Below are 144179 nucleotides of genomic sequence, written 5' to 3' on the forward strand. Positions count from 1 at the left end.
CCATGTGGCCCATAACTTTAGTAATTTTTGCCTGAGCCCAATAGCTAACATGCAGGTTTAGAATAGGACTATAAAGCTGGATTAGAGCAGAAAGTAGCTCCCAAATATGAAGAAAGTATATAAATACTATTAACTCTGAACCTCATCAGTCTGACCTAGGACATATATATATTCATATTCAGCACAGGAGTTTGTGTAACCTCTGAGTCCCTGTCAGTTTGAGCTCACAGTCCATGGTCACAGTTGGGAACATTTTAGGCTGCACTCATTTCATGACCAATCTTTCTTGAGTGGCAGAGTAGGTTGACCCAGGTTTAAATAGTTCCCGATACCCCTTTAATTTTACCAGAGATAGATAGCAATAACAAGCAGTTGTCTATGTAGCGCTTATTTCAGTAAGTTTTGATAAGGGATTCCCCAGATAATTTATTTAATCCCTGAAACTAGTCCCTGATATTGTGCCCTTTTCTAATGTGAGAAATTTAGTACTCAAAGAAGTAAAGTCATTTTCCAGTGTTTATCAAGACAGGAAATAGTGGAACTGGGATTCCACTTTTGTTTCAATATTTCATTTCTCTTGCTTATAAAGGAAGTACAGGGAGTCAGGCAGTAGCACAGCGGGTTAAGCACACGTGGCACAAAGCACAAGGACTGGCATAAGGATCCCAGTTTGAGCCCCTGGTTCCCCACCTGCAGGGGAGTCGCTTCACAGGCGGTGATGCAGGTTTGCAGGTATCTGTCTTTCTCTCCCCCTTTGTCTTCCCCATTTCTCAATGTCCTATCTAACAACTACAACATCAATAACAACAATAACTACAACGATGATAAAAAAACAAGGGCAACAAAAGCGAAAATAAATAAATATAAAAAATAAAGGAAGTGCAATAAAATCACATTAGTATATTACATATTCACATGTAATCTGTAATTGATATGGCTAAGCGCAGGAAAAAGAACCCAGCAGTTCTCTAAGATGGTTTTTATTTGTATACATGTAAGTTTTTTTGAATTATAGATACTGATCTTCGTTATTATAACTATACATTTCCAGTATTCACTCAGACATAAATTTCCTACATTTATAGGTGGGTAACTTTAAAATATATACATGAAAAAGCATACAGTGCATACAAACCAAACGCAAATAAAATCTTTTTAAAAATCTTATAAATTCATTGAGCAGGTTATGTAGTCTAATAAAAATGGCTCATCTATGTACAATACACAGTCTTTAAAAATACAGAAAACAAAAAGTCTTTGGTTCAGCAAAAGGATTCTAAATGTGGAAATTCAATTTGTTAAGGATGTACCTTCTTGGGCTGGGTCTCACCTACCTGATTTAATGCTTCAAGAAGCAAATAGTTGACTCTCTCTCTCTGGATTTTTTTCCCCCAAAGAACATTAGCATATGATAATATAACCAGAAGCTTGAATAATTCAGAAACATATTGTTACTATCTATTCTTCCAAAACTAAGAGATACACAGGAAGTCTGCTTCCCATTTATTTTGGAAAGAAGTGCTGGACATGACACTGGGACACCAGAGTAGTACCATAATAATATACTGATAAAGTCCTTAGGTGCTGGTACCTAGTGTTATTGATACGGCTATACTCACTACCTGGAAGACCTCAAGAAACACACAATAGGCAGTAGAGACTCTTCCTTTTACTCCCCCAAATCCCAACATTCTCCAGTGACTTGCCTGCCTTAAAAATCTAAAGGTATAAGCATATCTATGACCTAAGTGCTTTCTAAAAACAGTTATTAATGCAGTGGTGATTATTACGCATCTAAATTTGCACATTAAAATCAATTGTGGTTATTGTATGCTTTTGGTTTACTAGTAGCAACAACTATGAAAGTGGCAAAAAAAAAAAAAAAAAGCCCAGCTTTTTGAAGAGTCACCAACCGTTCCTATTAAGATATACTTTCCTCCATATTTAACAGGAAGAAAATTCTCCACAATTTACTCCTGAATACTTTCCACTTTGACTATAAAAATATTCAGAATTTAAGATAACACCTTCCTAAAGGCCCCAGACATTATACTTATCTTTACCAAGGCTTTTGAAAATTCTCTGAGGTATCACAATTAGTCACAGTAGAATGAAAAACAGTTTTTGCTTTATTACTTTTTTCTATGTTACTGAATAGGATATCATTACTGGGATTGGATCAATTGACTCATTTATTCTAGGAAGTAGTACCAGAGACTAATAATTCTCAAACTTACCTTTCCCCAGGAAAATATCAGAAACATATGAATATAATTCTAGGATGAATGCAGGTGAAAGTCAATAGCTTCTATTATCTATCAAGATTTCTGGAAACCACCACTTCAATATGCTATCATGTTTACACAGAGGTATTGAGAGCAGAGGAAATCTTCCAAACTGCATCTTGTTTTTCCTTCTATTTGTATAACTTAGTTGTTCTAGAACAGGACTCTTTAAACCTTATTCAGACTCAAAGGAAATGCTATGACTAGGATGGAACAACAGAATGGGGAAAATAATGTCATTTCAACAACAAAATTAGCTTAATTATGGTGAGAAAAATGTGATGGCTTTCAATATTTGAGAAAAGTAAATGATGGATGAAATACATGGATAATTCACAGTATCTACATGAAATGGTATGATTCACTCCAGATCTACTCTGACCCACTTGCCACTCACGGACAGGGATTTTTTTCCTTTTCTCTGAAGATGTTCTTAAGGTACTCCAAAGAGAAAAATAATTGATGTTGGGTTACTGGTCCTCATAGTCCACTTCAGTGGTGTAGTGGCAATAGCCAACTTTTTTTCAGTCAGAAGTCTTTATCCCAGCCTGACAGCTCATCAGGAGGCACTCCTTTTTCAGGGGGATATTTGTCAAAGTAGCTGTGATCTGTTGGCCCATTGAGCTAATAGAGAAAGGATTAAACCCAAGGTAAGGAGGATATTTACTAAGTATGCATTTACATGTGGGTAGTACTTTCTGTATTTGGATTCTGAAAGTCACTCACAAGGAAAGTGTCCCTATCATTTTAGAGTTATACTCAGCAGATACTCCTAGACTGGGGACTTAACTTCCAAAAGGAACAGTGAAATAAAAGATGCTTTGATTTGCCCTCCGAAATTTTCCAAACATATATATTTTAAATCAAATTTTGCCAGAATCATTCCACATTCCACTTTGTAAAAGCTGTACATCAACTTTGGATTTTTATTTAGTTAATTGACCATTATAAATGTTCTAGAATGCCAAAAAAATGGGGAGGCAACTCAAAATATTAGTTATCCTGTTGAGTGAAGTGATTCTATGTAGAATTAAACTGTTTTACCAGTTAGGTGGTACAATTCTTTGATTTCAAGAACATTTAAGAAGTATAGAATTGAATGATCAGTTGTCAGATAATAAAAAATACTATATATGAAAGATCACAATGCATTTTGGGAGGGGCAGGGAAGCCACTCAGGAGGTATTCAAAGTAACATCACTATTTTATAAAGCCCTCTATTCCCATGCCCTTATTTATGTGAACAACACTCTTAGTACTTATATGTATATGATTTTCAAAAGAGATAGAACTGATCTGGGATCATCATTTTTGTTAAATAAATGAGATCCACAGACACATTAAATAATATCTTTAAAAACTTTGTTTATAATTACTTTAAAATTGTAGTATATTACATTGCTTGATACTGTGTGATTAAAAATATAATTCTAGTTTAATCAAAGAGAAAATTTTCACAAATGTCACAAACATTTAAAAATTGCTAAAAATATAATTGAAAGGCAATTATAGAAAGATCTGTTAAAGATTGCTAGGCTTAAAACTATCATATTAGGATGATGTTTTATAAGAAAAAAATGGAATGGCAATATGAATTCAAAGATAAAAATAAATAATGCAATATTTCTGTCTATATATTGCAAATGACTTGTAGGTATATCTTGGTGATATTTATAAATATGATATTGGATATGCTGACAAGAGGGAAGTAACAGTAATGCCTTACTTAGAAATGCCATTGTTTGCAATACATCCTCCCAAAGCATTCTCCAGTGATTTAAATTTAAGGTAAAAAATTCAGGCTGCCTATCTGAAAATTTACAGGAGAGATGTAGATCTTCACACCAGCTTAGAGAACAGAGCACAAACTGTGCCACATGCTGATCTGGAGAGTCCCTGAGTCATTCTTCCTCCCGAGACAGCCAATGTTCTGCTGGCTCTAGAGTTGTCCCGCAAGCAACATGTGGTGACAGCACTTAAAGTGCAGCTTGTCTAAAGCGAGATGCACTGTATGTATGAAATTCACCTAAGATTTTGAAAACTGTCAGCCTGACTACTTGGGGATTTATATTTGTACACAATTAGTTCCTGAAAGCTGAGCTAGTGCCCATCACATAAAGTCATGCTATTCAGATCTTAGGATCATAACTACTAAAGCATTTGTAATTTAATATTTCACTCATTAAATCTAATATTTTAAACTACTTAGAATTTGAAATCCGTTACATGTTCACACCTAAAATATATTTCTAAAAGCAAATACCTACTAAAGAAATCAAGAGAGTAATATAGTAGATATCATACCTCTCTTTGTAAAGGTGATGGAAGATTCCGTGCTTTCAGTCCTTCCCAGTTAAAACCATTTAGCCACCTGAGACGTGAGAAAAGTACAAAATTGATATTACTAGCCTGATTAACTATTAGTATCCCAAATGACCTATCCTTCCCCTTTGCAACCTGTTCCCTGCCTGCAGCAGTGCAAGTGGTGGGAAGCAACCCAAGTCTTTTCTTGCTGTCCAGTTTACAGTAATCCCAGCCCCACCTACCTTTGAGGGAACATTTGTGGCCACCCAGAAATCATTCCAGATTTCTGATGGCTCATTTCACTGCCTTAGACTCTTAAAGTTTGTCCTCCCTTTCCACAAACTTCCAGAATCTCTCTTCCATGTTCTCACTCCCAGAGGATGACCTGGCTTCCTCTTTATTTCACTGAGAAAACTAAAGAAAATAGAACTTGCCTCAATTCCCAGTCCCTACCAGCAAGTCTGTATATTATTTTGCCTCCTATATTATGAATTTACACCCTTAACTACTAGCAATAGTCAACTCTTCTACTTTGCATTTGATTCCATAAACTCTCCGATATTCAATGACATGCTCTAGTAATTTTCCTCTTTTCTTAATGTCCTTTAACCTGCTGGATCATTACCATTGATGATGTGGACACATTACATTTCTTTCAACAACAAAACAGCTTCTCTTGACCTGCTTTTTCTCTCAATTCTTGCCCCAGTTTCTCTTCTTTCAATGGAGGAAAATTCTTTGGAAGTTCTACCTATGCACTGGGTCCCTGTATTTTCTCCTGACCACACGATAATCTCACCCTGTTGATTGCATCAAATTAGTCATTTTAGTCATTAGTCATTTTCACATTTTCACATCAAGCAATTAGTCATTTTCACATTACTGAACCAGTTAGCAGTAACTGCTCATCACCCAACCATCTTCACTTGACTTCCTGGTCTTACTATGTCCTGGCTTTCTTCCCAATTCTAGATGTTTCCCTCATTTTCCATTGCTGTTTCCGTGGAACATTGGTTTGTTCCAAGGCTCAGTCCTTTATCTTCTTCAATTTGAAACTACACACACTCCATAGTTAATCTTGCCTTGTGGTTTTAAATGACATTTACAAAAAGATCATTCTCAGATTTCTAGTTCCAGCCACTTCCCATTCTTTTAAAAGTTAGTATCTCTAACTACTAGTTGTCTTCTCCCAAATGGAACATCTCGCAAAGATCTACCATGTATTAGATCCACAGCTTCTATGAGGCAAGTCAGGAGAGTAAGAGTCAGACAGCCAGTCCAGCTATGCTTCTCTGACCTTTACACAAAATCATCAAAGTCCTCCCCTGATCCACTCATCAGATCCTTTGCAGATACCAAGACTGGTGTTTTAGGGATTTCTACACACATGGTTCTAAGGACTCACGCTTTTTTCTTGCTGCTAAATTATTGCTAGAATTCCTTCTAACATAGTTTACAATGTTTGAGACCCAGAAGATTTCCTACAAATATCAATAATAATTACTATTATGACATTCTTAAATGAAGAAGTCTCAGCACTGTTAACAATGTGACTTATGAAAGTATTTACTTAATGTGAGGGGCTCTTCACTTAGCACTTGGCCTACTGACACTAACCACACTTTAAGTAATGCAGGTGTCAGAATGCACTCGAGCGTGAAAAATATCACCAAAGAAATATAAACAGCTGGAGTAGGGCACCAAAGTAAAAACCCTGGGTTGATGGTAAGGGTGGATGTTCAGCTTCACGGGGCAGGGTGGGGGGCGGCAGGGGGGAAAGGGAAAGGGGGAGGGGATGGGACACAGTCTTTTGGTGGTGGGAATGGTCTTACATACACTCCTATCAAATTGTAGTCATATAAATCACTATTTAATTAATATGAGAGGGGAAAATTGATTGAATGTCTCAAACTTTATAAAAGCACAGACTGAGTCTTTTTAATACATAGGCTGAGTCTTTGATATGTTGACTCTCTTAAAATCTTAGACCAGGGAGAACAGAAGCAACCGGTGGCACACCTATATACAAATAATGTCAAAGGACAAAAATTATGGTAATGTTGTGTATGATACAGCAAATTCTAACAAAGGGATATTGCAAAGTTAATCCAATTGCCAAATAATGTGATTATTGCAATAACTATCTACTGTCTTCTTAAAACTAAGACAACGGGAGTCGGGCTGTAGCGCAGCGGGTTAAGCGCAGGTGGCGCAAAGCACAAGGACCGGCATAAGGATCCCGGTTCGAACCCTGGCTCCCCACCTGCAGGGGAGTCGCTTCACAGGCGGTGAAGCAGGTCTGCAGGTGTCTATCTTTCTCTCCTCCTCTCTGTCTTCCCCTCCTCTCTCCATTTCTCTCTGTCCTATCCAACAACAACAACAACAATAATAACTACAACAATAAAACAACAAGGGCAACAAAAGGGAATAAATAAATTAAATAAATATAAAAAAATTAAAAAAAAACTAAGACAGCAGGAACCTCCCACTTCCTCTATAGAACCTATATTTCCCCCAGTCCTGGAACCTCGAAGGGGGGCTCACTTTCCTTCATGCTTCTTTCAATTCATACTAAATGATATTGTATCTGCCGATCCCAACCTAATCAACTCAACGAGTACCACCTCAGCATGCTTCACTTCAGACTATGTCCAGAGACATCAGGCATGGAATGTCAACCCTTCAACCTCATTACTCAGGTGAGACCTTTCCTTTCATAGTATTCTCTAATTCCATTCCAGGAGGTTCACTTCCTAACAAAGTCCCAAAATATAGACCAGGTCCCCTGAGGTAGGGCATATGTTCACATGTATCCATAAATTAGGGCAAAATATATTCCTGAAAACAGAAATACACAATAGTCTGAAGTCAGTATAAAGTTCATAAATAGTGTCTACTTAGACTTAGCTACCCTCCTCACCTACTTTCTATTACAGTTCTCTCACTTATTCCAAAGCTAACTGTTGGTATGTTTCTAAATTCTGCTTATAAGACCTTCTGTTTTGATCATCACATTAGGTTAGCTTGTATTACTTACGATGTGGATGTGGTCTATTTACATAATCACTGTTTTACCTGGGTCCTTCCCTGCCTGCAGGGTACTGGTTTAATCCCCACTGGTTAGATGGAAGGTTTCTAAGTTCTGTTCACACTCTTTTTTTGCTCTGCCCCCTCTCCAGTAATTTCCTGTTTGTTTTTTGTTTTTTTTTATTTTTTAAATATTTATTTTATTTATTTATTTATTTATTCCCTTTTGTTGCCCTTGTTGTTTTATTTTTGTAGTTATTATTGTTGTTGTCATTGTTGGATAGGACAGAGAGAAATGGAGAGAGGAGGGGAAGACAGAGAGGAGGAGAGAAAGATAGACACCTGCAGACCTGCTTCACCGCCTGTGAAGCGACTCCCCTGCAGGTGGGGAGCCGGGGTTTGAACCGGGATCCTTATGCCGGTCCTTGTGCTTTGCGCCACTGCGCTTAACCCGCTGCGCTACAGCCTGACTCCCCTCCTAGTAATTTCCTTTCCCTTGCCACTTCCGGTGAAGAGATGCATAAAAGGCAACGTATCTGATTAATAAACGAGATACTGCTTCCCAGCTCAGCCATGAGTCCCTGGTAGTCTCTCTCGCGCTCGCGAAGCTAGATCAGCATATGGCACCTGAAACAGGGACCGGCACCAATGTGGGATCTAACCCACCCATTCCCCAGATAAGTAAAGCCTTTTGGCTAACTATCCACTATGGGCTGCCTTTCTACTTATGAAGAGGTTTCCCAAAGCCTCTACTCTTTCTTCATGAGACAGTTTCTCTGTCTCTGGAACATTTTGCTCTGGGCCACACTTTGATTCTCTGACCGGGAACTTTGGTTCCTTATGACCATGATCATAGAGCTTGGGAGATGTGTGGAGATTTCTCCATGGAATTTACTGGACTCCCTCTTGCATGTTTCCAGTGGAGAAGGACTACTCTAAGAGCATTCTCCAGTACCCTGGCAGTCCCCAAGAATGGAGACACGTGGTTAGTTCTACCCTCCTGATTGGATCCTTTCTTCAATGGGAAGATGTTTTAAAAAATCGGTGCCTATAGCAATCCTGCAGGAACCATTCAAAGCACCCTAAATGGAATTTCGAAGAGCTTTTTGGACTAGGACGCCCTCTGGGGACTCATGATGCTACTTGGTGAGATCTGGATAATCTGGTTTAAGGTGAAAGAAGCAAAAACTACCTACCGCTTTTCTCTCAATTCCCCCCTCATTGTTCTCTCTGAATATCTTACGTTTGCTGTCTGCTTTCAGTTGCGTTTCATAAGAGAGTGATTTGAATGACTGAATTTTTGTATGACATTGACTTAAAAAAAAAATGCTGGGCGCAGCCATGATTTCTAGCGACATCCAGAAACAGTCCAAAAATGTTTTTTTTTTCCTCTTTTTATTTTTTTCATGTCTTGGCATAAATGTGAAATGTTTAATTCTGAAAACTGTATGGGTATGGGTGGGGTAGATAACACAATGGTTATGCTAATGATTCTCATGCCTGAGGCTTTTAACCATGATTCTTCTATTGAGCTTATGCTGTTTAAACAACCTTAAAAAGTTTTGCTTCACAAATAAGTGAATTGCAGCTGTTGTCTTCACATGAAAAAGCATCTTCTCAAATGGAACCCCCAGAAATCCATTTGGACCCCTGTTCTCTGACAATGCCCACAAAATGGCATGACTACAATGCACCTCCCAAAACCAATGATGTGACCTCGCACAACCTGAAGAAACTGATTCACAGACTCCAAAGCTCACTCTCTACAGAAAAGTGGAATTATAGTGGTTGACCTTCCCCATCAAGACAGATGTGCAGCGTTTCATCCCCTGGCATTTCTTCTGTGGTCATCTGCTTTGGACTGACACTTCTATCGGACTTACTGGTACACCTCTTGGACACTTTACACAACTTTACAGCAGCTTCCCTTTATGCTGCTGGGTTTCTCAAAGACTGACTGCAGCAGTCCATGGACTTTGCAGCCAGCTGCCTTGGGAATCTATAGGCCATGCCCCCTCACCTGCAGGCCCTGTCCCAGAGGCAGGAACTCCCCCCCTTACTAGGCCTTGCCTCCAGAGGCAGGAAACGCCCTTTGAGGCATGAAAAGCCCCCAGAGGCAAGAGGTGCCCACAGAGGCAGGAAACGCCCCCCTCAGGCCTCCTCTTGGCATCACACTGGTTCTTGCTATTCTCTTACTTGTTCCTCCATGTCTTCTGCCAGTTCTTTTGAAAATGCCTGTATTATATAGGTTTCTGTTCACCCCACACTCCTGATACTATGGCCATTAGTTAAAAATAAAGGGGGAAATGTAGACCAGCATCTAACCTCATCAAAGCAATGACTGCAAGAGCTGAATAATGGCAAGAAACTGGCATACTTTAACCATGACTCTCTAGTCACTATCAAGCCACCCCATCAGCTGGGGCCCTAGTCAGGGAGTCCTGAGATTCCCAGACAGAAGAATAAATCTTAGACCTTGAATAAATTCTTCCCTCCATTGTTACCACTCATTTCTATCAGTAACAACAAAATAGATCCCTTTGTGGGCCCCTATAGGACCTTAACCTCAACTTGGATCAACAAAGGCAGAGAATGTTCCATCCTCCAAAGGGAGGATGGACAACATACTCTATGCTACACCTGAGGAAGATGGATCCTGATACTGGGGCAGCTTGGAACACTCCTACTGATGACCACAGAATGTGAGCTCAGATCTACAGGGATGCAGAGGTCACATAGGCTGCTAAGCTATGGGTGCCAGATCATATCAAACCAATGTTGTTTACAATCAACAGTATTTATACACCTTTCCCATATTTGGGAGCTACTTTCTTCCCTGATCCAGCTTTCTGGTCCTTCTTCCAGCCATGACATAATCTCCCCGGACAATAAGTAGGATCCACCTGCATATCAGATTTCAGGCTCAGGCTCAGGCTCAGGCTCAGGCTCAGGCAAAAAAAAAAAAAAAAAAACCACTAGTATAGCCACAGGCCCTTTGGAATATAACTAAAATATGCCTACAAGCTATCTACAAAATGGAGACTCTCCCCTGACTCTTTAGCTGCACTATCCCAGCCTTTAGGTCCATGATTGGTCAACAATTTGTTTGGCTTTGTATGTTAACTCTCTTGTAAACCACCAGGTTTCAGATGCTAGCATGATGCCAACCAGACCTCCCTGGACAGACAACCCCACCAAGAAGCCCTGCTTCCCCAGAGCCCTTCTCCACTAGGGAAAGAGAGAGACATGCTGGGAGTATGGATTGGCCTATCAAGCCCATGTTCAGCGGGGAAGCAATTACAGAAGCCAGACCTTCAACCTTCTGTATCCCATAATGACCTTGGGTCCATACTGCCAGAGGGATAAAAAATAGGAAAGCTATCAGGGGAGGGGATGGGATACAGAGTTCTGGTGGTGGGAATTGTGTGGAGTTCTACCCCTCTTATCCTATGGTTTAGTCAATGTTTCCTTTTTATAAATAAAAATTAAAACACACACACAAATAAAACGAAATACACATAAAACTATTGTAGTGTATGGTAGGAGAAATAGAATTGTAACTACTTAATCAAATGTTTATCTAACACAGTTGCTATGATGGAGGTATGTAAAGAATTCTATAGAAATATAGAAAAGGGAAGTTTTTTGATACTTTTAGAGAAGCTAGAAAAAAATCACATTATGTTTCATATTGGTGCTTTCCAGATATGAGGGGAAAAATTATCATAGTAGAAGTAGTGAGCAAGAATATAGAGCTATGAACAGAGGTGTTTCAGAACAGATACTAGTAAAGAGGCTTGAATCCACATTACACAGTGTCTTCTAGATACTAGGCTCTAGATACTAGGCCTTCTAGGTACTAGGCTGGAAGTATGGATCGACCTGTAACACCCATATACAGCAGGGAAGCAATTACAGAATACAGACCTTCCATTTCCTGCACGCCATAATGACTCTGGGTCCATACTCTCAGAGGAATAAAGAATAGGAAAGCTATCAGGGGAGGGGATGGGATACAGGGTTCTGGTGGTGGAAATTGTGTGGAATTGTACCCCTCTTAGCCTATGATCTTGTCAATGTTTCCATTTTATAAATAAATTGTTTTAATAATCTAAAAAAAGAAATATAAACATCAATGGCACATAAGTCGCTTCTTAATTTTTTTAGAAGACTTATAGTAGCTTTTTCTGAAAGCAATTTTAGAAACTAGCAATATAAAAGGTAGTGAAGACACTTGAGAAACAAGTTCTTCCTCTACCTAAGAAGGAAAGATTTAATTGTATCCTATTCAAAAAAGTGTTGGGAGACATGATTGGTACCTAGCTGATAAGTCTGTTCACAAATAAAGATTGGAGAAACTCTAATTTTAGGGAAGATGAATTTTCTATAGGCCAGATATATAACAAAATTCTACATTTAACTGTGCTTTGTTTAAATACAATGCTGACATGAATAATTTCCAAGGGGAAAAAAATGTCTCACTTCAGAGTAAATCTGACAGTAAAGTTTTAGATTTTTTGGTTTAATTCCAAGAGTATGCTGGGTAGAGAAGTTATATATGTTAGAGGCTTGCAGGAGGTTTTAAAATATCGTTTGAAGGCTGGGACAGATGTTTTTCAGCCCCTCTGGTTACCCTAGCTCTCTCTCTCTCTCTTTTTTTCTTCTCCAAGCAAATGTAGAAATGTAATGCCCTTTCATGCTCTGAGAACCCACTGTCAATACTTACATAAAGTATTTTTTTTAATATGGAGACAGAATGAAAGAAAACACAGCACTGAAGTTTCATTCAGTATAACTGAGGCCAGACTTGAACCTGGGTTGTGCAGCTGGCAAAGTAACACACTACCCAAGTGAATTATTTAACCAGGTATATTTTACATTATGAAAATCATATACTGTATCTTCACTTCTTTTGCCATTTCCTATCTTAGCTGCCTATTCCTGGCCCAGTAGCAGAGGTTTAATAAAGATATGGATAGAACTGGCTGATCTGACTAAGCACTGTCAAAATTGGACTTGACACATACATCATTCTTCTTCATTGAGAATTCTTATTATGGAAACAGGTTGTTAAAACAATACATGTTGTTTTTGTACCTGTAAAGGTATATAATTCTCAACATTTAAAAATATTTATTCATTTATTGGATAGAGACAAAGAGAAATTGAGAAGGGGAAGGGGAGACAGAGAGACACCTGCAGCACTGTTCCACCTGTTGCAAAGCTTTCCTCCTTGAACCCAGGTCCTTGAATCTCTATGGAAGTAGAATGAAAAGATGTTTCTGGGATTACCTGAAAGAACTGAGTAAAGCCAGTACATCTCATTAAAGAATCTGACCCTAGATGCTGCACTTGACTCTATAGTTGCATGACAATGAATAGGCAACCTGTTAAGAAGAGTGGGCAGGGGGCCTGGCGGTGGTGGACCAGTCAAGTGCACATACTACCCTACACAAGCACCTGGCTTCAAGCCCCCACTCCCCACCTGCAGGAAGTTTCACAAGTGGTGAAGTGGTCTGCAGGCATCTATCTTTCTCTCTGTCCCATCAAATAAAAAGAAAAAGAAAAAAAGGAAAAAATGGCTGCTGGGAGCAGTGGATTCATAGTGACAGCAACAAGCCCCAGCCATAACATTGGAGACAAAAAGAAGTAGTAGTAGGAGGTGGAGGATGAGGAGAAGAAGAGAAGAGGATGAGGAAGAAGAGGAGGAAGAAGAAGAAGGAAGAGGAGGAGGAGGAGGAGGAGGAGGAGGAGGAGGAGGAGGAGGAGGAGGCGGCAAATTAATCCCTATAGGGTAAGACACTCAATATTCCTCATTACCATGCTGAGATAACAGAATCCTTTAGCACCAATCTGTACATGCATTCAGTCATAATTCGACAGCTACATTTAAGTGAACTGCAGGTAAATAAGTAAAAGATAAAGCCAGAGCCTGTTAAAGATTATATCATTTCTGTTTCCAAACTACCGGTGAGCAAAACACAAAGCAGCTTCTTTAATGAGACAAAGGAGGAAACTACATGGGAAGAATCCCATTCAATGATGTGACACATTTTTTCCCCCACTATGAATGGTGTGTTTATACGCCATTTCTCAAAAAGAAAATAAAATGATAACAGCATATTGGAAGAAAGATACATTGATAAGGCATACAATGAGCATAACACCATAGGCAATCCAGTGGAAGGCAAAGAACAACAACATTTTGATGTTTATAAAATTTCACACTATATCTGCCTATCTTCATTTCTCTCTGACTCTATTCCATCATCTCTCCTCCTAATATAATATACTCTTAAGGAATAACCTCATACCAACTTACAATGCTGAATATATGACTATTTCAAGAAAGTTCACCAATAGAGCAGGGCTGATAGTTTGTAGGCTTGTTTGGAACTATCCCACTACCGTGAAGAAAAATGAATAGCTTTCATATTCAGCAGCAACTCTTCCTCTATTTTCATATTGTGATGCAATGCTTCTAATTCTTCACTAAAATATCCAAAAAGAAAATCACTGAGAAGTGTTTCCCTTTCTCAAGTGAAGACAACTCCATGTGTTCAAATGGGTCTCAGTACTAAAATTTCAAATGTAGTTTTGACTATAAAGGTACTAACTATCAACATGTGTTATTAAATATTTATAAATCACAAGTAAAATGAAAACATCCTGAGGATTGTGCTAAGCAGAGTTTTCAAAAAATATTTTAAAAGCTTGAATACATGTATTCTAAGCAGAAAGGATAATTTATGGGAGTCACTGATGATTCTGAAGATCAGTTTTAGAAATTCACAGGTTTCAAAAAGTATGTGTTGGATTATTGCACAAAAGTAAAATGCTGTTTGACATTCGAACCAATATACTTTATCCAAAAGGGGAGACAGAGCATGAGGCTACAAAATCTAGAGACCCTGCCAAAGGAACACTACAATTAAAGTAAGTATATAGGGCTAGGAAGGTCGCTCAGAAAGTGCCTTGCAAGTGTGAGGCAGTGAGCTCATTGTGAAGCATCACATAAAATGGCAAAGATCCCTTGTGACCTTCCACACTTGCATGTGATTTAAAAAATAAAATAAAAAATACCCAAATATATAGTACTAATTAAAACTGACACAGAGCACAGCTAAACAGTGGTATTAGCTGATCACCTGAATTCTAGCTGCAATAACTGTATTCCACTTTACATATTAAATGTCTAAGATAGATAATTACTTTATGAAACTCAAATTGATAAAAAAATAACAATAAAAAATATAGCAAAAATCTACATTTCCATCCCTTAAAGATGTAGTTTTGTAATTTATTTTATAATTTTATCCATTCTTGATTTGAACTTCCAGAATTAGATAGCTCACTTTGAGATTTTTTTTTTGTAGCTGTACAGAGTAAAACACAAGTAAAAATGTAAAGCACCAAAATAGGTGAATTAATTAAAACTTAAGTAAAAATGAAAAGAAAAAAATTACTAAAAAAAGAAAAATTGAGAATATGAAAGGATCCATCCAATGCAGCCAACAAGAGATACTTCAAAATTACCTTATAAAATTAAATTTCTACCCTGCCCTCAATATAGATCAATAACAGTAGAGAATGTTCCATCCTCTGAAGGGAGGCTGGAAAACATACACTATGTTACACCTGAGGAAGATGAGTCCTGAAATTGGGACAGCTTGGAATGTTCCTACTCCTGACCACAGAATGTGAGCTCAGATCTACAGGGATGCAGAGGTCACATAGGCTCCTAAGCTGAATATGGGCCCCAGATCACATCAAATCAATGGGGTTTACAGTCAGCAATATTTATACATCTTCCCCATATTTGGAAGCTACTCTTTTCCCTGATCCAGCTTTCTGGTCCTTTTTCCAGCCATGACATAATCTCTCCAGACAATAAGTAGGATCCACCTGCATATCAGATGTCAGGCTCAGGGGAAAAAAAAAAAACCTAGTATAGTCATGGGCCCTTTGGAATATAAATAAAATAGGCCTACTAACTATCTACAAAACAAAGACCTCCAATTTTTCATCTGCACTACTCCAGCCTCTAGGTTCATGATTAGTAAACAATTCATTTGGCTTTGTATGTTAACTCCTTTTTCAGCCACCAGGTTCCAGATGCTAACATGATGCCAACTGGACTTCCCTGGGCAGACAACCCCACCAATGTGTCCTAGAGCCCTGCTTCCCCAGAGCCCTTCCCCACTAGGGAAAGAGAGAGACAGGCTGGGAGTTTGGATTGACCTGCTAACACCCATGTTCATCAGGGAAGCAATTACAGAAACCAGACCATCCACCTTCTGCATCCCACAATGACCTTGGGTCCATACTCCCAGAGGGTTAAAGAATAGGGAAGCTATCAAGGGAAGGGGTAGGATATGGAGTTCTGGTGGTGGGAATTGTGTGGAGTTGTACCCCTCTTATCCTATGGTTTTTGTCAGTGTTTCCTTTTTATAAATAAAAATTAAAAAAATTAAATTTCCATATATTTTTCTGAGCAAAATGTACCTGTGTTTCTTAATGTCATTGATTCCATTCTTCAGGTTTCCAAGCCTTTCTGTTGGATTTTGCCTAAAATCATAATTTTATAGACATTTCATTTTATGTGCCAGGGAGTTTTAAAAGATAAGTTAACATTCATTCATTCATTCATTCATTTGTTAATTCAACAGGATCCATAGATCAGGCACCTGAATATAAGGAGAGAAAAGAATATTCTCTTTCTTGGTAGAGCTGCATAAAAATCAGAGTTAGGAACAGAAATATTTATGTCTATATGTTCCATAACTTTAACGAGCTGTGAATAAACACTTAGAAGAACAGGAGGGTGCTATTTCTTCAGCTTTGCTGAGGAAACTAGGAAAAGCCTTATAGAGTCACTTATTTCTGAACTGGAATCTTAGAAACATGAAAAAAAAATTGTTGGCAACCACAGTACATTTCACATTCTCAGTGCACTATATTTATATTTTTGAATATAAAAAAGTTCAAACATGCAAAAAACAAGAAAACAGAAAACAGCAACAAAAGGAAGTGAAAAAAATTCTAGAAGCCTCCAATGCTCCAATAAGTTTCCTTTAATGATAATGAGAAATTTGGAGTAATGTAAAGTACAGCCAGAGGGGTATGTTTAAGAGATAAAGTTTGAAAGAAGCTATATACTAACTCTATCACTACTACTGACTTTCTCTCAAAATAAAAATGTTATAAACTAATCACTCATATATCAAACTGATGTTTGTGGTTTTATTTTATTTGGTTATAGGTAAAGATGATTCTGGAATATAGCATAAAAAATCTAATCTCTTTCAAACACTGAATAGGCATTGTAAGTTCAGATAAAACCAAAACTCTAGCATAGACTGCAAACCAGAAAGTGATTTTTCTTTAAATATAATTTATCTACATAGATCACTCTAAAAAAGCAGAAATTTACACAATTTGAAAATGTGTAGAAACAGAAATAAGGCACCTTCACACTTTCCTGAGAACAACGAGTTTCTAACTATCACTTACCTGCAAAGCCTCCGAATCAAGTCCTCAGGCCTTCTTGTTATCTTTCTAGGAAAATCCATCTTTTCAATTCCTTTGAGAATCAAATTGTAGGTCATCATCTGGTCAACTCCAGAAAAGGGTGGACTAGAGAAAAGCCAAAACAGGATAACAGGATCCACATCAGACACATGTATAACTGAATTCTTTTTCTCAGCCTTCCTTTCTCTCTCATTAGTTGTTTCATGGAAAACCTGAATATAAGCTAGAAAAGTCTTTTATTACCTTCTTATCATGTAACAATTATCATATACATATACATACAGAGCATTTTTTCAGTAGTAATTCATAATACTAAAAGGAAAAAGAAAAGAATGACAGAGAGCTATGGTTTTCTTTTTTCTCTTCTTTGTCTCTCTCTCTCTCTCTCTTTGAGATAGAATAGTTAGGAAAACCCCTTGTAATTTCACAATCAATGGGCAGAGGATTCTAAGACAGTAAGTACAACAGCAAGGAGTGAGGCATGGGCATGGGTTCTTGTAACATTGAGGAATTCCTGATGGGTGAGTTAGCAGGAGAGGGGTCTAAGGAAAGAGGACAATACCATATAGTTCTAGTAAGTTCTGGTAAGAAACTGAGAATGTAAGATGATCTAACTTACAACACTTGGAGCTAGTTTCATGTTCATAGGTGAAGAATTATTTTTCAAAGCAATGGTGAAGGAAGGATGGACTGGTAGCCTGGACAAGCTCTGCTATGGTAAAGGCGGTGAGATGTAGATTGTGGAATTAGTGAAATGATAAAGCAAACAGAATTTCCAAATGAGGTGAATGTGAAATGAATGATGGTAAAGAGTTTTGAATGGGGTTAATGGGGCATAAATTACGTTGCTAAAGGCTGCAACATAAGTTATGGGGAAGAGAGTCAAGAGTTATATCCTGAACAATCCAAAAGAGATGCTAAGCAGACAACTGAATTTATGAATTCAGTGTTTAAAAAGGTACCTGTGCAGTCAAGTTTCTGAAAAGACATCAGACAGTATGTGCTGCCATGATACCTAATGATGATGTCATCCAGGAGTGAGCATGTGGAAAGGAGGTTAAGACCTGAACATTGTGGGTTGGAAGGAAGACCCAGCAAGGGAGAATGAAAGTCAAGTTTTAGAAGTCATGTGAACAGTGTGTTTCAATGACTCTTAGTAACAGGTTAACATACTTTTCTTTTAAAATAATGTCATATGTTCTATAGTGTCATTTTTAATTAAAGATGACTTTCATGAATTACTGTGCTGAGTTTTGGTGACGATTTTAATACTGACTATTCCTACTTTTGGTAAATGAAACAAGGTCAGTGCACCAACTATTCAAAATCTATGTTTCATGTGTAAAGAAAATATTTCTATAACATTTTAATTTTTATATTTATAAAAATACTGTTTTGTTTTAATCTTGCTTTTTCAGCTCATTTTCATTTACCTCCTAACTCTAGAATTTTGGGGGATTTAAAATTAATTTTTCTCATGCCTTTCCCTAAAAACTTTTACAGACACAATTTACCAGCTCCTTCATGACACTTAGCAATTTCAACCTATTGCTATTTTCCCCTTCTTTACACTCATTTTATCTTCCTGTTCCTCTAACAATTTATCTGAGTAGGTGAAGACTGAGGTATAAATTCTCAAATACCTACAGAAACCAATGTGTATCTCCTAGAAAAGCAGCTGGAAAACTTTCAAGGGATGAGAAACAAATTCATAAGACAGATTTCCTCTTTCTCTTTAGCAACTTTATCTCTGAATGACTGGAATTTCTTCTCTTTCCTTCAAAATCTTAAGCAGCAAATATATGAATACATGAAATTGATTACAGAAAACTATCTCTTCTGTCTGCTTAGTGCATGTGGCAAGGAAGTAGGGTCCAGCCAAAGGTAATCTGTTTATGGTGTAAAATATTCAGGAAGATTCCATGAAATCCTCCCTTTGAAAAATGTGTGCTGAAATATATATCCCATGCAATGGACTCAGTTAGTAAATCTTGCAACACTATATGCTTATCCTCCCTAAAAAGTGAGGATATTTGCTTATAAGAGTTTAAAACATATTGAATCAGGTAAGGAGCAATGGGAGTATGAAACTAAAAAAAAAAATTAAAATTAAAATTAAAAAAATGACGTGAATCCCATGTGTGTCCAATATATGATACACATGTATGCTCACATCCTTGCTGTCACATTTAGAATCAGAGGCATAGAACCACATCTCTGATTTATTTATTTACTTATTTATTTTTATTTTATTTTTGGGGAGAGATTCATAGAGAAAGATCTGAGCGCATCTCAGTTTTGGTTTATGGTGATCAGCTGGGGACCTTGGAGGCTCAGGCATGAGATTTCTTTGCACCACCATTATGCAGTCTCTCCAGCACCGAATCCCTAATCTTAAGCAGGTAGCTCTCTGTCCTAGTTTTCTACTCTATCAATCTACATCACAAAATAATCAGTCTTTGCTTTGATTTCCACACAAGATTGTGAAAACTAGTCTAGGTAGTGTGTAAGTGCTTTGTAGTCTGTAAACTGCTCTACAGATATGAAATTAACATCATGTGTTGCCTATATAAATGTGTTACTGTGCGCACATGTGCATGTAAGTACATGGCTGGAAATTTAAGATCTTGGATTCATTAATACAGTCCTTTTATCTCCTCAGGAATGACAATTCAATTTTAACTGTCAATCCCCCTGCTGCGTCTTGTCTGTATTCTATTAGCACCTTTAGAAAGCAGATGGCAGGGGGATTAAAATTTAAATCTAGCAATGTTGCTTTCTCTTATCATTTTCATTAATGATTTATTGGGAAGATGAAAGAACATGTTCAGATGTAGTTTAGTTGATCAGTGATTTTAATTGAACTGTGACTTCTATTTTCTCAACTTCAAAAATGCATGAGGAAGTAATAATATAACATGTTCAGTTCCCTTCTTTATTTCCTTCCTTTCTTCTTTCTTTTCTTCTGCCACTAGGGTTATCATGGGGGAGGGCTTGGTATCTGCACAACTCCACTGCTCCTGGAAGCTAATCTTTTTTTATCTAGAGAGTGAGAAACAAGGGAGAGAGGGGAAGACAGAGACAAAGAAAAAAGGAGAGACACCATAGCGCTACTCCACTGCTCATTAAGATCACCCCTGTAGACAATCCCAGAATAAGGCCTTAGACTTGAACCTGGATTCATTTGTTCTCTCTACCTGGTGAGTCACCGGCTGCCTCCTTTGTTTCTCATTCTCATGCTGAATTATCAAATCTGTCAAACACTTTGTATATTCTCTACCAAAACTGGCCTTATCAATTTAGGTAAATCATAACAATTTATTCAATGTTCCTTTCCTTCACCTTCCTAGACTTTTTCCTCCATATTATACAACTAGCAAGCATGTTTGTTATATGCGAATCAACAGAAAGAGAAAAAGGTATCATAGTTAGTAAAAAACACTTCCAAAATATAAAACTCTTAAATTATCTATTTATGGGAGTCAGGCGGTAGTGCAGCAGGTTAAGCCCACATGGCGCATAGCGCAAGGACTGGCGTAAGGATCCCGGTTCGAGCCCCTGGCTCCCCACCTGCAGGGGATTCCCTCACAGGTGGTGAAGCAGGTCTGCAGGTGTCTATCTTTCTCTCCCCCCTCTGTCTTCCTCTCCTCTCTCCATTTCTCTCTGTCCTATAAACAATGATGACATCAACAACAACAGCAATAACTACAACAAAAACAAACAAGGGAAACAAAAGGGAAAATAAATAAATAAATAATATATATAATTATCTATTTATATTTATTAAGTTATTTTTTGTGATCCCTGAAGAAGAGGCTGAACACAACTTGAAGGAACTTACTTGCCTGTGAGGAGCTCATACACCAGAATTCCCAGAGACCAAAAGTCCACACTGAAGTCATGTCCTTTATTGAGAATGACTTCAGGAGCTACATACTCTGGAGTCCCACAGAATGTCCATGTTTTCTGTCCAGAGCCTATTTTTTTAGCAAATCCAAAGTCAACCTGAAAAAGAATGTCAAAGCCATAGCTGAGACCATGAAACTCATACTGCTCTTTCAATCCTCCTCTTATTTCTCCAATCTTCTATCTATAACTCCTCCCCCACAGACTCACTCATTTATGACTTTACAGGGCCAGGTATAAATCTAGCAACATCTGAGAAAGGTCTTTGAATACATATCTACACTATCAGCCTCAGAGGACCAGAGGGAGGTTTCACCTGGACAGGCTTTAACAACATAGACAAAGCTCAGGGCAAGAAAGCCTGAATTGATTTCCAAATCAAAGAAATCCATTCATTGGGAGTAAGACAGGAAGAGGTGGGGATGGAGGACCCTTGCACACTTAAAAGCTCCATCCTAAGAAGAAAACAATTACAGAACTGAGAGTCTGGGGAAAGGGATCACTGGTAAGAATAGTGAGGACTTAGAATCCTGAAAAATCTTGAACGATATCATCACTAAGTCTGTGCCCTTTCCAGTCTGACAGTGCAAATAAAGAATTGGACAACTCCATCTCATTTTGAACATGGTGCATCCAATTTCAGCCCCGCACAGGGAGGAGAAGGTGGTAGCATCTGTATCAACTTATTCCTTCTCACAAGATATAATCAGCACCCACTACTGACCAGATACTGTTCTAGTCTCACAGATTGATTAGACTAAGAGAAGCTGAACATGCTGGAAAAACTTAATACAAACATTACTAATATTCTACTACATGACACCTGATAAAGCAGAAGACTGCAAAGCATAGACTCTGAGGGCCAAAGAACATCTACTGCTAGAATGGAGCATTAGAAAGAAACTAGCTGGAGAAGGTGTCATTCAGAGGAAACATCAGAGCTTGACTGAGGATTAGGAATTCTCAATTCTTCCAGGGTAATGAATCAGTGCTACTCTCCTCTGCCTATTCAAAATAGGCTCTTCTGTTCTCAGAGATTGTATTCAGTGAGCAATGTGCACAGAATAGTGATGGCAAAAGCTAGAGAACAGAAGAGCTTCTCACTGAATCAAGGCAGTGCATATGATTAAAACTCTGCCCTATACAGCAAACAGTGGGTTGCCTTCCACATGAAGGTATTTAGCACATACCTTTCATCTCCAATGCATACACATAGTATTTGACTAAAATCTTCTCCATCTCCCTCAAGTAAGCATACAAAAATATAGTTGGACTTCATATACTCATTTAAATAGCTTCATCACACAGACTATTTTAATATAGCAATGATCTTAGCTAAAATTCCAGGTAAGGTTAACATCTCAACATTGTCCTCACCTAAAAAAGCATGAGTCACTTAAATATAAAGTCTAACCCTTATTCATTTATTCAAATATTAATTTTTAAATGTAAAATAGATTAATATCTTAGAAATACACCTTTTTTAACCAATACATTTTAGTATTTACCATATAACACCAAATATTGCTTTACTAGAAAGAAAGACTTTAAGCAAACTAATTTGATGTGGGCTTATGGTTTTCTTTATATTCATACAGAATGACTAACAAATGTTATGCCTAAGAGATGGCTTGGGGTATTATGAAATTAAAGTTTGTAACTAGCTGAGATGAGCCTATCTACTTATTCCTCAGAGGAAAAAAATCAATATAAAATTCCTAGCTAATTTTACAAAGATTGAAATTTAAGAGATAAAACAGCAATGCTTACAATTACTTTTGTATGCAGACATACATGAAAATGCATATTCTGTTTTCTTATAATAACCTTTAAACTAATTTGTTTTTCACTAATTATTTTTCCTTTTGAGTACAAGTTCATTAGTTACTTAATACAGGCTTTCTAGCTTCGAAAGTAGAAAATACTCAAGTGAATAGCTATATTTGCTTTTGTAGTATTGATATATTAGTCTAAAGAGATGGAAACAAACATAGAAGTATTTTAAGATTTATGAAAATTTATCACAAACTTTATCTTCTTTTGATCTTTGCCAGCTGAAACAGACCCATGCAAAACCATGTGGGTAACACAAAAAGTCCTAAGTTCTAGATACTCTCTATAACAATCCATACTATCTCTGCTGTGTACTACCATGGATACTTCCTTAAAGGCCATCTTCTTCTTTTTAACCCTATCACATCTAAATGAAGGAAATGTAAGTTCTTTTATATAGTCATTCAATGGCTGTTTACTGAACACCACTTTGTACTGAGCACCATGATATAAATAAAGTCCCAATTCTCTTACAACTTAAAGTCAAGAAAACTAGACAATAAACACAAAGATAAAGTATCATACATAGTAATGCCACCAGTGGGATGTTCTGTGGAGAAATATGCAACAGAATCAGTACAGAACAGTATGAATTTTACTGTAGGGTGATCAGAAAAGTCTTTTCAGAGAGATAGATTTGAGAAGAAATCTAAATGAAATAAGAGATCTCTGCAAAATTCTACTTAAGCATGACTCTGCCAAAAGTAAATGCTAGCGAAAAGGCCCTACCTAGGTACTAGAAGATTAAGTTCAATGACTGATAAAAAGGAAGAGTAATTGAATCTTAGTGAGGAGAGAGAGAGGCAGGATGTGAAGTACATCATGTCGAAATCTGAGAAACCACAAGAAAAATTTATTTTTTTCTAAGAGGACTCTTATAAGAGGAACATAAGAAAGAATATGTATGTCTTAATTATTTTAAAGAGCACATTGTAAAGAACAAGAAAACAGACTCCCTCCATTTTTCCTCTTCTAATTCTATTAGCAGAACTGAACTTTGAGGAAAAATCTCTGGGGGAGCAGCTCACAAGTTTCTCTTCATCTCTATTAAATGTGCATTATTATAGAAATTTTGTATTATGCTGAAAGAATAAACAAGCTGTGTCCAAAAAGTTTAATAATACGAAAAGGCTTATGATACCTTTAAATTTGGACTGATGACTGCATCATTAAGAATAAATATATATATATATATATATATTAGTATTGTGACTTCCTAGAGCTGGTGTCCAGAATGTATTAGCTTTTTGCCTAGAACTTTCTCTCTGGGTAAGTAAATTTGTCAAATATTGGTTCTGTTGGCCACATAAAATTGAAAACAAAATGACCAGTTAAGCCAGATGATTCATGGGGACATGATAGTCAAACAAATATTTATCTTGCATTTTAGGAGACTTTTCTTTACCTAAGTCTAGACAAGAATCTGTTTATTCTGTCCACTGAAAGCCAAGGAGATTTAATACTTTTCTGATAACTCCTGTTTATCCACTAAAATAGGGCACAGTGGACGGCTTATGCTGGATGGGAGATGAATAATGGGCTAAAGTCTGGGGTTGATGAGTCTTTTATAGTAAAAACCCACTTTTTATAGTTGGAGTACTTAGAGATTTTTAACAGGAAATGAGCAAGATGAAGAGAGTATTGTGAACACAAGAACAAATAACAAGGTTGTTGATGGCTCATCTCACATACCACCACCTCCTGGATTTATAGAAACAGATTTTCTCCTATGGAGTTCTTTGATAGTGTTTATATGCCATGGCTACATTCCTTAGTACAGAATTAAATAAATCCATTTCCTGAGAATAGGCACTATATCCTGCTCAATTTGTATCCTCTACAGCATTCATAATGCAGCAGCTGTTCAACATGTGCTTGGTGAAAAAAATCCAAAGGCAGAAAGAACTGCTACATCAGCTCAAATCAGATATATGTGCACATGTATGTGTATAATATTCATAATAATTTTATAAATTAGGACTGTTCACCCACTGCTGAAGATGAGAAAAAATGAATAACAGGGAATGAGTGCAGGACTTTCATGCCAAAGGCACCAGGTTCAGTACTCACTGCAACATACACTGTAGCAGTTCTCTGACTTCTCTTTTCTCTCTTTCATGTGAAACACTCTCATATAAAATAAAATGAATCATAATAAAAGAAACTATAAAAATATATAAAGATGAGAAAATCAAAGTCTAAAAGGGTCATGGACTTGAGGTTCTAAAAGAAAACATCCCCATCATACACACGTCAATGATACTAGAGAAAAGAATCAGCAGAGTCATTAAGCACGTTGGTAGGAATACCTATTGCTTAATCAACAGAAGGAATAATGATATGTAGTATGACTGTAGTTAGGAATATGACTAAAGTAAATGATGACTTTTAATTTTCAAGTATAGAAATACTTGATGTGTAAAATAATGTGATGGACGTCTGTGAGGTGTGGACATGGAATAATGGGGACCAAGTCACCTCTCCTCACAAAACAGCAAATAAATACAACAAGAGACCCAACTGAAGTCATAATCCATAGCTGAAAATTCTGCAGACTCAAGTGGATGCTTGCATGCAATTGGAGCAAAAAGGGGTGTGGGCGTGAGTTGAAGAACAGCAAGGTCAAATCAGAGCTCTGGGCAGTGTGGGCACTGAGCTGCACCATTTTACATTAAGCACAGCAAGCAAGTAACACTGTTCCTAGTGCTGGAAGAAAAGAGACAGGGGCATAAGACCTCTCAACATTTGACTCGGGGAGGGGGATTAGCCTTCTGAATTTAAGGCAAGAACACCACATAAAACAGGACATTTGTGACCACAAGATAGCCCAAAGAAACTGCCCCATCCCACCCACCAGGGATCATACAAACAAGAGAAACCTAGAGAACACAATATCACCACCTGCTGGCCATCAATAACTAGCACAATAACTGTGCAAGCAGAGAAACAGAACCAAACAGTGAACCATGCTGTATCAGTCACACAGAAATGAAACAGAGGAAATGCAAGGAATTACAGATTTAGAGAGAGTCTCAGAGACAGACTACACAAAGCTCATTATGAGGACTCTCAAATAATTTAAGCAAGAATTAAAAGAGCATGTTACTATGGAATTTAAACACACAAGACAGGAACTTATAACAGAGTTCACTAAGAATCTTCAAATCTTGAAAGAAGAACTTCAGTCAGAACTCCAGGAAGTAAAAGACACTCTAATGGCAATCCATGCCCAGGTAAAAGGCTTAGGAAATAGACTCACACATTCAGAAGAAATAATCTCCAATCTAGAAGATACAGCCAGCCCACTCTTTCAATTCAAAGATGAGGGAGAGGAGTGGTTCAGAAAGACTGAAGCAACTTTGTGAAATTTCAGACTTTATCAAAAGATCAAATATAAGAATGATAAGTATATCTGAAGAAGAGGACAAGGCCAAAGGCCCAGAGTCCATTATCAGAGCATTTTTTAGCTGAGACCTTCCCTCACTTAGGAAACCATCAGAACATTCTCATTCAGACACAAAGAAGTGGAAAGGTATTCCATGTTCATGGGTTAGAAGAATTAACATCATCAAGATGAATATTCTACTCAGAACCATATGCAAATTTAATGTTATCCCCATCAAGATCCCAAAAACATGTTTTAGAAGAATAGAACAAATGCTACACATGTTTCTCTGGAACCAGAAAAGACTTATAATTGCCAAAACAATCTTGAGAAGAACAGAACTGGTGGCATCACGCTCCCAGATCTCAAATTGTATTATAGGCCCATTGTCATCAAAACTGCTTGGTACTGGAACATCAATAGACACAATAACGAGTGCAATAGAATTGTGAGCCCAGAAGTAAGCCGCCACACCTATGGACATCTAATCTTTGACAAAGGTGCCCAGACTATTAAATGGGGAAAGATGAGTCTTTTCAATAAATGGTGTTGGAAAAAAATGGGTTGAAACATGCAGAAGAATGAAACTGAACCACTATATTTCACCAAACACAAAAGTAAATTCCAAGTGGATCAAGGACTTGGATGTAAGACCAGAAACTATCAGATACTTAGAGGAAAATATTGGCAGAACTCTTTTCTGCATAAATTTTAAAAACTTCTTCAATGAAACAAACCCAATTACAAAGAATACTAAGCCAAGAATAACCATGGGGCTATATCAAATTAAAAAGTTTCTGCATAGCAAAAGAAACCAATACCCAAACCAAGAAACCCCTCACAGAATGGGAGAAGAACTTTATATGCCATACATCAGACAAGAGTTTAATAACCAAAATATAAAAAGAGCTTGCCAAACTCAGCAACAAGAAAACAAATAACCCCATCCAAAAATGGGGAGAAGACATGCACAGAAGAGATCCAAAAAGTCGAGAAACACATGAGAAAATGCTCCATGTCTTTGATTTTCAGAGAAATACAAATAAAGACAACAATGAGACACCACTTCACTCCTATGAGAATGTCATACATCAGAAAAGGTAGCAGCAACAAATTCTGGAGAAGGTTGTGGGGACAAAAGAAACCTCCTGCACTGCTGGTGGGAATGTAAATTGGTCCAACCACTGTGGAGAGCAGTCTGCAGAACTCTCAGAAGACTATAAGTAGACCTACCCTATGATCCTGCAATTCCTCTCCTAGGGATGTATCCTAAGGAACCCAACATACCCATGCAAAAATATTTGTGTATATCTATGTTCATAGCAGTACAATCTGTAAAAGCCAAAACCTGGAAGCAACACAGGTGTCCAACCACACATGAATGGCTGAGCAAGTTGTGGTGTATATATACACAATGGAATACTACTTAGCTATTAAAAATAGTGATTTCACCATTTTCAACCCATCTTGGATGGAACTTGAAGAAATCATGTTAAGTGAAATAAGTCAGAAACTGTCAGAAACAGAAGGATGAATATGGGATGATCTCACTCTTAGACAGAAGTTGAAAAACAAGATCAGAAGAGAAAACACAGGTAGAACCTGAACTGGAGTTGGTGTATTGCACCAAAGTAAAAGACTCTGGGGTGTGTGTGGGGAAAGAACAGGTCCAGGAAAAGGATGACAGAGGACCTAATGGGGATTGTATTATTATGCGGAAAACTGAGAAATGTTATGCATGTACAAACTATTATATTTACTGTCAACTGTAAAATAATCCCCCAATAAATAAATATTAAAAAAAGAACATTCTCATTCAAGAGGCAGAACAAACACCCATATTTATGAATTCAAAAAGACCAATACAAGGCACATTACTGTAAAATTATCATAAATCAACAACAAGGAAAAAATTTTGCTGACTGATAGGGAAATAAGTTACATACAAAGGCAGACCTATAAAACTTTCATCAGATTTCTCTTCACAAACTCTAGAGGCAAAGAGCAAGTGGAATAGCATACTCAAAGTTTTAAAGGAGAGGGAACTCCATGCAGGAATATTGTATCCTGCAAAATCATCCTTCAGATATGAGGGAGAAATAAAGGTTTTCTCTAATGTTCAAGAACTAAAGGAATTTGCCACAATCAACCTCACCTTACCGGAACTACTGAACCAAGTCCAACAGAAAGGAGGAAGCAAAGGAATACATATTCCAAACACCAGTTGCAGATGCTACCATGAGGTCAACCTGACTTGTCCAGACAGGCGGCTACACCAATGTACCCTGGAACCCACATCTCCAGAGCCCTATCCAGTAGGGAAGATAGGGACAGGCTGGGAGTATAGATCAACCTGTCAATGCCTATGTCCACTGGAGAAGCAATTACAGAAACCAGACCTCCCACCTTCTGCACTCCATGACCCTGGGTCCATACTACCACAGAATAAAGAATAGGAAAGCTTTGCGGGGCCAGGTGGTGGTGCATCTGTCTGTCTGTCTGTCTCTCTGTCTCCACTTTCCTCTCAAATTCTGGTTGTCTCTATCCAATAAAGATAATAATAATAAAATAATAAGAAGTCTTTCAATGGAGAGGTTGGGATATGGAACTCTGGTGTTGGGAAATGTGTGAAAGTTCACCTCTCTTATTATATGGTTTTGTTGATATTTTCTATTTTTTATTTTATAAATGAATTACATTTAAAAAAGAAGGGAATAGAGGCAGGACTATAGAAAAAATTGCCAAATATATATAAAGATAGATGGCTACAGAAATAATAGTCAACCTATATCTGTAGCTTTGAGAGAATTACTGTAGATTCCAATGGAGGAAATGGAGACACAAAAATTTTATGGTGGGAATGGTGTGGAATTATACCCATGATATCTCATAATTTTGTAAATCAATAATAAATCACTAATAAAATTAAAATTAAAAAATAATAATATGACATGTTTATTTCAGCTGTAGCAGCCATCTTCCAGGAAATCACCAAAATGATTAACACAAAGGAAAGAGGAGAGGAACCTTCTATTTGTTCTGTAGGCCTTTTAGAAAACATGGAGTTGGGAGGTGTAGCTACAGCTACACCTCTCTCTCCTCTCCCCAGTCAACTAAGAATAACAAAGAAGATCACCTGAGAACACAACAAGACAAGACTTAGAATACTTTGGGAACAAACCAAGTCATATGTGAGTGCAAACATGTATGACTCATGGACAGAGAGGGGACTGAGAAGAGATTCCTGGGACTGAAAGCCTGTATCTACCAGGAGCAACTGGCAGTTTGACAGTTGGGGAACCAACTCCAGTATGAGTTTTATCAACAAATAAACTGCTGATGGGAGGAGAGGATATCCTAAGACCTAGTAAATGCAACTGTGAATCTCCATTGCTACTGTCCTTTGGAGCTGGAAGAGCAGCAGGGAGGCTCTGTGTTGACATCAGGGGCAGAGACCTGATCTGGCAACTTAAGAAAAGACATATAGTCCCAGTGGTCTGGAGGTGGGACTGTATAGTGGCAGCCTTTCCACTTTGTTCTCCTAAGGAATTTGGAGACACATTGAATAATTGCCTCAGAACCCATGGAGTACAAACAGGATTTCTTTATAAACTCACAAGGCCAAGAATTGCTTGGCTCTGGCTGCTGTCAGAGAAGCCAAATTGGGCCTGGGGCTTTGGAGCCTTGGTGTGTGGGAATCTCTTTGCATAACCACTGTGCTACCTTTCTACCACCCTATTTTATCTTTTGGTCAGGAGTGATGGATTAAGCTAAAAAAAAAATCTACTTATAGTTAAAAAACCCAGTTTCCCATAGACTACAGGGAAGATAAAGAACAAAAGAACATTTAACAGCCACCACACTTCACCTCAAGTTCTCAGACAACATTGTAACAAGTGCTAATCTCCATAACTATGAACTCTTTAAGTACTTTACTTAGATACAAGACAATCCAGGCAAGTGTGATTAGTGGATTGAATTTTACTGAGAGGGACCTCATAACACATCATATACAATGGTTAAACCAAGAAGAAACATTGGAGAAATGAGCCAGGACTAAAGCCCAGATAAACACCCCCTCAAAGGTTTTGAGGACAATATCTAAACACTAACTGAGTTATTAGTCACAGGAGTAAAGAAAGTGTTTGAAAGTAAGTTCATCAGAAATGGGGTAACAAAAAAATGAGACTCTGAAAGAAAACACTGTCTCCAGGTAATTAGAAAACTGAAAGCTGAAATAGCTGAGCTAAGAGCACAACTAGCTCAACCAGCTAATACAGTATTAGAACAGGGTAACAAAATAGCTGAGCTACAGAAAACAACAGAGGGGAGAGAGAATAGGATAAATGACAAACAGAAAATGAGGCAGAAAACAGAATTAGCAAGATTGAGGATGAATTAGAGAAAACTAAGAAAGAAGTAAGATATCTCAAAAAGAGATTAAGAGATACTGAAAACAACAACAGAGACCTATGGGATGACTTCAAAAGAAGTAATATATGAATTATTGGCTTACCAGAGGAAGAGAAGGAGGGGAAGAAAGCATTCTACAAGACATGATAGCTGAGAACTTCTCCAGTCTAGACAATATAAAAGACATAAAGATTTAATAGGCTCAGAGTGTCCCAAACAGAATTAACCTAAACTTAAAGACACCAAGACACATCATATTTAATATGAAAAGGAATAAGGATAGGGAAAGTATCTTGCATGCTGTAAAAGAAAAACAAAGAGTCACCTATAGAGAAAAACCCCTAAGATTAGCAGCAGATTTCTCCACACAATCACTAAAGGCCAGAAGGGAATGGCAAGATATCTATCAAGTGCTCAATGAGAAAGGCTTTCAACCAAGACTACTGTATCCTGCTAGACTGTCATTCAGACTAGATGGAGGCATAAAAACCTTCTCAGACAAGCAACAATTGAAGGAATCAACTTTCACCAAGCCTTCCCTTAAAGAAATTCTGAAAGGTCTCTTAAACAATCACATCATCACAAACATGCTATATATTAGAACACTCTAAAATTTTAGAATAATGGCATTAAAATTGCTTCAATCTATAATGTCAATAAATGTCAATGTTCTGAATTCACCTATTAAAATGCACAGATGGGTCAGACAAACAAAACTAGTACAGTCATAGGCCCTTTGGAATATACTAAAAGAGGCCTACTATCTATCTACAAAACAGAGACCTCCCAACTCTTCATATGAACTATTCCAGTCTTTAGGTTCATGATTAGTCAACAATTTGTTTGGCTCTATATGTTAACAATCTTTTCATCCACCAGGTTCCAGATGCTAGCATGATGCTGACCAGACTTCCCTGGACAGACAACCCCACCAATGTGTCCTGGAGCCCTGATTCCCCAGAGCCCTACCCAACTAGGGAAGAGAGAGAGAGACAGGCTGTAAGTATTTATCAACCTGCCAATGCCCATGTTCAGTGGGGAAGCAATTACAGAAGCCAGACCTTTCACCTTTTGCAGCTCATAATGACCTTAGGTCCATACTCCCAGAGAAATAAAGAATAGGAAAGCTATCAGGGGAGGGGATAGGATACGGAGTTCTGGTGGTGGAAATTGTGTGGAGTTGTACCCCTCTTATGGTTTTTCCAGTGTTTCCTTTTTATAAATTAAAAAAATGAAAAAAGAGGAAAGAGAAAGAGAAAAAAACTGGGAAATGTTATACATGTACAAATTATTGTATTTTACTATTGACTATAAACCTTTAATCACCCAATAAAGAAATTAAAAAAAAAGAAAATATGAAGTTGTTCCTTTGGCCACATATAAGCAGATCTATAGGAAAGGTGATATTGTAGACACAAAGGGAATGGCACTGTTCCAAAAGGAATGCCCCACTAATGTTACCATGGCAAAACTGGACGAGTCTACAATGTTACCCAGCATGCTGTTGGTATTGTTGTAAATAAACAAGTAACTGGCAAGATTGTTGCTAAGAGAATTAATGCTCATATTGAGCATATCAAGCACTCTAAGAGCAGAGACTGCTGCTGTGAAGGAAAATAATCAGAATAAACAAGGAAGCCAAAGAAAAGGGTACTTGGGTTCAACTGAAGTGCCAGCCTTCTCTACGCAGAGAAGTACACTTTGTGAGACCAATGGAAAGGAACCAGAGCTGCTGGAACCCATTCTCTATGAATTCATGGCATGATCAATATAAAAACTTAATAAAATTTCTGAGCTATAAAAAAATAATGTGATATGCATGTGACAATAAAACATGAGGATAAAAAGATCTTCACACGCGCCCAATAATTCAAACAGTTTGAGTGAAGAACCCTGTGGGCACCTCAAGCAGTGTCCTCAGTGTTCAAAAATGATTCTCACTTTTTGTTAAATGTTTGCATTAGTTTATGATCTTACCACACCCACACTTCTATTCCTAGCTGGGTAAGAAATTTTCCTCTTTTTTTTTCCTTATAAAGCTGGAGTCTTGAACAGGTTGAATTTCACCACTCCAGGTTATGTTATTTACTTTTTTTTCATTCAGAATGAGACAGAGAAAGACAGTGAGGAAGATATGCCACAGCACCAAACCTTCCTCCAGTGTCATAATCACTCCCATGCTGGGATTCATACCTGGGTCACACATAGGGCAATGCAGGCATCTTCCCTGGTGAGATACCTCTCCAGCATATTGAGACTATATAATTGCTTTTCTTTTCAGTCTACTGAAGTGGTGACTTATTTAAAGAGTTACTAATGTTAAGCTATGCATGTATGTCTGGAGATAAATGCAAAATCATTATATTGCTCTAATTCATACTCATTATAGTATCTGGCTTGCTAATATTTTGCCTATGATTCTTCCGCTAATTTCATGAGTGATATCAGGTATTAACTGGTTTTAGAATTTTTTTTCTGAAGAGTCAAGTCTATGCTAGCCTTATAGAACAGGACAGAAATTGTGCTTTACTGTTTCTTGAAAATAGTTTGTACTTAGTAATAGCTATAGGTTCAAGTAAATTCTGTGACCTAGTATGCTTTTGAATGAGTACTGTTCCACCAGACTTGAAGCTCTGATCCCCAGTGTTAGAGGTATGAGGTAATTGAGTTATGAGGGTGAACTTTTCATGAATATGACTTGTACCCTTACAAATAAAGACATAAGAAAAACAATCATTCTCTTTGAAGTGAGAAGAGAGTCATTTGCAAACCAAGAAAAGAACTCTTACAATAAAATGTGATCTAAGATTTTCCAGCCTCTAATATTGTTAAGAAATAAATGTTTATTGGTCTGTATTCTATTAGAGCAGCCCAAACTAATGAATTTGTCCAGATACTATGTGCATCTATATATAGCCACCCCTATTTCAGTAAATCACAGCTTTTATTGAAATTATATTTATTCAAATGCATTTATCTATTCTTTTTCTTTTGATCAATATTCCCACAAATATTGGTTTTGTTTTCAAAACAGACTTTTGACTCTGTATCCATTTCATTTTATATTTTATATTCTCAGCTTTATTACTTTTCTTGGATTTTTGTCTTCCCCTTATCTAAAATTTTAAATTGAATGCTTAGCTTCTGAATTTTCAATCTTTCTGATTTCCTAGTTGAAGCACAGACTATAACAGTACTCTACTATCACTTTAGTTGCAACCTACATGTGCTGACATGCTTGCTATATATTCCTTGTTGTGTGACTGTTTTTAATATTCCTTGAAATTGCTTCTTCACTGACCCTTGACTAATTTTGAAATACACTAAAATTTTCTATGAGTTATGATATTTTGGTTAATGGTTTTGTTATGCTTTTAAAAATTTATTATTGTTCTTGCCTTAAATACATTAACATCAATAAGAAAAAAAAGTCCCCATTTTGGAAATGAGGAGGAAGCTGCCTCATTGGCCTCAAGCTATTCATGTTAAGCAACATGCCAACTCCAGTGATAAACACCCTAGCACATAGTCATACAGAGTTTTTATTTATTTATGACAGCTGGGATTTGCTAAATTACAGTCAAAATGTTAAAGTGAATAGCCTCAGGAAAGCTAACCACTATAAAATTTCTATTTGGGTTGAAGCCAAGGTGGCTTTTTCTATAAACTCTCTAAGTATTAACTTATACCTTGATATTGTCCTTGATTCCTTCATAGTAATTAGGGAAGGGCCCCGTTAACCTCTATCACCTTCACCAGTTCTTGGCTTTGAAAGCCAAGGTAGTGGGAAACTGTTGGATTGGGTGGGTGAAAGAGAATAATGTGAGATTCTTCAAGTTTTTCTAGTAAAACCTGATAATCCTTAGTTGCTATTCAATGCCTGTGCACATTTTATTCATGTACTATCATTAACCTAGCAAGAGGATTTGTTTGCTGCAAGGTAGTCCATAAATAAAAAGTTTCAATTGACTATTCAATATGAACTCTCATGTTCTTAATAGAAGTTTATTTGTTCATTTTTACTAAACTTGTTAGCTTCATGAATTTCTTTTACTTATTTACTATTCCCATGCTTATTTAAAAAAAGGCATTAGATGCATTTATCAATTTTTAAAATATTTTTAGATCTGGTTGCTACAACATATTAGAAAAGTATGTGCATTTTTCTGCTCTTGTTTCTGGCAATTAATGCTCATGCTGCTTTTCTTTCATACTTCTGTGTCCTTAGTTGAGAGCAAATACTTCCAAAGAGAATATATATTGATTCTTGGAAACTTGGACATGATTTCAACAAGGATCCATTTTCAATTAAATTCTTGCTTGTTTTTTTTCCATCTTGAAGATTAAGAATCCAATCTCCATGAAGACCAACCTGTGATCAAGAATTCTTAGAGAAGACATGATCATTCTTCTACCATGAGCCCAAGGAGGAAAGTATGTTCTCATGTAAGTGCTTTATATTTCAAAATTGGAATTTCTTTGGTCTTGCTTGCCATTTATCTAAGGATGTATATATAACACATGATTTCTGGATTTGTGCAAAATTTTTTTATTTATCTTCCCAGGAGCAAAAATGTGGTTTACCAGAATGTGCCTCTAGATAATATAGTATTACCGTATGTCCACAGTCATCAGCTTTAGTTTTTGAGTTCCACCTTACACTACCACTCAAGCTTACTTTATAGACTCCTGAGAATTCCAGGGATGCCTTATAAACTTATCAATTTATCTGTAACACTGCCTTTAAGGTTTCATCCAATATTTCTAGATATTTCAAGTGAGAAGATTAGGATATTTAGTCATATGAATGTTTCTTTTTTAACTAATTTTTATATTTATTTATTTATTCATTCATTCCCTTTTGTTGTTCTTGTTGTTTTACTGTTGTAGTTATTATTGTTGTTGTTGTTATTGATGTCGTTGTTGTTGGATAGGACAGAGAGAAATCAAGAGAGATGGGGAAGACAGAGAGGGAGAGAAAGATAACACACCTACAGACCTGCTTCACTGCTTGTCAAGCGACTCCCCTGCAGGTGGGGAGTCGGGGGCTCAAACCAGGGTCCTTAAGCTGATCCTTGCGCTTTGTGCCACGTTGTGCCACGTGCGCTTTACCCACTGCGCTACCAGACTGAGTGCTACTGCCCGACTCCCTGAATGTTTCTATTTGTAGATAGAAACCTTCACTTTTTACCCTAAAGGCTTTCATTATTTTTCATTTAGCTGGTTGGCTAATGAGTTAGATGGAAGAATAACAATAGCTAAAGAAAAGATATGTATTAATCTCTTGCCTATGAATAATAAATATGCCTTTTTTTAAGCTCCTCTAGGAAATAGGGGTGAGACTAACAGATAAGCTTGCATCCTTCACAGTGGGTCTAATTATAATATATTGAAGGTTTCTCTATAGAATTGTGGGAGGCATAGTCAGTGGAGGGATTGTGAAGAAGAGAGAGGAGGAGAAGGAGGAGGAAGAGGAAGAAATGGAGAAGAGTGGTTAAGGACCTGTGTTCATAGCTCACTATTTCTCACAGCTGTTTTTCATGAGTAAAATCAGCTTGATTAGATCTAAATGTTTCCTGGAGGATGTGAGGGTGCTCTGGCTGTGACATCTGTCACCCCATTGATTAGAAGGGTTGATTCAGCTGATCTGGTTGGTTAGGAGGTGTCCCCTTCCTCCCTCACCACTGAATGTGCTTCCCTCCCAAAGCTGCAGTGCTTGGTGAAGAAGACAGCCTTCCCCAACAGAGATGGACAGGTCTCGGTGGAGGGTATCAGACTAGCTGTACTCCCCTGCTAGAAATTCCAAACAAGCTCTCAAAATGTCTCTTGGAAATTTGCCAGATTTCATATGAAAAGAGTCATTCTATATTTTTCCTATAGAAAGAAGATCATTTAGCAATTACACATAATACACGCAATTCCTTAGGCTAAATTATAACACTGGAACATGTGTATGATAAACCCCAGTTCAATGATTATTAAATGTTTTAACTCAACTGCAAGTTTGCTTGCAGCTACTATGCTTGGCATAGTAGCTTTTCACAGTTACCACTCATTAAATGGTAGCTATTCTTGCTCTTATAAAAGTACTTATGTGTCAACAACTGTACTGTAATCCATTAACCCTCCAATAGAATAAGAAAAAAAGTAAAAAAAACTAATTGAAGTGTGCGGAACCAGAAAGGAACTTTTTAAATTTTTGTCCTAGGTTTTAAGTTCAGATATGATTTAATGTCCTTGAGGAACTGACACAGTGGACTCAGGGAAGTCAGGCCTGGTCTCCCCATTCTGATGGGATTCCCTCCTGATGTCTAAATTGCCTTGGTTTCTCCTCAGTTGTAACTACTGAGTTCTACTAGAGTTTCTCACTGAAAGCAGATCATGACCTGTGACAGCATATTTTTCTTTAGTGTAACAGGCAAATGGATCCATGTGAGGCATGACAGAATTGTAATGATGGATAGCAAAGCAAGTGTTTGCACTCAAGAAACCTAAAATCTAATGCTCTGACTCTCAGGTCTGTTTGCATTTGAGAATCACAGAGAAACTTTGTATCACTTTTACATCTTTTCTCACTAAATACAGTCACTACATAGTAAAGAGATACATTACCTTCTTCTCTCAGTCCTTATATTCAGCTGGAATCCTATAAAACCTAGTTTAAAATTGTCGAACAAAAGCATGAATGAAATACAAATTTAAAGGTGTTCTTATTATGTGATTCTTTAGCAGACATGATTGAAGTATCCATTTTTCAGGCCAAAAAGAAAGTGCTTCTAGTGGCCAGGGAAGTAGATTGGTGGTAATGTGCAGGACTTCCATGTTTGGGATCCTGGGTTTGATTTTCAACACTGAATGTGACACAATGATCTGGTTTGTTCTCATTCTCATAAATAAATAATAATTTAAAGAATAATGTGTTTATAAAATTTCCAACTGTGCTAAGTCTTCCAGTTTACAAAGGGCATACTTCCCAAAGTGAAAGTAACAGTTGTACTTCCTTTCCTGTGCCCTTTAAAGGTTGATGCAGTGCTTCAAGATGCTACACGGAAAAGTAAAGAAAAGCTCTAGAGAAGAGGTTGCAAACACTTCTTTGGATCCTGCCTGGAAATCACAATTTTAAAAAGGAGTAAAGAAAGTATCAGGTATTCCAAAATTAAAAGAAAATAGTGTTACGTTTGGAAATATCTTGTAGGATAGTATAATGTAGAGAATTTATCTTACCAATTTTAGATAGCCCTCAGCATCAAGAATTAAGTTTTCTGGCTTTAGGTCTCTGTAGATAATACCCAGTCGATGCAGGTAATCAAATGCTTCTGTCACGCAAGCCACACAGAACTTAGAGGTGGATTCATCAAAGCTGCCTCTGTAATGAAATTGATTTCCCTCTTAATACTCTAGACATACATTGTCACTGTCTGCTTGAGGTATCAACTGTTGTATCAGTAAATCTCTGCAATATGACTGCTTGGTAAGGCATCAGCACTATATTTTATGTTGATAATGAATTAAGACTGCTTACCAGAATTTAAGGAGCTACTTGATGAAAACAGGAACCAAGATTAAAATATTATCATTCAAATAACTGTTTCTAATATTCACATATGAAGGTGTAAACCAGAATGACAAGAAAACAAAGACTTTTGGGGCCAGCTGGTGGTGCATTTGGTAAAGCACACAGGTTATGATGTGCAAGGATCTGGGTTTCAGTTTCTAGCCCTTACTTGCAAGAGGAAAACTTCAGGTATCTCTCTCTCCTTCTCAATTTCTCTCTGTCTCTATCCAAAATGAATAAAAATAATTTATTTTCCCTTTTTTTGCCCTTGTTTTTTATTGTTGTTGTAATTATTCTTGTTATTGATGTTGTCATTGTTGGATAGGACAGAGAAATGGAGAGAGGAGGGGGATACAGAGATGGGGAGAGAAAGATAAACACCTGCTGACCTGCTTCACCGCCTGTGAAGTGACTCCCCTGCAGGTGGGGCAACAGAGAGGTGGGTGGGGGTAGAGCAACGGGGGGGGGGGGGGGTTTGAACCCGGATCCTTGCGCTTTGCGCCACATGCACTTAACCCACTGCGCTACCGCCTGACTCCCATAAAAATAATTTTTAAACAGAAAGAAAAAAAACACTTTTTAAAAACAACTATTGAAAACTCTAGAGAAAATACAACTATGCAATGGAAAACTTGAGGCAGACTTCTACATTTGATGGCTTAACTTATAAAAAAAAATGACTCAACTGTTTATTTTTACTTCCTGTTTGTATAGCTTGTGTCAGTAGTCCCTATAGAAATGTCATAAGATCCATCCAAGATTAGGGAGGCAAAGGAGATGATTTCATCATTTTTCACAGATGAATAATATTTTATTCTGTATATATACCACAACTTTTTAAGTCACTCATCTATTAGTAGAAAATGACCTCATTTGGGGATGAGAGTATTTTGTAGACCCATATATCATGGGAGATGAGAAATTGTACCCGTTATGTCACCAATAGTACTGTAAACTACTAACACACAATAAAGTGATTCAGAAAAAAAAATAGGAGGGAAATAAATAGGCCATAAGTTTCCTGTGCAATATACTCTGATGCTGCTAGAACTGCCATATGTCAGCATTGCGTGTTTTCCTACATACTAAATTATTAAAATGCTGATTTGCTGCATGGAATATAAGAAGAGTGTGGGTTAAAGGTGATAGGCTAGCTTGCACAGGCTCCTGCTTCTTCCACTCACTGTGCCCATAGCAAACTGTTTAGCTATTCTGAGCCTCAGATCCATATCTGTCACAAAGGTGTAGTACTTTCCGAACATGGCTATTTTAAGGACAAGGCCACCTTCTTCACTCCCTCTTCTAGACAGATTTGGATTTTATAAATAGATTCAGATTTTCTAAGTAGATTTGCCTGCTGATGGAAAGAAAAAAAAAGATACAAATGCTTTTCCAGGAATCATGCAGGTCTACTCACATTTTCAGGTTCTTTCTGTCTGGATTCATCCAAGAAGACATTTTTAAAATGAGAAACTCATTTCCTACTGAGATGCTCAAAGGTATCCTGTTAGCTAAGTTCCCGATTCTCAACCATAAAAGCACATTAACATTGCATGGATGCATCTTTAAAAAAATCAGTTCCTGGACCCTGTCCCAAATAAACATGATCATAATCTCTAGCATTAGAGTTCAGCACTTTTCTTTTTTAGTAGCTTCCCACATGACTGCAATGAAGCAATGTAGCCATGGATGGAACCCCTCAACCAGCTAATAGTCTCTCCATGATTGGCCTGGTATTAACTTCCATAGCCTAGTGCAAACCAACCTTATTACTCTGTTTATTGCTCTTTACTCACATTTTACTGCTATCACCCATAAAGAGGCCTAACCCTACCCTAAATTTCCTTCTTTGCCTTACATCAGTCTCTTCCTTACTATTTCCAAACTTTGGTCCTTCTCCTGGTCTAGTTCAAGTCCTTCCTCCTCCAGGTTTATTTCTCTCCTCTCTAGGCTTGTCATCTACAACACTTGTTTGATATTTAATAACAAACTGCCAATTTATTTTCAAAGTTAGTTTTTGCATTAAATAGTGAAACATTTTAATTACACACATTATCTCCCTCAAAGATACTCTAACTGGTGGAAAAGTATATACATTTTTGTTCTTTTGATTAGAAAAATCTATGTTATTTAGAAATCCCCCCACACTCTCAGACATGGAGCCTTATATACAGTTGGTGCTCAGTAAACATCTGTGGCTCTGATTGTGTGGAGACCATCCATTTTGTAAAAACTGAGTAGCTGCAGGTTCTTCTTTTCAGTAAGGGCTTCACTACTCACCAACCCTTTTTTAATCTACACTTCAAAAATATCAGAATCTGGACCCACAAAATATCTCACTTATATAGTGTGTTGCTTTATGATATATGTGTCCTAGGTTCAAACTCAGGCTCCATCTCATTAAAAGAAGCTTTAGCCCTATGATCTCCACTTTCTTCTATCTATCTATCTATCTATCTATCTATCTATCTATCTATCTATCTATCTTTATTGAAAAGAAAGGAAGAAAGAAAGAAAGATAGAAAGAAAGAGAAATGCAGGATGTGAAATATCTAGGTTTACACCTATGTTGCATTATCTGAACCATGTAGCCACAGGCAGTTCACTAAACCCTGGGTTCTTTAACCCCTAACATGGGAATAAAGATGGTTGCCACAAAGTTGCAGGCATCCATAAGCACACAGTGCCTGTGACACATTATTATAACATTAGCAGAGAAAATATCACTGTAGCTAGTTTAACAAGTACTACTACTTTCTGGGGCCATGAAATAGTCTACCTGGTAGAGTGCAGTCTTCACCATGCATGAAGACCAGGTTCCAGCCCCTGATCACCACACAGGAACACCACACAAAGTCAAAAGTTTCAAAAGTGGTTTAGTGGTGCTGTGGTGTGTATTCTCTCTCTTTCTCTCTCTCTCTCTCTCTCTCTATCTCTCTCTCTCTCTCTCTCTCTCTTTCACCTTCTACTGGAAAATTAAAATAAAACAACAATTATGTAGGCAAGAAGCTCAGGCAACAAATATAAACTAATTCATGAATTAAAATAAACTGTATTCTTCCTCTGAAATAACTTCTTTCTTGTCTCTAAATAAACATGAATATAATGTCCATTTGATAATATGGAAAGAGATCGAAGTTATTGTCTAGAGTATTTTATTATATTGTCACCAGGGTTATCACTGGGGCTCAATGTCTTGATGATGAATCCACTGCTCCCAGAGACCATATTTTCTTTTCTTTTCTTTTTTTCCTTTCCCTTATTTGACAGTACAGAGAGAAATTCAGAGGAGAAGGGACAGGGAAAGAGAATGAGAAACACCTGCAGCACTGCATCAGCACTTATGAAGTTTCACCTCCTGCAGGCAAAAACTGGGGGTTTGTACCCAGGTCCTTGCACATGGTAATGTGTGTGCTCAAGTGGGTGCACCACCACCCAGCACCTGCAGTTCTCCTTCATTACCTGTCCCTTAGTATACTCCACAGTTCTCCACCTAAGCAGGCCTCCAAAAGCATGTATACATACTTGCTGTCCTTGAAAGTACGATATAATCTGTGAAGACAGAAACACAACTGTTAAAAATCTAATTTTAAAAACTCTTTTGAGTCCAGAGCACCATTAATAGTATTTTGAACAAAAACTCTCATCTTCCAAACATGCTGCAGCTGTGTTCATCTTTGCTTGTTGGGCTTTTGATCATATCAAGCCCTTTCCTAAGAGGGCAACAGTCCCAGAAAGCTGGAGGATAACAGCTTCAATCTGACCAGGGGCAACTTATTCAATACAAGATCAAGGTAGTTTCTGAGTCTTAATCAAGAGGCTTTATTTTCCCCTTCTAGCACCAGGCACAAGTTACAGAAGAATGCATCAGCCTTATCCTAGCCAGACAACAAAGTAATTTAGTGAAGTTCTGTAAGTGTGGATTTGGACTCAAGTTAACTAGACATGTGAATTTTCCTAACAGGCCACATATTAGTGAGATTATTTATTTTTCCTGTAGTTCTAGTTCAATAAGGACAATGCATAAAATTTATACCTCACTGTTTTATTAGGAGTATCAAATGAATTCATGTTTTCATTTTATTATATACTGGTTATATTATTGCATATACAGTTAGTTAATAAATAATTTTGTCTAAAATATACTATATACAACAAATAAATTGTAGATATTAAGTATGCATGTAACATAGATAAAAGCAGAGATGACTATAAATATTTTATAGTTATATATGTGTGTGTTTGAGTAGAAGAGGACCTAGCATATGTTAACCTCTAAGTAAGCACTGCCATTAATAGTCATTCTTATTGTTAATGCCCTACTTTGTATCAAAGATGCCGCAAAAGAAAGAAATGGGTAAAACTGAATGCATGCCTTGAAACTAGTCATCAAAACATAGTAATAAACTACTAGTTTAAAAGGGAATATTCTGAAGCATAGTAAACATGATGGTAACTGAAGATGTTTCCATTGCCAGCATTATATAGGGTCAGACTTCTCTTTAGTCTCAAAAAAAGAAAATAGCTTTAGGAATATAAATAGGCTGGAAGAATCTCTCAATATTTTTTATAAGAAATTATAAAATCTACTCACCCTAAAAGCACTTTATGCCATCCAGAAATGACTAAAGCTTTACTCTTGGGGCTTTAAGACATATAGCAAGATCAGATGGGAGTACAAAAGAGAGAGACCCTGCAGTACTGTTTCATAACTCATGAAGCCTTACCCCTTCATGTGGAGACTGAGGACTTAAACTTGGGTCTTTGTATGGTAACATATGCACCTTAACTGGGTGTGTCGATGACCAGCTCCTAGAATAGTAACTATTAAGAGGTGGTCATTGGGCTGCTAGGAACAGCTATGACCACAGTCTGTTGCTTGTTGGCAGAAGACATAAGCCTATAGTCACTTCTTGCAGAAATCCAACATCTGCATGCCCTAGAGGTCTTTCAAATGAGTTCTTGCTTCCAAATTCTGCATGAGGTATGCATTAAATGATCAGTTTAAATTATTCCACAGTAGTTTCACATTAACACACACACACATACACACACACACACACACACATGCACACATACACACACATGCACACACGCACACACTTTCCTGAGGTCTATTTAAGAATAAAACAAGCTTTGGGAGTCGGGCTGTAGCGCAGCGGGTTAAGCGCAGGTGGCGCAAAGCACAAGGACCGACATAAGGATCCCGGTTTGAAGCCCGGCTCCCCACCTGCAGGGGAGTCGCTTCACAGGCAGTGAAGCAGGTCTGCAGGTGTCTGTCTTTCTCTCCCCCTCTCTGTCTTCCCCTCCTCTCTCCATTTCTCTCTGTCCTATCCAACAACGACAACAACAATAATAACTACAACAATAAAACAACAAGGGCAACAAAAGGGAATAAATAAAATAAATATTTAAAAAAACTTTAAAATATATATATATATATATATAAAAGAATAAAATAAGCTTAACTTTTGGCCCCAAGTCTCAAACTTCTACCACTCGATGCACAATTGGATGGAGAATTTCAAGTGGGGTTTTCTTTTCTTCTCTGCCATCTGGCATGAAGACACTCATCAGAATAGCTGGAAGTTGAGTGCCCACTTACTTGACAATGAAGGGGGAGCACAGCTCTTCCAGGATCCTCTTTTCTGAGTAGACATGTTCCTGTTGTTTAGTGTCAACAATGTGCTTCTTCCGTATACACTTCATTGCAAAAGCAACATTCTCATTCTTCACTTTAACCTATGCAAGAGGAGAAATGCACTCAAAATTAACATACTGAGACAGATTTGCAATACTTACAGGGATTATGCCAACTACTGGGGGGGGGGAATCCTTCACATTTAAACAGTATGAGAGCTTCTAACACTCGTTCCTCTGAGAACTGAGTTTTATTCAAGGAACACACTTCCATTTCATGATAATTACCAAGACAGTTCACATAACTGGGTCATGGCTCTAAAGACTTTGATTTGAAAGAAAAAAAATAAAAGAACTCTGGTTAGAAGAATTAATAGACACCTATTCAATTTTGTGGGTGTAAAAAGAAAAAATTTAACCAGAATTGTCAAAAATTATTCATTCTTAATGAATAATTTAACTTTAACTTTCAAAACAAAAATATTAAATCAAAAGTAATATCATCATTATCCAATAAGCAGCCACTAGTCACACAGGGTTATTTCATTTTGAATCAATTAAATTTGGACTGGGAGATAGCTTACCCAGTAAAGAAAATGTCTTACCATACATGAAACCCTGGGTTCAAGTCCTGGTAACACATGGAAGCACCATGGATGAGACCAGGGGGAAGCTCCATGGATGGTGGAATAGTGATGTGGTATTTCTCCTTATTTTCTTTTTCTTTTCTTTCCTCTTCTTCTTTTTTTTTTTTTTTTTTGCCTCCAGGGTTATTGCTGGGGCTCTATGCCTGCACTACAAATTATGAATCCACTGCTCTATGAGGCTATTTTTCCCTTTTGTTGCCCTATTTGTTTTATTGTTGTGGTTATTATTGTTGTTGTTATTACTCTCACTGTTGTTTCATAGAACAGAGACAAATAAAAAGAGGAGATGAAGACAGAGAGGGGGTGAGAAAGACACCTGCAGACCTGCTTCACCACTTGTGAAGAGACCTCTCTGCAGCTGGGGAGCCAGGGGGCTCCAACCAGGATCCTTAAGCAGGTCCACACACTTTCCGCAATGTGCGCTTAACCCACACACTACTGCCCAACACCCTCTCCTTTACTTCTCTCTCTCGCTTTCTTCATTCTGCCTTCCTCTCTCTTCTTAAATTAAAAAAAAAATCTGCTCGAACATATACATGCATAAGGTCTTGAGTTCATGACCTAGAGCCACATAAAAAAGATGAGCTGAGTAGTTAATTAAAATTAAAAATGCAGTTCTTCAGTTGTACTAGCCATAGATGAAAGCTCACTTGCCATGTTTAGTCAGTGGCTACTCTACTGTTACACAAGTGCAGGACATTTCCATCTGTGCAGAGAGCTCTGTGATAGAGTACTGGTCTAGATGGACAAATAGAATTTCTCCTTAAAATAAATAAGTAAATAAATAAATTTATTGTGGTGTGGGGGGGTTGTATGCACAACTTCACTGATTCTAGACTGAGTTTTAAATTTCTCAGATAGAGACTAGAGAGAAGGGAAGAAACATCACTGCCCCAAACTTCCCATAATGCTGTGGCACTCCCATGTGGTATTGGAGCTCAAACCTCTCAAACAGCATACAGGGCAAAGTACTTGCTCAATGAGGCGAGCTGTCTTGCAGCCCCAAATAAAAGAATTTTAATAGGCATTACTAGGACATGCTTAAAATGCCACACAGAGACAATATTTAGCACATAGAAAACTTGTACAGACACTTTTTGCTTAGGTTTGTTCTTGGTGCTGCTTACAACATTTTAAATTCATGGTGGGGTTACTACTTCAATTATTATTAGCTAACTGAGAGAAAAAAAAACTGATCTTGGCATTTTATATGCCAAAGTCATTGGTGAATATACCACTGCTGGTGGATATGCTCGTACTTCTCCATATCATCTAAAAAGCAATCAAACTATCCTCCTGCTGCCAAGTAGCTGCCTCTCCCTGCTCTCACCAGGCAGAGGGGAAGTACTGACTGAATGTGAAGCCTATTCTGTGGAGTTTCCCAGCAGCATTTCAAATCAGGCTGAGGTGTCAGCTCATTTCCCAGAGGTTCACATATAAAGAATTGTTTCAAATATGCTAGGCAACAGAAGGCTTCTTGCAACTCCATACAGTAGAATTCATGTTCAGTAAGTACTTCCCCTCTTCTTCTTGGATGCTGGAGAGAAAGCTCAGAGAGGTGGCGATGTGGAAGATGCTGTGACAACAGCCAGAAATCCCAGCTGCCCTGCTCAGCACAACAGAGAGCTGCTCTTCAAACAGCCCCCTGCACTCATCCTCATTTTTCCTAGTAGAAATGTTTGAACAACCTTAAAATAGGACAAGGAAGGCCAAATACAGACATCAGAGTAGAGTTAAAATCACAAATCTCTGTGGCACTTCTTTGGGAATGCTTACTTGATATATTCTTCAATAATCATCATCAAGAAAAGCTCACTAAAGGATGTGATGCTGAGGAGTAGCAACTACATATTTACAATTGACTGAATGGCACAGGCTTGCTACCACACAACATACAGATTGAAAGGTATGCTTCTTCAGTCTCAGTTCAAAGCAACATTTAGGATAGCAACAACAATTCACACAATCCTCCAACACACACTGGAATATAAAACAAAAGAGAAGTCAAAAGGCTACTCTCAGATGCTTGAAACGTAAACCCCTTACAAGCTCAACTCTTCCGAACCCACCAACGCCCAGTGTTGCGATAATCTCAAGGTTCTGGAATGGGGATGATGAAGAAAATCTGGCCACCTTCTCCTTCAGCTGAATCATCTCCAATGAGAGTGCTTTGGACAGCTTCCAGTTAGACATGGATCTCCTGAGAAGAGAAGTAAAACTTTGTATACATCCCTCATACAAGAAAGTGTCACAATAACACTTAAGCATATAGTTACTGACCACAGTTACTTCAAAGGCCATCTCAATCATATCTGGATGGAAAACAGCAGAATATGAAAAGAAAAAATTGACACACAATAAAGAACAAATGTCAAATTGAATCAATGAGAGGTAAACCACCAAACTGTGTGCTATTTAAAATATATTTCAGCTCAGTTTGCATGCCTGATGCCCCAAATCCAATCCCTGGTATCACCATATACCAAAACTCAGAGGTGCTCTTGTTAATCCCTCTCAAAAATACATAAATAAATGGTGTTTTCTTTTTATTAAAATAAATCTATTTCGGGAGTCGGGCGGTAGCGCAGCGGGTTAAGCGCAGGTGGCGCTAAGCACAAGGACCAGCATAAGGATCCTGGTTCGAACCCCGGCTCCCCACCTGCAGGGGAGTCGCTTCACAGGCGGTGAAGCAGGTCTGCAGGTGTCTATCTTTCTCTCCCTCTCTCTGTCTTCCCCTCCTCTCTCCATTTCTCTCTGTCCTATCCAACAACAATGACAACAATAATAACTACACCAACAGAAAAAAAACAACAAGGGCAACAAAAGGGAATAAATAAAAATAAATATAAAAAAAATCTATTTCAATAAAATTTTTTAAATAATCAGTGAGTGTAAATAAAACCAAGCAGGGCCAGCAAAAAAGGTCTTTTGGATAGTGTGCTGCTATTTTGTGTCACCCAGGTTGGAGCCCAAGTCCCTTCACAATGAAGGATACTTTGATGTTGTGGTCTCTTTCCCTCTCTGTTTCTGTTTCTTTAAAACAAAAACTCATTTCCTTTGCTTCGTTGTAAAGAAGAAAATGACACTGCAAATCTTTGTTATCTTTGCTATCCTTGTTGGATCTTGAAGTTTTCCATGGCTAAACCAGAATAACTGCTTTGAAAAAATGAAGATGCATTCCTTTCTTTAAAACCAAGTATTACAAGCATTTGAAAACACTGTTTTTCTCTCTTTAATTAAGACCTACTGCTCTGTACTACAGAGTTATAAATTGGTATCCCAAAAGGTCTTTGGCATCAAAATTGTGAATACATTTCTTGGAAAGAAACAATTTATGAGGTCCTGACTTCTAATTTAGCTTAAACTTCACAGAACTTTTTACAATTCAGCTTTGACGATAGTAGATAGTGAATATAGGTTTAACTGTTCTCTCTATAAAATGTTTTAGTAAAGGGTTTTCAAGTAATTTAATGTTTACAAAGCATTATTTAATAAATGATTTTTTTCACCAGCATTCTTACATTCAGGGAATTATCTAACTCCTTCTTATACCACATCCACACCTACACATATTACTCACACATGTGAGCAATAGCTTCTATGTTGTATAATTCTTAATAGACCCTAGTTCTTTACCTAAAATGAAAATAAACGCATCATCCTATGCTTTGGAATTCTTGTCCAATTTTCATGGAATGGAGGATAGGAGACATCTTCATTCTGACTCAATATACTTTTAGACTAAGCTACCAGACAATGTTAAAAAAAGAAATCCTTTTTCTCAAACTCCCCACTCAGAAAAATTTTCACAGAGAGTCCCATGCATCACCCATCACAATGAATTAATAGCCTACAGGCTGAAATAGCAGTCAGTCTACTCATACAAGATGCTGTCTTTGAAACAACTCAAATGAACTCCTCAGCTTGTTTGTGGTGGATACACACTAGAAGTAACTGCAGAGCAACCCACACCACTCCAGCCCCAAGGCCATCTGCTTCGGGAGTCAAATCAGCTTAGGAAAAGATTCCTCCACTTACTTTGCATGTCTTTTTTCATCATCACGATTCAGGTTTGCCACATACCCTTCCAGATATTTTTGTAGCTCTTCAAAAGTCCCGACTGTCTGGTTGAATGTTCTACATGAAGAAAGTAAAATATGTGCTAAGGGTTACTACTGCAACTTGACATCATACTTAAGTTCATAAATGACTATTTGTATAGTTAGTCTCACAGCTATGTAAAATTATATTCCAGTAATTTATGCTAAATTTATAACTAGTTATTAGAAGTCATAAAAATTCACCCTTTCAGTCAAGAAATAAACATTTCTATAGCTCTCCACCTTGCTGTTCAGGTTTACATTAGTTGTTTTCTTCCTTCCTTCCTTTCTTTCTTTCTCCCCTTAGAGAAAACTGTAGAAAGGAAATTGTCCTCATGATCTGTTTACTGAAATTAACATAATTCATGAAAGCAGTGGATTTTCTAACCTTGCATGATGAAATTAAACTATATTAAAAATCAAGGAGAACATAGCAGCACAATTTGTAACAGCCAAAACCTGGAAGCAACACAGGTGTCCAACCACACGAGTGGCTAAGTAAGTTGTGGTATATATACATGATGGAATAATACTCAGTTATTAAAAACAGTGGTTTCACCATTTTCAGCCGATCTTGGATGGAACTTGAAGAAATCATGTTAAGTGAAATAAGTCAGAAACAGAAGGATGAATATGGGATGATCTCACTCTCAGGCAGAAGTTGACAAACAAGATCAGAAGAGAAAACACAAGTAGAACCTGAACTGGGGTTGGTGTATTGCACCAAAGTAAAAGACTCTGGGGGGTTGGGGGTGAGGGAAGTACAGGTCCTGCAAAAGGATGACAGAGGACCCAGTAGGGGTTGTATTGTTATGTATAAAATTGAGAAATGTTATGCATGTACAAACTATTATAGTTTACTGTTGACCATTAATCCTCCAATAAAGAAATTAAAATAAAGGATAAAAATATCTTTTTGTCCTCAGATACTCCTCATTTTACATTAATTTGTAATAAAATCCACTTATTTACTTTACTTTAGCTTAGAGAGTCTTGCTCTAAAACAGCCTGTTTCACAAGTTTGTTGTATGTCTCCTCTGATTCCCCTGTCCTTGCCCTGTTGTCTCTGGGAATTATTGCTAATGTTATTTCCTGTGAGAACATAAATAACTCTCTTCACCAGTGATTCCTTGACTATCCTCCCAACAATTCCTCATCAACACACTTGGCAATATCCCTTGATTTGTGATTACTGAGGTATTTTTACCCCAACTACAAAAGGGTGTCTTTTTGGGAACAATGTTTTAATCATCTCTGTAACATCTTCAACACATCACAAAGTAAGATGAATGAAGATTCACCACAAAAACAGCTAAAAGCAATGAGCCCATGACAACAATAACAATAACAACTACAACAAGCACAATCAGGGCAACAAAAATGGGGAAAATGGCCTCTAGGAGCAGCGTGGTGCAGGCATTGAGCTTCGGCGATAGCCCTGGAGGCAAAAAAGAAAAAAAAAAGCCTAAGCCATCTCATTAGTAGACTGTCAACATTGCTTTCTGCCTTATCCCAAAGACCTTGACCCACACTGAATCTAGATCAGCATTATTAAGCATATTTCATTTGCTGGATATTTTCTGTTTTCCACTCCAGGTCTACTCTCTACTGCACTGCTGACCACAGAGTAGTGGAAAGTAAAACAGTATTTCCACACAATTTCAAATATGCAATACTTGAATTTTCAAGTGGGAAACACGTACTTTATTCTCTGCCACTCATATTTTATTTTCCATTCAATTAACTGAAGTACTTTAAATATAGATAGCACTGCTACCTCAAAAACTCTTTGCAGGGGCCTGGTGGTGGCACACCTAATTAAGCACATATGCTACAATATACAAGGACTGGGGTTTAAATCCCCAAACCCCACCTGCAGGGGAAAAGCTTTACAAGTGGTAAAGCAGTGTTACAGGCGTATGTTGCAATTCTTCCAATTGCACTCTTTAAAATAATGAATTATATCATAAACCCTCTTGTGGACCACTACAGGATTTTGCCCTCAATGTAGAATAACAGTAGAAATTGCCCCACTTTCCAAAGGGAGGCTGGATCAACATACTCTGCCACTCGAGGAAGATGCGTCCTGAAATGAGTTTAGCCTAGAATGTTCCTAGTTATGATTATGGAATCTGAGCTCAGATTGACAGGGATGCAGAGGTGACACAGGCTCCTGTACTAAGTATGAACAGACATGGTCCCTAGGTCACATGAATGGAGTTTACAGTCAATGGTATTTATATACTTTTCCCATACTTAGGAGCTACTCTCTGTCTTTATCCAGCTTTCTAGTCCTATCCTTGACTCTAATATCACCTTTCCAGACAATATCCCTAGCCCACCTGCATGTTAGCTGTTGGGCTCAAGCAAAAATTAGTAAAGTCATGGGCCCCTTGGAATATACCTAAAATGGACTTTCTAGCTCTGTCAAACATGAAGACCCCAGATTACATCTGCTATACTCTTACCTGTAGGTTCCTGATTATTAAACAGGTTGTTCTGCTTTATATTTTAATGCTTTTCAAAAAGCCACCAAGTTGCAGATGTTACCATGATGCCAACCTGGCTTCCCTGGGCAGATGACCTCACCAATATGTCCTGGAACTCCACCTCCCCAGAGCTCTACTCCACTAGGGAAAAGTAGAAACAGGCTGGGAGTATGGATTGACCTGTCAACGCCCATGTCAGCAGAGAAGAAATTACAGAAACCAGACCTTCCACCTTCTGTTCCCCTAAAGAACTTTGGTTCATAGTCCCAGAGTGATAAACAATAGGGAACCTTCCAATGGAGGGGATGGGGATATGGAACTCTGGTGGTGGGAATAGTGTGGAATTGTACCCCTCTTATACCACAATCTTGTCAATCATTATTAAATCACTAATAAAAAATTAAAAATGAATTAACTCCCATGTCCATCAGAGAAACAATTACAGATGTCAGGCCTTCTACCTTCTGCACCCCATAGAGGACCTTGGTCCCTATTCCCAAAGGGATAAAGAATAGGGAATCTTCCAATGGAGGGGATGGGATACAGAGCTCTGGTGGTGGGAATTGTATGGAATTTTATGCCTCTTATCCCACAATTTTATTGATCATTATGAAATCACTAATAAAATTAAAAAATAAAAGAATGAATTAGAAAAAAATAGCTGCAGGCTTTCAGTTACTGTACTACATTGCAAGGAAGATACCCCTTTATTCAGTCAATGATCTGGTGAGCATTTGTGAAAGGTGATCTGATGACATAAATAACAACAACAATAATAATTACAACAAGAAAAAACAACAAGGGCAACAAAAGGGAAAATAAATAAATAAATACAAAAAATAGATGATTTAAATTATTAAGTATGTTCTGTGAGGGAAAAAATTCATAAGGTCCTAAAATGAGTGCAGCCTAGAATGTCCCCATCTGTGACCATGGACTGCGAACACAAACTGACAGGGAGGTCCTCATAGATTACACAGGCTCCTCTGCTAAATATGAATTAGATATGGGTCTTGAGTCAGATCAGTGTGGTAAGTAATTAATTGTACTTATTTATTTTCTTCAAGTTTGGGAGCTATTCTCTGCCTTGATTCAGCTTTCTAGTCCTGTTCTCAACTCTGAAACCACCTTCCCAGACATTATTTTCAGTCCACCTGCAAGTTAGCTATCAAGCTCCAGCAAAAATTACTAAAGTCGGGGGCTGGGTAGTAGCACAGTAGTTTAAGAACACATGGTGCAAGCACAAGGACCAAGGACAGGCATAAGGATGTCTGTTTTAGCCCCCAGCTCCCTACCTACAGTAGGGTCACTTCACAAACGGTGAATCAGGTCTGCATGTGTCTTTCTCTCCCTCTGTCTGTCTTCCCTTCCTCTCTCTATTTCTCTCTATCCTATCCAACAATAATGACAGCAATAACAATGAATAAACAAGGGCAACAAAAGGGAAAAAATAGCCTCCCAGAGCAGTGGATTTGTGGTACAGGCACCAAGGCCCAGCAATAACCCTGGAGGCAAAAAAACAAAACAAAACAACAAAGTTATGGGTGCCTTGACACAGACCTAAAATAGACCTCCTGGCTTCTGTCCACCCTAAAATCCCTATTCTCACCTGTTCTAGTCCTACGTTATGTTTCCTGTTCATTAAATATTCTGTTCTGTCTCCAGAACCCTACCCCACTAGAGAAAGATACAAATAGGCTGGGGGTATGGATTGACCTGCCAACACCTATGTCCAGAGAAGCATTTACAAGAGCCAGACCTTCCACCTTCTGCACCCTAAAAAGATTTTGGTCCATACTCCCAGAGGGGTAAATGTTAGGGGAAGATGACCAGAGGGCTCTAAACTCTAATTCCATCAGGACCCAAAGAGAGAAAAGGGGAAAAAAGGGGGTGGGGGAGAACACTCAAAAGTAGTAGGTGTGACTTAGAAAGGAAGAGAAAAGACGGCAGGAGAATAGGAAAAAAGGGGGGGCAATATATATATATATATATATATATATATATATATATATATAGATTATATAACCCATATCTGTGATCTTGAGAGAACTAATGCAGTTTCCAGTGGAGGGACCAGGACACAGAACTCTGGTGGTGGGAAAGTTGTGGTATTGTACCACTGATATAATATAATTTTGTGAATAAATATTAAATCACTAATAAATAAACCCATGTTGTAATAAACCTCCCATTTGATAAACTTCACACAAAAGACTCCATATAACACTAATAACCTCATTGCTCTGGAAGATGAAGAATTCAAATCAGTCTATCACTGATATTTATGTATAAACTCTACACACAAAATATTTAACCTGCTAGTATCTGCCTCTGCCAATGGGCAGATTCAGGTCATAAGGGCCCATTCCTTCCATAAATATTAACAGAATGTTCTCACTGCTGAAGACAGGCCAACATGTCTAAGGGGTGATGAATGAGAAGATAGGCCCTTGGAGTAATGGAAAGCCAAGTCTTCAGGTGCTGCAGGAGCCTGCCTTCCCAACAGCACCAGTGTACTTACTCTCGGTCTATAACCAGGCAGGCAACGTCATTCTCTTCAGCTATAATATTAGCAGATCTGACATCTTCACTGTAGACAAAAATAGGAAAGAAATTTAGTTGTCTAGCTTTACAAATTCAGTAACTACTATGAGGGAATCAGTTACTATGTGTGAAATGCCATCACTGAAATCTTCCTAAGTATAAACTTAAAAAATTGTAATTAATTCTCCACTCCCTTCTCCCTGCAGAAAAAAGTACTTAAATTGTTCCCCAATAAAGGGCAGGTACATAAGGAATTCAGGGTGAAAAGTGCTCTGACTCAGTGACTGCAGCTGAGCATAGAATCTCTCTCTGTGCTTTGTGCCAGCCAAAGTGAAATAGCATTCCTCTGATCAAACAGGATGTGCTCACTAATAAGCAGGCAAAACTAAAATGAACTGATGGGAGACAATTAATGGAAACACATTCGGTGAATTAGCATAAAGCACAAACCAATAAGAAAATTCCCCTCCAAGAAGTATCTTTTTAGAGTCGTATCACCCAATGGGTTAAGTAGATACATAAATACTTTCATTCACAGAGTTTAAGACGTGAATTTTTCATTAAATCCTCTGAAGTCAGAGTCTGGTTTACAATGGACCATGAATCACACTGTAATTGACACATTATCTTTCTCTTTCAAGGACACATAATATAATAGTGCACCTTGAAGGTGAACTTAATAGATCAAATGATAGCAAAATTTGTTAGCTAATGAATACTAATAGGTCAAGCATGAGATAAGTATTTCCTTAGACACCATTTATATTATTTTCCTTCCTTTCCTAGTTAGAAACTAGACACATTACAAAAGGTACATCCTTAGAGGACCCAGCTCTCTGAAGTTCATGTAGGGTAACCTAGAATAACAAGCATATTGAGATTGTTTAGGTAACTTCATGAAAAAATGGCTTCACAAAAAGTATAGTGAATTTGTCTTCCCTTACTGAGAAGACAGGGGGGAATGTTAATAGTTCATCTCCAGTAATTCAAAGAATCCCCCTGTCCACAAAGCAAGCATCCAGAGACCTGTGAAATAACCACAGTCTCTCCCAGGTTTTCAGGATCCTTTCTAAAAGACACAAGTGAGAAGCATTTCAACTTGAGTTTCAAATTGAGAACGAGGTAGTTGTTAATTAAAATTTATGTTTGTAGATTTCTAGAGACATGTATATAACTAGGTAAATAAACACATGCATGAACATACATAACTGATATCATATGTTAGCCAACCATTTGAACTGTAAAAAACAACAAAATTAAAAGGTATAATATCCCTTTCACTTGTTTGTGTCATTATTTTAGCCAGGAATCTTCTCTATAAACATTTCCTATGTATTAGCTGCTCATAAACACACATATGTTTTATTCATAACTATGTTAAGTGTCATGAATTTATTTTTGCAAATAAAACTGTGAAGGAGTTCCTGGGACTATTGAGTGTCAAGTCCAGGAAGCAGACAGAATACAAGGAATACTAAATCACAGTTAGTGGCCCTAAAATTTGATAGTATAAAATTGCACCAAATGTAAAAATATTTCCACTCAATACCCTTCACTCATTTTCACTTTAAGAACTTAAAAGGCTTTGTGGAACAAGGTGTCCATACTAAACATAAATTCCCATGTTTCTCATAAGAGAATACTGTAATTGGCAGCACAGCAAGATATAGTTCAAATACAGCAAAAACAAACAGCAACTTTTCCTTAAAGAGCTACTTTGATTCTACAATGTGTTCATAAGTTTCTCTGCCTTTCAAACATTAGTTGTTTTGCTTATACATATGAAAAAGGTAATATACAGATGCTAAGAAAAAATATTCAAATTTCAAGTGATATAAGTACATTACAATAAAGTTTTAAATTCCTTCATATGAAAAAAAGGACAATTTTCCTAGTATTTAAACAATTCATTACTAACTAGAAAATAGAAAAGAAAAATTCATTCTTTACATTGTATTTTAAAATCCTTTAGGTTTAGATTTCCCAGGGCAGATGATCCCACCAGTGTGTCCTGGAAGCCCCACTTCCCCAAAGTTTTGCACCACTAGGGAAAGAGAGAGATAGGTTGGGAATATAGATTGACCTGTCAGTGCCCATGTTCAGTGGGGAAGCAGTTACAGAAGCCAGACCTTCCACCTTCTGCAGCCCATAATGACCCTGGGTCGATACTCCCAGAGAGATAAAGGATAGGAAAGCTATCATGGGAGGGGGTGGGATACAGAGTTCCGGTGGTGGAAATTGTGTGGAGTTGTACCCCTCTTATCCTATGGTCTTGTTCATGTTTCCATCTTATAAATAATTTTTTTAAAAAATCCTTTAAGTTATTAACTTAAAATTTTTATTTAAAGAGCCTTATCAATCACATTTGCCTTCAGACATATTTTGAACATTTTTCCTCACTCTGTACTTATATAATACTGACATATCAGTCAAAAGAACTGGAGCTTTCTAGGCAAATATGGAGGATAGAAAGGGGGAAATGTTACTCATTAGAAGAATAAATTTGAAATAAAGGCACACTGTAATACAAATTTTGAGCAATTTCTCAGAATTCAAATATTCATTTAGAAACATATAACTGAAAAAATGTGTTTCTCAAAACTATAATTGCTCTTTTGTAAGGTTATTTACATTTAATTTTAAAGAAGTGGTTTTTGTTTCAAAGTTGAGGTTTTCTGAGTTTCAAGAGTCATTTATTGAACCTTTTTGAGTTTCTAAAGATCTACAGTAAATGTACTCATTCCTCAAAAGACCTAAGGTTTAGCTAGGAATTTCAAATGTACTACTTAATGTTACTTCTGAAATTTGTAAAATAAGTTGATTAAAATTCTTGGGAAAATATTAGTTTTGGAATGATGGTCTAAAAGCACACAGAATATGTAGATTCATTGTTTAATAATTTTTAAACCAAAACAGGGCAATGCTTTTAATTTCAGAAATATGAAAATTCATTTTAAAAGGGAAAATTGTAATTATAACTTCTGAAATCAATTTTTAAATATGGATTATTTTAATAGGACATCTGTTGTATTTCTTTTCAAGGTCAAATTTAGGACTTTCCAATTTATTCCCTGTGCAAAATCAGTATATATTATTTTCTGTATCATAACAGCAGTTTTGAAGACAGTTAAAAAATGTTTACTAACTTCCATTAATGTGTAGCTTGATATTTGGTAATTCTGAATAGTACTTGTATATACTAAACAAATCACTTACAGGGTATGCATCAATTTGGCTCAGTAGAAGTGTGGACATTGTGTACAAGAGTTCCTGAATTTGATCCTCAGCAACAAATAAAGACAAGAAAGAAAAAACAAGTAGAGCATCTTAAGCACAGTATATAAATTCAGAGATTCACCTGATAAGAGCTTTCTCTCCAAAGTATTCTCCTTTCTGCAGTGTTTTTATCAGCTGGGGCTGATCATGACCTTCTGTACTCTGTGTGACTTTTACCTAAACGAAATGTAACAGTGAAAAAGTAAAAGAGAATTTTTAAAAGAAGGATAATTTGAATATATAATCATTTGATGAAGCCTTCCATGTATATATAAGCTTTATTGAACAAAGGAAAAATGTCTTTGATTTTGCAATAATTAGGACCAACTATAGTCAATTCACAACAAAAAATTCAAAAATACTGTTACTTAATACCATCAAGTGACTCCAAATTCTAAGATATAAAATTCCATCTAAGTCTCACCTCTGAAAGCTAAAAATCCTGTGTGAATCAAATTCCTAGAAACAGTCAAAATAAATTATGATGATCCTATTATTGCAAAAAGTCAACAGAGTTGAAAAATTAATCATGTATAAAACTAAGTGTTCGGAGTTCTGAATCAGAATCTATACACTAATTCACTTGTTGTATAAAACTGAATAAAAGATATGGGTATGGAAAAAGATTTGAAACTTTCATTTTTATCCCTTTAGAATCCATGGCCCAGCAAGATTAAAAAAAAAAAAAAAGGTGAATCCAACAAAAAATATCAATATCCCTTGAGAAGGATGAATACTAGATTGTCTCACTCATAAGTGGAGTGAAAAATAAGGACAGGAAAAAAATGCAAAATAAAATTTAAACTGGGTTTGGTGTCTTCCACCAAATCAAGGAACTTTGGGGAAAGAGGGGTTTTGGGAGGGGGACTTTGTTGTCCTGGTACATGATGATAGGAAAGGAACTATATTGGGGGTAAGAGTGCCTAGTACAGACCTATCACAGAGAGATGACAAATTGTATCCATTAACCCACAATAAAAAAATGGAAAAAAGAAAAACACTATCTCTTGCTTTCTAAAAGGAATCATTCTAGTTCACATGGTAATAGGGGTTACTTCACACTAATTAGAAATTTTTATTAACATTTATGCAAGACACAATAAATTTTAAAAATTAAATAATGAATGAAATTAACCAAAATTCTTCCAAAGGTTATGGATAAATAATTTTTTTAAGTCCTGAGTATTGAAAGGTTTCTGAGATTTGAACAATGTTGAATTACTTTCTAATTTTTCCTTTAACCACAAATTAGTTTACCAAAAATGTCTAGCTTTCTCACAATAAATTGTACCAGGGAAGAAAAAGCATTTATAAAAATTAACATTTAATAGACTCAGGTACTCAAAATTTTACTCTTTTCTTCAATATTTCACATTCCTTTTATTTTTAACCTCTAAGGAACACTGCTAAGAGTTGACAAAGGATCAACTAAGAACATTATATACCCAATATCTAAGTAAAGAAAAAGTACACATATGAGTATAAAAATGTATATACTAGATTAACAAACTAATACACATATATTATCATCAACATCCAGATCAAGTAAAGCTATTACTTAAACTAATATTCTGATTCATTATATTTTATAGCTTGATGCCTGGCGATTGCTGTGCCTAATTGCCAAATTCATTCTCCTGTTGATGCTGATTGTATCTGTTGAATAGAAAGATATTCCAGCCATGATCTGGGAGCTAAATAATGGCCATGGACATAACCCAGTAATTTTGTATACAATGAAGCCATGTGTAAAAGAAGTCAAGCAACCTGTCTAAAATCACTCAGAGGATCATTTCTTAGTTGGAACCCATCACATCGTCTTTGTTTTCCCAAAGCCTCTTCTGGAAAGAAGCTTCTTTTACCAGTTCAACATGGAGACCTTCTTTTGTTGCAGTATGTTGCGGCCGCATTTGTGGAAAACTGATTTAGGAGACATTTTTATTTACTTGAAATAAGCTTTAATTAATATTTACCTTTCCTTTTGCTAAAATGAAAAAGGTACTTCCTTCCTCGCCTTCTCTAATAATGTAATCTCCTTTATCATAGTATTCCTATTGGAATGAGAGGTTAAAAAAAAGATTAGGCACACAGACAAATATAAATCAATCTGAACTCTTCACATAGAAAAAAGTATTCCATACCCATTTGTATTGTTTTTTTTAAAATTGTTAACAATGATCTTCTTAAATGTTGTAGTCCTAAATTTGGGGAAGGAGGGAGACTATTTAATTAATTTATTATTTGATAGTACACAGAGAAATTGAGAAGAAAGGTGGAGGGAAAGCAGGAGAGAGAGAAAGAAAGACACTTGCAGCTCTACTTCACCAGTTGTGATGCTTCCCCAAGTGCAGGCAGGTACCAGGGGTTCAAACCTGGGTCCTTGCCAGTGGTAATGTCAGCTTTCAATCAGGTGCACCATGGCTTGGCCCAGGGAAAGGAAGAGAATGCTTTGGTTTCTGCATTTATGTCTTTCAAAGAACAAAAATACTTGCAGTACTGAATTTCAGATGTGGAGACTGAAAACATGAAGAGAAATGGGAGCAAAGCAGTGATGACTGATATATAGGATGGCTCTCAACTAAATAACACAAATTTGCAAGAGATCTGAAATTAGTTTTCAAATTTGGGGGGGACATGATTATCTAATAAATTAAAAATATTTTCTTGAATGGATACTAGAGTTATTGGCCCCAATTTCAAGTTCCTTGAAGAGTAGCTACTACGGAAATTCTACACACACACAATGAATCACTCTTTCACATGGATTGTTTCCAGAGTTTTTATCATAGCAGATCCACATTGGAACTTTTATACATGTCGATTATTTTTCAAACATGCTCAGAAGTCTCAAATTGTCACTATTTCACATGTGTGCACGTGTGTGTGTGTGTGTGTGTGTGTGTGTGTGTGTGTGTGTGTGTGTGTGTGTGTGTCTTCCACCAAGGTATTCTTTGGCAGGGAGAACCAGAAGATAACTGACTTGGTAGGGAATGTGCCTTGTCAAGTCCACAACTCAAGCTTGATTCCCAAATTTCCATGGGAGTGTAACTGCAGTAATGGGGGGAGCTCCCGTGCTATATATTGTACCTCTTCCTCTATCTCTCTATCTCCGGAATGAAAATGTTGGCTAGTGAGTTGTGAAATCATTCATGAATGAGTCCCTGTGACCAGACACACACATGCAAAAAAATTCTTGGGGTGGGAGAAGTAATCAAGCCACCTATCAAACTAAAAGAGCAAATTGGTCTTTTAAGAAACAAGGATGGGTTCAGCAGTCTGTCCCACTTATTTTTAATTGATGTTAACTTGGAGTCCAGAACTAAAAGGGATCTCAAACAAAAATAGGTTTTTGTAATTGTTTAAGAAAGACACAATTAACAACACAATAAATAATCCATGCTTTTCTCTTGGGCTTAAGATAAATACCAAACTAAACTACTTTGATATTGTATTTCAGTATACTTTGACTATTTACTCTTAAAACATACTTTATTTACATATCATTTTATATACATAACAAGACATTTCAACATCATGGAAGGAAGAATAGTATCTAGAGGATATTCAAAAATATCTTTCGGGCGGGGGAGACAGCATAATGGTTATGCAAACAGACTCTCATGCCTGAGGCTCCCAAGTCCCAGGTTCAATCCCCTGCACCACCATAAGCCAGAGCTGAGCCGTGCTCTGGTGTTTCTCTCTGTGTGTGTTTCTCTCTCTCTCTCTTCATCTCTCTCAAAAATAAAATAAAAATTAAAAATATATATTAAAAAAATATATATCTTTCAAAAGTACCTTGATTTTAAATGTATTATGTAACTGGCAGTCTTAATAAACTGTCCTCTATTTTTTAAATATTTATTTTATTTGACTAAGAGATCAAACCACTGCTCTAATACATGGGGTATATGGGTCAAACCTGGAACCACAGGCTTGGGAGTCCTTTGCTCAACTTGCTGAGCCATTTCAAACAGAAACACATCTAGACTCAAATCCCATATCTGAATCTACATTTACATCCAATGCTTCAGATAAACACATTAATTTCCTACTTCTAACAGCAAAAATGACACCCTTCATGGCTTGAAATGACAGGACAGTCGTTATCCCTCAGTTTCTAGTCAGAGCTCAGGCACAACACAGCTGCACTAACTGTCTATGCTTCTGGTTCCTCAACACTGAACTCATGGTGTCAGTAGGGTTGTTTCTCTTTCTGGAGGCTCCTGCAGAAAATCTGCTTTCAGGTTCAATCAGAGGGTTGGCCGAAATCAGTTCCTTACAGTTGTAGGATAAGGGTCCACTTCACTGCTGGCTGTCAGCCTAAGTCCTGCACAGACTGCATACACCCCAGAACCACACACAACAGTCATGGCAAGTCCAATTCTTCCACTTGGCATCTCTCAGACTTCCACTGCTGCTGCACAAATTAACACCAGCCAGAGAAAATTCTCTGCTTTTATAGGCTCATTTAATTATATCCATCCTACCTAGAAAATCCTGGATAATCTCCCTATTTATGGTCCTGAACCTTAGTTACATCTACAAAGTTCTTTTTACCATGTAACAAAATCTAGTCACATGTTCCAGGGATTTTGTAAAATTCATTCTACCTACCACAGTGAGACAGTGTACTTTGAAACATTAAGAACATCTAAAACATAGCAAAGACTCCAAGACTGGTATGTTAAAGAAGAGGATGATAATGGATTGCTTACCTGTACTTAAATCAAGAGACTGGCATACTTTAATGATGACTTTTTAGTCACTATCAGGCCACCCCATCAACTGGGGCCCTATTGGGGAGTCCTGAGATTCCCAAACAGACATTAGGTATCTAGACCTCAAATAAATCCCTCTCTCCATTGTTACCGGTCATTTCTATCAGGAACAACACAATAGACCACTTTGTGGGCCACATAGGACCTTACCCTCAACCTGGATCAACAGTGGTAGAGAATGTTCCATCCTCCAAAGGGAGGATGGACAACATACTCTACGCTACACCTGAGGAAGATGGGTTGATATTGGGGTGGCATGGAATGCTCCTACTGATGACCACAGAATGTGAGCTCAGATCTAGGGGGATGCAGAGGTCACACAGGCTCCTAAGCTAATTATGGGTCCCAGATCACATCAAATTGATGGGGTTTACAGTCAACAATATTTATACCCTTTTCCCATATTAGGGAGCTACTCTTTTCCCTGATCCAGCTTTCTGGTCCTTTTTCCAGCCATGGCATCATCTCCCCAGACAATAATTTGGATCCACTGTCATATCAGATTTCAGGCTCAGGGGACAAAAGAAAAAGGGAAAAAAAAATAGTATAGCCACAGGTCCCTTGGAATTAACTAAAATATGCCTACTAGCTATCTACAAAATGGAGGGACCCCCCCCCCCCAACTCTTCATCTGCACTATTCCAGCCTTTAGGTCCATGAGTGGTCAACAATTTGTTTGGCTTTATATGTTAACTCTCTTGTCAACCACCAGGCTCCAGATGCTAGCATGATGCCAACCAGACTTCCCTGGACAGATGATCCCACCAAAATGTCCTGGAGCTCTGCTTCTCTAGAGCCCTTCCCCACTAAGGAAAGAGAGAGACAGGCTGAGTGTATGAATTGACCTGTCAACGCCCATGTTCAGTGGGGAAGCAATTACAGAAGCCAGACCTTCCACCTTCTGCATCCCACAATGACCTTGGGTCCATACTCTCAGAGGATTAAAGAAGAGAAAAGCTATCGGGGGGAGGGGATGGGATACAGAGTTCTGGTGGTGGGGATTGTGCAAAGCTTTACCCCTCCTATCCTATGGTTTAGTCAATGTTTCCTTTTTATAAATAAAAAATTTTTTAAAAATCTTCTGGACCTCAGACTTCTGTAAAGTCATATGGTATCATGTACCACACCTTATGCTGCTTGAGTAAAAGATGACATGAGATAACACCTGGTGGCACATATGGTACAGGAGAGTCCTGTGACTATTGTGAATGACTGTGAAAGATGTGAGCTGGTCATCAAAGCTTTCCTGGCAACATATGTCTTCCCAGGTAAAGTGAACTCTTCAATATTCTCACGGTAAACTGAACCAACATGAGTATATTCTTGCTATAAAAGTCTTGTTAGGACCAGTGTTCATTTACAGGGAGCCAAAGGACTTATGGGACATAAACATAATTAGCATACAGCTGAGATCAAGAGCATACACAAACTCACAAAATATTGTGGATATAGGAAGTTACTCAAACAAGTGTCTGGTGGAAACTGCTCTCTTTTCCTGCTTGCACTTGGCTTGGTCATCTGCTGATTTCCTTCTTTGATTATTTTGCTGTCACATTTTTTAATGTATCTAAATAAACTCTCATTATAGTAAACCTGCAATTTGTTAAACTTCACAGCAAAAACCCAGCAGAAGGTTTTTAACTTTTTTACTATACCTAGCACACACACATATCACATTTCCTGACCCATTCTGTTTTTCCCTCTTTGGTCTAGCTCAACTTTAAATCTATACTCCCCAACTCCAAAAGTTGATGAGGGACCCAGCCAGCCTATGCTAGTTCATGGTAAGTGGATTGATTTTAAGCTTTCTTCTTCTACTCACTTCTAAAACTCTCATTATGGTAACATTACATTCTAAGGAAGAAAATGTTCACCTGAAACAACTAAAAGAAACATTAGGGCTACTTAATATTTATTATTCCAACCAATGACTAGGTAAATTGTTACTTGTTTTTAAGGCTATCTCCACATGTCTTCACACACATGGAATTTTATTGGTTGAGATATTGGGAAAATTGGCATAGATCTATATAAAAATTGAGGTCTAGTCATAGTAAAACATTTGCATATCTGTCATAATTTATAGGTTTCTTTATATTTTATATATAATAGTTGCAGGATTCTTTACAACAAAGTTTCATAACCCTTCCTTCTCTTCCTGGTTCCAAATCCACATCTTCCTTCTCACTCACCTCACAGGCATAAATTTATTTGGAGTGCCTAAAACCCAAACATTCTTGCATTTTTCTGCTGAGCCACACCAAGTCACTTTGCCTCAATCTCTCTCATGAACTTGACCTTGCCTATCTATTCACAGATTTACCAGACAATGGGACAAACATGGCCCATTATCATATTGATTAACTGTCCCACATGCCACACCATTTTCAGGGGCTCTCTAGCTCCTCTTCTCCCCTCCTTCCTCCATGACTTCCTCTGCTGCCCCACATCTTCTGCCTCCTCTTCTATGATGTCAGATCCCTCCTTTTTACAACCCCTTCAACCTAAGTTACCACATGGCTCTGCCTCACTCAATCCCTTTCTACCTTCTGCACCTCCAACTTCTCCTCTGCCTCTGTCCACCACCATAGGCCCAGATCTCTCTGCTGCCAGTGAGAAAGATAATAAGACTCCTTTCAAAAGCAGCTATGGACTTAAACAAAATAGTTTCTTTGACCTTCACACCTACCCTGTTCCTACTACAAGGGAAGGAACCAATGGGAAATATGATGCTTAGTGGTATCAGGTTCTTAGAAATATCCCACTCAGCCAGTTAGTAAGTGAGGATGACTTTGCTTTCTACTGAGTAAATGAACATTGGAAATATTGCTCAAATGATAAAAGCATGTACTGAGGGAGGGACTCAAACCCATAAGGCACATGTTAGGGCTGCAGTAACTCAGACCACATTTGTTGCAGTCTCAGTACAGCCCATGCAAAACAAAGTTTGTTTTAAATTCAATAATGAGGTCCATTTACAAAGGGGTTGTAAGGTAAATATCCCATGATTTAATTATAAGGTACCTAGAGATAAATACTCAAAATATCCTCCCACTGAATGCCTATGCTATAACAAAAGTTTTCACTGGGCAATACACTGTCCATCTAGAACCAATGCAAGAGACAATTCTCTGCCAGGAAATGAAAGAGACCTAACCCTTAGGACTCACAAACCAATGAGGACTGTTGAATGACTCAGGGCAGCCAATCACAACAGGCATGGATGGTAACAGACCTGTTGCCTGTGCTCCAGCTCTGCTGGAATCCTCTCAATACATTCTCAGTCAGAGATTGATGTTATGATTGCCACCCTGGGCAGCACGGATTAGATCTTATCATTTCTCAAGAATGCTTTTTAACTGAAAGGGGTAAAATAGAAATTGTACCTACCAGTGTCTGGGGTCCTCTCCCCAAAGGTTTTACTTATCTTTTGCTAGGACGTTCTAGTTCAACCTCTCAAAGTGTTCAAGTGCATCCTGGAATTATTGATATCAACTACGAAGGACAAATTAAAATCTGTCATTAGCCCCAAGGCACCCAAGCTGCAGTTTATCTTTATTCCCTATTTATAAAGACTGTCAATTGGGCCTCCTAGGGGTGGCAGTACATTTGGAAGTACTAAAAATTTTACTTTGAATTCGGATACTAATTCCCATTCTTTTTTCACAATATGCTAATCCCTAGTTAAACAATTTAATGTTTCTCTAAAACAGACATGAGCCATTATTCTCTCATGTCTAGATTGTCAAGTTACCACTCATAACTCCTTCCATTCTATGGATATTTATCCCAGAGGACTTTCTAGCAATGGATTGTAGCAAATGGATGTTACACATATTACTCAGTTGGGTAAACTGAAATTTGTTCATGTTTCTTTGGATGCTTTTTCAGGCTTTATACATGCCACTTGTATAATATAAGTTGAGAAAGCAACTCATATTCATGAACACTTTCTGTCTTTGCTGCTAAAGGTATTCCTCATAAAATTAAGACTGACAATGGCCCTGTGTATGTTTCTAGACTACAGTTCATTTCCTCTCTTAGTGAAATATTAAGCATGGAACTGGCATACCTTACAACCCCACTGGACAAGTAATTGTGGAATGCTTTAATGCACTCATAAAAGGGAAATTTCTTAACAACAGGAGAATACAGAGAGCTTTATATACTTGTCATTTTTCTTGTACTACAATTCTTCTAGTCAAACACTGCTGAACATCACTTTTCTTCACAGAGCTACTGTTCTTTCTCCAAAAGGTGCACTATTATCATCACATTTATTGAAATCTTTCCACGAGATGGACAAAAGAAAACCATAAAAATGTGTTCATAACTTTAAATGTTTTCTTTTAAAAACTCTCTTTGTTTTGTCTAGCCTCTTTGTGATTGAAACCAATAAGATTACTAACTTAGGATCAAGGGTTTTTTTTTTTTTTTAAGTTTTGTCATTCACAGGTCTTATTTGGACCCATGACAAAGCAGTTAAATCCTCTGCAAACTCTTCATAAGAACAAACTGAATACTTGAATGCAGAAATTCAACACCCTGGATATGCCATGATCACTACACAGGGATAACCTGGATTCAAGGCCACCTCTGCTGGTTTCTGTTCCCAGCTTCCGGGGTGTTCAGCTGTATCTGGGTAGATATAGATATATATAGATATAGATATAGATATAGATATAGAAATATATACATATAGATAAACATACCAAAAGATCTCCAGGCTAACATAAAGCCTTTATTTGATACCCAGGAATTGTGTCTACACTCTTGGGACAAGGCCAGAGCTTGCAGAGTAAACTCTAGTGACACAGATTGGCCTTTTCACCTATAGTCATAGAAGATTCTGAGCATCTTTGTTCATTTTTGTACTAGAAATTTGGAATTGTTGGAAGCATTTTTTCACTCATGGTGAGCAAAAGGGATTATGAATATAATTATGGATATAATTAGCATATGGCTAACATCAGTCTGATGTCAAGAGCATCTAAGAAACATATACAAACTCACAAGGGATTGTGGGTATAGGAAGCTGCTTAAATGAGTGTCTGGTGGAAGGCACTCACTTTTCTTGCTTGCCCTTTTCCTAGTCATCTCCTCTCCCCAGACCCTATGATGTTTTTCCAGTGGATCTGAATGTGTTGAAGCTAAATGTTGGTAAATGATGCTTAAGGACTATGGCCACATCATATGGCTAGCCAATCTTTCCCTCTTTGCTTTATTTTGCAGCCACAGTTTGTATGTACCTAAATAAACCCATGCTATAACAACCTGCTATTTGAAGCTCCTGAATATTATTCTGGGTCATCAGGGACCATCCTCTCAAGATTGTTATGTGAATAAGATGCAAACTTTGACTTCATTTTAAAAATGAAGTAAAAAAAAATGATGCTTTAAACTATATTTTGAATCACAATTCCTTCTTTTTGAAGCATTGGCAGGCAGTTCCTCAGTTACTATTAACAACTTGGGTTGAAGTCAAAAGACAACAAGTAGAAAGATCATAGTTACTCTTTAAGGGATAACTTTCCCAGTGATTTTTGTTGTTGTTGTTTGTTTGTTTAACCAGGGATGACTCTTTGTCAACCAAAAATATGTGATAAAGATAAATAATACCTCCCAGTGTATTCACAGTAACTCCATAGATCATAAATGGCTGTGGAGGTAAGTCAGATCAAAAATATATAGTGGTGAGTGCTGGCAATGATGCCAGGCTAACCTGTGTTTGTCAACTGGGGAGTGTAGCCAGTCTAGCCAGGTGACCACCGAGACCAAAAAGAAATGCAAACAGCATGGTTACTGTCCTGTGATTACATGGCAAAGTGTTCTTTGACTGAGAAGCCCTAGACCCTATCTGTGGAGCAAAGGTTTTTAAGGAATTTTTACCCTAAAAGGAATACATATTATATGTATGCCAAATACATACATGTAAAAGAGAGACATTTGGATGCAGTAATATGGTTATATGTGGCTTAGAGGGGTAGAAAGGATTGGACCTGGAAAAAAAAGGGGGGGGGGAAATATGTACAAATGTAGACAGACAGTTGTAGAGATGACAGTTAATCCATATCTGCAACCTTGGGAGAACAGTGGTGGTTTGCAATGGAGAGACTTGGGATTCAGAACTCTGGTGGTGGGAATGATATGTAATTATACCCCTGTTGACATGTAATTTTGTAAATCAATATCAAATTGCTAATAAAATTTGCTTTCAAAAATGCTTATACTTACACTTCTGGTATTAAAATATATTCCTCTAGATAGGTTTCATGACCTACTAACAAGTTATGACCTACAGTGAGTTTGCCTAGAAACCATGAGAGAAGTTGCTTAGTATACAGGAAGAAGGAAAAAATTTCAAATCAATTCCAGGTCAGACTGAGAGATAATGATCAGAATAAAACTATACAAAAACTAACAGTTAAAGAGGGGGAAAATTTTACTATAAAGAAAATGTTCACTCTGCAATAATAAATCAAAATTCCTTAACCCAAGTGTCTATAAACAGAATATATAAAACCAGAAGGACAATCCAAGGTGATTGATGGTGGACAAAGACAAAGAAGAAGAAAGATCATGACTTCCTGGGTCTCTGTCTATGGCTGGAAAGCTTCACAACAAAGAAATAGTTATGATATACTGTTGGATAGTATGCCAGCTCCCCCTGGCTTCTGCTTAACCATATGCCTATATAGGGATAGATTTAATCCCATTCAAAGCTTTGGTCTATTTACATAAATCACTTTTACATAAAGCACTCCCTCCAGGGCATTGGTGGTTCAGTGATAGGATTCTCGCCTGCTCCGCCCTCTCCTTGTCACACTCTGATTTTCACCAGTCACTTTTCTCTCCACCTTCTCTATATCACATCCTGTTTCCACCCTACTTGGAGAGTATAAAAACAGCTGCTCTTCTGATTAAAGACACTTGGAAATTGCTTTCTGGCTCCAAGAGTTCCAGAGTGTATCTCCTGCGAAGTTAGTGCAGCATGAGTTCCTGATCTCTCTCCCACGCAGCAGCCTAGATCGGCTCCAGTTGAGTTCTCTCCAACCCAGAGAGCACTATCTCGAGAAGAAGTACCCTCAGGCTATCCTGGCAATATACTGATATACACACACAAACACACACACACACACACACACACACAAACACACACAACCTTTAGGTATCATGTACTTGTACTCTTATAAGTTCCTTTAAAAATTGTATACAGTACTATTTGTGCTGCTTTTGGCTATTTTTATTTGCCCAATTAGGAAAGACAATACACCTTAGAAATTTTAAAGCAAACACACATGGATCAGGTGGACAGACATTCAGGCTATTTAATACTATTTCCAAGGAGCCAGAGACTTAAGGGGAACCTAACAGAAGTCAGTCCCACTTGAGTGAACTAAAGAATAGAGAATTCTGCAACTGGAAGACTGAAAGAGCTCATAAAGATCTGATCTATCGCTTATCCATTTGCTGGGTGTGGACACCCCAATGTCTACCACAATTTATTGACAGTTGTTAATGATAAGGACTTCACTACAAACTCTAACATGCAGACTTTAGTGAACTTTGTGTGATACTTAGAGGCCCCAGCATTCAATGGGCTAAAGATTGAGGCAAAAATCCACAATGATATGAACTTTCTTACGGCTTTGGATGTAATCATTAGAATGAGAAAAATCCTCTGGCTTATAGGACTATTAGCCCCAACCAGAAGATTAGACTTAAAAAAAAAAAGTAATGGAAAATTCCTGAATGAAGAGGCAGACTGTGACAAACTCTGTGCATCTGATTCATTATTTTAAACTAATACTTTCTCAAACATTAAGAGGTATAAAAATTGTACTCTTCCAGGAGTTGGGCGGTAGTGCAGCGGGTTAAGTGCAGGTGGTGCAAAGTGCAAGGACCAGCGTAAAGATCCCAGTTCGAGCCCCCGGCTCCCTGCCTGCAGGGGAGTCGCTTCACAGGTGGTGAAGCAGGTCTGCAGGTGTCTATCTTTCTCTCCCCATACTGTCTTTCCCTCCTCTCTCCATTTCTCTCTGTCCTGTCCAACAATGGCAACATCAATAACAACAATAATAACTACAAGAGCAACAAAAGGGAATAAATATTTTTTTAAAAATTGCACTCTTAAATGTTGAGTTTCTGGACCCTTGCTACAAATTAAGTCAAGTATATGGTGGTCATGGCAGTCAACATGTACTGGACTTTCCACACTACGCCACCCACATACTTTCCCACTCCATTCCACAGCCACAGGGCTATGGGTCATTGGGCTAAATGCCAAAACTTTGAGATGGGGCTAAGTGACACTTGGATCAACCACACAGAGAAGTCCTAGGTTTCCTAGGTTGAGTGCTGTGTGTGGGATCAGGAACTACTTCCACTTCTGTTTCCCCTGCTGCACAAGTACAGGTGCAGAAGTCACATTACCATTTTCATTATCATCTTAGCTATACTGCTTTCAGAATCCATACAATGCATTATGATGTTCATTGGTTGACTCAGAACACATCAACAAATATACTGGTACTATTCCCACTCTCATTTTCCCATCAGAACACAAGAAAAGGCTAAAAGGTAATAGCTGCCTCCAAAACTGATGTTCTGGGTGATTTCTGCTAAAGTAAAACATGTTCTTGGAACACTGCACAGTCAGGACCATTTGCTGCATGAGTTCAACATTCTTAGCAAACACAGATCAACTAATTGCTTGATGATGGAAATTTTCTCATACACCCCTTCTGGACCCTCAAGACCTCCCAGATCAACTCCTAAGCAGCACGCCAGATTCAGCCTGTTTTTCTCAAAGATGCTGGAGCCAGTTTACAGGACACCTGGTCCCCAAACTCAGTGGGTGCACTGTCATAAGTCTGTTGCTTTAGTGATTGGCTATTGTCAGGACCCTGTTGACAGGCCATTAGACCAAGCTATGCTGCTAAATTATGTGCTCTCCTTAGTGCTAAACAGATCCTTTACTCCCTTGTTAATCACTTTCGAATTTGAGAATTTTCGCACATTGCACAGACACACTTGTTTGCCAGGTATGAATAAAGAACCCATTATAAACTGTGCTGCTGTCTGCAAACGCTGATGTAATAAAGCCTTTCTTGGGTGTTTGAAAAGATGAGACCTTCAAACTCAAACTGCATGTTAATTAATACCGGGTCTGAGTCCCTCACCCCCATATATATTCCATAGTTACTGCCTGTGGCTGCTATAAATATGTCTAATTTACCATTTATTTTTAATGATACAAAATTTTAATATTTGCTGTCAGCATGGAATTCCCCTCTGGTGAATCTACTCTATTAGTATTATATTAAAAACAGATTTCCTCAGTTAACAAAAAATATAGGGCCTCTCCAACTTTAAGAAAACACTCTCAGAAATTAGGATGAATTATTAATTTGTAACATCTGTGATTGGGTTATGTTACTTTGGGGAAATCCCAAGAGATGCAGGACAAGCAGCCCTCTTAAAAATGACTTCATCTCAGAACGCTCTGGAGACAAAAGGCCAAGCACTGTGTCATCACAGCCAGTCCTTGATAAACTGCTGAGTGGGCCTATGAAATGTAAATGGAAACATTACTGGTGTCACTTATACTTAAGGATAAAATGATGGGTGCTCCCTTCTCAACAGATATTAATGTACATTGTATATTTTGATTGACATAAGCATGAGTCTGTTAACAATCATCTTTACAGGGATTTTCTGTCTCCCACTGAGAACAGCCTTAGAAAAGTTTAAAATCTACATGGCATCAGACTCCTTTATGATCCCTAGCCTGCTTTTACATTCTGTAAAAATCATTTTGGGGTAAGAAAATTAATCACCCCACAAAAAATTGAGAAAGAAGTTGTCTGCTTTTAACTTTTATCTCAAATTTGAAGAGGGTTTCATATTATGCACATCTTTAGAATCCAAGGTACATGCAATAAAAGCATTATTCACAAAATAACCTGACTAATCTTGGACTCAAACCAACCTTCTGGGTGATGTCTAATATGAGTTTTTGAACACATTCCAATAGCAGCTTTTACTTAGATGTTAAAATAAGTAAGGTGTGCCTTGAGTGCAATTTTTAAAATGTTTTTTCAAAGTTCTAGAGTTTTCAAGTAGGGGGTGTTTCACAGCCTGACTCAGAAGCCCATCACCAAAGCACCAATCCACCCTTTATCTGCTCCAATTGCTAATCATGCATTACCGAATTCTTTACAGGATAAAAACCCTGCAAAAACCAGCCCGGCTAGCTCAGTGGATAGAACACGAGACTCTTAATCTCAGGGTTGTGGGTTCGAGCCCCACGTTGGGCGGGTAGTTACTTTGGGAGTCGGGTGGTGGCCCAGCAGGTTAAGCACAAGTGGCGCAAAGCGCAAGGACCAGCATAAGGATCCCGGTTCGAGCCCCTGGCTCCCCACCTACAGGGCAGTCGCTTCACAAGCGGTGAAGCAGGTCTGCAGGTGTCTCTTTCTCTCCCCTTCATTGTCTTCCCCTTCTCTCTCCATTTCTCTCTGTCCTATCCAACAACATCGATATCAATAAGCACAACAATGTTAAACAACAAGGGCAACAAAAGGGAAAATAAATATTAAATTTTTTTTTTAATCTGCAAAGGATTGTCATGTTAATTGCAGAAAACCACATGCCTCTCAGGTAAGGCAGTTTGATTTTTATAAAATATACCAAAAAGAAATAAATATGTAAATCAAAAGTCATTCTGCACATGCAACTTCAATTTTAGTTACTGTATTTCAGAAGAGTTTCCTAACCTGAGCTCTCCCTCTTCATTCATGTGAGCTGCTCAAAGATTTTTCACAACAGGAAAAGGTTCTTGGTTTCTATGGACTGGTAACCTACCATCTCTTCTTATTTACCTCCAAAGTTAATAGTTATGATATTACAGTGTTATTATGAAATACTTTTTAAAAAATAAAAGCAAAAAATTTCTGGGAGATATACATGACCATTTATTTGTTGAATGTCTTGACTATAAATTAATGAGTGGTAATCATCTATTTTTAAAATATGCATATTCCTCCTTAAAATTTTTTTTTTAATTAATTTGTTAGCTTCTGGTTTTGCAATGTGATTGACGCATAGTACGGTATTAAGTTCTTAAGAGTTCAGCCAGTGCTTTGGCTTATTTAAATGGTATGAAGAATAAGTTTAGTTCATCTTATTTTAATCTACCAACTTAAAATAATTACAAAAAAAGACACTAATGCTTTCCTTATGAGAATTCTTAGCATCAACACTTTAATAATTATCATACACATGATACAGTAGTCATTATATTTTACATTATGTTTTATTCCCAGTACTTATAACTCGAAGTTCATACATTTCAACCACCTTCATTCAATTCTTTCTCCCTGCCCTCTCCCCTCCAACCATAATCTGATCAATTTTAATGTTTTACATAATATAAATAGTATTTGTCTGACAATTCATAGTCTTCAAGTTCTATTCATAAACATAGTATGTTCTTGAACTTTACAATTTATCTTTTATTTTCACAAGATATGGGGCCAACCAAAGACACATCTGGTTAAGCACACACATTACCTTGCACAAGGACCTGGGTTCAAGTTCCCACCCCCTGCCTGCAGGAGGGACACTTCCCTAGAGGTGAAGCAGATCTGCAGGTGTCTCTCTTCTTCCCTCTCTATCTCCCCCGCCCCTTGCAATTTCTTTCTGTGCTACCAATACTAAGGTAATAGAAATACATTCTTTACTTTAAAATTTCTTACCACTTCCAAGCAGTCAATGATCTTGGTTAATTTATCTTCAGGTAAATTCTTCAACAAGGATACACTACAAAATGAAAATGAAAGCTTTATTTGATTATCTTCCTAAATTAAGCTGTAAGTGCACATCTGTGTTTAAATTCAACAATCATTACACACATGTAAAGATATACAGTGCATTTAAATTGTTTCAAAGTAAATTATCAAGCATATCCCATGTAAATAACTGAATCTCAAATATACTGAAATTATGTAGTTACATATAATCAATCATAGGCATATCATAAACAAATTAAAGGGAAAGTTCCATTTTTTTTCTATTTTGGGGGGAATAACATTTTATATTTATTGCTCGTTTTCAAAATGAATCACTTCTGAAGATGTGTCTTCCTCCACATTTCTAAATCATTTTTATTAGCATGGGTGAAAAGCTCTGCTTCCAGAAAAGGATCCCATTTCCATTTAAAATTCTGTAATTAAATGAAGACTGAATCCAGGTGGGGGTGATGTAGAAATTAGCATTAAAAAGACACTTGGTTATCCCTTATAATGTACTGTCTTTTAAAACTAAGTTCGCCAGAGGTAAGTAATGGGGATATTTTGGATAATAATAGTATACAGATAGTGAAATAGAATACTGAAACATTATTTTCTTAAATCGGAAACACCACTCAGTGTGATTAACCAATCAATGTGATTAAATTATTCTCTTAGGGAAATTTGTCTTCTGCTTTACCCATTTTTACTTTTATGGGTAATACAATTTCTATAAAATTAATTTGTCTTTCTTACCATCTAAAATTTGATATTCCTGATGTAACAAATAATATTACCCACAAAGTAGACAATAGGGTTTTATTTTTTGAAGAAAACTCTAAACTGACTTATATGCATATGCACTAGGAGTTGTTTTTAAGAATGTCTTCATCAGAATTATTTGCAATCTCTCTGTACTATCAAATAAATAGATAAGATAAAGAGCTTATTATGTATTATAAAACAAAGAGAAATTTGTTTCTCTTATATATTCCCCTACAGAAAAAAGGGTAAACAGAACTTACCTTTGATAAACACATGCCCATAATGAATTCTGGTCCACAATGGGATTACTAATTATTAATGGAAATTCTCTCCTGTTCAACTATCATCTTTAGGGGTTGGGAAGAGGTTACACAGAGTATAGCATGTTGGACTCTCAAACATGAGATCCTGGGTTCAATCCCCAGCAGTGAGTGCATATACCAGAGTGATGATCTAGTTCTCTCTCACTTTCTCCCTCTCTCTCTCTCTCTCTCTCCTCTCTCTCTTTCTCTCTCTCTCTCTCTCCTCTATCTCTCTCCCTCTCTCTCTCCCCCCTCTCTTCTTTTCTCTCCCCCCTCCTTTTTCTCTCTGATAAACAGACATGTAAAAAGATTTTTTTAAGAATGGCAAAACACTAGAAACCATCTACTTTGGAAAACCAATAAGAACTGTAGAGCCCCTGAAAACACCTAGAATTGGCAAAACCATCTTAAGGAAAAGAAACAGAAATGGAGGCATCACACTCCCAGACCTTAAACTATATTATAAAGCCATCATCGTCAAAACAGCATGGTACTGGAACAAAAATAGGCATACAGACCAGTGGAACAGAATTGAAAGCCCAGAAGTAAATCCCAACACCTATGGGCATCTAATCTTTGATAAGGGGGCCCAAAGGATTAAATGGAAAAAGGAGGCTCTCTTCAATAAATGGTGCTGGGAAAACTGGGTTGAAACATGCAGAAGAATGAAATTGAACCACTTTATCTCACCAGAAACAAAAATCAACTCCAAATGGATCAAAGACCTAGATGTCAGACCAAAAACAATCAAATACTTAGAGGAAAACATTGGTAAAACACTTTCCCACATACACCTCAAGGACATCTTTGATGAATCAAACCCAATTGCAAGGAAGACCAAAGCAGAAACAAACCAATGGGACTACATCAAATTGAAAAGCTTCTGCACATCCAAAGAAACTATTAAACAAACAGAGAGACCCCTCACAGAATGGGAGAAGATCTTCACATGCCAGACATCAGACAAGAAACTAATCACCAAAATATATAAAGAGCTCAGCAAACTTAGCACCAAAAAAAGCAAATGACCCCATCCATAAATGGGCAGAGGACATGAACAAAACATTCACCACAGAGGAGATCCAAAAGGCTAACAAACATATGAAAAACTGCTCTAGGTCACTGATTATCAGAGAAATGCAAATCAAGACAACACTAAGATACCACCTCACTCCTGTAAGAATGGCATACATCAAAAAGGACAGCAGCAACAAATGCTGGAGAGGATGTGGGGACAGAGGAAACCTTTTACATTGCTGCTGGGAATGTAAATTGGTACAGCCTCTGTGGAGAGCAGTCTGGAAAACTCTCAGAAGGCTAGACATGGACCTTCCATATGATCCAGTAATTCCTCTCCTGGGGTTATACCCCAAGGACTCCATAACACCCAACCAAAAAGAGGTGTGTACTCCTATGTTCATAGCAGCACAATTCATAATAGCTAAAACCTGGAAGCAACCCAGGTGCCCAACACCAGATGAGTGGCTGAGAAAGCTGTGGTATATATACACAATGGAATACTATGCAGCTATCAAGAACAATGAACCCACCTTCTCTGACCCATCTTGGACAGAGCTAGAAGGAATTATGTTAAGTGAACTAAGTCAGAAAGATAAAGATGAGTATGGGATGATCCCACTCATCAACAGAAGCTGACTAAGAAGATCTGAAAGGGAAACTAAAAGCAGGACCTGATCAAATTGTAAGTAGGGCACCAAAGTAAAAACCCAGTGGTGAGGGGTAGACATGTAGCTTCCTGGGCCAGTGGGGGGTGGGAGTGGGCGGGAGGGATGGGTCACAGTCCTTTGGTGGTGGGAATGGTGTTTATGTACACTCCTAGCAAAATGTAGACATATAAATCAGTAGTTAATCAATATGAGAGGGGGAAATCAATTGTATGTCTCAAAGTTTCTCAAAAGACAAACTGAATCTTTTTAATATATAGGCTATGTATTTGATATGCGGACTCTCTCAAAAGCCTGGACCAAGTAGATTAGAAGCTTCCAATAGCACAGCTATATACAAGATACTGGGTACTGTCCAGCAAACCATAACAAAGGCACTTTTCAAAGTTAACCCAATTAACAAATAATGTGATGATAATATTAACTATTGACTGTCTTTTTGAACCCTAAGACAGCAGGAACCTCACATCTTCACTATAGAGCCCCTACTTCCCCCAGTCCTGGAACCCTTGGATAGGGCCCACTTTCCCGTATGCATCTCCCAATCCAAACCAAATAACATTGCATCTGCCGATCACAACCTAACCAAAGCAACGATTGCTACCTCAACATGCTTCACCTCAGAATGTATCCAGAGACTTCACGTGTGGAATGACAACCCTTCAGCTTCATTACTCGGGTGAGACCTTTCCTTTAATAGTACACTCTAATTTCATCTCAGGTAGTTCACTTTCTAACAAAGTCCCATAACCTAGATATACACCAGTTTCTGTGAGAGAGAGCTTATGTGCACACGTATCCATAAACTACTGCAAAATATATACCTGAAAGCAGGACTACACTAGAGTTTGCAGTGAGTACCTCCCTAACACTTCCTCTCCACTATTCCAAGCTTGGGATCCATGATTGCTCAACAAATTGTTTGGCTTCATATGTTAACTCTCTTTTCAATCACCAGGTTCCAGATGCCACCAGGATGCTGGCTAGGCTTCCCTGGATTGAAGACCCCACCAATGTGTCCTGGAGCTCAGCTTCCCCAGAGTCACACCCTACTAGGGAAAGAGAGAGGCCGACTGGGGGTATGGACCGACCAGTCAACGCCCATGTTCAGCGGGGAAGCAATTACAGAAGCCAGACCTTCTACCTTCTGCAACCCTCAAAGACCCTGGGTCCATGCTCCCAGAGGGATAGAGAATGGGAAAGCTACTATGGGAGGGGGTGAGTTATGGGGATTGGGTGTTGGGAATTGTGTGGAGTTGTACCCCTCCTACCTTATGCTTTTGTTCACTAATCCTTTCTTAAATAAAAAATTTAAAAAAAAAAGAACTGTAGAGCCAGATACTAAAACTGTATAATAGGAACAATGACTGAACTAGCTAAACAGATGAATCTTAGAAAAAGAAGAAGAGGAAGAAGAATAAAAAGGAGAAGGAGACATTGAATGAAATAATTTTGTTACAGAAATAAAACCATTTCAGTAAGTTAAAAAAATAGGCTACATCAACCTATAGGAGAAAATAATAAATAATACCAAGTATAGTAAAATTTCAAACTGTCGGTTTCCTCCAAGAGGAGGGTGTGGGTATCTGGGAAATGACATGGAAAGTGTACTGCTGAATTCTCCTCAGGCTGGGCTGTAGCCTGGCAGTGAGTATTTTGTGACTGTGTTTGATAACTTGCATGTGCACTAGTTGTCTTTATAAGTATCACACACTTTAAAATGAAAAATTAACTTAGAAAAAGAAAAAGCAAAGACTGGACAGTGGTGCACATGGTTGAATGGACCCATTGCAATACACAAGGACCTGGATTTAAACCCCAGTTCCAACATGTATGGGGGAAGCTTTACTAGCAGGGAAGCAGTGAGCAGGTGTTTCACTTTCCCTCTCCCTCTCTATCTACTCTTCCTTTTCAACTTCTCTCTGTCCTATCAGATAAATAAATAAGATAAAGAGCTTATGATGTATTATAAAACAAAGAGACACTCGTTTCTCTTATATATTCCCCTATTGATGCACAGGTAAAAGGGTAAGCAGAACTTACCTTTGATAAGCACATGCACATCATGAAAATTCTACTTTGAGTCCAAACTGGAATCACCAGTATTAATAGAAATTCTCCCCTGTTCAACTATCACCTTTAAGGGTTGGGAGGAAGTTACTACTGGGGAACTTTTTAATCAGTTTCCTCTCTATAATAGCAAAGATATTTATCTTATTCACTACTGGATCTAAAATGACTAGGCCTAAAATGAATATTTCTTGAAAGAATTTATGAATAAGGGAGCAAAGAAGAAAAGGAATGTATGCTAGTAGTTTCTACCACTTATATAAAATATAGTAGATTCCAAGTGAATTAATTACTATGCCTATGGTTCAGACTTTATCTCCTTTAGATGCAGCACATGGACACTAGTTTACTTATCCTTTTCTGATTCTTGTTCATTAGCTTTATGATTCTTGTTTTGTGTTGCTCCATCATTGGAATTTGAGGTCAGTTGTACTCAGATCCTACAATAAGGTGGCCCAGGCATTGGCTGGCATGTTATTACAGCACCTGCTATAACATTACTGCAGCCCTCCTGCCTGGAGTCACTGTTATCTCTGACAGAGAAAGTCAGCAAGATCCTATACAGAAACCTGATTGTCTACATGTTCTACTGATTACAAAAGTATTCATTTAATGTTTACTGAGTCCTCAACATCAATGGACACTATACAGCACCAAAATCACTGGCTATACATCCTAGTTAAACAAGGGGAAAAAGTCACTAAACTTGAGAAAAACTAGCATTTATTTTCACAGGATACATTATTATTATTATCACCTATCACAAGTAATATCCACTAAAGTATGTATTACAGCTTCAGAAACTGTCAAAAAAAAAAAACCTCACAAAAATAACTGAAATAAAGAAATTACATTCTCAAAAAAAGTTATAACTGGATTTAGGAAGTTCTTTTTCTTTTTCATGTCTTTTTTATTTTATTCATAAAACGGAAACACTGACAAAACCATAGGATAAGAGGGGTACAACTCCACACAATTCCCATCACCAGAACTCTGTATCCCATCCCCTGCCCTGATAGCTTTCCTGGTCTTATCCCTCTGGGAGTATGGACCCAAGGTCATTAAGGAGTGCAGAAGGTGGAAGGTCTGGCTTCTGTAATTGCTTCCCCACTGAACATGGGTGTTGACAGGTCAATCCATACTCCCAGCCTAGGCAGTTCTTTTTCTATAATTTGATGCACTGAAGTTGGTGGGAGCACATACAGAACACTTCACAAAAATAGTAGATTTTAAATATCCACATCATCAAGATAGGCTTAGTAAACTTTTTAACAAGTGAGCTTACTATAAAGAATAGTAATTTAGAGAATAATATAGCTATGCAAATTTTTAAAATTTCTCATGTAAAGGTGATAAAATAAATCATTTCTAATTTGATTCTAAGCAAAGCATTATTAGATTTCTTTTTGATATTCACTTCCAGATTATAGGATGTCTTTCAAAGTCAATTGAGCAGCTCACGTGAATACATTCATCTATAATGTAAGAAGTGACCTTATTAATATAGGGGGCAACATTACTCGGGGTGGAATAAATCCATGCACAAGTCTAATGGGAGTTAAATACAAATTTTACATTTAGTGGCATCCATTGAAATAAAATACTTCTATTCCTTTGGTTTAATCATGTGAATAATGCTCCAGTGAGAGCAGTTACAGTGAAATAATTATTCTGAAACACCAAAATTCACAAAATAGCTACACCAGCTTTTGTTTTTCCCTAATGTACTATTCTTACCTTCTGAGGAAGTTTCTATACTGTTCATCTCTAGCTTGAGCTGTCCTTCTCATTATATTCTGGAATACCTCTCGATCTAGTGCCCAAGTTTTAACATTGGTAATAGCTTTAGAAAAGTCAAGAAAATAACAAAGTATGTTTAATTCCACATTTAAAAAAATCAAATATCTGCTAATCAATACATTGGATATTTCTTGCCAAACTCATTATTTAAACAAGAAAATAGATGAATGCAACAACATAAATGCTAGATAATGACTTTTACTTTGAAATAAACTGACATGGAAGTGAGTTGAAAAGATTTCCTTTCCAATTTTATTTTGCTTAGGATGATATTAAAATGAGTTTACAATTCCCAATTACAAACTACAATAACACCAGGATAGCTTTCAGATGTGTTGTGCTAAAAAACAAAACCAGTCAGGCTGTAGCTAATCCAGGGAGTGAAGAATTCACAAGTAGGTAATTAAATGTTAAAAAATCTCTGTGTGAATGTGTTTCTGTGCCTTTTTATGGTGTTTAGACATTGTTGCTAATGAGAACCAATATATTTTAAGGATCTCTATGGTTACTTCTGTATAACATGTATACAACTCATTTGGATAAAGAATTCAAGACAGTTTTTGAAACAATTTTTATAGGAAAGACACTGAAAGCAAGAATAAAATCCAAAAATCTAGGTAAAGAAATATCAGCTGTAGAAATCTATATAAAGTTAAAGTTATTATTTTGTGGGAGACAAACAACAACCTACAAAAATAGATAAAAATCTATAACTCTGGTTTGATAAATTTTAAGGTGAATTGGCATCACCTTGACATCCTGTTAAAAATACTAAACCCTTGGCATATATATTGGCAGAGATATTGAGTCAAGCTTGGAGTGAAGCTCTGGAATCTGCATTTTAATCAAATATGGCAGCAAAGCTGAGACAAGCAACTCAAGTCCCAAATACTGAGAAACGTCACAACTAAGCAATTCAGGAAGAAGAAAACCAAGATTGCCATAAATAAAGTTAGTGGAAATAAGCACCCTAAGGAAAAGCAATTAAACTAACCCCAAAAGTCATTATGAAAACTCTCATTAGTTAATTCACATCTTTTTTTGATATTTGTACATTTTTGTTCAAATGTACAAGTTTTCTCATTTATAATATGGCCAGAACCTTATGGAGAATAGAAAACAAACATTCTAGAGGAGCAAAGCCAGACCTCTACATAATGAAAAAGTGCCAAGGCAAATATCGGAACCATGTGGTTTAAAGTCATTTTAATGTCTTATGAAGACATCTGATTTAAAATTTTTTAAAGCTGAATTATTTAGACAGCAGATTCAGTAGAAATCCTTTTAGTGAGCAAAGTATTTCTCTTAATAAGAAAATATGGAGCACAAAAGATTCTGAATCGAGAAGCAATAGTGACTTAATTAAATTACTCTTAACGTTGCACCAATAACTCAGACACATAGCATTTCATCTCCTGTTACCTTTCACAGAGGCGGTCCTTGTACAGTTGTATAAAATAGCTAGTTCTCCAAATGTGGTCCACATAGGGATGGCTGACAGAAATTTCTCCCCTTGGAAAACCTCTAGTCGGCCCTCTATTGAATAGAATTTAAGAAAAACACAATCAAAAGTGGTAAAGAGTACAGACTGAAGTCAAGTCCTGCCATTTACTATTAAGTGGTTCACATTAAAAGGGTTTATCCACTATTCCAAGCTTGGGATCCATGATTGCTCAACAAATTGTTTGGATTCGTATGTTAACTCTCTTTTCAATCACCAGGTTCCACATGCCACCAGGATGCTGGCCAGGCTTCCCTGGATTGAAGACCCCACCAATGTGTCCTGGAGCTCAGCTTCCCGAGAGACACACCTTACTAGGGAAAGAGAGAGGCAGACTGGGAGTATGGACCGACCAGTCAACGCCCATGTTCAGCGGGGAAGCAATTACAGAAGCCAGACCTTCTACCTTCTGCTACCCTCAATGACCCTGGGTCCATGCTCCCAGAGGGCTAGAGAATGGGAAAGCTATCATGGGAGGGGGTGGGTTATGGAGATTGGGTGGTGGGAATTGTGTGGAGTTGTACCCCTCCTACCTTATGTTTTTGTTCATTAATCCTTTCTTAAATAAAAAATTTTAAAAAAATTTAAATTAAAATAAAAGAAGTAAAAAAAAGGGGGTTATCCACTCTGTTCCTCGATAGTAGGGGTAATAATTACATCAATATTTACTCTATGCAGTTACTGTGAGAATGAAATAAGTTAATATAGACCAGGACATTAGAATAATGGCTAGCACATGGTAAATTCTCTGTAAGTGCTGTTGTTAAGATTATCACTGCTTCCAAAGTTCACTCTTCTAAGCAGTAGATGGATGATGTCTTATTTATATTCATTCTAACACACTGAAAAAAAATTTTTTTAAGTTTTAAATCCATATTTCACCTTGCCTGGGACACCTAGGACTTTGCCTGTATGCCTTGAATTCAATTCTACTGACACTTTACCCAGTTAGACTGCCTCTGTTGGTTGCAACTAAATCAATGCTACTGAAGCCACCATGCCAACTAAAAACAAAATTTCTCTATACAAAATAAATTTTTAAAAAAAGTGTGTCACTATCAAGCCACCCCATCACCTGAGGCCCTAGTCAGAGAGTCCTGGGATTCCCACACAGACATGATGGCCCTAGATCTCTAACAGATCCCTCTCTCCACTTCTTCTTCTTCTAGCGTTTGCCCTTCTTCCGTAGCCAGTCAACAGCATCAGGTTGAGCCTGAGGTAAAGTTTCGAGACCTCCTTTGAATCTGGAGAGGTGGCAGTCGTTGACTATGTGGGTCATAGTCTGTCTGTAGCCGCAGGGGCAGTTTGGGTCGTCTCTGGCTCCCCAGCGATGGAACATAGCGGGGCACCGGCCATGGCCTGTTCGGTAGCGATTGAGGAGGGCCCAATCATAACGTGCTAGGTCAAAGCCGGGTTGATGCTTGCAGGGGTCTGTAATGAGGTGTTTGTTCTTTACCTCAGCTGACTGCCAGCTCTGTTTCCAAGAGACTGGAACAGAGAAGTTCAGTGTAGGCGTAGGGGACCAGACTGGGTGACGAGACGTCAAGCGTTGAACATTGTGGGCGAAGATATCCGCGTATATTGGCAGGTCCGGTCGAGCGTAGACATGGGAAATGAACTTAGATGATGCCGCATCCCGACGAATATCTGGCGGGGCGATGTTGCTAAGAACTGGCAGCCATGGAACCGGGGTGGAACGGATGGTTCCAGAAATTATCCTCATGGAGTAATATAATTTGGAATCAACCAAGTGGACATGGGGGCTATGGAACCATACTGGGGCACAGTATTCTGCAGTGGAATAGCATAATGCCATTGTCACTGATCAACTCCATCAGGAACAACATAGTGGACCCATATTTGGGCCCCTATAGGACCTGGCCCCCAGTGTGAATCAACAAGGGTGGCAAGTGTTCTATTCTCTGAAGGGAGGTTGAGTAGCCTATCACCAGAGGATGATGGGTCCTGAAATTGGAGCAACCTGGAATGTTCCTAGCAGTAACCACAGAATGTGACCTCGGACCTACAGCAATGCAGAGGTTACATAGGCTCCTGTACTGACTGTGGGCCCAGATCAAATTGATGGGGCCAACAATACTTATAATTTTCCTATATTAGGGAGCTACTCTCTTCCCTGATCCAGATTTCTGGTCCTTTTTCCAACTATGACACCATGTCCCCAGACAATAACTGAGGTCACCTGCATATTGGATGTCAGGTGCAGGCAAAAACTAGTAGGGTCATGGTTCCCTTGGAATATACCTAAAATAGACCTACTAGCTTTTTCCAAAATAGAGACCCCAAATCTTCCTCCACAATATTCCAGCCTTTAGGTTCATGATTAGTCAACAATTTTTTCTGCTTTATATCTCAACTTTTTCAGCCACCAGGTTCCAGATGCTACCATGATGTCAACCAGACTTCCCAGGGCAGAGGACCCCACTAATGTGTCCTGGAGTCCCACTTCCCAGAGTTCTGCCCACTAGGGAAAGAGAGAGACAGGCTGGGAGTATGGGTGGACCTGCCAATACCCATGTTCAGTGGGGAAGCAATTACAGAAGCCAGACCTTCCACCTTCTGCATCCCACAATTACCCTGAGTCCATACTCCCAGAGGGATAAAGATTAAGAAAGCTATCAGGGAGGGGATGGGATATGGAGTTCTGGTGGTGAGAACTGTGTGGAATTGTACCCCTCCTATCCTATGGTCTTGTCAGTATTTCTATTTTATAAATAAAAATTTTAAAAAAGAAGAAGAAAATCTAAAACAAGAAAAAAAAAAAAAAGAAGAGCACTTTCTCAAGGCAAAGGCTAGGAAAGTAGAAAGTAGAGGAAAGGAGAGGGATTTCAGGAATCCTCTTCTCAATTTTCTTGCCTTCATAATTCTCTTCTCTCCCTTGAAACAACTGTGAACAATAGCTTGTCTAACCAAGATTATGAACAAAAAAAACCCTACAATTTTAGAGGAAGAAAAATAGTGTAGTTAGTTATCTTTCCCTTGAAGAAAGAACTGTTTCCTTTTCCCAATTCACCAAGAAGCAGCTCTGGGTCATCATTCACTCACTCAGGAAATCAAATTTGAGTGCCTACATTGTGCCAGGAACTGGTCCAGGTGCCAGACAAACAAAAGTCGATAAAATAGAACAGACACTCATTCTGACAGAACTCATACTCTAGTAAGAAATAAATTCTGTTTTGGTTCCAAGTCCTAGAAATTGGATATGCAATTTAATAATTTCTCATTGTAGCTAAATTCTATTCCTTCAAAACCACTTATTGTACGGTACCATTGAGTGGAAATCATGGATCTTAACACATTTCAAGTATTTTTTTTTTCTAATTGGTTATGGCTCAGGGAACATGAGCAAAACTGAAGAGTTATAGGAAATATTAAAAATTTAAGTTGAATATGCTTTATTGTTATTTCCTATCCATTCTGTACTATGTAAAATGGAAATTCTTAATTAAGAATTAATTTGCTACAGACAGATAGTTGCAGAAATAATAGTTAACCCATAGCTGCAACTTTAAAAGAACTGCTGTAGCTTACAATGTAAGGAATGGGGATTCAGAACCCTAGTGGTGGGAACGATGCGGAGTTGTACCCCTGTTATCTTGGAATTTTGTAAATCAATGTTAAATCACTAATAAATAAATATATTGTGAAACAGAAAAAAAACCAATTTGCTCTGTCAGTTAAATCAGACAGTTTGGTCCTTAGGTAATATCATAATTACAACTTTAAAAAGTGTCCAATTCTTATTGTCATGTAGCCTTCACTACAATGGCTATATTGAGGTTGACTTGTACCCCAGCTCTTTTTATCCCTAAAACTTTCATCCATGTTATGGGCAAAGAAAAGATGAAATGATATGAATTTCTTAGCAAGCTCCACAAATTCCTATTGATTTAGTGTCCTATCTCCTCTTGCTAAAGTAGAAGTGAAATGGGCATGCTGAAGAGTGGAGTACCTGGTTGAACATACATGTTACAATGTCCAATGACCCAGGTTCAAGCCCGTCCCCAGACGGAGGGGGAAACTTCACAAGCAGTGAAGCAGAGCTTCAGGTGTCTCTGTCCTTCTTTCTTTATCTCCCCATTCCCTCTCAATTTCTCTCTGTCTCTATCCAATAAATAATTAATAAATAAGTAAATAAAAATTTAAAAGGCAAAATGGCAAAGCAAGGAATTAAAAGGCATAGAAATTGTTCTGAGTCACCTGCCCCTAAAACATTAAAGAGTTGCCAAATTAAAACAAAAATCTTCTTGTAGGGTAGAATTTTTACTTGGGAATAACCATATAAGTTTTAATTGTGTTTACAAAGATGTGTATAGAAAATAATAAATCAATACTTAGGAAACCGACATGCTTAAAGAATGAAAATAGTATTTTATGTGCAGTGACTAGAATATCTTATAATTAATTTTTTAACTTTTTATTTATAAAAAGGAAAAATTGGCTAAACCATAGGATAAGAGGGGTACAACTACACACAATTCTCACCTCTACAGAACTCCTTATCCCATCCCATCCCTGATAGCTTTCTTATTCTTTAATCCTCTGGGAGTACAGACCCAAGGTCACTGTGGGATACAGAAAGTGGAAGGTCTGGCTTCTGTAATTGCTTTCCCGCTGAACATGGGTGTTGACGGGCTGATCCATACTCTCAGCCTGTCTCTCTCTTTCCCTAGTAGGGAAGAGCTCTGGGGAAGCAGAGCTCCAGGACACTTTGGTGGGGTCATCTGTCCAGGGAAGTCTGGTTGGCATCATGCTAGCATCTGGAACCTGGTGGCTGAAAAGAGAGTTAACATACAAAGCCAAACAAATTGTTGACCAATCATCGACCTACAGACTGGACTAGTGCAGATGAAGAGTTGGGGGGGGTCCTCTATTTTGTAGATAGCTCGTAGGCATATTTTAGTTATATTCCAAAGGGCCTGTGGCTATACTAGTTTGTTGTTGTTGTTGTTGTTGATGTTTTTCTTTTTTCCCCTGAGCCTGAAATATGATATGCAGGTGGATCCAAGTTATTGTCTGGGGAGATGATGTCATGACTGGGAAAAAGGACCAGAAAGCTGGATCAAGGAAGAGAGTAGCTCCCTAATATGGGAAAGGGGTATAAATATTGTTGACTGTAAACCCCATTGATATGATGTGATCTGTGGCCCATAATTAGCTTAGGAGCCTATGTGACCTCTGCAACCCTCTAGAACTGACTGAGCTCACATTCTGTGGTCATGAGTAGGAACATTCCAAGCTGCCCCAATATCGACCCATCTTCCTCAGGTATAGCATAGAGGATGGAACATTATCTACTATTGTTGATCCAAGTTGAGGTCAAGGTCCTATGGGGGCCCACAAAGGGGTCTATTGTGTTGTTCCTGATAGAAATGACTGGTACCAATGGAGAGAGGGATTTATTCGAGGTCTAGGCCCACCATGTCTGTTTGGGAATCTCAGGGCTCCCTGACTAGGGCCTCAGATGATGGGGTGGCCTGAAAGTGACTAAAGAGTCACCGTTAAAGTATGCCAGTCTCTTGCCCTTATTCAGCTTTTGCAGTCCTTACTAATTTCTACCCTACATTGAAATACCCAGTGAAGCAGGAATCATAAAATTATTGCTTAGACTGTCCATAACTACAATGAAAAATTGAGGTCACTTGACATGTTAGGGTACCACTGTATGAGGATAAATCACTTTAGCCTTTTCCCTAACTCAACTAGTGGGGCAATTCAGAATTTGACATGAGCTCTGCTTATATACCTTCTTGCTTGTATATTATAATTTTTTTTAGTATTACCACAAAAATGTTTGCATTTGAGAAATAAATTATTTACCTACCTAACTGATATAATCTTCCCAGCACTGAAGCATTTTGAAGTGATCACATACAGAGGAAACCATCTAAATGGTTCTAAAAATACCACCTTTAAAATTAAGGTATTCCACTTGATTTGTCTGTTGGTTAAGTGTAAGTAAACTGTCTTTTTAAATTATTGCTATGTAACCAAAGTACCAAAGTACTTTGCTTAACTTTCAAAGTAAGTGTTTTGTTTTTCCTGGTACAACTACATACATACAGCAGCAGAAGGAGCAGAACCATGACAGGAACACCTCTTTTTAGTTATTGCATGAGTGACACTGTGAGAAAAATTAGTCTTTGTAATCAGATTGTCTAAAATCACCTTTGACTTCTACCACTTGAGAGCTGTGCAGTCAAGTAAGTTACTAAACTTCTTTGAACATGGTCCACAACCATAACAGAAAAGTAAAAGCTTGGCCTAACAGAGTTGATGAGAAGCTAAGATGAATTCGAAGATTCTTGACATATAGATAGCATTCAGAAAAAAAAAAGTATTAAATATTTTATCAGAATTACAATGTTACTATTTTATGAGCTCAGTTTGTTCTATTTTCTACAAAATAAGAAAGTTTTGTATTTTTATAAGCATTTGCAAAAATCACAATAGTAAAAAAAAAAATGTTATGTGATAACAGTGAAAAGCACCTGCCAACACAAAGATATGGTTTCCTGGTTCCCCTTGCTTGATGATGAAGCTCCCTTGCTGGTAGTTTCTCCCATACATGCATTCCACCATGTCCTTTATCTGCTGAGGATCTAATCTCTTCAGAAATTGGTTTCTATTAAGGGCATCTGTAATGAGCTTCTTCTCACTAGTATGACAGAAAAAAGATGTTAGTTATTAATCATGAAAAAATCAGATTTTGCCATTCATATTTATTTTGATTTTTTATTTTCTAGTTTATTAACAACTTTCCTAGTAAAATATAATAATAAAAATTTCTAGCTCCACAAACACTTCAGCCTTATAACTACCATACTGTACATGTAAAACCTCTTTTCTGATAATTAGTAGCACACTAATTTTGCTATTGGTCCTAATCACAAAGAAAGAGTCTCTGAAAACCTCTGGACATATTATTAATGGACACACAGTTTTCAGATTGAAAACAACATCTCATTGATGGGTAAACCATGTACTTAATAACTGATTACGGGGGGGTGGGGTGATGATGCACCTCACAGAGCTCACACATTACAATGTGCAAGGATGAAGGTTCAAGTCCCTGGATCCCACCTGTAGGCAGGAAGTTTCATGAGTGGTGAAGCAGTGTTGCAGATATCTCTCTCCCCTCTATCTCCCCTTCCTTCACAATTTCTCTCTAAGCAAATAAATAAATAAAAATTTTTTAAAGAATTGATATTCATCCACTGACATATGTAAACATTTACAGTGTACATAGTACTAGTTATTTCATCTTAATTATTTTTATAAATGTATTTTTTAAGAGAGACCAGAACATTCTTCAGCTCTGGCTTATGGTGGTTGTTGGAGGCTGAATCTGGGATCTCCAGGACCTCGAGTATACAAATACCACACTCTAACATGTTAAGTTATCTCCTCAGCCATATTTTGCTTTGTTTATTATTAATTAAACATTGACTGACAACATTATAAGATTTTAGGGGTACAGCATCACAGATGTATATATGATAATGTCTACCATCCCCCAAGTCCATTACCAAAGTTTCTGTGGCAGGGATCTGTTTGGTGAGATGCTACAAGTGCTCGTCATTTTGTGTTTCATGTAATGCTCACCACCACTCTGTAAACTAACTGCTCTTCCTACTTTATGCACAAAGGCTAAAAGGCTAAAAGGTAAAAAAGGCTAAAAGGTAAAAAAACAACTTGTTCTAAATTTGTGAGTGGGAAGCATCTGCTGCTGCTGCCCCATCCATTGTCTCTTCTGAAACTCAGAAGTCAGCTCTCTTGGGGCTCCTTAGGCTTCAGCACAGGTAGGAGCTGATAGCAATAGTCTAGACTCATAATAATTACATTTTGACTTTTGATATATTGAGACTAGACAGAACCAACATTTCCAATCTCTCAGTCTTTCCCAAATCCAAGGCCTATTTGTTCATAATCTCAAATTCTGTTTTCTTTTAGAAAAGTAGCTCTGAATTATTACCTAATATTTATTACAATAAATTTAGACATTTTAATCAGTATGCCTTATATGTAGATATCATAGAATTGTTGAGCTGAAAGAAAAGTTGCTTTATTGGCTAACTTAAAAACCTTTAACAACATGTTTGGTCTCACGCCAACTCAGCCTGACTAACAACAGGGTTTTTTTCTTTCAACTCTCTCCTAATACTACACAAACTATTTGTAAACTGGTGATTTCTTAAGAACATGAAAACACCGATCCAAAGATACAAATGCACACCTATGTCCACTACAATGCTATTTATAATAGTCAAGCTATGGAAACAACTCAAGATGAATGTTAGATTGAAGACCCTGAAGAATGGAGGTTACCAAAGAAAGGAGGGGGGTATGCAAAAGCTCAATGTGATGTGGGGGAGGGACTGTGACATTTGGTGGTAAAAACACAATTTTAAGAGAGGTGAAATTGTTCATCTAAAATATACAGTCATGTAAACCAGTATTATTTCATGAATATGAAAAAGAAAGAAAGAAAGAAAGAAAGAGAAAGAAAGAAAGAGAAAGAAAGAAAGAGAAAGAAAGAGAGAGAGAGTGAGAGAGAGAAAGAAAGAAAGAAAGAAAGAAAGAAAGAAAGAAAGAAAGAAAGAAAGAAAGAAAGAAACTGGTAGTCTTTCTAGAAAGAAAGATGGCAAGCAGCCCAACGAGGGAAGTGGTTCAGTAGTAGATCACAAGATTTAAATACTTGAGATTCTGCATTTTTTCTATAGACATTAGTTATTTACTTATGAAGAATATAGGCAGACAGAGAGAGAAATAACTAGGCATCACTCTGGTATATGTGCTGCTGGACATTGCATGAGAGTCCAATTTCTTTATCTACTACAGCACCTCCCAGACCTTAATATTTGAGATTCTGAATTCAATCCTAGACACTGTGTATGTCAAGATGGTCTCTTTTCTCCTCTCCTCTCCTCTCCTCTCCTCTCCTCTCCTCTCCTCTCCTCTCCTCTCCTCTCCTCTCCTCTCCTCTCCTCTCCTCTCTTCTCCCTCTCCTTTCTCCTCCCCTTTTTTTTCCTTCCCTCTCTATTTCTCCCTCTCCTTTTCTCACATAACAAATAAGCAAATCTTAAAAACTGAAAATGAAAAGTCTCACCCAAAAGATAAAAGGTCATAGAATTAGATATTTTATGACTCTATCAGATCACTAGGCTACCTGAAGCAAAAAGAAGTAGTGCACAGAAATTCCTTCTTACCTACAGATTTCATCATCAGTTAGGCTCTCTAAAATTGTTTACCTAATCACCAAATCTTAACATCTTTATCCATTTCAATTTTTCATTTTCAAGGCTCACCAAAGATGAAGAAAAAAAAAATCTTAGCCCTGGATAACTTTAACAGCCTCTTTTCTGATATAAGTTTCTAACATTTTCTCCTATATCAAAATTTTAGATTAATCTTCTGTAAAGCTGATTTTATCCCAACCTCCTTCTTTTGTCATGCACTAAACCTAGCAATGTCTCTGCTTTGTGTTCTGCTTAGTGCAGGTTTGGTAGAGCTGTCAACAATACCCATAATGCTTCAACTTCCATGGCCCTTTCATGTTAGTGTAACATTCTAGCCCAGGTGTCCTAATTCCTCTATGTCCCAAGAAGAACTGATCCATTATAAGCAAAAGTGTGTTCAATTTAAATAGATTTGGAAATGTACATTGCAGACTTTGAAGATTCAAAAACCTCTTAAGGTTTCCCAAAACACATTGTTTCTCTCTCTCTCTCTCTCTCTCTCTCTGTGTGTGTGTGTGTTTAGTTTAGATTAACTCCTGTTAACATTCCATGGAAGTACTATGAAAATCATTTTATCCACAGGGGGAAAAATCAGTATTCCACGATCCTATCACATGGCTCCATTCTCTATATCTAGTACTTCCTAAAACAAAACCTTTGCTAATAGGCAGGTATCTTATCCTCATAGCTTCTTATGCCCACCAGCTTTATTTTCAAGTTTGGCACATTCTTTCTCCTTTAAATTCACTTAGTTTCTTCTCCCCTCAACCTTCCCAAACTTGATTCATCTAGCAAGGAGTTGCTTATGATCTATTCTGGATATTACAAGTCACACAACTTTTTTATTCAGTTCTAAACTTCTAGAGCACTTGTAGCTATGTCCATTCAATCCAGCATATTTTATCAAGCATTTATTGTAACAATTAATTAAGCATGACCCATGGTCTCAAAGAGGCTCCCATGTTCTGTCAGCTTAGTTTAATACATAAACAGGCTCTGTAATGTTGTACTGTTAGAAAAGAGTAAGAGTTCTCTCTCCTAGGTTTTTGAATTTTCTGCTTAAGTGGCAGCTTAGGGCAATTATTAGAATGTTAATTTGTCAGATATTATCTGCACAATTCTCCCAGTTAACATAAAATAACAACAAAGGCTGATTAAAACACGTTTACAAACCTGCTGGAAAACACTGGAGACCTATTAACATCAAAACAGCCCAACGAATCATGATAAACAAGAGACAGTGGGCTCCACAGTCACCTCACTCTTCCCTACAAGGAACTTATTGGATCATAATCAGGAATGAGAAAAGTTTTTATAAAGCATTTCTACAATGATTTATTTGTTTATTTTATGAGATAGAGAGAGGCATCAGAGTACTATACTACTTCTGCAAATGTGGTGGTAATACTTATGCAGAATGACGGAACAGGGACAAATGTAGGTCTTTCATAAAAGCAAAGGAGCATAACTCCAACTTAAAAAAAAAAAAAAGAACACCTCTAACACTAGTGTCACTAGAGGCTTCTTTTGAGTAACTGGCAATGGGAATAGGAGAGATTTCTAAGGTATAGCAACTCACTATTTCATGACCTGGGTAGTGGTTGCTTGGGTATATTCACTTTATTATTTCTGCACAACAAAAAGTTAATAAAAATAAAATAAAACCTGAAGCGTGAGTATAGCTGTGTAATCCATAATCCTATGTTCAAATGCCAACTCTGCCTTTGCCCAGGCATGTGGCTTTGAGGAAATCATTTAATCTTTCTGATTCTCATAGTTCTCTGTGAACAAAGAGCATGGCAATCAGTACCTGCTTTGTGGGAGTATTATGGACATAAGTAAAGTCAAGGATACAGTAGGTATTTTAAAATGGTGGCAGTAGTCATTAGGAATGGTAGTCATTATAAAATGTTGGGTGTGGGAGTGAGTGAACAGAATGATAGAGGACTTTTGGAAACCATGGAGAAATGAGAAGCTGCCAAGACCCTCTGTTCAGTTCAAAGTCCTTTCAACACCACTAGATCTTACATTCACTCCCATCAGTGGCAACCTCCTAATCCTTTTATACCCCCCTAAGTTACATAACCAACATTCTTTGGAGCAGTAAATTCCTGTCCTCTAAATTACTTTGAGAAGTTTAATTTGTCAAAGTCCACAACAGCTCTTGTTATGCTGGGCCTTCAATCTTCTTTCTCTGTCCCTGCATATTAGAGGCCTGTATTTTCACTGTTTGTTTTTGTCAGGTCAAAGCACTTCCCATGCAATCTTCTTTGCACAAGGCTCAGTGCAAAGCAAGGGCCAGCAGCCTCTGTTTTCTTTCTTATCTACAGGAATTCCTTTGAGCATGATTTCATGGCTTAGTGATATATATTATATAAAGCGTATCATAAAGCAAATGTTATGGGTATAAGACCTGGACTTTGATTCCTATCTGCTATGGGCTGGTCACTTAATATCTGAGCTTCCTAACCTGTGAAATGATAATAAATGCAGTTCAAGGTTACTGGATTTCTCAGAGTATTCAATTAATTAATAATATAAAGCACTAAGGACAGTACCGAGTATGTAAAATATACTACATAAGGGATGGTTAATACTCAAAGCTAGTGAGTTACCAGCAAGTTAACATTTGAATTTGAATTTCTATAAAACTGCTGTACTTAAAACTTACTTTTATTTTACATAGGGAGACCCCTCCAAATGTTAGTAAAACTATATGAAAACTATAGAGAACCCAGTCCCTCTGGTTATCCAGTAACTTTATGCATGGGATACCTCGGCCTCCTGCACTACTTGCACACCTTCCAATAAGCCAGGGTCTCTTGTCTCAATCCCACCATGCTTCCTTCAAAGTCCAACTCAACATCATCTCTGTGGAGGTTCCCTGGTTCCACCAAGCAAAATAGGTTCCCTCCATGTTACAGAGCTCAATCTCTTGGAACATTAACCACAGAATACAATACAGTGTAATCCCAAAAGAGTCTGGGTTCTTCAAGGAAGTAACTATGCTATCTTTATCCTCTTATTACCTGAAATTTAGAATTGCAACTGGTACATAGAAGGAATTCTATGTACAAAATTCAGGTTGTTAAAGGGTATTCTAATATTTTCTTCTAATTTAAATGGGAACACAGACAAGACTGGAGGTGGGAAATGTCAACCACCTAAATAAACAAATAGACAAAAACTAGGGTACATCTCTCTAGCTCATTCTCCCCAACTTTTTGAGTGATGAGCCAACAAAAAAAAATAAACATACAAGTTTATAATTTAAGACACTAGCATGAGAAAGATGAGGCCAGAGCGCATTTAATCAGAAAATGAGCATGACTCTTGGGTCAGTTCTCTTATCCTGCTGCCCATGGAATTAAGTCCAGTTATAATTTAATCATGCTTACTGTTACTTCATGCTCACAATCGATGTGCAGATGATCTAATTCCCAGGAGCATCAAAGTGCAGAGTTTAACAATGAAACGTGGAGAACAACCAAAACTTACAAGGAAGCTAATCTGACATACTCAATGACATGCATAATCATCATTGTGCTGCATGGCAATTAGGCAGAAATGGTAAGCAGTTCTTTGAAATGCCTGCAAAGAGAATTGTTCTTAGATCATCAAACTTAACAGTTCTGGAGCTCATTGTGATTGTGATTGCTAGGAAAGTGTTTCTTTTTCTTTAAAAATATTTATATTTTTTCAATTATTATTTATAAAATAGAATTAGTGACAAGACCATAGGATATGCGGATAACCATGGTCTTACACCAAATGTGATCAGACTAGGGGTTGCAACTCAGGATCAGTATTTTTTAATACATCTCAGGTATTTATACTGTGCACTTAAGGTTAAGAATCAGAGCTGTGAATAAGAAAAATGTCAGCAAGTATGAAGTTGGCTTTCCATCTATATTTCTACAACCCTGAGAATAAACCTCCATTAAAATTCACCAAGGAGAGCTGGGTGGTGGCACATCTGGTTAATTACACATTCCATCATGCACAAGGACCTGTGTTCTAGCCCTTGTTCCCCACCTGCAAAGGGAATGCTTCATGAGTAGTGAAGCATATCTGCAGGTATCTATCTTTCTCTCTCTCTCTCTCTCTCCCCTCCCCCTCTCAATTTCTCTCTGTGCTCTCAAATAAAAAGAAAAAGAAAAAATGGAAAAAAAATGGCCACCAGGAGCAGTGGATTCACAGTGTAGGCATTGAGCCCCAGCAAAAAAACAAACAAACAAAAACTTCACCAAGCAATTGCTCAAATACCATTAAGTAATCAACAATGATTAAAACAATAACCAATTAATGTGTGTCATTCCCAAGACACTGTCATATCTTATTCTACTTTGTTTAGTGTATACTTCAGTAGCATTTTGTATCTCTCCATTGGTTTGCAACTCTTACTGACATTCATCTCCAGAACATTTTTTTTGCCTCCAGGGTTATTGCTGGGGTTTGGTGCCTGCACTATGAATCCATTGCTCCTAGAGGCCATCTTTTTCCATTTCTGTTGCCCTTGTTGTTGTTACTTATTTTTATTATTGCCATTGCTGTTGTCGGTGCTGGATAGACCAGAGAGAAACCAAGAGAGGAAGGGAAGACAGAGAGGAGGAGAGAAAGATAGAAACCTGTAGATCTGCTTCACTGCTTGTGAAGCAACCCCCACTGCAAGTGGGGAGCTGGGGGAATGAACCGGGATCCTTATGCTGGTTCTTCTGCTTTGTGACATGTGCCCTTAACCCACTGCACTACTGCCTGGCCCCCCAGAACAATTTTTTTCATCCTAAATTCATCTCCAGAACATTGTTTTTCATCACCCTAACCTGAAACTCTGTACCCATCAAACAATAACTCCATTCTCTCTGATTTCTATTGCCTACTAACTTCCAATTTACTTTATATCTCTATGAATTTGATTTCTCTAAGCACCTCATATAAGTGAAATAATACAGCCTTTTGGGTCTGACTTACTTCACTTGGCATAACGTCTTCATGGCCCAAGGAAGGAATGTCCTTCTTTTTAAGACCAAATAATATCTCACTGTGTTTATATATGACAATTTGTTTATCTGTTGACCCATAAATAGACATCTGAACTGCTCTACCTTTTGGTTATTGTAAATAATGCTTTTAAGAACATGAGTGCCCAAGACTCTGAATTTTAAAATGTATGTCTCTTGATATCCTGCATGATCAACATCCTTAACCAAGGAATCTCATGCTAGAAAAGCAAAAAGTTCAAGAGAGAGATAAAGAAATAAATATCATTGTTTTCTCAATTACATTGTTGCTACTATGACCTTCCCTGAGATTCTATCAAGAAGATAGGCAGGATCGAAAAAGGCATGGAATGTTTAGATAATAAGGACTGAGGTCAGAAAGGAGTAGCCCATTTTAGCAGACACCTAGAAAAACTAAGTGAGGGCAGCTGGAGGCTTTGCCCATATCTCCAGGAGAGCAACTCAATGCCAGATCTACAATTCCTTACCCAATGCCAAGCAGGTCTACAAACTACTATCACCACTCCATCCTATCAGTTGGTAAGATAAAAACAAAATAAGCAGAATACAGGTACCAGAATTGCTCAAATTAAATTACAGTTGTTTATAACTACAAGGGTGAGGGGTTTCCATAGCTTTTAACACTACTACACAGACTAGTTACACATGCTTCCTAAGCCTCAGATAACAGTACTTACCTATTAGTCTATTATGAAAAGAAATGAAACCACTCAGAATGTGCCTGGGCTATAATAGGTTTCCAAAACTGGTACATATGGTCATTGATTAGACTGACACTGAGAGCTGGTGGGAATTAGAAAGAAGCAAAATCAAAGCAGAAGTGAAAGAAAAGGGGGGAGGGAGGCAGAAAGAAATGTCAGAAAGGACTGAGCTGTTGGTAGACACCTATTGCAGGGAGATTTAAAAAATTGTACTCATGTGATAACAATTGTCTTGTAAATGATTATTTCCCTAATAAAATTATTTTTTTTAAAAAAAGGGAAGGTAAAGAAGGAGCAAACATTAAAATTTGAGTTCCACTGATTAAATGTTTATCAAGCAGTCATTGAACTGAGAGTTTTAATCTGAAGAAGTCAATCCTGGGCATTATGGCTGCTAGCTAGGGCAAGGGCATTACATGTGGCTATGCAGTCTGTGTTATATACAAATACCAGAGTACAGGGGACAAAGAGGCAACTCATCTGGGTAGGGTGCATGCCTTGCCATTTGCATAGAACAGGTCTGAGATCTCACACACAGAGGTAGTGGCACTGTCCTGGAAGGAGCTCTGGTGATGTGGTGTCTGCCTGTCTGTTTAGCTAGCTTCAATCTGTAAGAAAGAAAAAGTGGCCTATACCTCATCACCTGGAATCCTAGTTAAGGAATCCTTGGATTCCCACATAGATACTATGGGCCTAGACATCTAATGGATTCCTCTCTTCTCCATCACTGGTCACTTCCATCAGGACTGTCCTCATTAGTCCATCTGTGGGCATTTTCAGGACCTTACCCTCACTATAAACTAGCAAGGGTAAGGACTGGCTCACTCTCCGAAGGGAGTCTGGGTGATCCTACTCTGCCAATTGTTTAGTATTGGTCCTGCAGTATGTGCAGCTTAGATGTTCCCAGCTGTGACTGTGGACTATGAGCTCAGGCTGACTGTACCCTAAGGTTATACAGGTTCCTCTTCTAAATATGAATAAACACATGCCCTGGATCAGATCGATGTAGTAAATAATTAATTGTATTTATATGTCTTTTCAAGTTGGGAAGCTGCCCTAAACTGGCTTTCAAGTAATATTCTCTACTCTGACATCATCCTCCCAGACAACGTCTCTATTCTACTTCCATGTTAACTATTAAGCTTAAGCAAAGATTACGAGAGTATTGGGCTCCTAGGAACATACACAAAAATAGATGTCCTTGCCTCTTTCCACCCTAAGGTCCCTGTTGGCTCTACTACTCTTTGGTTCCTGTTTATTAAACATCTTGTCCTGCTTTACAACTTATTCCCTTCTAGCCACCAAGTTCCAGATGCTATTATGTTCCCATCCAGACCTCCCTGTGCAGATGACCTCACTAGTGTGTCCCAGAACGTGACCTCTTCAGAACTCTATCTTACTTGGGAAAGATAGAGACAAGCTGGGGGTATGGATTAACCAGCCAATGCCCATGCCCATTGAAGAAGCAGTTACTGAAGCCAGAACTCCTTCCTTCTGCACCCCAAAAAAGAATTTTGGTACATACTCCCAGAGGGAAGGAAAATGTTAAGGGAAGATGACCAGAGAGCTCTGAACTCCAGCTTCACCAAGACCCAGAACTTTTTGTGACAAGGAATATTTGTTTCTGCACCATCACTGAGAGGGAAAAGATTCTGGTGAACACCTGAGGAAGTTAGGCACTGTCTCTATTATCTGAAAGGGAAGAGGAAAAGGGAAGGACAGCTATGGGATGATTTCACACAAAAGTGGAATATAGAGAATTGAAGCACATAAACTTGAAAAGAATATATATATTCAATCCATAACTATGACCTTGGTATAATTATGGTGGTTGCCATTGGAGGGAGAGTGGGGGGCACAGAACTGTTGTGATGGTGGGAGTGGAGTGTAATTATATCCCTGTTATCTTATAATTTTGTAAATCATATATATAGTAATTTTGCTTACTGGTTTATAATATTATAAGATTTTGTGATATAATTCACATCTATGTGTTTTATATATAAAGTGTTTATATATATATATGTATATATAGTGATAATATATATGGCCTGGAGCAGTGAAATCATGCATGTTTGGGGCCTTAACTCCCACATATATATCAGAATGTATGGTATAGGTCTTAGTTGTATAACTGAAGACAAGGGGAAGCTGAGCCAGCTAACTTAGAATGAGCATTTAGATTTAAAACTATCTGAAACAAGAATCCCTAATGTTTTCTGAAGCTTAGCTAAATAACTTTCTTAAGACCTACCAATTGACAGGCTGAAAGATTTGAGGATAAAATGAGAGGGGCAAAGGGCAACTACAAAGAGAACTGGGAACTCTCTTTGAATCTGGGGGGGCATTGGGTGTCTGGCAGTTCCAGACTCAAAACTTCGCTCCATCAACTACCAATTCCAAGCCCAACTTTGAACAAGCTGTCAAATAACTCTGTGTTTCTCTCTTCATCTCCAGTATAAGGAGATGTGTTTATAAATGCCCACCTCTAGTCTCTATGAGATAATGCCCAGAAAACAAGACACTTCTACCATTTCACCCAGAACTGAGTTTTCTCTTCCCATTCCTGAGTTCTGTTCTGAGTGTCTAAATGCACATCGCTACTATAATGATTCATACTGGCTTTTAAACACTGACTATTTCCCCTCGCTACCATTATCCACAGCTTTCAGCTATCAGATTGATTACCAAAAAAACTGAACTTTTCTCTTCCTCCCTTGGTTTAGGGAAATTCATTTATTCTTTATTTCCCTGAAGACCTAGGTTAAGGCAATCATACTTTAAAACACGGCACAAAGCTGTTAACAGTCCAACTGTTGATTAAGAATGAGTGGGTATGGTGGGTCCTGTACACACACACATAGGAGTGAACCACAAAATCTTATAATATTGTCAGCCAATGTCAGATCAATTAAATAAAAGTATTGCTGATGCTCTTATTTTTACTTAATAATCTATATAAAATCTAGACACCAAACATTTTACATGACATTAAGTCTATAATTCCATGAAAGAAGAAAAAAAAGTTGTTTTCTTTTAACCTCTCAGACCCTAGAAAAACTTTTCTCTATGCAGTCTGATAACAGGACAGCACTTTCTGAAAGCATAATTTCCAAGCATAAATATTAGTATGGAATTTTTTGTATTCATACCCCCTAAAAAACATTAAAACACCCTTTTTAGTTATATATCTAGTATTTTTTCAAGATTTTTTTTCCTTTATTAGGGAGATTAACAGTTTACAACAGTAAAATAGTTTGTACGCGTATAACATTTCTTTGTTTTCTCACATAACACTCTAACCCCTGACCTACATCCTCTTCTGCCATCATGTTCCAGGACCTGAAAACTCCCTCCGCTTCAGAGTTCTTTACCTTGGAACAATATACCAAATCGAGTTCAACTTCTGCTTTGTGTTTCCCCTTCTGTTCTTATTTTTTTTTAACTTCTGTCTATGAGTGGGATCATTCCATATTCATCCTTCTCTTTCTGTCTTATCTCAACATGATTCCTTCAAACTCTGTCCAAGATGAGATGAAGAAGGTGAATTCATCATTTTTAATAGCTGAGTAATATTCCATTGTGTATATATACCATAACTTACTCAGCCACTCATCTGTTGTTGGACACCTGGGTGGCTTCCAGGTTTCAGCTATTACAAATTGTGCTGTTATGAGGTGACTTCCAGGTTTCAGCTATTACAAATTGTGCTGTTATGAACATAGGTGTACACAAATCTTTGGATGGGTGTGTTTGGTTCCTTAGGATATATCCCCAGGAGAGGGATTATATCTAGTATTTTACAAAGTTTCCCAACTAAAATATGAAGAGTTTTCCTTGAATTTTCCTTCTGAAAATGTAGTATAAAAGAATTATTAGAACATATGTTAGATAGCAGATTTCTTTTGTTCTAGGTCTTATTTCCAATATTAAAAAAGCTGTGTAACCTCATAATTTGAATGCTTCTAATTTATAAAATGGGGGTGAATGGCATCTTATAGGTTTTTTTTTTTAGGACAGAGAGAAATGGAGAGAGGTGGGGAAGACAGAGGGGAAGAGAAAAATAGACACCTGCAGACCCGCTTCACCACCTTTGAAGCAACTCCCCTGCAGGTGGGGAGCTGGGGGTTTGAACAGGGATCCTTATAATAGTCCTTGTGCTTTGCGCCACCTGCACTTATGCCACTGAACTACTGCCTGACTCCCTGTCTTATAGGTTTTTTTTTTAATGAGTATTAAGTAAACCCCGATTTGTGAGACATTTAGAGTAGTGTGTAGCACAAGTGTTATGACCATTTTATAGAAATACCCCTGTTCAATATGAAGGAGTCTCATTTCTATAAGCCACACTCAAATGCCCATTTTATAGAAATGCTAAGGTTCAGCAGTGTGTTAGGAAGGAGACACAAATAATAACAAACATACTCTTCCCTTTTGTTAACTAATGACTCACTAATATTTTCCACTATTATCTATTCTGTCCCTGGGGTGAAAGTGAAAAATGGAACTAATTGTGCTTCCTAAAACTAGAGTCAACATTTGAAGTCAGAAGGCACATTTTTATCATTTCTTTTCTCAGAAGAACAATAGTTTCAAATGATAGTTTCAGTGTTCTCAAGGCCAGGTGGTGGCACACCTGGTTGAGTGCACACATTACAGTGCACAAGGACCTGGGTTTAAGCCCCCTCAGCCTTCATCTAAGGGGGAAAGCTTCACAAGTGGTATAGTAGTGCTACAGGTGTCTGTCTCTCTGTCTCTATCCCTCTCTCTCTTCCCCTTCCTCTCAATTTCTGGCTATCTCTAGCCAATAAATAAATAAAAATTATAAAAATGGCTTTAAGAAAATAGTTCCAGTGCTCTTGATGAGAAGGCCTTCATACCCAAAACTTGTCAGATGTTCCTGATTAATCCACCTGTGTGCCACTTATTCAGCATGAGTTACATCATTGTACCCTGCTGGTATCCAAGTTCACTAAACAATGTTCACATAAACAGAACATTCCTTTTAGTCAAAGGTTTCACCTCTGGATACATTCTTTCCTTGTTGCTCAAGTGAAGTCAGACAGACAAAAGCTGTGTGATTTCTTCCTCATCCTCCTTTGCCACGCAGACTCCCTTCTCAGCTCTGAGAAATACTGTGTGCAGCTGGGGCCCCACCCTGTCTCTCCAAATACATCAGTCTATTCCAGAAGCATAGCAAGCTCATGCTCTGTGTTTGTTTGGTTTTTTTTTTTCAATACAAGCCTGTGCTCTGAGGACCCAGCACTTGTTGACTATTGGTGCAAGGGGTAGGTATGTTCAATACTTTGGGAGAAGCTGGAAAGCAATGCCATTCCAAGCACCAATCAGTAGGACACATGATAGTAAAGGAGACTTGAATCCAGATTGTTCTGGCTTGAAGTCTTTCATCCTAGTGGGAAGTTGTAAGATCACTGTGACAGTAGAGGGAAAGGACTGCTCTCAAACTCAAGAATCTTGGAGCTGAATATATGCCTGGTCAAATCCCATCGCATATTCTGCAACTCACCTGAACCTATGTGCTCACATCTCCAGGAAGGAGGGCAAGATTTAATAATCTCTAGGGTTCTTTAAGCCTTGGTCTTCTGATGTTCAACATTAAATTTAAATCTGAGATCAGAGTGGCTGATATACTGTGGTATTCTGACTCATCAAGATTTATGATCTTTCAGGAAGGCTTGGAACCTATAATAGGAACCGGCTATGTGCCCACAGAGCTGCATGCTTCTAAAGAACTAATGGTCGGTGGGCAGGAAGCCAAGTCACTTACAGAAGTCCTGTGGGCTCAGTGTTCCTCAAGAGTTATTCTACCTTGTATCCACCTCAACTTGACAGACTTATTCTCACTTTCCATGGCTTTGCTCTAAAACTTAACACAAATTTTATTTTCTCTTTTTTTAAATTATATATTTATTCATTGGATAGAGATAACCAGGAATTGAGAGGGAAAGGGGGAGAGACAGAGACAGAGTGATAGAGAGAGAGAGAGAGAAAGAACTACAGCACTGCTTTACCACTCTAAAGCTTTCCCTCTGCAGATGGACATCGAGGGCTGGAACCTGGGTCCTTGTGCATTCTAATATGTATGCTCAATCAGCTACACCACCACCTGGTCCCCAGGTTTTATGTTCTCTATCAAGTCTATAGCTTATTAAAACCTTACTAGCTCATAATTCCCATCTCAGGAGACAGAGGTTATAATAAGAAAAAAATTAGCATAGTCAATTTAATAGCCATTAGGTACATATGGCTATATAATTTTTAGATTCTTCAAAATTAAAAATTCAGTCTCTTGGTGACACTTTTCAATTGTTCAAGGCCACATTTTGCTATTGTTTACCATGCTGGACAACACAGATTAGAGCAGGAAGCAGAGAAGTACAAATATAGTTTCATGTCCTCTATATCCTTCAGAAGATTTGATGGGACAAAAAAAAAGTTGCCCTGAGTCTGGCTACTTACAGTACTGTGGAATACCGGAGCCTTGGCAGATTCATAGACTGTTGGAGAATGGGCTTGACAGTTTCTTATGAATTAATGAAACTGATCCCTTAAATTGCAAAGATGTCATTCCACAGACATCTTTCTCTGTTGCACATACACCTAATACTGTCAATGGTTGCAGGGCCAGGACTCTCTAGTGAGGCTCCTGCTTACTACTGACAATTCATGAGAGGTATCTTTTTTGACAGACAAACAAATAAAAAGCCCTCAAAGACTGAAAGACCATTTAATGGTTTTCCACTCCAGTGTAGAAGGAAAACATTATCCAAAGTGTATTTGACACTTATTAGTAGGATCCCAGTCAGAAATTAAGTCAGAAAACTTTATAACAGCTCATGAGAACCCTAGAAAAACTAAGAGAGTCACTTTGACCAGTATCTTAAATTCTCCAACATGTAACAGGAACTGCTTGGCTAGGTTGTCAAACAATTGCATATGGTAACCATTCTTTTGTTAGTAACTGATTCTTCTTCTTCTTCTTCTAGCGTTTGCCCTTCTTCCGTAGCCAGTCAACAGCGTCAGGTTGAAAGCTGTCAGGAGCTGCTTGTTGCTGGCTTTGAAAGTGACTGGGATCCATGTGGATTCAGTCAGCTAGGAAGGATCGTCAGTTTCCCCAATGAATGGGTACTCACGGGATGCACCACGAGAACTGTAACTGATGTGCCCATTTATCAATATTTCAAATATTCTAACACCTAGAAAATTGTAATTTACAAAATACTTGGTGGAGAACAGAAAAGATACATAAAAATATCCAAAGCTAATTTAGCAGTTTTTCTCTATAACTGAACTGTCTGATATGAAGGCAGTGGGTTCACTATGAAAGCAGAAGCAACGTAGTCTGTTCTGAACGATCTAGCTAGGTCTCTGTAAAACTAACTCATTATGGACTCATCTCATTTCTGCATCATGACCTCATGCACTTACCTGGTTTGCCTTTATGATAAGGAGAATCACTGCTAGTCCTTATTCCTGAACTCCCCCATGCCCACACTTCACAAAGACCAAAAGGAGAATGGTTTGACTGAGAAATTGACTGTGTATTATTTTTATCTATTAAGAATACAGTTAATAAATAGAAAATAATACTCTTATCTCAGTTACCTAACACCATGAGTTCTGCCTCAAGGTTAGCACTAGTCTTTAGAATGAAATAACTGACATAATTTTGGTTCAAGATAAGAAATATGGTGAAATATGTCATCAAAGTGAGTCAAAGTGATGAATTGCTATTAAATTCCCTTACAGCATTAGATATAAGTACATTTCTGTTTGAAAGAGTCCTTGTATTAAAAATTACATTTACATATAATTAGCAATATAATACATAAATGAACACTAAATGTGAACCTGCTATGTCAACAAGGACAGTGAATAGCATATGATTTTTGAATAAGTATATAACTATAAAATTTATGTTTTATGAAGTTATACCATTAAAATAAACAATTATTACTTTGTTAAATCCTTTTAATTATGTATTTATTTTATTGTCACCAGGATTATCACTGGTGCTCAGTGCTGGCACTAAAAATCCACTGCTCCCAGCAATCATTTTTTTCTTTCTTTCCCCTATTTTATTTGATAGGACAGAAGGAAATTGAAGGGGAGATAGGGAGAGAGAAAGATAGACATCTGCAGACCTAATTCACCACTTGTAAAGCATCCCCACTGCAAATGGGGAGGAGGGGCTTGAACCTGGGTCTTTGCACAGGTCTTATACGCTTAAAAGGCATGTTTTACTTCGGACTGCATCCAAAGATATCAGGCATGGAATGTCAACCTACCAGCTTCATTACTCTGGTGAGACCTTTCCTAACTCACAGGCCTCCTTAATTCCACTTTGGGTGGTACACTTCTTAACAAACCTCAAAATCTAGATATAGACCAGGGTCCATGAGATAGGGCATATGTACATGTATCCAGAAATTGGGGGGAAACATATACTGTAAAGCAAAAGTACACAGTATTTTTTAGTGAGTCAATAAATGTAGCAAGCAAGCAGAAAGACCTAAAAAGACATCATAAAGTACATAGTCAAATAGTTTCTACAATAGACCTAGATACCCTCCTCACCTACTTCCTATTGTATGTCCCTCAATCACTCCAAAGCTAACTTTGTCAGACAAAGTAAGGACTACAAAAGCAAAATAAGAGCAAGAGACTGGCATACTTTAATGATGGCCCTTTAGTCACTACCAGGCCACCCCATCACCTGGGGCCCTAGTCAGTGAGTCCTGGGATTCCCACACAGACATGATGAGCCTAGACCTCTAACAGATCCCTCTCTCCACTATCACTGATCAACTCCATCATGAACAACATAATGGACCCCTCTGTGAGCCCCTATAGGACCTGGCCCTCAGTGTGGATCAACAAGGGTAGTAAGTGTTTCATTCTCTGAAGGGAGGTTGAATAGCATACTCCATCTATCACCAGAGGATGATGGGTCCTGAAATTGGCACAGCCTGGAATGTTGCTAGCATTAACCACAGACTGTGAGCTCAGACCTACAGGGATGCAGAGGTGACACAGGCTCCTGTACTGACTGTGGGCCCCAGATCAAATTGATGGGGTTTATAATCAACAATATTAATATACTTTTCCCATATTAGGGAGCTACTGTCTTCCCTGATCCAGCTTTCTGGTCCTTTTTCCAACTATGACACAATGTCCCCAGACAATAACTGAGGTCACCTGCATATTGGATGTCAGGTGCAGGCAAAAACTAGTAGGGTCATGGTTCCCTTGGAATATACCTAAAATAGACCTGCTAGCTTTTTCCAAATTGGAAACCCCAAGTCTTCATCCACAATATTCCAACTTTTAGGTTCATGATTAGTCAACAATTTGTTCTGCTTTATATCTCAACTTTTTCAGCCACCAGGTTCCAGATGCTACCATGATGTCAACCAGACTTCCCAGGGCAGAGGACCCCACTAATGTGTCCTGGAGTCCCACTTCCCAGAGTTCTGCCCACTAGGGAAAGAGAGAGACAGGCTGGGAGTATGGATGGACCTGCCAATGCCCATGTTCAGCAGGGAAGCAATTACAGAAACCAGACCTTCCACCTTCTGCACCCTATAATGACCCTGGGTCCATACTCCCAGGGGGATAAAGATTAGGAATGCTATCAGGGGAGGGGATGGGATAAGGAGTTCTGGTGGTAGGAATTGTACCCCCTCTTATCCCATGGTCTTGTCAGTATTTCCTTTTTATAAATAAAAAAAAAAGGATGCACCACCACCTGGCCCCCAACAATCATTACTTTTGCAACAGATATAGAGAAGAAATTTTCAAAACAGTAAATAGTAAAACTTTGGGCTCCTATCTCTCTCTATGAGAACTATGGTGGTTATTCTTGCAGGGGTTGTGGTATTCACAGTATTCTGCTGGTGGGTGTGGTGAGGAACTCTACCTTATAATCTTTTTTTTAATTTTATTTATTTTCCCTTTTGTTGCCCTTGTTTTTTATTGTTGTTGTAGTTATTATTATTGTCATCATTGTTAGATAGGATAGAGAGAAATGGAGAAAGGAGGGGAAAACAGAGAGGGGGAGAGAAAGATAGACACCTGCAGACTTGCTTCACTGCCTGTGAAGGGACCCCCCTGCCCTGCAGGTGGGGAGCTGGGGACTCAAACCTGGATCCTTATGCTGCCTGGATCATTGCGCTTTGCACCACGTGCACTTAACCCACTGCGCTACCACCCAACTCCCTCTTCCTTATAATCTTATAAACCACTATTAAATGATTAATATATAAATAAAACTTTTGAACTTAGAGAACTTCTGAAATTTAACATTAATCAGCTTTCTCTTATTCACAAAGTGTTATGACTATTAATCCAATGACTTGTTTTCTTAACAAATATTTATTAATTATTCACTGTGTGCCAAGTAATTTTGAAAAATTTATGAATGAAGCCTCCCTTTACAATCTTGTTATCAAATAACTGTTTACTTGTTTAAATAAGATGTTTTATCTTGACTTATTTTACTTGGGCTTGGGGATAAATTAAAATTTGTTTTAATTTCATAAATCTTGCAGTGTGTAAGAGTGGTCCAGGCTCAGGAAAAGACATTATCAAGACAAAGAATCTAATTTCAACTAGTAAATACTTAATCACTTAAAATAATTCAAAAAGGGCACCCTAATTTTTGATGTTTCTAATCAATCTTTTCTGGTTAGAAAATGTAAACTTTATCTATAGAAGAAATGTACACACACATGTGTACACATACTTGCACACCTGTGCATACATATATGAGTGGCATGTTACATGCTTATACATTCTTTTAATCCTCATTTTTAAAAATAAATTCTGAAATAAAAATCTATTCTACTTTTTAATTGCTCTCTTAGCCTGAAATGCCCTTTACAACTAATCAATGATCTTTTCCTTCCTTTGAATCTCAGTTAAAGGTCACCCCCTTTGGCCAGGCCTTTCTGACAATTGCAATCCTATTTGCCTCCTTGCCTTTCTTTCCTCCCATGCCCACTGGACTGTTGACTTCTTTTATATAATTTACCACAATTATTAATCACACAGTGCTTACAATTTTTTTCTGTGTATACTGTGCATATTCCATTAAGAAAGGTTCTGTACCTGTTTATTCACTGATAAATACTTATTATTTAACACAGTGACTGGCATAAGATAGTGTCTGATTTAAACTGCACAATGAATGAATGGGAATCTTGTCCCTTTTCCATGGCACTTGTAGACTGAGGGACAAAGAAGCAGATTTTGGGTCACATATTAATAACTCACTGTGATTTGTGCACACTTTTAAGTTCACTCCTGTAGAATAGACATAGGAAGGCTTTCTAAAAGTACTTCTTCAGTCAATGAAAACGACTTTGGTAGACTCAGCTCTTCAGGCACACAAATCAATATACAGGTATAGCACAACTCCTGATTTAAATAAACATTCTGGAACCAGAGACATATCTCAGTGGTAGAGCATAGGAATTGCATATCCCAAAGCTCACAGCTGACTCCAAGCTTTGTTTCTGATGGACTGAGTGGTGCTCTAGTAATTAACTCTCTCACTCTCTCTTTTAATTTTTGTATTTATTTATTTTCTCTTTTGTTGCCCTTGTTTTATTTATTATTGTAGTTATTATTTTTGTTGTTATTGGTGTCGTCATTGTTGGATAGGACAGAGAGAAATGGAGAGAGGAGGGGAAGACAGAGAGAGGGAGAGAAAGATAGACACCTGCAGACCTGCTTCACCGCCTGTGAAGCAACTCCCCTGCAGGTGGGGAGTAATAAGCTCTCTTATCCACCTTCACTCTCTCTCATAAAAGTAAGGACCCACATAAGAATCCCGGTTTGAGCCCCCGGCTCCCCACCTGCAGGGGAGACACTTCACAAGCGGTGAAGCAGGTCTGCAGGTGTCTATCTTTCTTTCCCCCTCTCTGTCTTCCCCTCCCCTCTCCATTTCTCTGTCCTATCCAACAGCGATGACATCAACAATAATCACTACAACAGCAGTGAAGAACAAGGGCAACAAAAAGGAAATTAAAAAAAAAGTAAATAAATCTTTTGCTAAAATTCTGTTCCAGGAGAGACTCTTTTGCAAAGCAAAGCCATTTAAGAAAACCCTCTATCCTCAAATCTGTTAATCAGAGATTTACCTTTTGCATTGAGGAAGTTGAATAAATGTCACTCAGTAAATATCACACATGATATTAAAGCCATTTGAGTGTGAAGAATGTGGGCACTTCTTACCTGGAGTCCTTTCTGACTCTTGCCTTCTCAAAGGAGAATTCTGGGGGCTTGTTGAGGTCATAGGTCCGGGTTGTTGGCTCTGCGGACACCCCAGCCTTTGCTCCCCTTCTGCTATGGAGAGAGACCAAGGTTGAGGTCCTACGGTGAACTTCCAGAGGCACCTTCTCTGGGGATGCCTGTAGAGGACTTCCTCCCTGCACATGCACCACATCCTGCAGCTTGTTCAGCTGGATGCACTTGCTCTGGAGCTCCTCTGTGAGCTCAGCGATGGCAGAGGTCTGCTTGGACAGCTGCTCCCTAAGTTCCTGGATCTCAGTGTCCTTCTTCTTCAGCTCTTTCTCCAGCTCCATAACCTTGCTCCGCAGGGCATCACTGGTGATGTTCCCAGGGTGGCCATCTGGATGTTTGGAATGTTTTGGCTTCACTGAACCATTTCCCATTTTGCTCAAGAACCTGAGAGGAAGCATAGAACTGAGAAGGACCCAATGGAGTTTCAATTACCAGCATCCACCCCCCCACCTCCTCCCAAGCCAATCATCATCAGACAAGGAAACACAGCTGTCATCATTGTTTGAGAAGCCGTAAACTCCTCACGTTTTCAGGAAAAAGAACTGTTGATTTATTCCCTTTCTCCCTCTGGTAGGAAGGGTTGGCACTTGGTTCCATTCTGCCCTGTCCCTCTGCTGGCACAGGTGCCACATCAAAGCATTTTTGCACAGACCTGAATTATCTGTTGTTCTCTTGGGTTGTTCTCTGTGGACAACTGTCAAAAGCACCACAAAGATAGAACGCCAAGGAGCAGCTACAGCAGCCCAGCCCAGGCTTGGAAATGTCATAGCTCCCTCAGACCTCTCTCTGCCACAGCTCCAGTAAGAAAACTTCCCCTGACTCAGGGCTTAAAAAAATGGGCTTTGAAATAAAGCCAGGAGGCTTCCCTCAGGAGGAAGAGGTGCTTCATTAGTGCTTTCCTCTTGCTGGATGTACCTATTTCATTTCACACTTCTGAAAATGTTCAAAGGTAAATTTTTAAAAAGTATGGATTTCAATCAGTAGGATCTGGAAAAAGGCAGGGGAGTCTTCTCCATCTTTTGCTTAATATTCCAAATCTAAATCTGTCCAAAAGCAGTGGCGTGTAGGACAAGACTCCATTCTTTTCCCATGGAGAATATCCTCAGCATAAGCTCCAAAGTTGTAACTGGCCCAGGGATCTTTGGAATGTAATAGGCAGGTCAGCGATGGCAAGATATGACTTCAGTTGATTCTGAAATATATATATATTTAGTTCAACAGTTAAAGATTCTACTTATTTTAACTTTCACTAGAATTATAAAGAATTGGGGGGGCAGGCGGTGGTGCACCTGGTTAAGCACACATGTTACAATGCACAAGGACCCAGGTTTGAGCCCTTGGTCATCACTTGCAGGAGAAAACTTTGTGAGTGGTGAATTAGGTCTGCAGGTATCTCTCTGTCTCTCTCCCTCTCTATATCCCCCTTCCCTCTCAATTTCTGGCTGCCTCTAGCCAATAAATAAATAAAGATAAATTTAAAAAGAATTGACATTTATTGCTGAAGTGGGTATTAATATATTAAGGTAGTTTTTGCTTGGTTTTTTTGTTTGTGTTATGTTTTTCTTTCTTTCTTTTTCTTTTTTATCAGTCCACTGCTCAGCTCTGGCTTTTCCTGGTGCAGGGGACTGAACCTAAGATTTTGGAGACTCAGGCATGAGAATCTCTTAGCATAACCATTATGCTATCTTTCCTGACCCAATATATTAAGGTTTCAGATTTACTAAACAACCCCATGAGAACAAAATAAGACATAGGCCATGTGGTCCAGGAAGTGGCACAGTGGTAAAGCTTTGGACTCTCAAGCATGAGGTCCCGAGTTCAATCCCTGGCAGCACGTGTGCCAGAGTGATGTCTGGTTCTTTCTCTCTCCTCATTTCTTTCTCATAAATAAATTTAAAAATATATTTAAAAAAGAATAAGACATAGGCCATGATAAGCACAAATGACTAAATCAATAAGGAGAAGTCAAACGGATTAAATTTGGAAAATAATGCTTCGATAAAATGCTGTCTTTTTAAGACTACCTATTTAACTTTATAGTTTTGCATGTACAGTTGTTGATAGCCAGAAGCCAAGAAACACTATGAAACTTGCAAATTACATTTGAATTACCTCCCACTATCAAGCATCAGGAGACAAGATGAAACTTTGAAGTGATCTAACTCTCATATTCTTGCCCCTCCATTCTCTAAATTTCAAAATCTAAGGGAAATGAAATGCTGAGATTAATTTCACAGGTTCTACTGGAGTACCTTTGTCCTGACCCATGTCAGGACAAAGGCACAGATATAAAACAGCCTCTAAGTTGTAAACAGATGCAACCTAACAGCCAATGCAGCTACCTAAGATGGATGGTAGAAACAGAAAACAAATGTACCTTTACAAGCGATCTTACAAAATCCAGATAGTCCTCCTAGAATTCAGGTTCAAAGTAGTCATTAATAAACATCAGCCTCCGGAGAACTGCTTTAATATGTTGCAGAGATGAGGCAGGTTTAACCTTTGAGTTTCTGTTGACTTGGCAGCCTTTCTGATTCTCATAAAGCAAGAATATATAAAAAGGTTAAGGAGACTAGAATTCAAAGGAGTCCCGGGTAGTCTTGTGTCTCAAATGAGCAAGTCAATAGACATTACACTGGGACCTAAGAGTAAACTTGACTGAGATACTAAATGGCAAGCAAAAGAAGGGTGCTCCAAAGGTATCATAAGTTAATAAATGGGCAAGTTTTAATATGCAGCTGTGAGCAATCTTCTCAACATGCATTTTTGGTTGAAAAACAAGCATTCCTAAGAAAGGTGAGGATAAGGGGCAGGGCAGTGACGAACCTGGTTCAATACACGTAACCTTGTGCAAGGACCTGGGTTCAAACCACTACTCCCCACCTGCAGGTGGGAAGCTTTATGAGCAGTCAAGCAGGGCTTCAAGTGTTTCTCTTCCTCTCTCCCTCTCAACCTTCCCTTCCCCCTCTCAATTTCTCTCTGTCCTATCAAAGGAAAGAAAAGAAAAAAGGATAAATGGTCACTGGGAAGACCCAGCATTAACTTTGGTGGCAATAAAAAATAATGTAAAAGGAGAGAGAGAAAGAAAGCATAAGTGGGAAATTAATTGCCTAATGAAGAACAAAAGTAAGCATGAAAACTTTAATGTAATCAACAGTTAACAATGAACTAGTCACTCAGATTCTATTCATAGAACAATTGCTTACTAAGATCTAAACACAGTCAAATTTGACACAGAAAACAGTACTATGATTCTATACGTGAAAAGGCTAAGACTCATTCTTGGACTATGACTGATACTCAAGGCAGCCAGTACCTAGCCAATAATTTTACAAACCTGAAGCACAATTAGGTAGAGGACATTAAATTCTCCCAAATACCAACTACTGTCTGGTTTTAATGAAGTCAGTTTGGAAGCTGTATAAATCTTTCAAGCTGTTTAGAAATCCAAAGAGGAGTGAAATGAGAATAACTCATCTTTCAAGTAACTAATTTTAAATATGCAAGTAAGTTACTAAATGGCTCAAACACTAAGTCTGATTTTTCATTTAGTCCCCTTATTTAAATTCAGTTGTCCCTCAGCCCAAGTGTCTGGCTTCATAAAATCAAATTAGATTCTCTCTGTTTCCTGCACCAGTCATTAAGAGACAGTAGTCACACTGCCAGTCAAAGAACTCAACCACAGGATGTTGCTCATAATATAACAGCTATAGGTTATTAGAATCCTCCTTATAATCAGAAGGCATAACATGATATAATAAGAAATGAGTTAGGAGATAAAGAGCAGTATTTACCAGGAGCAATGTACTCAGGCCAGCCAGGGTTGAGAAATAAGTTGTCCCCTTATGGTTGTATACCTTATAAATTATTTAAAATATGTCTGTCTGTCTATCTATCTAGAAAAGTGAAGTCATTATATCTCTCCCCTAAGAGTTTTATGAATATTATGCTTGCTAAAGTATCTTGGAAAATGTCTGGCATGTAGCAAGCATGAGTAGGCACTGTCATTTATAACAGAAGACTACATGCTAAGAATGTTATGTGAATTCCTGTGGGGTTTATTGCTTGGTAGAACATAATTATAGCAAACTAGAAGACTACCAGTCCAAAGGTTGTAAAATATGCAAATTATTCCATCCAAGAGCAGCTGATGAAGAAGTAGGGTATGTTACTCTGCTGAACTGTATCTTCCACTGAATAAAAGAACTCATTCTCAGAACACATAGCCTTGGAAACCTTCCCTGCTAAGGGAAGTCCCAACAAAATGCACTGTGATTAGAAAGACTTGGCAAGCTTTGCAGTTCCCTCCTGCAACCACCACTTATTTTCATATATTGTGACAAAATCCCTAAACCACAAAGGCCCATCTATCATTAAAGATAGCAAAGAAACATGTTCACTGTAAATGTGGTATTGTTTTGCACAAGAGTAGAAAATGGGTAGAGGCTATGGTCTGGGATATACAGCAGTGAATGGAGCATTGCACTCTTAAGTATGAGGCCCCAAGTTCAATCCCCAGTATCACATGTGGCAGAATGATGCTTTGGTTCTCTTGCTCATAAATAAATACAATTTTAAAATGGTTAATATCACTGAGAAAGTAGAAAATAAAGCTATATAAATTTCTATGTGTTTTACCATGATTTAGAAAATGTTGTATATAAAGAAGTAGTTAGAAAAGACACAAGAAAAGCAGAACTGGCTATGGGGCTCTTGCAAACAGATTGATAGCTGGCAGCCAGTATGAAAAGAATGATGCTTTGTTGTCGATTTTCCCTAGTCCTAAGGTAGTTTCAAGCCAGAAGCTCAATTCCTATCTAGATATCTATATATTATGTAAGTCAACAAAACCAGCTAGATTAAGTAAAACATATTAAAGGCAATTCAAAGCTTGACAAAAACATTTTAGATAAACCATCAAAAGCATAATTCACAAAAGGAAAATTTGATGTTAGACTTCATTAAAAGAAGAAAAATTTAAAAATAAGCTTATACAATTATGAGAGAGAAGCAGAGCATCTGCAGTGCCAGGGGTTGAACTAGAAGTTCAAGCTTGTTCAAGCAGTGTATACCACAACTCTGCCACCCTCCCAGCTGCAAAAAATTCTGGTTTTTCAATGGGAAAAGGCACTAAGAGAAAGGAACAACAATTAACAAACTAAAAGTTGTTGTAAAACACATTTCTAATAAAGGGCTCATAACAAAAATATACATGGAAATTCTTAACACGACAACAACAAAAATCAAACAATTCAACTGAAAAATAGGCAGAAACAGAAATCTCACCAGAGAATATACATACAGATGTAAAATGAGGACATGAAAATCATGTCATTAGAGAATTTCAAATTAAAATGAGAGAGAGACTATTAAGTAACTGTTAGGTGGTCAAAACTCAGGCCAGGTGTTAGAGAGGAATATAGTGCTATGCCCAAGAACCCAGGTTCAAACCCTAAATGCCCACATTGGGGGGGGGGGGCAGAGAAGGGAAGGTTCATAAACAGTAGAGCAGCACTATAAGTATCTCTCTGTTATCTCTCTCCCCTTTTCTTCCTCTTCTTCTCCCTCTGTTTCTATGTCTCTTTCAGAAAGAAAAAAGTAAAGGAAACATGGAAAGAAGGGAGGAAGAAAGGTTAGTTTCAGGAATGTCATCATCCTGCAGGCAAAGATAACCTTTTGAGCAAAAAATAAAAAGCAATTAACGAAAATAATTCTAACTACGACAACACCAAATGTTGGAGAGGATGAGGAACAAAGGGAATTACCATCCACTGTGTGCAAAATGACATAACCACTTGGAAGACTGTTTGGCAGCTTCTTACAAAGCTAGAAAAATCATACAGTCCAGCAATCACACTTTTTGTTATTATCCAACTGATATAAGAACACATCCGCACATAAAGAATTTAGAGCTATTTTATTCATAATTGTCCACAGTTGGAAGCAAGCAAAATGGTCTTCAGTGAATAGACAGATAAATTTTTGTACATGCAAAGAAATAATATTCAGTGATGAAAAGTAATAAACATTAGGTAAACATGAAAAAGCAGGAAGTCATTTAAAATGTAATATTGATAAGCGAAAGATGCCAAGCTGAAAAGAATCTACATAGTCTATGACTCTAACTATCAGAGACTCTGGAAAAGATAAAAGTAGGAGACAAAAACCATCATGGTTTTCAGAGCCTTTGGGAAAAGGGAGGGGAAGAGAGCTGTATAAAAGGGACATCAGGTAATTTTAGGGCAGTAAAATTACTCTGTAGGATACTGTAATGTCCAACCCCATATAATGTACAACACAAGGACTAAATCCTAATACAAAGTATGTCTTTAGCTAATAGTAATTTATCAATATTGGTTCATCAGCTGTGATGAAAGTACCACACTGACTCAAAATATTAACAACACACACTGGGAGGGTGACAAGGAAGAACTTTCTGTCCTTTTAACCTAATTTTTCTGTAAGCCTGAAACCAGCCTAAAAAATAAAAGCTATTAAATTTAAAAAAGGAATTTGTATAAAAAGAAAATAAATGAGAACCTATTCAAGGAAGAAGTCAAAATATACGATGGCTGGAAAAAGACTAATGAAAAAGGAGATTAAATGAATAAGATATTGACAAGCTCCATATGCCATGGTATCTGAATTTCGTTGTGAGTCAAGCTTTTTTAAGTTATGTGGTCATATTTATATTGTAAAAATAATTTCTTTGGCAATAAATATGAGTGCATACTTGCAGCAGTCCAAGCTAGAGGTGATAAGGAAGAAAGAAAGAGAGAAAAAGAGAAAGAAAGAAAGAAAGAAAGAAAGAAAGAAAGAAAGAAAGGAAGGAAGGAAGAAAGAAAGAAAGGAAAGAAAGAAAGAAAAGAAAGAAAGACTAAATGAATTACAAAGAATTAGCTATTAGCATCTGGGGGATAAAAAGCGACAAGAACAAGATTAAATTCAGGGTTCCAATCTTATTTAATCTAATGTCTTGAACTTCTCAAAACAAGTAGAACATCTCCAAGGCAGTCAAAAGAGAAAGTCATTACCACAGAGGATTCAGTAAAAGCTTTGACTATAGGCAGTCTACAATTTTCTTCCTTTTAATATATCGTGAACAGCACAAGAGATTTGTTTTAATAATATGGACAATGTAGCCAACAATGAAGAGTGAATTATACAGATGAATGCTTATAAGCACACATGAAACTGATGGTTTTGAGTATTCTGCTTTGTCACACCAAAGATTTTTTTAGAAAGTAATTAATCAGTACTGAAGATAAAAATCCCTGCTTCCCCTCCCTAGCAAATGATGCAAACTTGTCCTTGTGAGAAACAACTCTATTCCACATCAACACCACCACTAAAAGGTGACCTTGTGACTGTTGACCTGGGTCTCAAGACTAAGCCTACTGCTTGTTTCCTCTGTCCACAGCTTCTTAATCTGGAGAGTAGTGTCCTCTGCCAGATAACCTCATATACCAGTTTTAGCTACTCTATGGTATGACTGGTTCTTGAAGTGTCCCACCCACTTTTGGAATGATCACATTGAATTTTACTACCAGGGATTCCATTTGTCTGTTTTGAGGTGCCACAGTGTCAGGTAAAGAACAGGCAATTTTATAGGTGTGGGTGAGGCATCTGAGGTGCTGGAATTTGAGTCTGACCAGAAAAGAATAAAGATGTAGCCATTTCCTTTGTGGCAAATGGGTAAGAGGCAATTCTATTAATCAAAGTAAGAGGCAGACTTGCAAAATAAAACAATGAGTTTAATTATGAACATGTCTGATATAATAAGGCCTGTGGAAGTTTTAAAATGAAATTCATCCTGCAAGAAAAAATAGGGAACTAGAAAATCAAAAGTGGTCAAGGAGGTGGTGCAGTGGATAGGGCATTGGATTCTCAAACATGAGGTCCTAAACTCAGCCCTCAGCTGCACATGTACCACAGTGATGTCTAGTTCTTTCTCTCTCTTCTCCTATCTTTCTCACTAATAAATAAGTAAATAAAAAGAAAGAAAATAAAATCAAAAGAAAGAATCTGAAAGTAGTCATCACTGCAGCATAAGCAAGCTGAAGAAGCAAAGCTGTCAGGAGGTCGGCAACGAGGAGAGGAAGAGCTTGGAGGTCTACATGAATTATTAAAGAAAAGCTACACATGTAGTGAGAAGAATTACTTTGGTTTAAAAAAAAAAAAAGATGAGTGAGGCTGTGGTGAGATTAATGGTCCAAGGTGAGGATGGTGAGAGGAACACTGCAAGAGGAGAATCTCTAAATGTGGTGATGAAATGAGAAGACATGAGAGGAGTGAAAAGAAGATGCCAGTGTTTTGATCTTTAAACATTTTAGAAAAAGATAGCTATATCAACTCATGTAGTTGTTAGTTCAAAAATTAATAAATGTATTAATAAAAAATTAAGAAATTCATGACCAAGGTACTGTGACACTGAACTAAATCTAGAGATGAACATACTTTATGGAGCAGCAACAAGTCTGAACGCAGATAAGATCTTAAATTTGAAGCACCCAAAGGTCAGTCACCAAAGGGTAGAAAAGTTTATCTGCTAATAGCAAAGAAGGTTGAAGGAAGAGATGGCTTCATAGAGTAAGAACTGAAGACCCACTGGTAGAACATGAGATCACTTTGCAAGAATAAAGGAATATCTGTACTGTTACATATTCATATTTAAATAATACCTGTGGCTATTACTTATTAAAAAACAGGAGGAAAAGAAAGGAATATCAAAGAGAAAGAGGGGGTAGTTATACAGACAGAGATCTAGAAATTTCATAAAGGCCATGAAGATTGGTTTTCCATGAGGTGAATAGATTGAAGTGCACATCCCACAAACATGTCAAAACAAATGAAACCAAGGTAGAAATACTGAATTTAGCCTTTTAAGGAAGATGGGCTTGGGGCATGGGGGGATGGGGTCCCATGGCAAGAACAGACACAAAGACTATAGACTCCAAGATGGTATCATGGCTCTCAATAAATTTTTAGACTAGAGGAAACATGCAAATAGTTATAGCCCCAGAACAATAAAACAGTGAAGAGATGGAATGAAAATGGGAGAAAAGGAAATAATTGATAAGGAAATAGCTTAGAAACAGTAAGATATGGGATCAAAAAACTTGGGCAACACCCAGGCAACATATGACTTCACCAGACGGGAAACTGTAAGGATTTCAGAAGACTGGAGTAAACTATTGTACATTGAAATAGGGGAAGATAGCATAGTGGTTACGCAAAAAAAACTGTCATGCCAGAGGCTCTGATGTCCTAAATTCAATCTTTGACACCACCATAAGCAAGAACTGAGTAGTGCTCTGATTAAAAAGAAAAAAAGGAAAAAAAAATCTCTATGTGCCATCATTTTTTTATGTCACTAATTCCTAGCCACACACTATTCCAGTGGAAAGGATGCCCTCTCATTCTCCAAAGAGGTTTCTCCAATGTACTAGTTCCTACTTGTCTATGGAAGAGTGAGCAGGAGTACTGAAGAGCACAGTTTATGTGGGGCAAATGCCCTCTCCCAGAGTTCATTCAACAGAAAACTGCAAATAAAAGAGCAATAATTTCAAAGTTCCTGTTGAGGTACTGGCCTTTCTCATAAAAAGAAATAAATGAATCTCCACTGTGAACCTAATAAGCAAGATAAAAATCAGGATACCAAGGCATTTGTCAGAATGTCATCCTTCAGTTAATAGGGTCTGTGCTGTTTCTGTACCCCATTCTGACCTCAGTTGCTGTGTGGATTCTCTCAAACGTGAACTCTGTCCACCCCCTTCCCTCATCTGCTAAGTGATCAATGTATTGTTTTTGATTGCCTGCTCTTATTTATTCATCACCAGGACATACACAGCCAGAGATGAGAAAATGACACAGGACACCCACACAAGTTTACAAAGATCCATAAAAGTCCTAGCCCTAGTATTCAGCTCCCAGCACTACCCAGAGCTAGGGCCCTGAGATGCACATTCAATGACAGCACCCACAAGTCTCCCAGCCTGGGGCAAGGAATCGCCACTGCTGCCTGGGCTCCAGGGGTGAGAAGCCTGAGCAGTGGGCTAGGGGGCTGAGCTCCCCACTCAGCCAGGGCCGAGCTCCTCAAAGACAAGTCGCCTTCCCCCAGCTCCAAGAGCCCAGAAAGGCAGCCACACCAAGCGAGCGCTACTAAGCGCACGTCCACATGCCACCAGCACAAGCACTGGAGCAGTCCCGTTGCACCAACACGCAGAGCCTGCCCCCGAGCGCCCCGACCCAGCCCGCCAGGAGCCCCTGGCTCGCCGGCCTCACCAGCTCGCCTGTAACTTTCCAGGTGCGCGGTTGCCCCCGCAGCGCCGTCCTCTCTTCGATACGGGTGCGGCCGCCCGCGGCGCCCGGCAGAGCGCAGGTCTGGTGGGCCGGGCTGGCAGTGCCCGGGGCGCGCCGTGGGGCCCGTGGTGCGCGGCAGCGCTGGGCGGGCGGGCACGCTGCGGGCAGGAGCTGCGGCGGCGTGGGTGCAGACGCCTGGCTCCTCCGCGGGGGCTAGTGCGGAGGAGACGCTGAGGGAAGGAAGGAAGGAGGCCTGGAGGGAGGGGAGGCGGTGGAGGAGGGGCGGGGGTCAGCCGGGGCTATTACTGGGAGGCGCGGGGAGCCGGCTTCCCCAAAGGTGGGGTCACACGCGCGCACACCCACATCAGGGCAGAGGCGGTGGTGACAGCAGCAGCCTGCACTTTATACCCACTGCCTCCCTCCAGACTGAGGCGACTTAACTGGGGAGATAGAGCGCATCGTGGTGGCAAACCTTTTAATTTATTTTTTTCTCCATGTTGTTATTATTTCTATTTCAAGTGTGTGGGACGAGAGGAAAGGAAAGTTCTGGGAGGTGTTGGTCGCCTTTCTATCCTTCTCCCCCAGCACTTGCGCCTGCTCTGCCTGCTAGCCCTCCGGGATTCGCCTTCCCTCCCAGCACTCACATACCCTGGACGTGCTCTCCCAGGCACACCCACGCTCTTCCAGAAGACTTGTGACCCCGAGCTGCGCCGGGACGCGCCCTTCCCGGACTCTGGAGCCATAACTTGTCAATTCACATGACTGGGGGCAGTGATTTGGACCGAGTTTCAAGGGACAGAGATTATACCTTGAAAATCTGTAGTTCTTTTAGGGGGCAGGGAGCTTTCCAGATGGCCCAAGCTGGTAGTGCTCTCCATTGCCTTATGATTACAGGGGTTCCCCACCCCCATCCTCAGGCTTGCATTATGGTTTTCTAAATATATAGACACCCAGCCTCATTATTTGCTTTGCTTTGGAGTTGTGAGGTCTTCTTGTGGCTTTTTTCCCCTTTTCCTCCTGCCCCCAAGAGGAATTTCACTGGCAAATGCTCCCAGGACAAGAGCAGTTTCTGTGTTAAAGACTAGAAAGCACAGTGAGGGTCTATTTCTCTAGGCGCCTCCAGAGAATGTCAGAAGCCACCTCACTTGGGTTTGGAACCAAAGGGTGGCAACGGTATGCATGCATAAACTTATATAGCAACAAGGCTCACGTAAAATATGTTGAATGAAGCCATGAAATTTCGGAGGAAGAATGTGGTGCTGTTTGTTTTGTGCTAATTAAGGGGAGAGGGGACAAGCAAAAGGACAATGTACTTTTTCATTAATGTATGCCAAACTTTTCATTTTGTGCAGTTCTCCAAAAAAACCCAAACTGGAAAAGCTGGGCAAGAATTGCACAAGAAATGACAACTCTTTAAGTCAATGTAATAATGGACTGTATTTATGTAAACATTTGAGCAGAAGAGAGGAGAATACATGAGATTTTCAAAATTTTTACATTTCATTTAGTTCAGGGATTTTGGGGGGGAGAGGTGAATGAGTAATTGATGAGTACATAAATTATTGTACTAGGTCAAAACTTGCATTTTCTTTCTTTTTAAAAATATTTTTATAGAGAAAGAGAGAAAATGAGACACTGGGAGGGGGTTGAGAGGGAGAAAGAGGCGTCTGCAGCACTGCTTCACCTCTCATGAACCTTCCTTCTTCAGATGGGAGCCAGGACTTGAACCTGTGCCCTTGGATTTACAATGTGTGCACTCTACAGAATGAGCCACTGCCTGGCCACAAAACTTGCACTTTTCTAAATGAAATAGGATAAAAATCCCAGTGTATATCACATAGTAAGGAAATATGCTCTATATCTTTTGTGCCTCCACTAAATATCTATATGTGGACTGTTTCAAGTGGGTGACATGCCTGTTCTTATTCCTTCTCTAGAGCTTGAATCCCTGATGTCATGCAGGCTGCTGTCCTGAGTCAGCCCACTCATGAAGAATCTGACAGGAATGCAGGTTCCCTCCTAGTGATTCTCTCTCCACTCTCCCACATGGAACTATAGAGGACACAGCAGAAGGTGAGGAGAAAGGGGAACCTCTGTGAGTGCTATATTCACCCCATCAGTGAATGTGCCTGTGCCTCAGACCTGGTGCAAACCAACTGGGAATTCAGTGGTGACAAAAACTGACTTGTAAGCTCAGCAATTTAACAGTCTACAAGCTGTGAAGGAAATGATAATGTGAGTGAAAGAAAGAGAAGAAATAAAATAAAGATGGGATCCTAGTTTACACATAGGAGGCTGAAGTTAATGATCAATCCATCTTAAAGTGGCTTCCACACTAAGAAAATGCATTATGTCATATGGTAAGAAGTCCCAAGGTTGAGAGGCTCTCACTGGTGAACCCAGCAACTCAGTGATGTCAGGGGTGACTACGGTGCTTTCTCATCTCACTTGTTGAGCCAACTTTGTGTCTGTCTTGTCCTTGGTCCCAGGATAGCTGGAGCATCTCTGTGGTGATAACAATTCTACCCATGCTCAACAGGCAGAGCAAAGCATGTCTCTCTTCAGGAGTGGGGCTACTGCTCTGACAAACTTCTGGAAGACTTGACTGCCATTACTCACATGCCCATACCCATACCAACATGCTAGGAATAGGGATTGACCTGACTGACTCAGATTTTAGTACTTGCCCTGGAACATTTCAGGATTTCACTCTTTGAAGAATGGAGCTCCCCCATTCCCCTCCCCAACCCCCAACAAAAAGATGCCAATGAGTTGGGTAGATAATCCAGAATCTACTACAGAAGCACCTCTAGACAAAGGGAATCTCTTGGAGGCTGACTCCATACCAGTGTTTAAGGTGGACTTGAAGTTTCTTTCACTACACTGATCCTCAGAGGTAAGTTTACCCAAGAGTCAAACAGTATAACCTGAAGCTAGGGGAATAGCTCAAGTGATAAAGCTCAGGCCATGCATTCCCAAAGTTCCTAGTTCAGTTCCCATTGCCACATGTTCCAGAGTGGTGCTCTGGCTTCTCTCTCTCTCTCTTTTTTTTTTTCTTATAAGAGATAAACAGGCTGAGAAGATAGCATAGTGATTAAGCAAAAAAGACTTTCATGCCTGAGGCTTTAAAGTTCCAGGTTCAGTCTGTAGCACCACCACAAGTCAAAGCTGAGAAGAGAGGGAGGGAGAAAGAAAGATGGAAGAATAAAGAAAGGAAGAAAAAAAAAAAAAGAAAAAAGCTAAGAAAATCTTCTTTTAAAACATCTTTAAAAATAAATACTGTGGGGGCCAGGCAGTAGCACAGAGTGTTAAATTCACTTGACACACAGCACAAGGACTGGCATAAAGATTCCGGTTCGATCCCCCAGCTCCCCACCTGCAGGGGGGTCACTTCACAGGTGATGTCTGTCTTTCTCTCCCCATCCCTGTCTTCCCCTCCTCTCTGTACTATCCATCAACCACAACAGCAATAACAACAATATTAGCAACGATAAACAAGAAGAGCAACAAAAGGGAAAAAAATGGCCTCCAAGAGCAATGGATTTGTAGTGCAGCACTGAGCCCCAGCAATAACCCTGGAGGCAAAAAAAAAAAATAGTGTGGGGGCCAGGCAGTGACACACCTTGCTGAAGGCACCTACTACCAGTTTCCAGCCCTTGCAGGTGGCTACAGGGGTGAAGCAGGTCTGCCTGATGGTGTCTCTTCCTTCTCTCTCTCTCTCTCTCTCTCTCTCTCTCTCTCCTCTTAATTTCTGTGTTTTATCAAATAAAACATAAAGGAAAAAAGTGGAATAGATGGCCACTGGGAGTGATGAGTTTGTCATGTAGGAAACGAAACTTACTAAATAATTAATTAATTAATAAGTAGTGTGGTTAAATTCATAGAATTAGTAAGTTGCTAGTTAACTCATCTAATTTCAGATTCTAAAATGTTGACTGCTTTTGCCTCTGTGGAGACAGAGGAGCCCGAATCCACTGCTCTGTGCTAGCCATTGAGGAACACAACCCCTGTCCAGCCCCCTCTGCAGAACTTCACAAGACATGTTCAGGAATCCACCCTCCTCTACACAGTGCCTCTGCTCTTCAGGTTGTCACCGGCCAGCAACTTCCACCAGGACACTAGCACTCGAATGCCAGAGCTCAGAAGTCACCCATGAGCTCATGAAAGGATAATGGCTCTCTCTATGTCACACAAAATTAGAGATGCCAAATGGCATCAGTGTTTTTACAACAACCTCAGCGTCTCTTACTTTATTCTATTTCACGTGAACCAGCATCCAAAAGGCTGAGCTGGAAGCAGATGACAATAGTCCTTCTATGATGAGCTCAGTGTCCCAAGCCCCGGTACCACCAAGTTCTGGTGCAAAGTCACCTAACTCAGAGTCTCTTTTTTTATTTTTAAATTGGTGCTAGAGAATGAACTCAGAGCCATATACTGGTGCTGAGGAGACTCCCTGGCCTCAAATTTTACTATTTTTTTTACTTTTATTTTTCTAGGGGAGACACTGAGAGAAGAGAGACATCACAGCACCATTCCACCAATTGATAGAGTTCCCCCAATGATGCTTCTATCTGGTGGGACTCAATATGCAGCAAGGCGTGCACCCTATCTTTGGCCCCAAATGTTTGTTTTTTGAGAAAACTTCCCTCATGGGAGCATCTAGAGTTGCACTTGCATATAGACTTGTATCAAACTACTTTATCAGGTCTACCTTTATGCTCACAGAGCTTGAGCCACAGCCCAGAGAGCCCAGGGGTGTATGCTGGGTCCTCCAAGTCACAGAAGTGGATCTTCCAAGCACATGAAAGGAGCAAAACCACTATCCTGGAGGTTCCCACCAGGTTTTTCACCATCTTGTCTTTGCTCCTTTTCTTTCCTTCCCAGTCATTCTCCATCTTAGCAAGATTCTGTCCTCCCTCTCTGACTCCTGCCCTCTCCCCATCTCCCTTTCTTCTCCTCCTCTAGTTTCTTCAGCCATTACTTGTACTTGTCTGCTCTTTCTTCAGCACTCCTCATTTATCACTTCCTACTATATATTATTGTTACCTGCCCACATTTCTTATCTCTTCACTGGACTGTAAACACCTGAAAGGCATGGTTCCTATTTGATTCTTATACCTTTCCCGGCCCTCAATGGAGGTTCAACTCCAAAGGATAAGGAGAACCTTGACTCCCTACCCAGAAGAATTATACAAATGTTTAATGCCACAGGGAGAATTTGAGATGCGTCCTTGGTCTTCCTTCTAGAATATAGACAGTCATTTGCAACAGTGCTACTGAATTAAGAAATTAATAGTCTGTAGGTAATATAGGTAATAGAATATTAAGTATTACTATAAGGTACCAACATGTAAATTTCATTTTCTGTCTTTATTTGTACATAATAATCTTAAATTCGTCATACTTTGATTTTTCTAGATAGTGATGTTCTCCCAGTTATGAATGTGTACCATGGACTTACAAGATCATTCATCTTTTGTGCCATGTACATGACCCAGGGTTAGATCCAGCCCCCATCATACATGGGGGAGCTTTGATGCTGTTCTCTCTTTCCCTTTCTGTCTCCCTCTATATCTACCTGTATCTCTTTCTCTCTCTCTCTCTCCCTCTCCCTGCCACCCACCCCTTTCCCTATCTGAAAAAGACCTGAAACAGTGAAGTTCTGTTGATGACAAAGTAATAAATAGTAAGTAACAACAATGCAGTCAGTATACACTAACTATGCACTAGGCTTACGGTGTTTGGCATCTCACTCTTTTATTATTTGGAACTCATATTAGTAAAGTTGTCAAAGCCATACGCCTGGAGTCACCATATATAGGAACCAAAAGTCAAAACTCATCTGCTCTGCTTGTGTGAAGAGGCTCCATGGAGGTTTCCTGCTTGTGAAGCAGCAGGGGTACAGTGACCTGAGACGCAGCATTCATCACCCTGAGGGTGCACAAAAGACAGCTGGTCTATGACACCCAGCCCCAGAATAATAATGATAATAATAATAATAATAATAATAATAGTAATATAATAACCTTGCTTGTTTGCTTTAATCTATAGATAAGACCAGGTAAGGAGACTGCTATTCTCTGACTTACTGTGTCAAATTACTTAAAAAAAAATTTTTGTTTTACTATGTTGGAAAACTCCTTAGATATTAGCTGTAGTTACCCCTCATGTATTCATAGTAAATGGAGTCCCCAAGACAGGACCCTATCTCTGGACAAGTTCTCTCAGAGCAAAATGATGTACTGTGATCAGGTCCCTCCTGAACTCTGGTCTTCAGTTTGGTTCTTTATTTCTACTTAAAAAAATTTTTTTAATGATACATTAGTTTGTTTATTTGTTTGTTTTTGAGGGTGGGGGAGAGAACCAAAGCATCACCTTGGCACATGTGATGCTGTGAATTATACTTTCATGTTTGAGAGTCCAATGTCATATGTTTGCACTGTGTCACCTCCCTGTTTGACTCCTTAATACACTTACCTAAAATCAGTTTGTCTATTTTTAAACAGTGTAGGCCCTCTGTATAACACTGGGACCTCTCAACTCCTGAGGGTTCTAGTGTTCAGTATCCTCATCTCCACTCAGCTACAACTATTCACCCCATAGTCAAACCTAAAATCACCTCAAAAATAACTAATGCTGAGGCCAGGCAGTGGTGCACCCTGTTGAGCATACATGCTACAGGTTCAATTTCCAACAGTACCTTATGCCAGAGTTCAACAGTGTTCTGGCTTGTCCTTTCAAGGACCAGGGCTCAAATCCCCACTCCCCATAGGCAGGAAGGGTAAGAAGCTTCTCAAGCAGTGATGCAATTCTGCAGATGTCTCTCTTTCTCTCTCCCTACCTATCCCCTCCCCTCTCATTGTCTCTGTCCTATCAAATAAAAAACTAAAAAGATTGAGACACACACACACATATATATATATTTTTTAATCACTGATGCTGATGGTGTAAGCATGATCCCAGGAAGTCAGCCCTATGCCCTGCTTCCCCATCTGTCACAAAAGTTATGCAGTGCTGCTGCTGCTGCCAAGTGGCGGCAAAGCCTAGGCTAACACTGATAACATCCTCACTCAGCCTGCCCTGCAGGAGGACCACACCAGGAAGCCCTCCATAGCACTCACCACAGCAGATGCCTCAGTCATTCTAGCTCCTAGATCTGATCTGACTGAGCCTTCAGAAGTCTTGGTTTCTTCAGCTGCTGTTTGACAGGGCCCAGGAACATCCCAAGAGGCAGTGGATTTGATGCCCTGTGGAGCTGACTTTGGCCATTGAGAGACAGGAAGAAGCCAGGAGATAATTGCTCCTCCTTCCTGCCCACCCAGGAGCTGCTCAATTTGCTGGGGCTCTACTTGCAGATACATGACTCAGCAACCAGCTTCACTTTTTGAAGGAGCTATAGACACATTTAGTAACTTACCATTTTGAATCTGCTTTTCTCCTTTTCTTCCTTATTTCTTCTTTACCCCTATTCCTGCTTCTTTCTGATAACACCCCTAATTAAGAATTAGCATGTGATTTCTGCCTCAGGCTGTTTTCAAGAGAACACAAAAGATTAAGCCTTTAGTCTTCAAGACCTTTCAGCCTTCAAACTTATTAGCTTAATCATGTCCTCTTCCTGGTTTTGATTGTTTTAGTTTATTTGTTTATTGTTCATGAGGAGGAGGGGTGTGTGAAAGTATGAGCCAAAGCACTGTAGGAAATTGAACCTGTAGTGTCTAGAGCCTCAGTAGCCTCAGTCATGCAAATTCGTGCTCTTAACAGGCTTAGATAACTGCCAAACCCTGTTTTTAACTTTGATATGAGCTCTAGTTTCTTGATTTTGATTTAACTTCCCCTGTTTTTCCTTGCTTCTTATTCAGATGAGGATACAGTGCATCTCTACTCTTGTCCCAGCTGTGTATCCTGCCACCCCTGAAGGCAGCTCCCTTTTTAGGGGGAGCTTCTCACCTTCTCTTTCTGGTATTTGAACAGTGAGGACTGAAAGAGCAAAGTAATACAGGTTCTGTTGCTCTCTCCCCACAACTCCCACACCACCACCATAATTTCTGGGTCAATGGCAGAAGATGGAGTGGAAGAGCCAATCTAGAGATACATCCTGCTCAATTGACTCAGATGAAGGCTGTACTACCCAATAGCAAGTCTACTTCTTGGCATAATATGTATTTCACAGAAATTCTCAATTCTCATATGGGTTCCTGTGGGCACATGAAGAAGGAGGTTGTTTTTTTGTTTTGACTTGGTTTTTGGAGCTTCTTTTATGTTATTATGCTTGGTAACTGAAGGATACTTGGGAGAATGAATACATAAATATGTAAATAACTGGTTGATCTATGTATGTGATAGGATGTCACAGCACTTAGAATCAGGTGCAGGCTAATCTACATTTTGGTGTAGTTTTGCTGTGATCACAGGAGGAGGTAAATAAAGTTTCTCCTTAAATTTCCATCTTGTCCCCATCTCTCCTCACTTGCAATTTTTAATCCTTTCCTGCCCCCACTTAGTTCCTTGGTTTCTTGATTCTACTTCCAAATGTTTTAGCTCCTAATTTTTCTAACAACTTCTCATCAGTGTATACATATGTTTCTCCAGTCTTAAGCCAGGGTTTCTTCCATTATATTTTATATAGTTCCTCCTCAAGCTTCCCAACAAAATTGTACTATTTTTTTTTCTTCTTTTAAGATGTATTTAGTTAGTCTATTATTTTATGAAAGAGAAGAAAGAGGAGGGGAAAGGGCCAGAGCTCTGTGAAGCTGACATATGCTGATTTCACTGCTCCTGAGTCAATTTTTTAATTCAGATTGAGGGTGTGAGACAACATAACACCAGAATTTCCACTAGTGCTGTGGTACTCCTGTCTGTTGTCAGGGCTCAAACCTAGGCCATGAGCATGACAAGGAACATGCCCTACTCATTCCTTCATGGAAAAGCTATGGCTTTGTTTTGTCCAATCTCTAAGAGGTGTTCTCATTCCTTGGCTCAGGGGGTCTCTCCCATCTTGGAAGATTTATAACATTTTCAGTTATAACACTCTCTGATTCAGGCCCTCTGCCTACTGCTTTCACTAATAAAGACCCTCTTTGATAATCTAGGATACTCTCTTTTTGAAAGCCTTAATTCAATCACATCTGCAAAGCCCTTTAGTGACATCTTCACAGGTTCTAATGATTAGTATATAATACCCCCCTTGCATGCATATATATATATTTTTTTTTTTAATTCTGCCTACCACACTCTGTAATCTCACTTCCCACCACCAGTTAATCAGAAATATTTTCCTGAGGTCAGTGGCCTCCATATCACTAACCTTCTTCCTAGAAGCATTGACTGAAGCTACCTCTCACTTCTCAAAGAAGTAACCTCAGTGACCACATACAAAAGCTGCTCTCCTTCTCTAGCCTTCTCAGTCTCCCTTTGTCATCAGTGTTAAAAATCCTCACATCAATAAGCTATGTTGCCTTTCAGACCTGCAGCAATCACTAAGCCTAGAGACACCCTTGTTTGATTGCTATCTTCATGCTGGAGATATGCAAATCACCATCCAAGTCAGACTTCTCACTGTGATCCATAATAGATTACTTAAGTGCCTTGGAATATGTCCATGCAGGGGCCAAAAGGCAGACCCATCAATGCTAACTTTTCTGAAAACCAAGGAATGTTTTATCCCCCAATAACTAATTCCTCTCTCAGAGTCTCTTATACAAACAACCATCATCAATTTACATTTCTCAGTTTACAGTATTTGTCTCCTCTTCTTCACCTTCCACAGGAAATCCATTAAAAGGTCCTGACAGATCAGCCCCATCCATCTCTCTAGTATTCATGTTTTCAGTCCTCACCACTGTCAGCACCACCCCTTGTCTGAGTTGCCAAGAGTCCCCCTCACTGTCTCTTTGTATTCACACTTGCTTTTACCCCATCTTGCCCAACTACTCTTTCCTGGGATCCATTTTCATTGTTAATGCCAGATATAATTACATCATCACACCATCGAAGGTGAGAGAAGAGTCTGGAAGGGCAGACACCGAGGTTCCTATCAAGATGGGAATTCACTGAGTATCCCATGAGTATGTGCACATACAGCTATGTCAAGTATAAACATTATAAGGGAGTACACAATCATTTTAAGGAAGTACATATTTGAATAATCTAGTATGTAAATCTCTCTACATCAAACTAGCTAGCTCCATTTCTAATTACATCAGATTCTATATTTACTCTGTAACTCCAGACCTTACCCCAAGGATGAAGGCATTGTTCTTTTGCCTGCAGTATCTTTTGATCCATTCATTATCTGTTTACTCTGCTGTTGGCCAAACATCCTGGAAGCTAGAGACAGGAATGACAAAGAATTTCTGACCTGACTGGTTCTAATACAAAGTTTTTCTTAATTTTTATTAGTGATTCAATAATGCTTGACAAGATTATAAGATAATAGGGGTACAACTTCATACAGTTCCCAACATCAGAGTTCCCTGTCACATCCCCTCCATTGGAAACTTCCCTATTCTTTATCCCTCTGAGACTATGGACCAAAATTCTTTATGGGATGAAGAAGGTGGAAGGTCTGGCTTTTGTAACTGCTTCTCTGTTGGACATGGATATCAGCAGGTTGACTCCCAGCTCCTTTCTATCTTTCCCTATTAGGGTAGGGGTTTAGAAAAATAAGACTTTGGAACACTTTGGTGAGATTGTCAGCTCAGGGAAGTCAAGATGGAAATGAGTCCCATATCCATAAGTAATGGGCATTATATATCACAAATCACAGGCATATACCAACTGTGCTGAGGACCAGAGCTTATCAAGAACATATGAAATCAAAACTGTATTGAATCTAGAAAGAAATATTGTTCTCCAACCATAAGATGAGAAACTACAACACTGAAGTTTTAAAATGTTTATATATTTTAAAACATCATGCCATATCAACTGATAATTCAAAGATATATTTATACCTTAAATCAGACAACAAAAAGTAGTTATATATATATAAGAACTCAACTTTTTAAAAGTATAATATTTTCAATTTTCTCCCCCCACCCCCCAAGAAATTGTCTAGCTATTGAATAGGATGCTAACACATTTAGATGTGATTATTAGGTTGTGGAGGAAATATTCCAAAAGTCAGAGAACACAAGGCTTTTAAAGCTTCTGGGGGGCTGGGTGGTGGCACACCTGGCTGAGTACACATGTTACAATGCCCACGAACCTAGGTTCAAGCTCCCCAGACCTCACCTTCAAGGAGAAAGCCTCATAATTGGTGAAGCAGTGCTGCAGATGTCTCTCTGTCTCTTTCCCTCTCTATCTACCCTTCTTCTTGATTTCTGGCTGTCTCTATCAAATAAAGATAATAAATAAATAAAGATTTTAAAAAGATTTTAAAATAGTTGTCTCCAATGTCTCCTCACATACTCTCCCAGTAAACTCCCAGATTTTTTATATTGTTTCCCTGTATATGCAAGAGCTGCATCTATAGCTCGCCTTAGGAAGCATCCATTTTGTACTCCTTCATATTGGAAGAGGAAGACACTGGTCTTCTGGTAAGCCCTACTGCTTCTCATTTATTAATCCCTTCTCACTAGTGGATCTCCTTAAATTCCAAAATTAGGGAGAGTATATGGACAGAATATTCACCAAAGAAGGGACTCAAAGGGCCAAAAGACATATGAAAAAAATGCTCAAGATCACAGGTTAGCAGAGAAATGGAAATAAATATAACAATGAGATACCACTTTACTCCTGTGAGAATGTCATATATCAGAAAGGACAGTAACAAAAAATATTGAAAGGTTTCAGGGGTAAAGAAACTTTACCCCTGAAATGCTGGTGGGAATATAATTTGGTCCAACCCCTATGGAGAGCAGTCTGGAGAATTCTCAGAAGGCTAGAAATGGACCTGCCATAAGACCTGGCAATTCCTTTCCTTTGGGATATATCCTAAGGAATCAAACACATTCATCCAGAAAGATCTGTATATACCTTTGGTCATAGCAGCACTTTTTTTTTTTTTTTTTTTTTTTTTACTGGAGCACTGCTCAGCTCTGGCTTTTGGCGGTATGGGGGATTTAACCTGGGACTTGAGAGCCTCAGGCATGAAAGTCTCTTTGCATAACCATTATGCTATACCCCCACCCAGCAGCATATTTTAAAAAATATTTTATTATTTTAATTTATTTCCTTTTGTTGCCCTTGTTGTTTTATTGTTGTAGTTATTGTTGTTGTTATTGATGTCATGTTGTTGAATAGGACAGCGAGAAATGGAGAGAGATGGGGAAGACAGAGAGGGAGAGAGAAAGATAGACACCTGCAGACTTGCTTGTGATGCGACTCCCCTGCAGGTGGAGAGCCTGGGGTTCGAACCAGGATCTTTACGCCAATCCTTGCACTTGGCGCCATGTGCGCGTAACCCACTGTGCTACCGCAAACTCCCAGCACAATTTTTAATAGCCAAAACGTGGAAGCAATCTAGATGTCCAACAGTAGAGGACTAGCTAAGAAAGTCATGGTACATATACACAATGGAATACTACTCAGCTATTAAGAATAATGAATTCACCTTCTTCACCCTATCTTGGATGGACCGTGAAGGAATCTGGTTGAGTGAAATAAGCCATAAAAAGAAAGGTTATTATGGAATGTTCTCACTCATGGGCAGAACTTAAGAAACAAAAACAAAAAGGGGGAAACGCAAAATAAATCTTGGACTGGTTTGATATATCGCACCAAAGCAAAGAGCTCTAAGGAGGACAGGGAGAGCAGTCAGGGAAGGAAGGGCTTTCAGGTCCTGATTCACAATGATGGACCTAATTTAGAGTTGATAGTGTTTTGTAGACACCTTTTTTTGGTGATATGAGAGGCTGTACCCATGTGCTAACAACTATAAACCATTGACCTCTCATTAAAACATTAAAAAATTCAAGTTCTAATTCAGTGGGTCTGGGAGAGGCTGAGATACTGTGCTGTGTTTTTCATAGTCACAACCTTTCTATTGATGTTATAGCTGCTGGCTCCCAAATCACCTGAGAGTGATTCACTTCCCCCCCAAAAGTTACAGGTGCTTCTGTTGGCCACTCCAGTAATGCTTAAAGCCCCATAAGGGTCTAGATTGCCTTGGAGGTTTAAGGGATTAGAGGTGCTTGTAACTTGATGGATAATTTTTTTTTTTTTTTTAACCAGAGCACTGTTCAGCTCTGGCTTATGGTGGTGCGGGGAATTGAACCTGGGACTTTGGAACCTCAGGCATTAGAGTCTGTTTGCATAACCATTATACTATTTACCCTCCACCCTCAGATAATCTTTATACAGAAGATGTTTTTTGAGGATAGAAAGGTGAGAACCTATTATACAGGGTCAGAGCTGTTACTTTTAGGTGTGCTTATACTCTAAACCCACATTCATATTGTCCTGGGCTCACACTCACTCCAGTTTATTACGAGAATCTGGATGAGTTTTACCTGAAACTCAACTTTTACCCAACAAATTTTTAATTGGTTTGAGATGGAGAAATCAGGAAGGAAGGGTGAGGTAGAGAGGGAGAGAAAAGGAGAAACACCTATAGTACTGCTTCATGGCTTATGAAACTCCCCTGCAGGTGGACAGCAGTGGCTTGAACAACGAGTCCTTGAGCACTGTAACATCTGCTCTGCCAGATGTGTTACTGCCCATACCCTATCCAGCAGTTTTATAACCACATACTCAGGTATCTGTGTTAAGCTTAAGCTATGTGGCCAAGAGGAGTTCTTCTTCACAGTCATCACTCAGTCAATATCAATTAATAAAAGAAAGGCATTCTCCTACTCCAGCGTGATTTCCAATCAGAAGGCTACTTTGTTCTGTAATGCCAGGAAGCAGTTGTTCAACCTTGTGTATTGTAACTAGAGATGGGGTAGCTGTTTTAACACTTAGATGGCATGTACCCTTCAACAAATGGAAATAACATGTAGCAACAGCTCTATAAATAGCTTTCTTAGCTATAAATTTAAAAATGAACACCTTGCCTAACTGGCAATAGCTAGAATATTATGAACAGTTCAAAATTATTGGTTTTGCTTATTGGTTTATTTTATTTACTTATTTATTTATTGTGTGTCTTTGTTATTATAAACTAATTTTGTCATGAACTGGGATAGCTTGCTCCAATGTTGAGAAAACAACTGAGTGTTTTTTTTTTCCACATGGATCTTTCAAGTCTAGTGCCAGATGGTCATGGATTATTATCTGCCATTGTGGGATTTAAATAACAGAAGCCTAGCTTGAGTAATATTGTATATCTGTTCACATAGTTATTCAAGAGGAACTATATCTGTTTGGACCTCACTGGAGATACAAAGTTGCCTTGTTTCCCAAAAGCAGAGTATCTGTGTAACTGATTCTTCCAGAAAGTCCTCCAGACAACAAAGATTTCATTTCCTTTGACACAAAGGTAGTTGGGAATCTGGTTTAGTTTCAATACTTTATTGGGTGAAATAATTTTTTTTGCTTTGTTTTCAAATTGTGCTTGGTCTGTGTAAATAGCATATGACTAAGTGAGTTCATTCAATGCCATAATGCCAAACAGAACCATCCGCTTAAAGGCAGCAAATAATAAATCATTTCTGGGTCTCTGTGTAGCCAGCATGTTGTCTAAAGGAGCCAGTAAAACACAACTAGATACTCTTCCACCTTAGCACATTGTCATATGTCACTATTCCCATTTCATGATCTTGCCAATGGAATGGCCACAGCTTGGCCTAAGCTACATGACTCTCTTCTTTGCCTTTACCATTTTATATGTTACTGTATGTGAAACCTACATGTAGAGCTTTCCAAATGGGAGACCCTAACTGGGAATAAAATACAATTTAATTGTCAGTGTGATCCACTTAAAACAAATTCTTATCTAGTACAGCTCTGTAGAAAGTATATGCAGAGTTTGCCCTAATCTCCAATGCTTTCCTTTTATAAAGGTTAAGATTCAGTGGCTATATATCAGGGACTGACCATAGTATACAAAACATTTCCTAGGCTGTGTATTTACAAACATTTAAATAGTGTCTCTAATAGAGAGTGTATGTGGTCAGTAAACATTTAAGAACATATGAATGATGCTAGGCTGCTAAACTATAACACCAACAGAAAACATTTTATTTTTTGATAATTTCAATAAGTAGAAAAAGCAGCCTGGAAGGTGGTGCAGTGATAGAACTTCTGACTAACAAACATGAAGTCTTAAGTTTGATCCTTAGTATCACATGTACCAGAGAGATACTCTGTTTCTCTCTCTTCCTCATTTTCTGTTATGTCTTGTGAAATAAATTAAATACTTTTTAAAGAAAATAAGCCTGGGAATAGCTCAGCCATGTTTTTGAACAAGCTTTTGTGTGTTTGTTTCTGTTTTGTTTTGTACACACGGTTTGAAGTGTATAATGACTTGGATTGATACCCAGCACCACATGGGAGCACCATGAATAGCACCAAGGGAGAAATTTCAGGTATGGTGAAGTGGTGCTGGGTGTCTCTCCTCTCCCTCCCCTTCACTGTCTCAGAAAAGTAATAAATGAAAATATGGGCCAGGAAAGCCAGTTGATGGTGTTGCACATATGCCAGGCCCCAGGTTCATTCTCCTGCTTAGCATGAAAATAAATTAAAAAGTGAAAATGTTTTTGTATCAACTTATCTACTTAACAGATTTTTATTAGAAACTCTGATAATGGGACTAATAGTTCCTTAATTTCCCCCATCAGAGAATGGCTCCTTTAGAGAATGAATAGTTCAGAAACTACATAGTTATCACATTCTCTAGTAGCTGGCTATTACGACTTCCACCAAAGTAGATTTGAGGTAAGGATAGAGGTCCCATAGTGCTGAGTGAGGACACTTTGAGGGATTTGCAGTAAGGAGAATGGATGCTAAAATTTAACTCAGACAAGAGATTATGTAACCAGTTCTGCTTGGAGTTTCCTAGGGAAGTAGAAATAGAGTTGCCCATGTAAAAGAACAGGTTTAGAGAGAGCAAGTAGGGATTGGGTGCTGGTACACCTGGTTGAGTGCACATGTTATAATGCACAAGGACCCAGGTTGAGCCCCCAGGTTCCTCACCTGCAGGGGGAAAGCTTTTCAAGTGGTGAAGCTGTGCAGCAGGAGTCTCTCTTCTCCTTTATCTCCCACTTCCCTCTTGATTTATCTCTATCCAATAAATAAATAAAGATCATTAATTTTTTTCTTTTTAAAATTTCTTTATTGGGGGTTTAATATTTTACATTTGACAATAAATACAATAGTTTTTAATAGTACATGATAACATTTCTCAGTTTTCCACAAAACAATACAACCCCCACTAGGTCCTCTGTCATCATTTTCCAGGACCTGTACTCTCCCCCCAACCCACCCCAGAGTTTTTTACTTTAGTGCAATATGCCAATTCCACTTCAAGTTCTACTTGTGTTTTCTCTTCTGATCTTGTTTTTCAACTTCTTCCTGTGAGTGAGATCATCCCATATTCATCCTTCTGTTTCTGAATTATTTTACTTAACATGATTTCTTCAAGCTCCATCCAAGATGGGCTGAAAATGGGGAAGTTACCATTTTTAATAGCTAAGTAGTATTCCGTTGTGTATAAATACCACAACTTGCTCAGCTGCTCAGCTGTCGTTGGACACCTGGGTTGCTTCCAGGTTTTGGTTATTACAAATTGTGCTGCTAAGAACATAGGTATACACAAATCTTTTTGGATGGGTGTGTGTTTGCTTCCTTAGGATATATCTCCAGAAGAGGAATTGCAGGATCATAGGGTAAGTCTACTTATAGCCTTCTGAGAGTTCTCCAGACTGTTCTCCACAGGGGTTGGACCGATTTACTTTCCCAACTGTAGTGCAGGAGGGTTCCTTTGACCACATAACCTCTCTAATATTTGTTGCTGCTACCTTTTCTGATGTAGGACATTCTCACAGGAGTGAAGTGGTATCTCATTGTTGTCTTTATTTGTATTTCTCTGACAATCAAAGACTTGGAGCATTCTTTCATATGTTTTTCTACCTTTTGGATCTCCAATGTGGTGAATATTCTGTCCATGTTCTCTCCCCATTTTTGGATGGGTCATTTGTTTTCTTGTTGTTGAGTTTGGCAAGCTCTTTATATACTTTGGTTATTAAACTCTTGTCTGATGTATGGCATGTAAAGATCTCCTATTCTGTGAGGGTTTTTTCGGTTTGGGTAATGGTTTCTTTTGCTGTGCAGAAGCTTTCTGAATTGATGTAGTACCATAGGTTTGTTCTTACCTTAGTCTGCTTTGTAATTGGATTTGTTTCACTGAATATATCTTTAAAATTTATGCAGAAAAAGCTCTGCCAATATTTTCCTCTAAGTATCTGATAGTTTCTGGTCTAACATCCAAGTCCTTGATCCACTTGGAATTTACTTTTGTGTTTGGTGAAATATAGTGGTTCAGTTTCATTCTTCTGCATGTTTCAACCCATTTTTTCCAACACCATTTGTTGAAGAGACTCATCTTTCCCCATTTAATAGTCTGGGCACCTCTGTCAAAGATTAGATATCCCATAGGTGTGGGGGCTTACTTCTGGGCTCTCAATTCTATTCCACTGGTCTATATGTGTATTGATGTTCCAGTACCAAGCAGTTTTAATGGCAATGGCCTTATAATAGAATTTGAGATCTGGGAATGTGATGCCTCCAGTTCTGTTCTTTCTTCTCAAGATTGTTTTGGCAATTCATGGTCTTTTCTGGTTCCACATAAAATTTGTAGCATTTGTTCCATTCTCCTAAAAAATGTGGTTGGGATCTTGATGGGGATATCATTAAATTTGTATATGGTTTTGTGTAGTATATTCACTTTAATGATGCTAATTCTTCTAACCCATGAATATGGAATATCTTTCCACTTCTTTGTGTCTTTTTCAATTTCATTGAGTAATGATTGATAATTTTCATTGTACAAGTCTTTCACTTCTTTGGTTAGGTTTATTCCTAAATATTTTATTGTTTTTGTTGCTATAGTAAAAATAATTGATTTTTGGATTTTGTTTCCTTCTGAGTACTTGCATAGAGGAATGCCACTGACTTTTTGAATGTTAATTTTGTAGCCTGACACCTTACTGTATTACCTGTTGATTTCCAAAAGCTCCTTTCTTGCTGGATTCATTAGGCTTTTCTAGGTATACTATCATGTCATCTGCAAATAGGGAGATTTTGACTTCTTCTCTTCCATTCTGTATGCCTTTAATTCCTTGCTCCTGCCTGATTGCTATGGCAAGAACCTCCAACACTATGTTGAATATTAATGGTGATAGTGGGCAGCCCTGTCTAGTACCTTATCTCAGGGGAAATGCTTCCAGTTTTTCACCATTGAGTATGATGTTGGCTGTAGGTTTGCTATATATAGATTCCACTATCTTGAGGAATTTTCCATCTATTCCCATTTTTTGTAGTGTTTTGATCATAAAGGGATGTTGTATTTTGTCAAAGGCTTTCTCTTCATCTATTGATATGACCATGTGGTTTTTGTCTTGCTTTTATTGATGTGGTGGATCACATTGATTGATTTATGTATATTAAACCAACCTTGCATGCCTGGGATAAACCCCACTTGGTCATGATGAACAATCTTTTTAATATGCTTCTGTACCCAGTTGGCTAGAATTTTGTTCAATATTTTAGCATCTATGTTCATCAGAGATATTGGTCTGTAGTTTTCTTTTTTGGTTGTGTCCCTGTCTGCTTTTGGTATCAGAGTAATGTTGGCTTCACAGAAGCTGGAAGGGAGTATTCCAGTGTCTTCAGTCTTCTGAAAGTCTTCTAAAATCCTTGAAGGTTTTGTAAAATACATTAGTAAAACCATAAGCTCTGGCACTTTTATTCTTAAAAAGGTTTTTGATAACTGTTTCAATTTCATTGGCTATGATGGGCCTGTTCATAATATCTAGTTCCTCTTTTTTTAATTTTGGAAGTTCATAGGTATCTAGGAAATCATCAATTTCTTCCAGGTTCTCTAGCTTGGTGGCATATAGTTGTTCATAGAAGCCTCGCATGATATGTTGAATTTCTGCGGTGTCTGTTGTGATATCTCCTCTTTCATTTAGTATCCGATTTATTTGGGTCTACTCCCTTTTTTGTTTTGTGAGTCTGGCTAAAGGTTTGTCCACTTTGTTTACTCTTTCAAAGAACCAACATTTATTTTCATTGATCTTTTGTATGGTTTTCTTATTTTCAATGTTATTGATTGCTGCCCTAACTTTAGTGATTTCTGTCGTTCTGGTTGCTTTAGGGTTCCTTTGCTCTTCTTCTTCTAGGTCTTTAAGGTGTGCGATCACACTGTTTATTTGTGCTTTTTCTTGTTCTAATGTGTGCTTGTATGGCTATGAACTTCCCTCTCAGTACTGCCTTAGCTGTGTCCCAAATATTTTGATAGCTTGTGTCTTCATTTTCATTGAACTCTCAAAACATTTTCATTTCTTCATTTATTTCCTCTTTGACCCAGTAATTGTTAAGAAGTGTACTGTTGAGCTTCCACATTTTGGGACTATTACTAATCTTTTGTTGATTATTAAGTGTTAGTTTGATTCCACTTGGTCTGAGAAGACACTTGGCATGATTTCAATGCTCTTGAATTTTCTGATGCTATCTTTGTGGCCTAACATATAGTCTATCCATGAGAATAACCCATGTGGAGTTGAGTAGAATGTGTATTCCAGTTTCTTGGGGTGAATGATTCTGAAAACATAAATAGTTCTAGTTTATCTATCTCCTTATTTAGCTCCCTCATGTCTTTATTGATTTTCTGCCTAGATGATTTGTCAAGTTGAGATAGTGGGGTGTTGAAGTCCCCTACTATTACTGTGTTGCTGTTAATATGTTCCTGTAGCTCTTTCAGTAGATGTTTGATGTATTTAGATGGCTTCTCACTGGGTGCATAGATGTTAATAATTGTTAAGTCCTCTTGGTTGACTGATATTCTGAGCATTAATTAATGCCCATATCTATCTTTTAAAATTTTAAAGTCTAGCATGTCACATATGAGAATAGCTGTTCCTGCCCCTTTTTTGTCATCCATTGCCTTGTATATTAGTTTTCCAGCCTTTCACTTTGAGTCTGTGTTTATCTTATTGAATTAGGTGGGTTTCCTGTAGACAGCATATTGTTGGGTTGTGTTTTCTGATCCATCTTCCTAGTTTGTGTCTTTTAATAGGCGAATTCTGGCCATTGACATTCATTGATATCACAGATTGAAGATATTTTAATGACATTCTTGTAGATTTTTAGAGTGTTCTGATATATGGTATATTTATGGTGGTCTGATTATTTATAGACCTTTCAGAATTTCTTTCAGGGCAGGCTTGGTGATAGTTGATTCCTTCAACTGTTGCATGTCTAAGAAGGTTTTTATGCCTCCATAAAAAAGTGTGGTCCCGGGAGTCGGGCTGTAGCGCAGTGGGTTAAGCGCAGGTGGCGCAAAGCACAAGGACCGGCATAAGGATCCCGGTTCGAACCCCGGCTCCCCACCTGCAGGGGAGTCGCTTCACAGGCGGTGAAGCAGGTCTGCAGGTGTCTGTCTTTCTCTCCTCCTCTCTGTATTCCCCTCCTCTCTCCATTTCTCTCTGTCCTGTCCAACGACAACAACAATAATAACTACAACAATAAAACAATAAGGGCAACAAAAGGGAATAAATAAAATAAATATTTAAAAATTAAAAAAAAGTATGGTCCCCAAAGTTCCACCAAGCTTCTTTAAAAGAATAGAACAAACACTACAATCATTTATATGGAACCTGAAAACACCTAGAATTGGCAAACCATCTTGAGGAAAAGAAACAGAAATGGAGGCATCACACTCCCAGACATTAAACTTTATTATAAAGCCATCATCACCAAAACAGCATGGTACTGGAACAAAAATAGGCACACAGACCAGTGGAACAGAATTGAAAGCCCAGAAATAAATCCCTACACCTATGGACATCTAATCTTTGATAAGGGGGCCCAAAGAATTAAATGGAAAAAGGAGGCTCTATTCAATAAATGGTGCTGAGAAAACTGGGTTATAACATGCAGAAGAATGAAATTGAACCACTTTATCTCACCAGAAACAAAAATCAACTCCAAATGGATCAAAGACCTAGATATCAGACCAGAAACAATCAAATACTTAGAGGAAACCATTGGTAAAACACTTTCCCAACTACACCTCAAGGACATCGTTGATGAATCAAACACAATTGCAAGGAAGACTAAAGCAGAAACAAACCAATGGGACTACATCAAATTGAAAAGCTTCTGCACATCCAAAGAAAGTATTAAACAAGCAAAGAGACCCCTCACAGAATGGGAGAAGATCTTCACATGCCATACATCAGACAAGAAACGAATCACCAAAATATATAAAGAGCTCAGCAAACTTAGCACCAAAAAAGCAAATGACCCCATCCAAAAATGGGCAGAAGATATGAACAAAACATTCACCTCAGAGGAGATCCAAAAGGCTAACAAACATATGAAAAACTGCTCTAGGTCACTGATTGTCAGAGAAATGCAAATTAAGACAACACTAAGATACCACCTCACTCCTGTAAGAATGGCATACATCAAAAAGGACAGCAGCAACAAATGCTGGAGAGGTTGTGGGGACAGAGGAATCCTTTTACATTGCTGGTGGGAATGTAAATTGGTCCAGCCTCTGTGGAGAGCAGTCTGGAAAACTCTCATAAGGCTAGACATGGACCTTCCATATAATCCAGTAATTCCTCTCCTGGGGTTATACCCCAAGAAGTCCATAACACCCAATCAAAAAGAGGTGTGTACTCCTATGTTCATAGCAGCACAATTCATAATAGCTAAAACCTGGAAGCAACCCAGGTGCCCAACAACAGATGAGTGGCTGAGAAAGCTGTGGTATATATACACAATGGAATACTATACAGCTATCAAGAACAATGAACCCACCTTCTCTGACCCATCTTGGACAGAGCTAGAAGGAATTATGTTAAGTGAGCTAAGTCAGAAAGATAAAGATGAGTATGGGATGATCCCACTCATCAACAGAAGCTGAGAAAGAAGAAAAGAAAGGGAAACTAAAAGCAGGACCTGACCAAATTGAAAGTAGGGCACCAAAGTAAAAACCCAGTGGTGAGGGGTAGACATGCAGCTTCCTGGGCCAGTGGGGGGAGGGAGTGGGTGGGAGGGATGGGTCACAGTCTTTTGGTAGTGGGAATGGTATTTATGTACACTCCTAGCAAAATGTAGACATATAAATCACTAGTTAATTAATGTGAGAGGGGTAAAATTAATTGTATGTCTCAAAGTTTTTCAAAACACAAACTGAATCTTTTTAATATATAGGCTGTGTATTTGATATGCGGACTCTCTCAAAAGCCTAGACCAAGTAGATCAGAAGCATCCAATAGCACAGCTATATACAAGATACTGGGTACTGTACAGCAAACCATAACAAAAGGACTTTTCAAAGTTAACCCAATTACCAAATAATGTGATGATAACATTAACTATCGATTGTCTTTTTGAACCCTACGACAGCAGGAACCTCACATCTCCACTATAGAGCCCCTACTTCCCCCAGTCCTGGAACCCTTGGATAGGGCCCACTTTCCTGTATGCCTCTCCCAATCCATATCAAATAATATTGTATCTGCCGATCACAACCTAACCAACGCAACGATTGCCACCTCAGCATGCTTCACTTCAGACTGTGTGCAGAGACTTCAGGTGTGGAATGACAACCCTTCAGCTTCATTACTCGGGTGAAACCTTTCCTTTCATAGTATACTCTAATTTCATCTCTGGTGGTTCACTTTCTAACAAAGTCTCAAAACCTAGATATACACCAGTTTCTGTGAGAGAGAGAGCATATGTTCACATGTATCTATAAACTACTGCAAAATATATACCTGAAAGCAGAAATACACTAGAGTTTGCAGTGAGTACCTCCCTAACACTTCCTCTCCACTATTCCAAGCTTTGGGTCCATGATTGCTCAACAATTTGTTTGGATTTGTATGTTAAACTCTCTTTTCAGCCTCCAGGTTCCAGATGTCATCAGGATGCTGGCCAGCCTTCCCTGGATTGAAGACCCCACCAATGTGTCCTGGAACTCAGCTTCCCCAGAGACACACCCTACTAGGGAAAGAGAGAGGCAGAGTGGGAGTATGGACCAACCAGTCAATGCCCATGTTCAGAAGGGAAGCAATTACAGAAGCCAGACCTTCTACCTTCTGCAACCACAATGACCCTGGGTCCATGCTCCCAGAGGGATGGAAAATGGGAAAGCTATCAGGGGAGAGGGTGGGATATGGAGATTTGGTGGTGGGAATTGTGTGGAGTTGTACCCCTCCTACCCCATGGTTTTGTTAATTAATCCTTTCTTTAAAAAAAAATAAAATAATAAAATAAAAGTAAAAATAAAAAAATAAAATAAAAGTGTGGTCCCAGTTCCAACCTTTTTTAGTTTAAGTCCCAGTATTGTGAATCCAGGTAAGCATGTTTGCATAGTTCTCAGGGAAGTTTTGCCCATTACATTTTGAGAAGTGATCAGATTCTTTAGGTGAAAATAAATTGGGTAAAGAGACCCACAGAAGCAAAAGCAGTTAGACTTGACAGAGCAGAAAATATTCTGGGAACATATGAATTGAAATGAATAAAATCGATGTTGTATAATATACAAGTTCCCACATCCCAGGAGGTTGTACAATGAATAAGGCATTATCTCAAGCATGTGGATGAGTTCAATTTCCAGAGAATCACTTGTTCTCTCTCTCTCTCTCTCTCTCTCTCTCATACATAAAAGCTACTTATTGGAATAAGATAAGTAAGATAAGAATTTCATCAGTTTGAGAAATGTTATGCATGTACAAACTATTGTATTTACTGTCAACTATAAGACATTAATCCCCCATAAATAAATAAAAAAGTAAAAAAAAAAGAAGAAGAATTTTATCAGTTTGTACAAATGTCAGTCCCTGAAATACCTACAGAGGAAAAATAAGATACAAAAGCTGTTGATGTAGTGACTTGTAATGCTCAAAAAAGACAGCAGATTTCTGAGCATAAATATAGCAAACATTTTAATTTTTATCAGAGTGAGCTGGCATGGAAATGGACTTTCCTGTAAGTTAGAGGCAAAGAAAAGATTTTGAGTTGCCTACTACCCACTGCTGTTTTCTTTTTAATGAAGTTGTGGCTTTGCCAATGTTGAATTTGGATGGAGAACCAGAAGAATGCAACATTTATAAATATTCTCTTGAACAGAAGGCTAAAGATTGTAAATTCATCAAGGTTAGTGGTGTAAGCTTACACAATAAAATATCATGGTGGAATGCTTCCTAGAACCTCACTTCTCCAGAGCCCTACTCCACTAGAGAAAAAACAGAAACAGGCTGGAATTATGGATTGATCTGCCAATGTCCATGTCCAGCAGAGAAGCAATTACAGAAGCCAGAACTCCCACTTTCTGCATCTCATAAAAAATTTTGACCATACTCCCAGAGGGGGAGAAATGCTAGAGGAAGATGACCAGAGGGCTCTGAACCCCAATTCCATCAGGATCCAGAGAGAGAAGAGGGAAAAAGAAACACATTTGGAAATAGTAATAGATGTAGCTGTTACTTAGAAAGAGAAGGCAGGAATATGAATATATATATATATATATATATATATATATATATATATATATATATAATCTCAACCCATATCGTGACCTTGGGAGAACCACTGCAGTTTTCAGTGGAGGAAACATGGACATATACCTCTGGGGATGGGAACAGTGTGGAATTGTACCCCTGTTATCTTGTAATTTTTTAAATCAATATTAAATCGCTAATTTTTAAAAAGGAGAGAAGAAAAAGTGAGGTGGTGGCGGCACTTTTTCTAGATCTGAGACAACCTGACAGGCAGGGCCAGTGCTAGTGTAGCATTTATTCTGACAGGAAGCAATAAAGGCTGGGAGGAGCTA

At 38.3% G+C, this 144179-nt stretch overlaps 1 protein-coding gene and 1 pseudogene across 3 annotated transcripts; one reads left to right on the forward strand and one right to left on the reverse strand.

Moving 5' to 3' along the window:
• Nucleotides 1–964: 964 nt before the first annotated feature.
• Nucleotides 965–119944, reverse strand: PRKG2 (protein kinase cGMP-dependent 2). Of its 3 annotated transcripts, none has more exons than XM_060187926.1 (19): nucleotides 119879–119944; nucleotides 108860–109312; nucleotides 88132–88298; nucleotides 81544–81657; nucleotides 80059–80164; nucleotides 73467–73530; nucleotides 58909–58986; nucleotides 57018–57112; nucleotides 53637–53705; nucleotides 48565–48663; nucleotides 46573–46726; nucleotides 43845–43981; nucleotides 41702–41791; nucleotides 37909–38050; nucleotides 20989–21152; nucleotides 17130–17252; nucleotides 16122–16184; nucleotides 4590–4656; nucleotides 965–2909 (listed from the first exon to the last, which is right to left on the reverse strand). In XM_060187926.1, the coding sequence occupies exons 2-19, from the start codon at nucleotides 109297–109299 to the stop codon at nucleotides 2814–2816; spliced, it is 2268 nt and encodes a 755-aa protein (XP_060043909.1). In that variant the 5' UTR covers nucleotides 109300–109312; nucleotides 119879–119944; the 3' UTR covers nucleotides 965–2813. The 3 variants fall into 3 exon arrangements, with proteins under 3 accessions (XP_060043909.1, XP_007518561.1, XP_060043910.1); XM_007518499.3 differs by lacking the exon at nucleotides 119879–119944 and adding an exon at nucleotides 119213–119342; XM_060187927.1 differs by lacking the exons at nucleotides 48565–48663; nucleotides 53637–53705; nucleotides 57018–57112; ... (5 more) ...; nucleotides 108860–109312; nucleotides 119879–119944 and having other exon boundaries at nucleotides 46596–46684.
• LOC132537970 (small nucleolar RNA SNORA26) lies at nucleotides 37692–37803 on the forward strand (annotated as a pseudogene).
• Nucleotides 119945–144179: the final 24235 nt, after the last annotated feature.

The sequence above is a fragment of the Erinaceus europaeus genome, chromosome 3 (assembly GCF_950295315.1).
Source record: "Erinaceus europaeus chromosome 3, mEriEur2.1, whole genome shotgun sequence".
Classification (NCBI taxonomy): Eukaryota; Metazoa; Chordata; class Mammalia; order Eulipotyphla; family Erinaceidae; genus Erinaceus; species Erinaceus europaeus.

Coding starts and splice junctions, on each gene's coding strand:
- PRKG2 (XM_060187926.1), bottom strand. CDS start 109,299: ATGGGAAATGGTTCAGTGAAGCCAAAACATTCCAAACATCCAGATGGC. Junction 88,299..108,859: donor AGAGTCAGAAAGGACTCCAG/GTAAGAAGTGCC, acceptor CTGTCATACTAG/TGAGAAGAAGCTCATTACAG. Junction 38,051..41,701: donor TGGAGTATACTAAGGGACAG/GTAATGAAGGAG, acceptor ATTTCATTACAG/AGGCAGCTTTGATGAATCCA.